At 45.1% G+C, this 122,166-nt stretch overlaps 3 protein-coding genes across 7 annotated transcripts; 1 reads left to right on the top strand and 2 right to left on the bottom strand.

The window, feature by feature from the left end:
• Window positions 1-2,708: 2,708 nt before the first annotated feature.
• LOC139412238 (probable ATP-dependent RNA helicase DDX28) lies at window positions 2,709-5,778 on the bottom strand. The gene is given in 5 exon segments (XM_071159070.1): window positions 2,709-3,166; window positions 3,410-3,622; window positions 4,250-4,333; window positions 4,525-4,551; window positions 4,553-5,778. Coding segments are annotated over 5 exon segments (1,728 nt in total). The 5' UTR covers window positions 5,642-5,778; the 3' UTR covers window positions 2,709-2,851.
• Window positions 5,779-10,142: 4,364 nt separating this feature from the next.
• Window positions 10,143-96,582, top strand: LOC139411622 (nuclear factor of activated T-cells, cytoplasmic 3-like). 4 transcript variants are annotated; one of them, XM_071158210.1, is made up of 10 exons: window positions 10,143-10,622; window positions 31,237-32,404; window positions 42,625-42,787; window positions 65,073-65,272; window positions 65,858-66,030; window positions 69,824-69,964; window positions 76,834-76,889; window positions 77,091-77,217; window positions 79,162-80,340; window positions 91,053-95,238. In XM_071158210.1, exons 1-10 carry the CDS (start codon window positions 10,532-10,534, stop codon window positions 91,109-91,111), a joined length of 3,357 nt encoding a protein of 1,118 aa, XP_071014311.1. In that variant the 5' UTR covers window positions 10,143-10,531; the 3' UTR covers window positions 91,112-95,238. The 4 variants fall into 4 exon arrangements, with proteins under 4 accessions (XP_071014311.1, XP_071014310.1, XP_071014312.1 ...); XM_071158209.1 differs by having other exon boundaries at window positions 65,834-66,030; window positions 91,053-93,076; XM_071158211.1 differs by lacking the exon at window positions 10,143-10,622 and adding an exon at window positions 18,590-18,711 and having other exon boundaries at window positions 65,834-66,030; window positions 91,053-96,582.
• A 1,926-nt stretch (window positions 96,583-98,508) lies between these two features.
• On the bottom strand, window positions 98,509-119,611 carry LOC139411621 (epithelial splicing regulatory protein 2-like). 2 transcript variants are annotated; one of them, XM_071158208.1, is made up of 17 exons: window positions 119,465-119,611; window positions 119,140-119,292; window positions 118,546-118,674; window positions 112,280-112,393; window positions 110,952-111,066; window positions 110,753-110,854; window positions 110,328-110,382; window positions 109,666-109,776; window positions 109,373-109,505; window positions 109,069-109,111; window positions 108,195-108,496; window positions 106,992-107,222; window positions 106,604-106,802; window positions 105,223-105,427; window positions 104,379-104,574; window positions 100,187-100,286; window positions 98,509-99,702 (listed from the first exon to the last, which is right to left on the bottom strand). In XM_071158208.1, the coding sequence occupies exons 2-16, from the start codon at window positions 119,269-119,271 to the stop codon at window positions 100,197-100,199; spliced, it is 2,157 nt and encodes a 718-aa protein (XP_071014309.1). In that variant the 5' UTR covers window positions 119,272-119,292; window positions 119,465-119,611; the 3' UTR covers window positions 98,509-99,702; window positions 100,187-100,196. The 2 variants fall into 2 exon arrangements, with proteins under 2 accessions (XP_071014309.1, XP_071014308.1); XM_071158207.1 differs by lacking the exon at window positions 100,187-100,286 and having other exon boundaries at window positions 119,465-119,597.
• Between the last annotated feature and the right edge of the window lie 2,555 nt (window positions 119,612-122,166).

Here is a 122,166-nt window from a genome sequence, read left to right as displayed (position 1 = left end):
GAATTTAGGCTTACGACTGTTTTAACCATGCATCTTTCCTAAAATGGCCCGAATATGTAACATGCGTTTCCCAACACCACATAGACTTACCACATTATTGCGCACATGTTAGGCTACACGTCATTAAATATATTGAGACAAATTAAAGACAGTAGGCTACAAGTAGCAAAATATAACTCAATTGATTGAGCTTGAAATGTACAGCACTAGTCAAAAGTTTGGATACACTTACTCATTCAAGGGTTTTTCTTTTACATTGTAGAATAACAGTGAAGACATCAAAACTATGAAACAACACATATGGAATCATGTAGTAACCAAAAAAGTTCTAAACAAATATATTTTAGATTCTTCAAAGACGCCACCCTTTGCATTGATGACAACTTTGCACAGTCTTTGCATTCTCTCAACCAGCTTTATGAGATAGTCACCTGGAATGCATTTCAACTAACAGGTGTGCCTTGTTAAAAGTTAATGTGTGGTATTTATTTTTATTTGAAGCATAATTTTATACGTTGCTTGTTTGTATCAATTGCAAAGACATTGGCAAGTTTGTATTTGTACTCAACTTTGTTCTGAAGTTATCAGCAGAGATATAGGGATGAACCATGTGATTCTATGTTTAGTGGATATTTTCTGTGTATAAAGTGACGCGGTAGGCCAAAAAAGCATCTAACGACGCACTTAGCCCCCCCAGTCTACTATAGAGGAGGAACGCTGTGTAGCCAAACTTGGCCCTTGTTTTCAGGGCAGAGTGTAGTAGAGGAAAGAACTTGGCACTCGTTGTCAGGGCAGAGGAATGTGAAAATAAGACAAACCCGTAAGGTGGTGCTAACCCACAGAGTGAGCTGCAGACAGAAGTATAAGGACAACATTATTCCAGGGATTCTGGTGTGAACACCCTGGAACACCTACACTCAGTTCAGACCGCCTGTTGCTAATCTTTACCCTTAGTTCTCATGTTAGGCTTTGCTTTGTCCAAATGTTTTATTTTATTTACTATACTAAATGATCTTTCAGTATAACGAAGTGCATTGATAAGCACATTGTAATTACTAATCGAGTACGAGTACTAATCGTAATTACTAATCGAGTAAGACTGCTCCTAATATAGTAATAAAATAATATGTGTTGAACAAAAATATACACGCAGCATGCAACAATTTCAATTATTTTACTGAGTTACAGTTTAAATAGTCAATTTAAATAAATAAATTATCCCATAATCTATGTATTTCACATGACTGGGCAGGGGCGCACAGGCCCAACCACCCACTGGGGAGCCAGGACCAGCCAATCAGAATGAGTTTTTCCCCACAAAAGGGCTTTATTACAGACAGAAATACTCCTGTTTCACCAGCTGTCCGGGTGGCTGGTCTCAGACGATCCCGCAGATGAAGCTGGATGTGGAGGTCCTGGGCTGGTGTGATTACACGGTTGTGAGGCCGGTTGGACGTACAGCCAAATTCTCTAAAATTACGTTGAAGGTGGCTTATGGTAAAGAAATTAACATTAAACTTTCTGGCAACAGCTCTGGTGGACATTCCTGCAGTCAGCATGCCAATTGCATGCTCCCTCAACACTTCTGGCATTGTGTTGTGTGAAAAAACAGCACATTTTAGAGTGATCTTTTACTATCCCCAGCAAACAGATTTGTGAACACAATTTGAGAGAAATACGCTTTTTGTGTATATGGAACATTTAATTTCAGAACATGAAACATGGGACAAACACTTTACATGTTGCATATATATTTTTGTTCAGTGTAGTACTCCTGTAAGAACTCGTAAAAAGCTCAAGTCTCACTCAGTCTGGATGTGTACAGCACAAGGATGTCTACAGGTACATGTTTATGGTACAGCAACCTAGTGACGTTATATTTGGTGCAATTAAAGCAAACTCAATAAGTGAGAAAATATAGAGGCATATTTAGAAACCAGATTTCACAGAGATTTATTTTCACTCCGACACATTATCATGTTCAAACATCTTGCTTCCTCTAAAACAAGTAACCGCAGGCATCAATGGGATAGACTTCAAGGCTAGGGCCTGAATCCAACTTGACTGTAGATGAATGGACATTTCTACATATGGAGGTTTTAATGTCGTGCTTCGGTATTACACACAAAAGCAGAAACTGAGTGAAGACCACTTTCCAAAATGTAATATGCTAATGTGGGTCTACCTGTGGTTAGTGAGAAGAGACTAGCACCGTTGTCTCAGTGGCACCCTACCAGATACATGAAGGGTTATATGAGTTACTCTTTCTTTTAAGGAAATTATTTGAGTTTCTGGAAGGAAAAGTAAAATCGGTATTCCATACTTGTTCTAAATGTGTTTTTAGATTCTTTAACCTATGTTTTACCAAAACAAGTTAGTATGGCTGAGTTAAATTCCATAAAAGAAGGGCTTGCCCCATGTGGATGAGCATTAAAATAAGGCTATATTCGGCCATAGCCCTTCTCTGGTTATTGTATGACTGCTGTATGACAGGTCAAATAAAGTAAATACTGCCACCCCGTGATTACCCGTGAGAAGTGCTAACATGTGCCGCACACCTGCTGCTTGTAAAGAGGGCATGATTTTTGTACAGTACCAAAGACACTTCCTCTTTGGAATGACATGCGGTAACCATCTGGTTTAAAAAGAGAAGTCAGATCATAGTTCCAGTCTCAAACATGATATGGCATCTAAAAAGGTCAAATTAAAAGATGATCATGCCTGTGTTGGAGACAAAGGATTCAGTCTCACACAGCTGGTTTGGGCTATCCTGGATACAATCATTTTACTGAACAAATTAATCAAACAAGTTAGTTCTGCTTTGGTAATATCCTTATTTGTGGCAGACCCACTAGTAGAGCAACCCCTCTTCTTCCTCCTCCTCTTCGGCTGCTTTGGGCTCAGGCTTCCTGATGGAGGACTCCATCCCAGGCAGACTTGTCCTCCTCCGGGCAGCCGTCTCAATCTTCTGCACCAGCTCCACGTCCCAGGGGTGGGTGACGAAGCTGAGCACCTCCCCATCCTCCATACTCCCTACCCGGCCCACCCGCCCCGCCCGGTGGATGTAGTCCGTGTGGGATTCTGGGAAGTCGTAATTGACCACCAGACAGACCCTCTGGGTGTCCAGTCCTCGGGAAGTGATGTCGGTACAGATCAGCACGTCTACCTATAGGGATAGAATTTGAAACATAGCCTATAACGTGTCTCTGTTATTAATAACATGTTAGCTATGTGTTTTGTTATGATCTGTGGTCAATGTGTTATTGTTACTGGGTATATTTTTTAAGTGTTTCTTTATTGTGTGACATGGAGCTTGTCACACAATATGGACATGGATATTGTCACATGGAGTTTGATAAGGAATTTGAAACTGCATAAGCAGACAAAGTATTTTCTCGTCTCATATCACCTGTCCCTTCTGGAAGGAGTGGAAGATTCCAGCCCGGTGGGAGGCAGGCATCTCCCCCTGCAGTCGGACGTGTCTCAGCCCCATGTCCTCCAGGGAGTAGCCCAGCCAGTTGACTGTAGAAGCCCGGTTACAGAACACCAACACCCCAGCCGTGTCCTGCTCTGCTGCCTTCAGCGCCTGATGGAGCTCCAGAAGCTTGTCAGCTCCCCTCACCTGACCATGGAATAATATAGATTTGTTATATATAGTATACTATAAATTATATTCTATCATTTATACTTTACTAATTTAATACTATAAATTATATAGTAATTTATATTATTAAATTAGTAAAGTATAAATTACTAATGTAATTCATAGTATTCTGTCAAACTATTTTATTTTTAAAGTTAAATCGCAGGATTTGCTATGATGAATCGCGATTAATCGCAAATTCAGAATTTGCTCAATTTGAGCTGTAATAGATTTTTAGACAAAAAGCATTATGGAATATTGATGTTTTGATTTTGTCCAATGTAACGGTAAGCAAAATCTGATAAATTGATTAACTCTTTCTTTAACCTTGATTTGACATCGCAATGCTGTTTTTAGCTGTATAGATGTATTTTTAATGCCTTCAGACAATGTGAATAATCACAATTTAAAAAAAAGTGTGCACTAAAATGACAAAAAGTTAACTCCAGTTAACTGATCAACTTTGACAGCTCTACTATAAATACCTAAGTACTAGTACATGGTTTTCATATAGGCCCCATAGACACTTTACAATATTGAAGAACACCAAAGAAACAAAGCACTAATACCAAACCAATGAAAACAAGAAAAAAAAGTGGGGAATACCTTCAGGAAGGTCTGTTTTACATGTGGCATGAGGAAGTGAAGATTCTTGCTCTTGATGGTCACCATGCTGCCCAGGTCCGTCACCTATAAGAACAAGTCAGTCTCATTTTAATATGCATTTTTCCATGGGTCTCAACACATTTTACATAATGAGGCAGGAATATGCACTGCTTTTGACCAGAGTCCTATGTGGTAGTGCACTATAGTATAGGGAGTAGGGTGAATAGGGAGTTTGGGACGCAGCCAATGTAGGAAAAAGTAATGATAATGATGACCTGACTGAGAACCTCTCCAACCCCACCTTGGGAACGTGGCCCCCACCACCACCAGCTGGGCCTTGCGGGTGGGGCCGGGGCCCCGGGTCTCTGAGGGGTCACAGGCCACACGGGTCTGGGCCAGGATGCTCTCCAGCATGCCAGAGAAGCTGGGATCAAACATGGTGTCTGCCTCATCCACCACCATGAAGCTCAGCTCCCCCAGGTCTAGATAGCGTCTCCGCAGGGCCTTGACGAGGGCACCAGGTGTGGCCACCAACACATCTGGGGGACCCTTGGTGAAGGCCAACTTGATGTTGCCCACACCTCTCCCACCTCCCACTGTCTTCACCATCAGCCTGAATGGGCCACACAGGCTCCTGGCCACAGCTGAGACCTGGTCAGCAAGTTCTTTAGAGGGGACAATGATAACAGAGCGAGTCCTGGGTGTGGTCTCTATAGACTCGGAATCTGCTGCTTTCTCAGCCTGTAGTTTGTGAATGACAGGCAACAGGTAGCTCAGGGTTTTGCCGCTGCCCGTCTCAGCTGCGCACAGGATGTTGTAGCCTTTCAGGAGCTTGGGGATGGTTTGTAGTTGAACGGTTGTAGGGCGAGTTATGTTGTCCTTGCCCAAAGCCTCCACTAAGTCCAGGCAGAGGTGAAGGTTGTGAAATGTAATAGGTTTACTCTTCTCTTTGAGTTTGTCACCCTCCTCATCCTGGATTTCAGTGACAACGGGTGGAGTACGCTGAGTGTTGTTAAACGTGAAGTAGTCACCAAATGATCTGTTGTGTTTCCATCCTTTGGAGGAGAGATGGGAATGCTCAAATTTCCCAAGTGTGTAGCCTGCGGACTGATTCAGTTCTGGGTTCTTGCTTTTGATTAGGAGCTTGCCAGCCTTGATGGTGATGACTTTGTTCTTGCCTCTCACTTGCTTCACATTTTCTACCTGCTCCTGCATGTGTTTGGGAATGCGAATGACCACAGGCTGTGCTGTGGTTGACATGGGATGGACAGTACAGGCTGAACTGATTGTACCATGAATACATGCTAGTGCTCTGAAATGACCCGAGGACGAGTAGTTGTGTTTTGATATCAACGTAAACAACACTGAGTAGCCGACCTTCACAGACTGCATTCTGATGGTAAGATGGCTAGGAGGAATCAGCTGGTGCACGTCTTCACCAAAAAATAGACAATATCGTTTCTGTTGTATTTCATTATAGTGTATAATTTATCAAATGCTTCCGTGAAATACGTTTTTACCGGACTGTATTTTTTTTCAAACATTTAATTGCACATGCGTCGGTGGCGAATAATGATGACGTCGATCTGTCGCAAGAGATGACGCCTTCCTTATAGAATAGAACGGGATGCCCAGATATAAATCGAATATATGGTAATGAAACAGCAGGGAGCAGGTCTCGAACCCTCGACCTTCTAGCCCAAGGTCAGGCGCACTATCGACTGTGCCGCAAAAACATGCTCGTGCGGCAGAGTCGATTTCCGCTGTTATAAACCCAGGGTCGTTACAGTATCTAATGGACATTTCAACAACAACAAAAAATGCTCTCCAGTTGTTGTTTTTATGACATTTTGCTTTTTAGAAAGATAGATGTAATGTACATTATGGAACGTTTTTAATAGTACGTGTCGGCTACCGGTGTGGTACTCGAATGGAACAGGGTAAAATTTGTGTTTCAATACTGGGTCAATTGTTCAATTCAATTATGCATGTATCTGTCTTAAAACCATTTTGATATTGATCCTTACTAGTATGGTTAAACTTTGCTGTGTACGTATGTGTGGTAGACTAGTTTGATGAGCTTCTATCCGTGCTCTGCCATGATGATACATGTACTAAATCGTTATTGTAGACTATTGTACTGAAGAGCCACTGACAACCTGTGGACCTTTTTTGGCATTCTAAATCCCCAGCCCATACCTGTTTGAACTATTTTATAATCATTTATATTAAAATCGATATTTTGCGATAACCTTATGGTGACTTCCAGGACCAGTGCCCATTCAGGTCTTCTTTGACACTGCTGACCTAAAAGAACATACTTCATAAAATAGAATAGACTTGTACATTTATCCACTAAAAAACAAACAAGAAAGTCATACATGTATTGAACTTCTCTCCACCCTAGATCAAAGCCAATGTGATGGTACAACCCACATGATGAGCTCATAGCTCTATTCACCCTGGACCTGATGATGAGGATTGCCTCTGATGATCTCTGTGGTTCAGTAATTACTGATCTGTCACCAGTATTGATCCCTCACCAGGCACAGTTCCCATGCTCTGAATGAACCGGTTGTCTGATTGATTTTCTGAAGCGTCAGAACATCACACATACGCTGCCAGTAATAGGGTGTCTGACTGTGTCACGTGTTGACTGTTGGTTCAAGCATTGGGCAACACCCTGACATTGCTATCCAGAACAGTACTGGTGTCAAAAAGAGGAAAAATAGAAGAGCTTTGACAGTATTAGAGAGAACTACGGGAAAGAAGTGAGCAGTGAGGAGAGGCGAATAATGTTGGGTCTTGATTGATTTTGCTGTTGTTCTTTCAGTAAACAGTGGAGGGCAGCCTACATCAAGGATGAAAACCAGTAAGTCAAACACGTAAGCCACAAAACCTGTCATATGCTCCACTCTTCTTCATAATTTTTGTGCCAATTTCTCAGCCAATTTTTCCAATATTATTTTGCATTATTTCATAGTTAAATAAAGGTTCAATTTAAATGTAAAAAAAATATGAATACGCTACAATACGCTACAATACTATTTTCACTTAGGTGTTCAGTCAAAATGCTTTTTACTGTAATACTCAGTTCAGTTATGTACTAATATGAAATAGATACATTCCTGCCATTTGCTTTCTTGTGGTTCTGTATTTTAATACAACCAAGCAGGCCTAAAAAAAATCCTTTAGAATTCAGATAAAATACATCTGAAATAATCCTATCTTCTCCATATTTAGAAAGTTAGAAATAGGCCTCATTCCTCATCAAGTGAGGAATTCAGACAAATTCTTGTGCAATATAATAATAACAGTCCATATTTAACCCATATTATGGCTCATGTCAGTCAAGGTGATGCATTGAAGTTGTGCAGTCTGTGTACTATGCTGTGCAGAAGCACAAGCCTCAATCCTTGAAAGAGACCGTCACATACCTCTCTCACACACAGGACAAGTGAGGGGGTAGAGGGTTTATTTTTTCCCTCACTACTTTCTTTACGAGAACTTAATATCGTTAACCACATCCACACCCTCCCACACAATTTGTGTACACTGTGTTCTTTATCTTCTCCCTTTAAAGGTCATCTGAAAAGATAAGAAGCACACGGGTAACCTGAATTAAGCAGCAACCAGTAGTGGGTCTGGAGACATGCTCTTACAGCAGTAGTGTTATAATGCCTTGGTGTCATGACGATCATATACATTACATACCATACATACCCATGCATTCTGCATTGTACTCATACAGATGTCAATAAAACAAATAATAACCTACCATACAAAAGAGAATGCATACAAATCCTGCTGAGTCAGTGTTTACAGTGTTGGACAGGTTGTGAGGTAGACAAGAGCTAAATCTGTTATTCACTTTTTAAATCTTATTAGAATATTTTTTGAATATGGTTTATTAAAACTGAACTTTCAAAATAACTTTTGTGAAATAACATCAGGGAACTTCAAGGTTAGTAAATTATGTTATTTCTCTATTTTGGCTGCAAAACATCTTTGTACATAACAACCTTGTCCTATATAAATCCAATAATTTTCCCATAATATCAATATTGCAGTGATAAAATGCAGTGATTAGTTTGTTGCCTAATGTACCAAAAGAGAGGGTTATGCTTCAACACTGAATTGTCTTGTGAATTAAGCTGTCATTTCTAATTTAACTCAACCGTGCACTGTCAAGGTAACATACCTATAGCAGTTTATCAGTATGATCTCAAACGAGTATATTTTGTAATCGATTTCAATTTCGCCAGCTGATGGCATACAGTGAATGTCAGTGAGGTTTATATGTAGTGAGCGCTTTTGCTTGGAAATTTAGACCACAGGAAATGTGATATTTTTTTCCGCATTGCTTTAGTGAACTTCAGCGTCTGTACGCCCACATGTGTTAAACAAAAACATTCTCTTGTTTTTTCTTATCTTTGCTGTATCTGTTATCTTTCACGAATATTCAATAAGAGGATTCTGTGTATGCAAGTGTTCTGTCTCAATGCACCTCAGACAGCTGCAGAAAAATTCAGGTAGGCATAGTAACAAGGTCAGAGGTCATTAGAACGGCACTGTAACTTGTTGGTGACTGAGGGATCTAGAGGTCAAGTGTGCATCATGTTATTACGGCCCAATCAGTGATGGACTGTCGCCACTAAAATAGCTACAATATAGTTAAGAGAGAAGGTTTGAAGGTCAGCTATAATTTGGTTTAATAATGATGCACAGAATGGTTGGCAGTGATACAATTAAAGTGATTGTGAAATCTGCTCAACACGAAAGGGTCAAAAGGTTTACTTGATCTGCCCAGGCCAGAAAAACTATCCGTATAGTCTATCGGGAAGGGTTCCGCGACTGGCGGCCCATTTTTATAAATGTTGGACATAAAAGACTGTAAAAACACCAGCAAATCAACTCCACATGATTTTAATTTTGGAAATCTGTTTCAAAGTATTCCCACCCATAATAGAGACATACTGTATATGTGATCATATAAACATGTAAGCAAGGTTTGAAATGTTTTAGTCAAATGGTATATCTTTTTGGGCTTCTTGCGGTCAATTTGCAGTCTGAAAATGATTTGTAATTATGTTCCGGCTCCCTGACCCTCTGCTCAAGAAAAAACCGTCCCGCGGCTGAATCTAGTTGATGATCCCTGCTTTAGGGTATAGGATATATTGAACTAATCACATAAGCAATGCATTCCAGGAAAGTGTGATGGCCTACTTAGTATAAAGACAGATTTAAATACTAATGCATATGTCACAGACTTTATCATCGGCATGCAGAACTATTGCATAGACCTTGGGGCAGGCAGTCTGTTGAATTCCTATAGCCCAAAAGGCAACGTGAACACAGAACATTTAGTTAATTGGAGCCAGCATGGTCCGTTTAAACTGTAATTGTGTCTGGCAGAGATGTAGGCCAATAGTATATGAGAGCCTGCATACATTCAAAATAGTGATTGAGACATTATAAATGAAAAGTCAAAAGGAAAATTACATAAAATGTGTGATGATTTCGGATAAAGTGTCATTTCATTCTGATTAAATCCGAGTAGGACAACAGTGCTGTACATCTGGATAACTTTATTATACGCTATAATAAGGTCCATGTTGAGGCAATGAGCTTCAACATGAGATTTAACTACATATCTGGCTCTTGCCAGCCTTATCCGTGTTTGTGCGTGTGTGAGATAAATGTTTACTGTTAATTTCTGATTGTTTATTTAACTTTTATTTATTATATATTTCACTTGCTTTGGCAATGTAAACATACTGTATGTTTCCCATGCCAATAAAGCCCTCTGAATGGAATTGAGACAGAGCGTGCCTGCGCTCTGTTGTGTACCAGGGTTTGCTGACGTCACTACTGGAACTGCCCTGTCACGCGCAGTTAGTAAAAGTTGGGATAGAAGGCGCTCCAGTGAGAGTCAGTTTCACCGACAACCTTGCCTGTCTTGTTGACACCAAACAGCGATAAATCAATTTAACGTTCGCAAGGACAAAATATTAGACTCGCTGTAGGACAATCAAAAGTTTAACAAGCATTTTATTACCAAACCTCGCCGGGGAGAAAGAATCATTTTTGGATATCTGATCAAGGAAGAAAAACTAGTTCACGCCGCACGCGGGTCTATTGCTCGCTACAATTTTGATTTGCTAAATTAAACAAGTTTTGTTGTTTCAGTTAACGTTAGTTCTGTAAATGTTGTGACATTTAAAATAGTATTTTGCATTAGCCGTCGTTCGTGTGACGGGTGAACCCGAGCTGTCAACCCCGATGACTACTGCAAATTGCACTGGTAATGAGGAGCTGGACTTCAGGCTGATCTTCGGAGAGGACGGCCAACAGCAGTCGCTAGGCCCCGCAGGTTAGAATTTTATCTTTGCCGCGAATACCCAGTAAATTTCTCTAGACATAGAAGTGCACAGATGCGATTACATTGCAAACAACAAGAACGTTGCAGAAGGGGCATTGGTTGCAACAGATTAGCTAATGTGAACAAGCTAGGGAATGTTCTGGCAGCAGAAAGTAGAATAAGTAGGCTAATCATCGAGATTAGTATTTTCTATTTTTGTATGTGCAGTTACACACTGACTTTTCCACAGTTAAAATATGGAGTTTTAGGAACATGAGCCTAAACAGCAAACAAGCGCGCGACAGCAGCTGTCAAATAACGGTGTCCTCATGCTAACTAGCTCATTCACACTAAAAGTTGCAAAACTGTACAAAATAATGTATAAATAATATATTTAAATACTGCAGCACATGCTGAAATCTGTATGTGGCTCCTAGCATAAATAATAATGTAGCTAGCTAGAAATGTATTTCAAAAGACTAGCTCGGCAGCTGAGTAGGTAAGATAGCTAGCTCACGAGAGGACACAGCTGTCAGTTATTCAGACACCTAGTTTAACAAGAATGCATTATACCTGCCTATCAGCTCTACTTGTTTCAAACATTCGCTCCAATCAATCCATTTTATTATCGATTAGGCTTCAGAAAACGAATTGAATAGGTTTGAAACAGCAAATGCCATGAACTTGGCAGCATTGGGAACGTCATATTGTAAGAAACTTTACCATGCATGCATTCACAACTCTTCCATTTGTAATCTAACTAGTTAGTAACGTTAGTGGCCATGCAATCGATGTTGTTGATCATAATACTGAATAGAACTTAAAAAGTACAACAATTAAACATAAATAGCAATATAGTGAATGTAATAACATAGTTATTAGTAATAAATATTCTTCATTTTTCTGCTTAGATATTCTAAATTACCTTCTCAGATATTAAGAGGTTATTACATCAAGTAATATTACACCCTTTAACTATTAATTTGTAATGCAGATAAATGTGTAAGGTGTATGTTTAAATTAGAGTATTTGGTACCTTAACTTTGCAGCTTAACAAAACACTATTACAACAATAAACAACACAATAAATTAAACTGAAACTACATTTTCCCCAGTATACAAGACACCTCACAACCTAGTTTATACAGTTTTTTTTGTGCATAATTTCTTTGGCCAATAAGTCCAAAACACATCCAATAACCCTATGTCAGTCACCCTGCTGCCATTTCAATCATCTCTGCAGTTTGCGCCCAGTTTGCCGGCCACAGTGGCCCAATACAGCATTTGACTCTCACAGATAGAGGTGTGTGTGTGAGAGAAGGTGGGGGTTCATATCAGAATCTCAGTGTGACCAGGTGTGCAGAGAAAGAACCAGATCTGTGGAAGTCTGGTGATGCATCATGCCACAATATTCTATTTGTGTTTTGTTTGTGTATTTTGGACGGTTGTTTTGGAAACAAGACTAGACAAGGGGTTTAACCATTCTGAGACAAGAGAAGACAAGCAAGCTGCCATTCATTCATTCATAACCACAGATCTGGGAGTTCCATCCTATTTCAAAAGCATCTGTCTTTCACATAGCTAGAATGCATGCTTGGATTCTGTGAAATTAAAAGAAGTACAGCTGCAAACTGTTTTAATTCAAACCCTAAATTCAGTGTAGGGCGACTGCAACTTACATTTTATCTTGAAAGCTTGATTACCAGTTTTGATTAAATAGGACCAATATCTTCAGAGTTAAGCCTAGCTCTGCCCTTTTCATGAAGCTCTGGCGAAACTATGAATCCAAGGCTTGGCTAGTCCTCTCTCCTCCGCAATCAATTTTTCCCTAGATTATAAAGAAGTCTAATTTGGAGACGAGTAGGGAAAAGTGAAAAAAGTGCTTTTGGAATAAGTCAAGGAATAAAAATGCCACTGTGCAAGTGGTTTTAATCTGGTTGGACTGTGTGCCTTGGCCCGTATGGCTAGTGCCTGTTCACATTAATAACTGGAGTGTAACGCAGAGACACAGAACCAGAGTAACGGTGAGTTGAACAGTATGGCTCCAAGTTGATTTGCTCTTTCTCCTTCCTCCTCAACCCTAGCCTCACTCACACAAGTCAGGGCTCGCTAGAACAACCTGGAACACTGCTAGTATTTTTCAGTCTGACCTACTCTACCGCAGTAGGACTTACCTCTGTGTACAAACATGTGATTAAGAAGACTGTACTGTGCCAAGCTTGGCCTCTTTCTCACTCACTCACTCACTCACTCACTCACTCACTCACTCACTCACTCACTCACTCACTCACTCACTCACTCACTCCTTCCTTCCTTCCTTCCTTCCTTCCTTCCTTCCTTCCTTCCTTCCTTCCTTCCTCTTCAGCCCTAGCCTCTCTCTCTCTCCTTCCTCCTCAGCCCTAGCCCCTCTCTCTCTCCTTCCTCCTCAGCCCTAGCCTCTCTCTCTCTCCTTCCTCCTCAGCCCTAGCCCCTCTCTCTCACCTTCCTCCTCAGCTCTAGCCCCTCTCTCTCTCCTTCCTCCTCAGCCCTAGCCCCTCTCTCTCTCCTTCCTCCTCAGCCCTTGCCCCCCCCCTCTCTCTCTCCTTCCTCCTCAGCCCTAGCCCCCTCTCTCTCTCTCCTTCCTCCTCAGCCCTAGTCTCTCTCTCTCTCTCTCTCTCTCTATCTCTCTCTCTCTCTCTCTCTCTCCTTCCTCATCAGCCCTAGCCTCTTTCTCTCCCTCACTTTCTCTCTTTCTCTCTCTCCTTCCTCCTCAGCCCTTTCTCTCTCGCTCTCTCTCTCTCCTTACTCCTCAGCCCTAGCCTCTCTCTCTCTCTCTCTCTCTCTCTCTCTCTATCCTTCCTCCTCAGCCCTAGCCTCTCTGTCTCTCTCTCTCTCTCTCTCTCTCTCTTTCCTCCTCAGCACTAGCCTCTCTCTCCTTCCTCCTCAGCCTTAGCCTCCCTCTCTCTCTCCTTCCTCCTCAGCTCTAGCCTCCCTCTCTCTCTCCTTCCTCCTCAGCCCTAGACTCTCTCTCTCTCTCCTTCCTCCTCAGCCCTAGCCTCTCTGTCTCTCTCTCTCGTTCTCTCTCTCTTTCCTCCTCAGCACTAGCCTCTCTCTCTCCTTCCTCCTCAGCCCTAGCCTCTCTCTCTCTCTCCTTCCTCCTCAGCCCTAGCCTCCCTCTCTTTCTCCTTCCTCCTCAGCCCTAGACTCTCTCTCTCTCTCTCTCTCTCCTTCCTCCTCAGCCCTAGCCTCCCTCTCTCTCTCCTTCCTCCTCAGCCCTAGCCTCTCTCTCTCTCCTTCCTCCTCAGCCCTAGCCTCCCTCTCTATCTCCTTCCTCCTCAGCCCTAGCCTCTCTCTCTCTCCTTCCTCCTCAGCCTAGCCTCCCTCTCTATCTCCTTCCTCCTCAGCCCTAGACTCTCTCTCCTTCCTCCTCAGCCCTAGCCTCCCTCTCTCTCTCCTTCCTCCTCAGCCCTAGCCTCTCTATCTCACTCCTTCCTCCTCAGCCCTCCCTCTCTCTCCTTCCTCCTCAGCCCTAGCCTCACTCACACAAGTCAGGGCTCTCTAGAACAACCTGGAGCACCTCTATTTCCTTAATTTGTATTTATTTCGTTTCTTGAACTGTGCTGTTATGACTGTTCATCACAGAGGATCGTAATGTTAACAGCAATTATGTGATTGTTTTTATTTAGTTCCTTTAACTGTGCTATTATGACTGTTCATCACAGAGGATCGTACTGTTAACAGCAATTATATGGTTATTAATAAAGTAACTATGAACCCAGAGAAATAGCCCAGCAGATTTCCATCCTCTCAAATAGAACAGTAGGCTATACCTTAGTTATAGGTAGTGACAGACATGTTATTCTCAGTCACTCTCTGAATCCTGTCAGTAAGGTATGTAGTACCCAGCTGTTTGTTTACATATACTAATTGAATAGTAAACGTTAGTGTAAGAACCATTGAGAAAAAACACATGAGCCTATGTAGTCTAGACCCACCCCATTTCTTAACTTTTCAGTCTGTCCTACTCTACCGCAGTAGGTCTTACCACTGTGAATAAACATGTGATTAAGAAGACTGCACTGTGCCAAGCTTGGACTTTCTCTTCAAAGGCTTTATTCACATCGGAAACGTGTTTACATTGCCAAAGCACGTGAAATAAACAAACCTGAGAAGACACAAAACAACATCAACAAAATACTATTTGAATTTAACAGTAAATATTGCATTCAAAAAGGTTTAAAAATATATTTGTTTTATTATCAGCTATGTACAGTGTTTTAGCAATGTGCCAATAGTTGTAGTACGAATAGTAGGGAAAGATAAATAAAAAGATCAATATTAGTGGTATATCCACTGGCTGCCCTTTGATCAATGGCAATGGGCTACACATCTTGCTGATGAGATTGCAAACTGAGGTATTTTGTCTAACAGATATGGGAGTTTATCAATGTTTGATTTGTTTTGAAATTCTTTGTCAGTGTGATCTGTGGGAAATATTTATCTCTAATGTGGTCATACATTTGACAGGAGGTTAGGAAGTGCAGCTCAGTTTCCACCTCATTTTGTGGGCAGTGTGCACATAGCCTGTCTTCTCTTGAGAGCCAGGTCTGCTTATGGCAGCCTCTCTCAATAGCTCACTGAGTCTGTACATAGTCAAGGATGTTCTTAATTTGGGGTCAGTCAAAGTGGTCAGGTATTCTGACTCTGTGTACTCTCTGTATAGGGCCAGATAGCATTCCAATTTGCTCAATTTGTTTTTTGGTTAAGTCTTTCCAGTGTGTAAAAAGGTTATCTTTTTGCTTTCTCATCATTTTGTTGGGTCTAATTATGTTGCTGTCCTAGAGAAGAGTCCCCTCAGCCAGCTGGTACTGGGGCTCTGTTCACAAACAGACTCCACAGAGCCCCAGAACCAGCTGGCTGAGGGGACTCTTCTCTAGGTTAATCTCTCTGTAGGTGAGGGCTTTGTCTCTCACTCTCTCGTGATTTGTTGTTCAGGAAATGCAGTTCCCTTTGAAGTGAGGCATTCCAGTGAGTGCTGTAGTAAAAGGCAGTAGCCTAACTCAGTCAATGCTGAAGGGTTTTCCCCCACTACTGTAGGCCTACAACGGTGTTGAATGGAAGAGGGAAAAATATGGACTAATAAGTCCTTCAAATCAAATAACAATTTGACAGAATGTTCAACTCTACTGCCAGGATTAGGCCTAAATTAGTCTAAAGTAGCAACCTGTCACTTTGACAAGGTTATTCATTTAAAGGGTAAGGGCATATTCACTTCTCACTGAAACTCAAGAGTAGTGGGGATAAACTATAGATATACTGTAATATGGTCCTTTTTTTCCCTTATGATATTTAAGAAACAAACTGTTACTCTTTTTCTATCCCTACATGGTAGCTAGTGTGCTCATGTGGTATTGAGCGAGGCTGTGTACAGTGAAAAGTGAACATGTAACACAACCTTTTAGGAGCCTTTTGACCCTGTCTGCCTTCTCATCCTTCCAAACTGTCATGGCCGTATGACACAAAAGGTGTCATAGAGAAAATGAATGGAGGTAAGTAAGTAAGGGCCCCGTTGAGTGGCAGTCTAGTGGTGGTGTCAGTGAGGGCCACATTGGGTGGTAGTTTAGTGGTGGTGTCAGTGAGGGCCCATTGGGTGGCAGTCTAGAGGTGGTGTCAGTGAGGGCCACATTGGGTGGCAGTTTAGTGGTGGTGTCAGTGAGGGCCACATTGGGTGGCAGTCTAGTGGTGGTGTCAGTGAGGGCCCATTGGGTGGCAGTCTAGAGGTGGTGTCAGAGAGGCCACATTGGGTGGCAGTCTAGTGGTGGTGTCAGTGAGGGCCACATTGGGTGGCAGTCTAGAGGTGGTGTCAGTGAGGGCCCATTGGGTGGCAGTCTAGAGGTGGTGTCAGAGAGGCCACATTGGGTGGCAGTCTAGAGGTGGTGTCAGAGAGGCCACATTGGGTGGCAGTCTAGAGGTGGTGTCAGAGAGGCCACATTGGGTGGCAGTCTAGTGGTGGTGTCAGAGAGGCCACATTGGGTGGCAGTCTAGAGGTGGTGTCAGAGAGGCCACATTGGGTGGCAGTCTAGTGGTGGTGTCAGTGAGGGCCCATTGGGTGGCAGTCTAGAGGTGGTGTCAGAGAGGCCACATTGGGTGGCAGTTTAGTGGTGGTGTCAGTGAGGGCCCATTGGGTGGCAGTCTAGTGGTGGTGTCAGTGAGGGCCCACTGGGTGGCAGTCTAGAGGTGGTGTCAGAGAGGCCACATTGGGTGGCAGTCTAGTGGTGGTGTCAGTGAGGGCCCATTGGGTGGCAGTCTAGTGGTGGTGTCAGTGAGGGCCACATTGGGTGGCAGTTTAGAGGTGATGTCAGAGAGGCCACATTGGGTGGCAGTCTAGTGGTGGTGTCAGTGAGGGCCATATTGGGTGGCAGTCTAGAGGTGGTGTCAGTGAGGGCCACATTGGGTGGCAGTCTAGTGGTGGTGTCAGTGAGGGCCACATTGGGTGGCAGTCTAGTGGTGGTGTCAGTGAGGGCCACATTGGGCGACAGTCTGGTGGTGGTGTCAGTGAGGGCCACATTGGGTGGCAGTCTAGAGGTGGTGGCAGTCTAGAGGTGGTGTCAGTGAGGGCCACATTGGGTGGCAGTCTAGAGGTGGTGTCAGTCTAGAGGTGGTGTCAGTGAGGGCCACATTGAGTGGCAGTCAGAGGTGGTAGCAGTCTAGAGGTGGTGGCAGTCTAGAGGGGGTGTCAGTGAGGGCCACATTGGGTGGCAGTCTAGAGGTGGTGTCAGTGAGGGCCCTATTGAGTGGCAGTCTAAAGGTGGTGTCAGTGAGGGCCCATTGGGTGGCAGTCTAGTGGTGGTGTCAGTGAGGGCCCATTGGGTGGCAGTCTAGTGGTGGTGTCAGTGAGGGCCCATTGGGTGGCAGTCTAGTGGTGGTGTCAGTGAGGGCCCATTGGGTGGCAGTCTAGTGGTGGTGTCAGTGAGGGCCCATTGGGTGGCAGTCTAGTGGTGGTGTCAGTGAGGGCCCATTGGGTGGCAGTCTAGTGGTGGTGTCAGTGAGGGCCTATTGGGTGGCAGTCTAGTGGTGGTGTCAGTGAGGGCCCATTGGGTGGCAGTCTAGAGGTGGTAATAGTGGGTTGAACAGTAAGAGAGTGGTAGAGGTGTCAATGAGGGGGAAAGTGTCTCTCTGAGTTGTAGAGGAGCAGAGCCTAGCATATACAGTACAGGTGTCTGGCACAGTGCCCAGACATGCCATGTGGGCTTTAGATGGCAGTGCAATGACAGAGGGGGAGTGGGCAGCTCCTCCCCCTGTTGTTAAGGGGAACAGAGAAAGGTTCTGTCTCGCTCTCTTTCCTCTTTCCTCCTCTTATCCTTTTTTGTCTTCTTTCTTTCTCTCTCTTCTGGTCCTTTTTCTCTCACATCCGGTGGCCTGTCTGGCAGCTCTGGTCTGTCATCATCGTACCACCTCAGAGCTGTGCAAGCCTCAACAAGGACCATGCATGCTTCCTCTCTTTTTTCTTTCCTCTTCTTCTCCTCCCTCCCTCCCCCCTCACCCACGAAGGATATGGGAGACCACCAGTTGTTTCTATCTAAGGGAGAGCCTGAACCAGACTAATGAAATCTCCAGATGCTGGCAATCTTGGTGTAAACTAACTGTAATCAGGTTTGATTTGGCGTAAGCTAGTACATCGGTTGACATGTTGGTATGTTGTAGAGTGGAATTTGTACAGAGTTTGATGTTGTAATGTAGTAGCATTGCGTCATAGCTGAAACTCAGTGAGGAAATCAACTAAGTGACAGTCTGTCATTTTTTTGGAGGAGATCTGTTGCTCTTGACTTTTAGTTTGTTCTTGTGCTTGCCCCAGCTTCATCTGTCTGGACTTGACTCCTGGCTCTGTCTGTCTCAGTCGTGGGAAAGACTGAAATTACATCGCTCTCATGGTGGACTATATTGGGCTCTCAGAGAGAGTGGTAGAGGGCAGCAGGCGGCAGGTTGCAGACAGCTCTGTTAGATCAGGAGTCCCCCAGCAGCAGGCAGGTCTGAAGCTGTCCAGTCCACAGAGCAACACTGCTTCACCGTTACCGTTTAACGGGAGCTAGGAGCGGAAGAATGTTGTGCGCCACGTCAACAGGTGAGTGACTGTATGTCCGACTCCCAGACTCTGGCCAGCTGTGTGTGTTGTGGGGGTGTAACCGGCTCAGATGAGGGACTGGGTCTGTGTTGCAGGACCCTTATCAAGTGTGTCTGGAAGACTAACGATGTATCAAGTTATAAATTACAAAGCATTATTTCTCTAATTTGTGGAGTTTTCCTTTGTGAAAAATTAGTCACATTCAGGCCTATAACCAAGGTTAAACTGAGTGGTGAAGACTTAAAGCTGCAATCTGTAACTTTTTGGGCGACTTGACCCAATTCGCATAGAAATATGTGTTTTTGAGCTGTAATTCTCATTGACAGCAAGTCTAAGAAGCAGTAGATCTGTTCTATGTGCGCTATTTTTATGCTTCTCGTTTCTTTTTTTGCGTATTTCACTTTCAGTTTTGTACACCAACTTCAAACAGCTGAAAATACAATATTTTTGGTTATGGAAAATATATTTCACAGAGATTTAGATGGTACAATGACTCTCTACACTATACTTGCTTGTTTTGTCTCATAAACTGAAATTATGCGAACTATTAGAACTTTAGCCACCAGGAAATGGCAGAGCAATTTCTGCATAGTGCACCTTTAAACATACTATGACCACTAACACTACAGTCTCAACTGCTGTGTATTGTACAAGACTCCACATGTTTTAAGTACATTAGGTATTTGGGGCATACTGTAGCCTATCTCTGTTCAGTGGAGCACACAGCTTAGAGTGAGAGGGCTTAACAGTTTGGTAGCCAGCAGTGAACCCTGGTTGGATTCCCTGGAGGATATGTGGGCTAGTTGGCCAGGTGGGTGCCCCAACCCCCTAACCCTCCAGAGTGGACAGTGTGGAGCTGAGCTGAGGGGGTCTGGCCTGGAGGAGCCCTAGTCTGGAGTGATGAGAGAGACGTTTGTTTCCCAGGGCGAGGCACGAGCAGCTATGTGTGGCATCTGTCTACTTTAAATTTAGTGTAACTGAAGCTACCACTGGCCATGCTACACTATATCAACATGCGGGAGAAGAAGAGAAAGTTGTTGAACTCTTACATTTAGTTTTCCCCCTCCCTGTTCCTCTTTGAAGAGGCGGGGCATAGCTATATAGCACTGGTCTCAGTAAGAGCTGCTGCTGCTGAATCCCAGTTTATTCTAGGCTGTGCCTGTAAGCCCTGTTTTAGTCAGTGGCGACTCTGCCCCATCTGTTTTGAGTCCCAACCTTCTCACAAAAAAAAACTACTTTTTGGGGAGGATGCCTGTTTTGTATGTTATTGTGACATTAATACGTGTCACATATGTGACATTAATACGTGTCACATATACGACATTAATACGTGTCACATATGTGACATTAATACGTGTCACATATACAACATTAATACATGTCACAGTTGCGCCGTGATTGGCTCAGTGTTCTGTCACTCATGGGGACACTACGTCACCGCCAAATCTAAGGGTAGAGCTTGAAAATTCAAGCCCCTTGGATGCTGCCATAGAGTTACATTAGAAGTGCCCATCCAAGAAGGCTCAAGGTCATTGGCCACAGATAAAATGACATCAAGTCACCTTATATCTACAGCAGCTTTGATTGGACTGTCAACATCATACTTTGAAAATCTTAGCTAGCAAGCTAGCAGTCATCGTCATGAATCAAGTCAACAATCTACTGGCAAATCCTTTTTAATCCTTGTCATATGAAGAGAAATAATGAAGATAAATTATAGTTCAAATGTATCTGTGCTCATCGGCCATTGGACATAAACATTACACAGCAAGTTGGAAATCGCAAATTCAACAATGAGTGTTTTGGAAGGAATAAGTGCTTAACTACAAGCATTGCAAAGCAACCACTAGCCTGCTCTTCAGTGGAGTGGGTGTGTGGTCTGGGTTTAAGGTCTCTTTTTCCAAGATTAAAAGGATAAATATTCAACCATTGGCTATGGTGTAAAACTAGCATGACTTCTGTCGCGCTCAAAACAACTGGAAACTCAGAACTGGGAAATCTGTTTTCAGTGAGTTCAAGACAACTAGGAACTCTTAGAGAAAAAAAACGAGGTCCAACTGGGAAAATAGGTTTTGAACCGTCATCCAACTCGGAATTGAATGTCCTGAACTCGGGCCTCTTTCTAGAGCTCTGACCTGAAGATCACTGACGTCATCATGATTTGACCTTGTTTTTTCAGAGTTCCCAGTTGTCTTGAAAGCACCATAAATCCAGAGAATGCCAGGCTTTGGTGACAAAGTTTGACAATTTTCCCACAAAGGACCGCCGAAGTTAACTAAAAAAACATTATGAAAGTTTTGTTTTTCACAAAATGTGGGAAAGTTTGGGCTTGTGAACAATTTATGACCTTTCAACTTATTTTGATATGGTTTGATGTCGATAGCCTGTTGGTGAGTAACACTATGATTGGTTGGGGAAAACCATGCTATTTAGGCCTATATTTCATTGGAGTTAAATTGCGTAACATGATGATGCAAACCTTCTACAACTATCTGTGTAGTGTCTAGTGGAGATGGGGCCTTTGGTAATTAAATAGAAATAGCCTTGACGAAGCTAATGTGAAATATAAATGTCAGTTTGTCTATCTACCCTCTGGCATTTAACATGGCCTTGTGGGTGTGCAGAGAAAGATCTCGGTGAGTGTGCAAGGGTTCCCTTCAACTTACAAGCCCCCAGACAGCGCGGTCATATCTCCACCCAGGGACACTGCACTTCCTTCTTATGGTCCCGAAGGTCCCCCTCCACCTCTTCCTTCTCCACTCCATGGTTGCACAATTTACTCTCAGGGCCAGCAGCTTATTGCTGCTGTTACAGTTGTGTAATTAACCTGAGAGGAGGGACATCATCACTAGGGACTGTGACTGGGCAGGAGAGGGGAGTGGAGGAGAAGGATATTACATACATTATTATGATGATATTAAATATTATATTCCTATTATACTGTATGATAAATAATACATATGATATGAGTCTGTTAAATCTTGTCTCAGCCCAGAGACCCTAAAGGATGCTGAGTTAGTGAAGGACTCCTAATGCAGTAGGCCTTCGTCTTCATCTACTCAGCTCCACCTTCAAGTTGTTTTCCAACTGACTGCGTTGAGTTTTATTTATAGGAGACAAACAAATATTGTAGTTGAAATTCAATGTGATTACTTAGCACTAAGAGGTGTGTGCACACATTCTGGGGCCACCCCATCCTTTCACACTCTATTTTGGCAGTTAGATCATATACCTATTTAGTTCAGTCTGCTCTTTTCCAGACTCACAGTTTGTAAATGTCATCCCAGATTTCTGTCATGTGCACAGTCACAGTTTTACTCTCACTCCCACATAGTATTTCTCTGCTCTGTCTCCATTGCTTTCACTCCTCCCTCTCCCTAGCTCTCCCCCTGTCTTTCCCCCCTCCCCCCTCTCTTTCTCTGGATCAGGCGTATGCACAGTCAGCGCGGACAGGCATATTGTTTAAATGTCACCCTGGCTAGGTTGTGCTGTGAGCAGAGCCACTGATGTTATCTATCTGCCCTGGGTTATTGCAGGCTGTTGGGCTGTGTTATCGTCACTACTGCATTCGCGGCTCAAAGGACAATCATCTAATGTACTGTAGCTGGGGGTCACCGCTCATACTGCCTGACCACTGTTAACCAATGGATGCAGCCTGGGTAGTTTGACAGTCAGTGACCAACCACGGTTGACTGTATGAAGCCTATTGGTACATAGGCAACTGGATAAATATATGTGATGTGAAAAAAATAAGTACCTAGGACTATATGAAAAATGTAACATAACATTTCTGCAAAAGGGAATTCTTGTCTTATGGGACTAATATTAACTGATTAAGTAAGTAAACTAAAATGAGTTTAAATGCTATAGTAGGCTATATGAATAGCCTTTTTCTGTGAACCTATTGCACTGGGGGCTTTTTAATTCAGGTGGCCACTGGGCCACTCTCAATGTTTATCTTATAATTTTAGGGAGCTTTATTTATCTAACAAACGTGTTAGCGTTGGCTAAGCCAGCAGTCAGGTTCATTGGGCCTCTACGGGGCCGGATGTACTACTTCAGACCGTCAATGCGGTCAGTGCGTATGGATTATATTCCTCATGCTCCGCGTAGGTCTAGTAATAATAACATCAAAGTCTCGACAGTGCTAAGATACAATCCTGTCAAATCATCTATCAAATAAATGGTAGATTAGGCCTACCTAGAGCTGTACTGCACAAGTTATGTACAGCCCATCACTAAATGGAGCGACAGGTAGCCTAGCGGTTAGAGCGTTAAATGTTTAGCTATTTTCTATTTCTATATAACTCCTAGGCTCTTTTTGTCTCTGTCTCTCTCCCCCTTCTCTCTTTCCCTCCCCCTCTCTCACACACGTAGCTGACCTACAGAGTTCAACGGGAGGTTTGAGGCATCCCCACTCCTCCCCCTCTAGTCAGCATTGAGGGCCATAGGTGTAGGCCAGGCCAGCCCTACTAACAGTAATATACAATACAGTATGCGTGCCTTGTGCGTCACAGCCTCTGTGTTTAGAAATGGGGGCAGGTAGCCAGCCAGTCAGTCAGCCAGCCAGGCAGGCAGCTCAGTTGTTGGATAGGCAGAACAGAAAGGAAGTAATTAAATGTGTTCTTCAGGTGGTCACTATTGTCTGATAATGATGATGTATCAAATCCAAGGCATTATTTGACCAAAATCCAAACCATTGAATAATGGTTATAATTGTGTAACGATGTGTAATTGCGCTATTACAGATGGCAATAGTTATACAATTGTATTATTAAAAAGCTGATGCAAAATGTTAAGGGTAGATAGATGGCAGAAATGATGAGCTAGAAATTGACTTTTTTAATGTTATTTCAGAGGTGGTTGGATGGCTAATTAGTACTCAGTGCAAGTCCTGCTTCAGTCAATGAGTCCCCCACTGTTCCAGCCCCTGGCTCTGTGTTGGTCAGCAGCTCTTGAGGAGAGTAGAAAGGAGAGCCAGGCCCTGAACAAAGCCCAGTGTGCAGAGACGTGTGTCTAATCAACCTGCCTGGATACACAAAGGGAACCCAGCGTTAGGTTACTACTGTTACCTCCAGGCCTCACACACACTGACTGAGCCCTGTGTGGCTCTGGAGGACAGGTAGAGTGCACGTACACCACCGTTCAAAAGTTTAGGGTCACTTAGAAATGTCCTTGTTTTTGAAAGAAAAGCTTCTTTTTTTTGTCCGTTTAAAATAACATAAAATTGATCAGAAATACAGTTTAGATATTGTTAATGTTGTAAATGACTATTGTAGCTGGAAACTGATTTTATGGAATATCTACATAGGTGTACAGAGGCCCATTATCAGCAATCATCATTCCTGTGTTCCAATGGCACGTTGTTAGCTAATCAAAGTTTATCATAAAAAAATCAGCCGTTTCCAGCTACAATAGTCATGACGTGTGTTAGTAATAATGACCAGATGACCCTGACCCACTCCAGGGCAGGGTAGACCATGAGGAGAGCCTGTGCCGGGGAAGGAGAGGAGAAGAGGCGTGAGCGGCCAGACCAGTGAGAATCCCCAGGGCTCCAGAGAGAAGGTGATGTCTGAGTCAGGTCGAGACCACCTCGGAGGCCTCTTAGCTGGGGCTGCACGTCAGGTTGCCTGGGGATGGTGGAGAATGCAACATGGATGACCCTGGGGTGTGTCACGGAGAAGCCTATCCTACATCACCTATAGCAAAACTTCTCTTTAACTCCACTGCCAGGCGATTTCCAGCTATTATTAGCTTAGGAACAGCAAAGCCTCTTAGGGCTCTTTATTTAACCAGATCGGCAGTCTGATGTGGGGGCACTTTAGTTGTGTATGACGCAATCCACTTGCAGCCTGTCAGAAGTGGAGGAGAAGAGAGGAGAGGAGCAGGGGCCTCAGGCCAGGCTAGACCAGGAGTAGAGTAAAGCAGCTGTGCTTTCTATTCATTGTCTGGTTAGATTATGAGATGTTCAGATGAGATAAAGGAGAGTTTTCAACTCATCTGACCTCATGTCTTACCAGGAACAGAGGACTGACTCATATCTCGTATGTGGGTCCGTCAGTGTGGGTCCGTGGGTCCGTCAGTGTCATAAATCAAAGATCCATTAATTTAACCTTTGAGCATGTGGGTTGGTGTGTGTGTGCGTGCACGTGTGTGGGCCAGAGTGTGTGTGTGAGGGAATTTTAATTATAGTTTGTGGATATAATGGTTCTAAAACAGGGACAGAAGGGTTGTGGTCATGTTGACCAGTTTTCTTAGACCTGTCTGATCCACATGCATCCCCGACTACCCTCTCCCCCCTCTCCTCCTCCTTTCTCCTCTTCTCCTCCTCCTCCTTTCTCCTCTTCTCCTCCTCCTTCCCCCTCCTCCTCCTTTCTCTACTTCTCCTCTTCTCCTCCCCCCTCTCCTCCTCCTTTCTCCTCCTCCCTCTCCTCCTCCTTTCTCCTCTTCTCCTCCTTCCCCTCTCCTCCCCCTTTCTCCTCTTCTCCTCCCCCCTCTCCTCCTCCTTTCTCCTCTTCTCCGCCTTCCCCTCTCCTCCTTTCTCCTCTTCTCCTCCTTCCCCCTCTCCTCCTCCTTTCTCCTCTTCTCCTCCTTCCCCCTCTCCTCCTGCTTTCTCCTCTTCTCCTCCCCCCTCTCCTCCTCCTTTCTACTCTTCTTCTCCTCCCCCCTCTCCTCTTCCTTTCTACTCTTCTCCTCCTCCCCCCTCTCCTCCTCCTTTCTCCTCCTCCCCCCTCTCCTCCTCCATCCCCCTTTTCTCCTCCTGAGAGCAGGTGGTTGGGGTCTGACACCCCCAGGGGAGCTCCCTCGCCAGGTATTCAGTGGCGGTCCAGTGGGCTAATCTGGTCTCAGAGAGGGGTTTGAGCCAGGGCACCCGGTCCACTCCACTCCTCCCTCCCCCATGTCTACCCCCTGCCTCCCCCCAGAAGTCCCCCCCCCCCCTTTCTTCTCTCCCTCCCCCTTCTGTCCTTTTCTCTCAACCCTCCCCCTCTCTGTCTGTAAACCTCTCTCCCCTTCCCTCCTCCCCCCAGAAGACCATCCAGTGTGATGAAACCGTGGCAATAACAGGAGGGTTTCAGATCAGTCATCTGAGGAGGCTGGCGGAGCTTGTGGAGCAAGAGGGTTTCAGATCAGTCATCTGGGGAGGCTGGCGGAGCTTGTTGAGCAAGAGGGTTTCAGATCAGTCATCTGAGGAGGCTGGCGGAGCTTGTTGAGCAAGAGGGTTTCAGATCAGTCATCTGAGGAGGCTGGCGGAGCTTGTTGAGCAAGAGGGTTTCAGATCAGTCATCTGAGGAAGCTGGCGGAGCTTGTTGAGCAAGAGGGTTTCAGATCAGTCATCTGAGGAGGCTGGTGGAGCTTGTTGAGCAAGAGGGTTTCAGATCAGTCATCTGAGGAGGCTGGCGGAGCTTGTTGAGCAAGAGGGTTTCAGATCAGTCATCTGAGGAGGCTGGCGGAGCTTGTTGAGCAAGAGGGTTTCAGATCAGTCATCTGAGGAGGCTGGCGGAGCTTGTTGAGCAAGAGGGTTTCAGATCAGTCATCTGAGGAGGCTGGTGGAGCTTGTTGAGCAAGAGGGTTTCAGATCAGTCATCTGAGGAGGCTGGTGGAGCTTGTTGAGCAAGAGGGTTTCAGATCAGTCATCTGAGGAGGCTGGCGGAGCTTGTTGAGCAAGAGGGTTTCAGATCAGTCATCTGAGGAGGCTGGTGGAGCTTGTCGAGCACATCATAAAACATACACCTAATGAGCTCTTAGACTGGTCATGCAGAGCATTTTAACACACTTACTCACTTACTCACTCACATACAGATTGTAGCCTATATGCTGTATAAAGTATAGTCAGACTTCACAGGCCTTTCCAATGCCATGTGGAAGTAGGACAATGATGAGACTTTTGACAATAGCTATGTTTCCATCAGGTTGGCGACCGATTTTCATGCGAATATTCTAAGATCCACATTTTCCCGCCAGAGATGTTTCCATCAAATTGACTTGTTGTGGGTAAAAGGCTGTGAGTGATGATGTAGTGCAAATAAAAATGAGATTAAATTCTCATGTACCGAATGGGTTTCCATCACATTTTCAACTCTACTGATGGTTTTGTCACAATTTTTTTTTATTTTTGTAGCGAACGTGCCCCAGGGTTTCCATTAGGAGAATGTGGTGCCGGACATTTGACCGGCGACATTTTAATTCACCAGACATTTTGAGAAATTTACCAGACTGCAGATGCAAATGGGTGCGTCACCTGATTAGGGCGTCCACACACTGTGCTCAGAATGACAGAAATAACATTTAGAATATGGTAATTAATATTAACAAAACATGCAAGTCGATGATGCAATGATGTGGTCCTTCTTAACGAATTCTGATGTGCACTTTGAACATTGTCCACATTTACTTTTAAATGTCCACATTTACTTTTCCACAGCCAACAAGATGAGTAACAAACAGCAAAATCACTAGCCTATGTCAATCTACTATAGTAGAAAAGTGTAGGTTACCTATTCTATTGGTCAGCTTGTCGAGAAAGAAATAGCCTATTCCAAACAGACTCTGGGACAGTTGTGGGACGATAGATCCCAAATTCATACAACCAGTATGCCTAGACTACATTAAAAAATCAATATTCAAATGCAATGAGTCTGATGCAACAGATCAGAAAGTTTAGCTTAAAATGTTAATAAACTATTATTTCTTCACATTTTAAGTGCAGCCATGCGCACAAAGCAGTTGGCTACAGGTGAATGTTCATTTCATAATGCAATCAGCAGGAAAACACCACTGTCAAAACTGCACTTCACATGGGAACAGTTTCATGTGACAGAGATGAACATACAGTGGGGCAAAACAAGTATTTAGTCAGCCACCAATTGTGCAAGTTTTCCCACTTAAAAAGATGAGAGAGGCTGATGAGAGAGGCACAATTGGTGGCTGACTAAATACTTTTTTGCTCCACTGTATCTGTTAGAAATGTAGATAGGGCCCTTCCCACTCTATCTGTTCGTTACTGTGATACATTTTTTTGTAGACAGTTCTTGATAGAATAAAACAAAGAGCTCTTCATAAGAACCAGAAGATCTTTAATGTCCCACTGCTGGGAAAATTAGATTGAGATCAGATGGCTTCACTGCTTCCTTTGTTAATTGGCTCATGTGTTGTGTCTGACTCTGTTCTAGCTGTATCTCTGTCAGTGGTCACAAACAAGACAGGGAGATGACCATTTCTCTCTGTCTCTCTGTCTTGTCTCTCATCATTGAGTGAGTGATGTTAATGAACTGAGCTGGAAGTCTGCAGTGTGGTAGGGTTGAGTATTAATTGATTGCTGGCCATGCCACCTCAATCATTTAGAACAGCATTTAAATGAGGGGGAGATGTACATTTACAACACAACAGGTGCCTTACACATACACACACACACACACACACACACACACACACACGTACAACACAGTCTGCAGATAGTTTTCTCTCTTTCCAGCAGGCTCTTGGAAACAGAGAATATTCAATAGATCTTTAATAACTGAGGTGTATTTGTGGACCTGCTCTTGTTAATTAATATGCAATTGAAAATGACTGCCTTGAAAGTAACCCCTTCTTAATATGTCTGCATTTGGCAGTGAATATTGGCTTCTTTGCACTTTATATATCCAGGCAAATGTATTTTGAGTGCTTACTTCTGGCTAATGTAAACTGAATTGTTTTCCACTTTCAATTCATACCTCCCAATGGATTTCTTTAATGCAATGTGATTCACAAAGTATTGGCCTACAGGTTTGTCTAACTCGATTTCTACCGTTGACCATTTATTGAATTGGCTACATTTATTGAATTGCGTGGGAAACTACCAGGGCTGTCCAATCCTGTGCCTTTTGAAGGGTGTTGTCACGATACCAGTATTTAGATTTTGATACCAATACCAGTTTACTATCACAATACTTGATACCATCACAATACCAAGGGAAAAAAGAAGGCATATTAGCCAAAGTCACAGAATGGCAGCTGATGTCATTACATTTTTGAATGAATGCATTAATGAGTCAGTCATACAATCGATTTGGCTTTGGTAAAACAAATAACCAACTACATGACAACATAATGGTAATAATTTATTTGAATGGAAAATCTCTAGTCTATTGATTAACTGGGTCATCAAGATTTAGCCTAGGCCTATTCACAATACAGATGAAATCATATTCAGTAGGATGTGTGCATGCCTTTTAGTTATTGAGCTTGTTTTCACTGATTTTATGGGACTGCAGATATCAAAACAATCTGTTTCCCTTCCATTTGGGACTTATTATATTGTACTGATCAACTAAATGTGCATAGAAGAAGTAATCTCTTCTTTGATCAAAGTCTGTGCTGTTTCTTTAAGACCCATGAAGTCATTCTCTCTCTCTCTCTCTCTCTCTCTCTCACACACACACACACACACACACACACACTTTCTGCATTGTAAAGTGTTGAATTATGTAGCTCTTGGACATTGTTTAGCCAACAGTAATCAACATTTCTACATGACGTTTAAGCGTGTTAACTTCTGTGCAGCGCAAGTGGTGATGCAGCCCAGACTCCCAGAGTTCCTCAGGACAGGCTAGTCTAGAGCTAGTCTAGAGATAGTCTAGAGATAGTCTAGAGGCAGCGTATTGTTGTGCTACAAGGGGACTGCAATGATAGACTTGATCCTCTCTCAATCAGTAGACGCCATGAGAAACATTTGACAGAAGTACCAAAAGTAATACTAATTCTAGTACCGAATCGTTTTCCAGCTTCTAGAATCGGAAAAGTACAAGCTTTTCAGTATACCGTGCCACACTACTTTTGAATGATTAATTTTTTTAAACTTGACTAGAAAGTAATGGAACAACACAAAGTAAATGTGTGTGTTTTTCCAGATGCTATGGAAAGATAGGCCTACAGTGTATGACTATCCAGCCCGATAGCAGTGCTTTAGTTAGTGTATCCTTCCACATACTGTACTGTGCCTTTGTTAGTGTGTTGTCTTGTCCTTCCTCTGAGGGCTCGGGGGGGGCGGGTCGAGGCAGCACAGTGCAGCAGGCTGTTGACCCGCTCTGTTGTCCTCCTCCATACACACACCATACATTCTATCTATTCCTCTGTCAGTCAGATGCTGTCTTCCTCTGTCGTCACAGGATACAGCAGTCTTGTGACACTGACAGGCAGACAGGGCCACTGTGGAGCAGCTATGAATAGACTGCTGCAAGTGAGAGGGAGTGAGAGAGGGAGAATTGAGTAGGCTGCTCCTCTTTTAAAATGTTCCCTTTTTACACTGATTCTGATATTTCCACTTATCTTTAGCTTTAGAAGACTGTGGTTTCCTAAATGTGTTGACACACAGGATTTGTTTCTCTTCTTATGATCCTTTCAAAGTGTTTTTTTCCCGAGGAACCAGCTTTTTTGCAGAAACTGTTTTGAAATCGAACTGCAATTTCACAACCCCCATTGCATATGACTTGAACTGGGTGTGTGTAAATATCATGATTATGTGCACCTTTGGTTAGGTTATTTGTACTTTACAGGAGAGCACAGCACAACTATGTTAAGTGATTTACACTACTGCTGCAACAGTAGTTAAAAGTGAACTGTATTTTCACAAAGTTACATAGGTTCAATATGGCAAATTCTCTTCATCTTTTATAAGTCCTAATATAGAACAGAACTATGGAATAGAACGTGACATGGTGTATTTCTCGTGATGAGTCCAGGGGCGTGTAGTGACGCTGTCCTGTGTTCGTGTCCCAGTTAGGTCCAGCCAGTTTATCAATAACTACAAATAGAGTGGTGTTGGTGGACAATAGGTTGTTGTCTGTGAGCCACCTATCCTTTGTGTGTGTGCGTGCGTGCTTGTCTTTGTGCCTGTGTGTGGCCAGACCATCACTGAGGCAGGGCTGATGTGTATTATTAGAGTGCTGGTGCTGCCGTGATGACAGGAGAGAGCATGCACCGTTGTGTGAATTTGTTTCCTGAGGAGCGATGCTCATCGGTTATCCCTCTTGGAACCATGCCCGTTTTCTTTCTGCCCGTCTAAACACACACCCACACACACCTCTCTCATCCCCCCGCCCCTCTGGAATGTAGGACTATGTCTGGAATGGAGGTAGCCTATCAGTAGACCATAATGTACCTACTGTTGTAGATGAGGACTATCCTTGTTTGTAGTGAAGCAAAGTAACTCCTCCTGTGTGTATGTGTGTGTCAAGCCAACTCCTGTTCAAGACTAGCAGAATGAAAACCACAGCAATAAAGCACCAATAAAGGTGTTTGTCAGGGAGATAGTGGAGCTGTTTGCCTGGGTCTATCCTTATCACTCCCCTGGCGGTGCAGTGGCTCAGATCTCACAGGAATAGGGGTAAAAGTAATGTTCTGTTGAAATAAATTCAGTTCAAAGGCATTGCCAGATCACAAGTTTAGCATCCTCCTCATATAATACAAATGGGTATTGTATGGCCCATAGAGCGGTTATTGTGATGGTGACTTATGGTCCTTTTTCTCTCCATCATTCCTCTTCAGATCTGGAGCCTGACGACAATACGTCGTTCTACATCCTCAATGTGGGCCAGCAGTCCGTGGTCAACAACCAGTCTATGGGTCAGTCATGCAATGGCAGCATGCAGCCTCCCTCCCACTCCCAAGTCATCAGCTCCTCCCCCCATCAGCACCTGCAGTCCCACAAGGTGTACGACCCCATTTATGAGGTCCAGGACAATGTCAACAAAAACAAATCCAGCCCTGCAGGTGGGGGTGGGGGGCCTCCCAAAGCCTTTGAGTGTCCTAGCATCCAGATCACCTCTATCTCCCCCAGCTGTCAGCAGGAGATGGACGCTAACGAGGACAATCTTAGAGGTAATGATGGGGACTACCACCATGGGGACCGGCCCCTGTCCAGGGACCACCTGTACCTGCCCTTAGACCACTCATACCGGGACTCAACTCTCAGCCCGTCCCCCTGCAGCTCCCTGTCCTCCAGGAGCTGGTTCTCAGATGCCTCGTCCTGCGAGTCCTTCTCCCACGTGTACGATGACGTGGACTCTGAGCTGAACGAAGCGGCCGCAAGGTTTACCCTGGGGTCTCCCCGCACCTCCCCTGGATGCTCCCCTCACCCTGGGGTCCTGGATGAGGGTCTGTGGGCTGGGCATCAGCACCACCACCCTGCCTTTCACCACTCCCACTCCCTGTCCCCCCGAGGCTCCCCGTGCCACTCCCCACGCACCTCCGTCACCGACGAGAACTGGCTGAGCCCCCGGCCGCCGTCCCGCCCCTCCTCACGCCCCACCTCACCCTGCGGGAAGAGACGCCACTCCAGCGCAGACATCTGCTACCCAATGGGCTCCGTGTCCCCACACCACTCCCCGATCCCCACCCCCGAGCCGTCCCCAAGGGGCAGCGTGACAGAGGACACCTGGATAGGAAGCCCCTCCATGGGCATGTTCCAGTGCTGCCCTTCCGAGGCAGACATCCCCTCCAAGACTAGGAAGACGTCCCAGGACCGGACATGCTCCATGGGGGGGAAGGGGGAGCTGGGCCTGGACGACACTGGGAACGGGTCCCCCCTCATGGACTCTCCCTCGGAAGACACCTTGCACTCCCTGAAGAAGGACGGGCCAGGGGAACAGTTTCTCTCAGTGCCCTCACATTTCACATGGAACAAACCCAAACCAGGACACACACCCATCTTCAGGTATGTCACTTCCTGTACCTGCGGATAGAGTTGGACATAAGTGTTGGTTGGAGGATTCCCAGAATCAGGAGGGAATAAGCAGGGAGGGAATCCTCCAACCAGGATATCTGAATAACCAAGGAAGATATTTTGCAACACTAATCACAAGTCATCTTTAGCTTTAGTCAGCATTTAGAATGAATACACACTCATCAGAGTCATTAGTATTACTAGGTCAAGGTAGAGTACATGAAAGGTACAGATAGGAACCTTTATGGGACCTTTATAGGATTAGTGATAAAGAACAAAATGTTCAGTAGCCTGTTTGATCCCGAAAAAGAGCATTAAGACACTGTTCATACTAGTATTTTATGATGGAAGTGGTTATGCAATGGTTATGCAAAGACTTGGACAGTTGGGCAAGCATTCCTCAAATTTGAGCTTGCAGTCGGAAATCCAGAGCTCCAGAGTCACAATTATGTAGCCTAATTGAATTGGAACAGGGGAACTACACTGCACTTAGTCTGCACCTATCAGAGGTGCACTAGTATAATATTCTGTAGGTTGCACCGGTATAACTGTCTGTAGGTTTGACTAAAATGCTCTCAAATTGTAGGTTCTGGGAAAGTCACTTCTTTAGACCCACATGGGCTGAAACATTTAATGAGCCACAGAGACATGATGGTGCTGTCTGAAGTAGCACAACAGTGTAACATAAGGTTATTGGTGCCTGGGGGAAGCACATGCGCACGTCTCTCTCACACTCACTCACTCACACACACACACACACACACACACACACACACACACACATACACACATACTTTTTATCTGGAAATCGGCGTAACCAGAAGCTCTTGATCGTCGTGACGCACTGACTTCTATCAGAAAGAGCGGGTTAAAGTTTCCCTTCTCTGCTCTCCCAATGTGTGCAGCAGATGAAGTCTCAGCCTTGTTTGTGTGCTCTGGCCTCTAGCGCTATAAATCAGCACAGGTCACATATGGCTGAGGGGCCACACCACCACCATCTAACCCAGCCTTTCTGAAACACCACAGTCTGGCTGCCAATTCACAGACACCTTCCAGAAAGGGGTCAACACTGTACCTTGTTATAGTGGTCTAATGCCCTGCTACAAGAGTATATTCATATCTAGGATAAACCACTATTTACAAAATGATTAGGTCTTTAGGACTAGAGTAGACTTCCACTGTTGGATGTAGTGAGTGCTGTGACTGTGGGGGGGATCTCTCTTGTCTGCTGTAGAAGGTTCTGGAAGTGTCTCCACTAGGGTTGTCACCATGATACCAGTATTGCGATACTCAGAAGTATCGTGGCAAGGAAACAAAAAATGAAGCAGACATAATTTCTTATGACATAACAGTCCTATAGTTGAAAACAACCATAGAGTTTTTGAAAACAACCATAGAGTTTAGTCTGCTTCCTGTTTTTTTTTACCAAGGAAAATGTGGTATGGTAGTTTCGCCACACTGGTATCGTGACAACCCTAGTCTCCAGTCAGAGAAGCTGTGTCTGGGAGGTGTTCTGCTGAACAGATGGTCCTGGCGTCTGTCTGCTGGGTGGCTGTCAGTGTTCAGTGGCATGGGGCGGGGGGCTCCGAGTCTGAGCCTCAGACAGACCGGTGGTGGAGGAAACAGAGGCATGGGGCGGGGGTGCTCCGAGTCTGAGCCTCAGACAGACCGGTGGAGGAGGAAACAGAGGCATGGGGCGGGGGGGCTCCAAGTCTGAGCCTCAGACAGACTGGGGGTGGAGGAAACAGAGGCATGGGGCGGGGGGCTCCGAGTCTGAGCCTCAGACAGACTGGTGGTGGAGGAAACAGAGGCATGGGGCGGGGGTGCTCCGAGTCTGAGCCTCAGACAGACTGGTGGTGGAGGAAACAGAGGCATGGGGCGGGGGGCTCCGAGTCTGAGCCTCAGACAGACCAGGGGTGGAGGAAACAGAGGCATGGGGCGGGGGGCTCCGAGTCTGAGCCTCAGACAGACCGGTGGTGGAGGAAACAGAGGCATGGGGCGGGGGGCTCCGAGTCTGAGCCTCAGACAGACCGGTGGTGGAGGAAACAGAGGCATGGGGCGGGGGGCTCCGAGTCTGAGCCTCAGACAGACTGGTGGTGGAGGAAACAGGATGGGGCGGGGGGCTCCGAGTCTGAGCCTCAGACAGACCGGTGGTGGAGGAAACAGAGGCATGGGGCGGGGGGTTCCGAGTCTGAGCCTCAGACAGACTGGTGGTGGAGGAAACAGAGGCATGGGGCGGGGGGCTCTGAGTCTGAGCCTCAGACAGACTGGTGGTGGAGGAAACAGAGGATGGGGCGGTGGGCTCCGAGTCTGAGCCTCAGACAGACCGGTGGTGGAGGAAACAGAGGCATGGGGCGGGGGGCTCCGAGTCTGAGCCTCAGACAGACTGGTGGTGGAGGAAACAGAGGCATGGGGCGGGGGGCTCCGAGTCTGAGCCTCAGACAGACTGGTGGTGGAGGAAACAGAGGCATGGGGCGGGGGGCTCCGAGTCTGAGCCTCAGACAGACTGGTGGTGGAGGAAACAGAGGCATGGGGCGGGGGGCTCTGAGTCTGAGCCTCAGACAGACCGGGGGTGGATTCAGGGAGCCCTCCTTCCCAATCCCTCCCAGTCCCTCCCTATATCTTGATCCCAGATTTGTTTGCTGTATAGACAATGGGCATGAAAATGACCATTGTAGTTGGCTATACTGCACAAAAAGATCTGTAACCAGGCTAGTCCATCCCACCTCAGGGCTAACCATAGACATACATATTCACATACCGGTATTCAGGTTGATATGACATTTAGTGGGTCTAAGAACGGCTCTATGGCTCAGCACACGCATACTCAGGCTGACTGGATCTCGTTCAGGCAAATTAGAAATAAGTGCACTCAGACTATCCGGAAGGCCAATGTTAGTTACTTTTTAAAGAGCAGTTCTCTCGGTTAAAGACTTGGAGAATAAACCCTCCTCACAGCTGCCCATGTCCCTTAATGTTGATGATGTGGTTGTTACTGACAAGGCGCACATGGCTGAGCTCTTTAATCACCACTTAAATCATGATTCCTATTTTGACTCAGTCATGCCTCCTTGCTTGTCCAACATTTCCTCATCTCACACCCCTTCTAATGCGACTAGCCCCGATGCTCCTCCCTCTTTCCCCTGCCCCGCTACAAAGTTTCTCCCTGCAGGCGGACACGGAGTCTGAAGTGCTATAGTAGCTCCTTAAACTTGACCCCAAAAAAACATCTGGGTGAGATGGTTTAGACCCTTTCTTCTTTAAGGTTGCTGCCCCTATCATCACCAAGCCTATCTCCGACCTTTTTAACATGTCTCTCCTTTCTGGGGAGGTTCTCATTGCTTGGAAGGCATCCACAGTGTGTCCTTTATTTAAAGGGGAGATCAAGCCCTGTTTATCAAAAGTGTTGGAAAAACCTGTCAATAATCAACTGACTGGCTTTCTTGATGTCTATAGTAGTCTCTCAGGTATGCAATCTGGTTTCCGCTCAGGTTATGGATGTGTCACTGCAACCTTAAAGGTCCTCAATGATGTCACCATTGCCTTTGATTCTAAGCAATGTTGTGCTGATATTTTTATTGACTTGGCCAAAGCTTTTTATACGGTAGACCATTCCATTCTTGTGGGCCGGATAAGTGTCCCTGAGGGGTCTTTGGCCTGGTTTGCTAACTAGCGCTCTCTTAAAGAGTGCATTTTATAAAGTCAGAAAATCTACTGTCTCAGCCACTGTCTGTCACTAAGAGAGTACCCCAAGGCTCGATCCTAGGCCCCACACTCTTCTCAATTTACATCAACAACATAGCTCAGGCAGTAGGAGGCTCTCTCATCTATTTACAGTGCCTTGCGAAAGTATTCGGCCCCCTTAAACTTTGCGACCTTTTGCCACATTTCAGGCTTCAAACATAAAGATATAAAACTGTATTTTTTTGTGAAGAATCAACAACAAGTGGGACACAATCATGAAGTGGAACGACATTTATTGGATATTTCAAACTTTTTTAACAAATCAAAAACTGAAAAATTGGGCGTGCAAAATTATTCAGCCCCTTTACTTTCAGTGCAGCAAACTATCTCCAGAAGTTCAGTGAGGATCTCTGAATGATCCAATGTTGACCTAAATGACTAATGATGATAAATACAATCCACCTGTGTGTAATCAAGTCTCCGTATAAATGCACCTGCACTGTGATAGTCTCAGAGGTCCGTTAAAAGCGCAGAGAGCATCATGAAGAACAAGGAACACACCAGGCAGGTCCGAGATACTGTTGTGAAGAAGTTTAAAGCCGGATTTGGATACAAAAAGATTTCCCAAGCTTTAAACATCCCAAGGAGCACTGTGCAAGCGATAATATTGAAATGGAAGGAGTATCAGACCACTGCAAATCTACCAAGACCTGGCCGTCCCTCTAAACTTTCAGCTCATACAAGGAGAAGACTGATCAGAAATGCAGCCAAGAGGCCCATGATCACTCTGGATGAACTGCAGAGATCTACAGCTGAGGTGGGAGACTCTGTCCATAGGACAACAATCAGTCGTATATTGCACAAATCTGGCCTTTATGGAAGAGTGGCAAGAAGAAAGCCATTTCTTAAAGATATCCATAAAAAGTGTCGTTTAAAGTTTGCCACAAGCCACCTGGGAGACACACCAAACATGTGGAAGAAGGTGCTCTGGTCAGATGAAACCAAAATTGAACTTTTTGGCAACAATACAAAACGTTATGTTTGGCGTAAAAGCAACACAGCTGAACACACCATCCCCACTGTCAAACATGGTGGTGGCAGCATCATGGTTTGGGCCTGCTTTTCTTCAGCAGGGACAGGGAAGATGGTTAAAATTGATGGGAAGATGGATGGAGCCAAATACAGGACCATTCTGGAAGAAAACCTGATGTAGTCTGCAAAAGACCTGAGACTGGGACGGAGATTTGTCTTCCAACAAGACAATGATCCAAAACATAAAGCAAAATCTACAATGGAATGGTTCAAAAATAAACATATCCAGGTGTTAGAATGGCCAAGTCAAAGTCCAGAACTGAATCCAATCGAGAATCTGTGGAAAGAACTGAAAACTGCTGTTCACAAATGCTCTCCATCCAACCTCACTGAGCTCGAGCTGGTTGCAAGGAGGAATGGGAAAAAAATTCAGTCTCTCGATGTGCAAAACTGATAGAGACATACCCCAAGCGACTTAACAGCTGTAATCGCAGCAAAAGGTGGCGCTACAAAGTATTAACTTAAGGGGGCTGAATAATTTTGCACGCCCAATTTTTCCGTTTTTGATTTGTTAAAAAAGTTTGAAATATCCAATAAATGTCGTTCCACTTCATGATTGTGTCCCACTTGTTGTTGATTCTTCACAAAAAAATACAGTTTTATATCTTTATGTTTGAAGCCTGAAATGTGGCAAAAGGTCGCAAAGTTCAAGGGGGCCGAATACTTTCGCAAGGCACTGTATATGCCTGTCTTATACTCAGCTGGCCCCTCCTTGGATGTTGTGTTAAACTCTACTACAACAAAGCTTTCTTAGTGTCCAACAAACTTTCTTTGCCCTTAACCTTGTTCTGAATGTCTCCAAAACAAAGGTCATGTGGTTTGGTAAGAAGAATGCCTCTCTCCCCACCGGTGTGATTACTACTTCTGAGGGTTTAGTGCTTTAGGTAGTCACCTCATACAAGTACTTAGGAGTATGACTAGACGGTACACTGTCCTTCTCAAAGCACATATCAAAGCTGCAGGTTAAGGTTAAATCTAGACTTGGTTTCCTCTATCGTAATCGCTCCTCTTTCTCCCCAGCAGCCAAACTAACCCGGATTCAGATGACCATCCTACCCATGCTAGATTACGGAGATGCATTTTATAGATAGGCGGGTAAGGGTGCTCTCGAGCCAGCTAGATGTTCTTTACTATTCTGCCATCTAATTTGCCACCAATGCTCCTTATAGGACACATCACTGCACTCTATACATCTCTGTAAACTGTTCATCTCTGTATACCCGTCGCAAGACCCACTGGTTGATGCTTATTTATAAAACCCTCTTTGGCCTCACTACCCCCTATCTGAGAGATCTACTGCAGCTCTCATCCTCCACAAAAAACACCCGTTCTGCCAGTCGCATTCTGTTAAAGGTCCCCAAAGCACACACATCCCTGGGTCGCTCCTCTTTTCAGTTCGCTGCAGCTAGCGACTGGAACGATCTGCAAAAAACACTCAAACTGGACAATTTTATCTCCATCTCTTACTGACAGTTGTGGCTGCTCCGCGTGATGCATTGTTGTTTCTACCTTCTTGCCCTTAGTGCTGTTGTCTGTGCCCAATAATGTTTTGTGCTGCTGCCATGTTGTGTTGCTACCATGTTGTTGTCATGTTGTGTTGCTACCATGCTATGTTGTTGTCTTAGGTCTCTCTTTATGTAGTGTTGTCTCTCTTGTCGTGATGTGTGTATTGTTGTTGTTTCTTTTTCTTTTTTTGTTATTTCTTTTTTATCTTAATACCAGCCCCTGTCCCGCAGGAGGACTTTTGCCTTTTGGTAGGCCGTCATTGTAAATAAGAGTTTGTTCTTAACTGACTTTCCTAGTTAAATAAAAGTTAAATAAAGAATGAGAGATGTACAGGGGAGCGGCTGTAGGCCGCAGGTGGTGACTGGTAGCACCAGACTGGGAGCCCCAGAGCCCCGCGGTACAGAGCAGCATACCCTAGAAAGGTTACGCTAATTCAGGCTAATCCAGGCTCCGACCTCTGCTCCAACCCGCTCCCTCCGCTTGCCACAACGCTCAGGTTTCCTAGCTACCAAACCCCTCTTGTGTTACTGTGGCCGCTGGCCAGGGAAAACATACACTTCCGGTGTTATGTTGGTGGCATTGGAGGGTACGAGACAAGCCACTGTTACACCCACCTTTGTTTTTAGGCCTTAAACCTTTAGAGACGGTTTCCCAGACCTAGATTAAGATTACTTCTGGACTACAAAGCATGCTCATTGGAGAATTCTTATTCAAATGGCTTCGAAGTCCAGGAATAGACTTGATTTGGGTCTGAGAAGCCTACATTTTTATTTAGAATAGTTGTGACTCGTGCAGTACATCTTTATAGCATGCAATGTGATCATATTCATGGGGGCTTTCCTCTGCCATGTGCTGTGGGGGAATCTAGGCTACCAGGACAGGCTGTCCTATAGCCTACTTTGATTCAAAATCGCATGGGAACAGATGCCAGTGGTAGAATACCCCTCATTGACCACAATGTTAGAGACACGTGCTTCTATCTTTCTTCAAATGTCATTCTTTCCTCTGGACAACAGTTTATTCAGTGAACCGGCTACAAAGAAAGCCAGCCACCACATTTCTCCCGTTTAACCTGACTGATGGTGTTCAGAGTCAGCAAGCTGCCCAACTTCCGATAGAGCCATGGAGTATAAGGAACAACTGACTGACTCATGTTTTGCTACTCTGTTGAGTTCTTTTTGAGTTCCCTGGCCTTTAGTAAGTTAACATTCATTTTATTTGGTGTCTGTGGTCTGCATGCTGAGTGGAGGGCATTTCTGTGTGGCATGTTTGTCTGACATAGCATGGCCTGTTGAAAGCACAACTTTAGTTTTGCCATGACCTGCCGGGGCACATAAAGAAACAATAGACCATGGTTAGTGACTTTCTTTGACTAGCGGAGAAGGTTAGGCTAGCCTTCGTGGTTAGGATAGTTACTGTAGAGAGAGGCATAATGTGGTGTAAATGTCTGCCTGTTAGGACAGCTTACAGTGGTGTGTATCATTCCTCTTACTCATAGACCATGGACGCACACACACCTACACACGTTTAATTTCTCCCCATTTGTACTGCAAAGTGCTGTGTTAGAGCAAATTGTGTCTCCCTGTAACTGTAACAGACCAGGAACACCTTTATCATGCTCAGTGTAGCCAAGTCCTTATAACTGGCTCAATGTAGCCAAGTCTTTATAACTGGCTCAATGTAGCCAAGTCTTTATAACTGGCTCAATGTAGCCAAGTCCTTATAACTGGCTCAATGTAGCCAAGTCTTTATAACTGGCTCAGTGTAGCCAAGTCTTTATAACTGGCTCAATGTAGCCAAGTCTTTATAACTGGCTCAGTGTAGCCAAGTCTTTATAACTGGCTCAGTGTAGCCAAGTCTTTATAACTGGCTCAGTGTAGCCAAGTCTTTATAACTGGCTCAATGTAGCCAAGTCTTTATAACTGGCTCAGTGTAGCCAAGTCTTTATAACTGGCTCAGTGTAGCCAAGTCTTTATAACTGGCTCAATGTAGCCACGTCTTTATAACTGGCTCAATGTAGCCAAGTCTTTATAACTGGCTCAGTGTAGCCAAGTCTTTATAACTGGCTCAATGTAGCCAAGTCTTTATAACTGGCTCAGTGTAGCCAAGTCTTTATAACTGGCTCAATGTAGCCAAGTCTTTATAACTGGCTCAGTGTAGCCAAGTCTTTATAACTGGCTCAGTGTAGCCAAGTCTTTATAACTGGCTCAATGTAGCCAAGTCTTTATAACTGGCTCAGTGTAGGCAAGTCTTTATAACTGGCTCAATGTAGCCAAGTCTTTATAACTGGCTCAGTGTAGCCAAGTCTTTATAACTGGCTCAATGTAGCCAAGTCTTTATAACTGGCTCAGTGTAGCCAAGTCTTTATAATTGGCTCAGTGTAGCCAAGTCTTTATAACTGGCTCAGTGTAGCCAAGTCTTTATAACTGGCTCAGTGTAGCCAAGTCTTTATAACTGGCTCAGTGTAGCCAAGTCTTTATAACTGGCTCAGTGTAGCCAAGTCTTTATAACTGGCTCAATGTAGCCAAGTCTTTATAACTGGCTCAATGTAGCCAAGTCTTTATAACTGGCTCAGTGTAGCCAAGTCTTTATAACTGGCTCAGTGTAGCCAAGTCTTTATAACTGGCTCAGTGTAGCCAAGTCTTTATAACTGGCTCAATGTAGCCAAGTCCTTATAACTGGCTCAATGTAGCCAAGTCTTTATAACTGGCTCAGTGTAGCCAAGTCTTTATAACTAGCTCAGTCTTTTTTATGAAAATTCAGTGTGTAGGCTAGTAGATGATGAATTACTAACATCCTAAATAGTTTTGACAATAATTTACCTAAATAGGTTTTTAGAACATTATTTCTCTGTAGGTTCTAGATCAATAGAGCCATAGACCAGCCAAGCTACCCAGAGACCCACTGAGAGAGACAGTTTGTCTGTGTGGATGGGCACAGATGGAGTGTTTATTTTTGAGTGCAGCTGTTCAAATATGATTGTGCCCTACATAGATAAAAACATACAGAGGGGGAAAATAACATCAGCCTGCAGCCTCTCCTGTGACACAACTTCATCCATACTACAGTGCTGAACAACACAACCATACATCTATATACCGTTTATAGTGTAAAACCCCTTCATGATTCACTGCTAGTTACAGTCCCTGCATGACCTATTACAAGTGTGATTATTCCAGTATGGTTAGCCTAATGTTGGTGGTAATTCCTATGATTCACTGTCTGACTGATGGGGTTAAACACACAGCCTACAGCCCCATTTAGACACTGTATTCTGTGTGTCACTCAGACCTAGTCTAGGCCTAGTGTGATCCTCCACAATGTTTCCAGAGGTCATGATTCAGCACAACCTGTTGTGCTCTCACTTCTTTATATTACCATATATAATGTGTCATTGCATTGGTTCTTCTATGTACTTATTCTCTTTGATTAAGGGCAGTCAAACCTACATTCCAGTAGCATATTTATGTTAAAAGCACAACCTCTTTTCCTTGACCAAATACAATTGCGATAGTAGAGTGGTTCTCTATACTAAAATTGACTCATCTTACAAGTAAATGCTCTTAGTTCTCAGAGTAGGACATGTGGGTGTGCTGGCCTGGCAGTAGTTTGTAAACAGAGCTACTGTACTGTGCTGCCAAGGCAGGTTTGAATGAATCCAGCCGGCTTAACTAGCTCTAACCGGCCCCTGCTAGCTAATATGTTAGACCTAAATCTCTGATTATAGAGCCTTTTTGTTATCCATAGGATGATTATGTAGTCACAGCGGCTCACAGGTAATGTCTTCCCAAAAGACAAGAAATGCTAGGTGATATAGCCTATATCTATTTGTTATCCATAGATCACCTAGGTAATGCCTAGGTGATCTGTATCTTGTTGTTATCCAAACCATCAGTACCCTTATTGTCTATTTTTCGGTCTGTCGCCAGGACCTCTTCCCTACCCCCCCTGGACTGGCCCCTGCCCCACCTGTTTGGCCAGTATGAGCTGAAGGTTGAGGTGCACCCCAAGGCCCACCACCGAGCACACTACGAGACGGAGGGAAGCAGAGGGGCGATCAAAGCTGCATCAGGTGGTCATCCTGTTGTCAAGGTAAGACCATATAGCTTATTGTTGTCTGAAAGGCCCCTGGCATCAACATTGTTAAAGCGGGTGGACCTTCCTCACTAATTCACTGGCCTAGTACATAGTCAGTGAATAACCCATAGAAATCACAATAACCAAAACATTCAGTTATTACCAGCTGGTGTAACCAACCTTACGTAATAACTGGCAAAACACAGGACAAATGGCTCTTTAGGTCATAGTATACAGTAGGTCATGGCCATTTTGTTGTTCCCGTCTGTTAGCATGATGCCTGACTGCCCTGCAGTGTGTTACATAAGGTAAGCCTAGAGGCGAAAGAAACGCACACCTATTTAGGCGAGGTGCTGGCTAGTGGAGTAGAACACATGAAAAATGAAAGGAGAGCCGCACAGTCCAGGAGCTCAGATGCAATAATGTAATAACCTAATATCCAACGTTTAGACAGACAAGCTGTCTTCATCAGGGTATAATGACAAACACTGCGGAGTGACTAGTTTATATAGTGTCAAAGGACACACAGGTGTCTGTAATCATGGCTGGGTGTGGCCTGATATCATTGGTTAACACTGATATATTAAAATAGCATAAAAAAAACATAAAATGGATAGTCTGATCATAGATACAATTTGGTTACATAAGCCTACAAACATTAACAATAGCAAAATCACAAGAATCACAAGAATGGCTTCAGATCAAAGTCTACGTTGAGACCGAAGGAAGCAAGGGTCTTTAAATTAAAGATCCATGCAGCCTCTCATTTTAACAATAAATTGTCGAGGTCACCCCCTCTCCTAGGGAGGGTGACATTTTCGATGCCAATATAACGTAAGAACGAAATCGAGTGGTTTGTTTCCAAAAAGTGGGCCGCAACTGGGTAAGTAGAGTTTTTGCACCAAATGGTGCTACGATACTCCGAGATTCGTACTTTTAATTTGCGCTTTGTTTTACCCACATCATTTTAGGATACGCGATAACACTTTTGATTGCATAAGGTAAACCTTTCTGAATCTAACCTATACCACCAGGGAAACTATCACCTTAGTCATGTAACCATGATGTCAGTGTAGCAACCTGGACGCTGGAAGTAGAACTTAAGAAACTCTCTGATGTAAACTACAAGAGGCAGTGCAGCTCAGTTCAGTTCTGGAGGTGACCTGCATCTATACTGACAGTGACATTCTGGAAAAGGGCTCCCGAGTGGTGCAGTGGTCTAAGACACTGCATCTCAATGCAAGAGGCGTCACTGCAGTACCTGGTTCGAATCCAGGCTGCATCACATACGGCCGTGATTGGGAGTCCCATAGGGCGGCGCACAATTTGCCCAGCGCTGCCTGGGTTTGGCTGGGGTAGGCCGTCATTGTACATCAGAATTTGTTCTTAACTGACTAGTTAAATAAAGGTTACATTTACCCCCCCCAAAAAATCATTTTGATTGATAGACCGTGCCTTGTAGAATCAGGACTGTCACAACATGCAGTACCTCAACTGTCAATTTATATAGCCGTCTAGGTTTCGGCAGCCAGTGCTAGTGAATTAAAGTATTATGTGTAAGTATTACCAAACAATAACCGCCCCACCCCTCCCTCTGTACAGGTAGAAAGGGTGAGCTGCTGCAGCAGGCACGCCAAGCAGGGCAGGGTACATCATCGCAGTCACCGTACCCGAAGCCCAATTAGTTTGTCTGTCATGTGATACCCCAGAGACTGCGGCAGAGTGAGCCTCAGCCTTACTACTGTACCAGACCTGGGTTCAAATAGTATTTGAAATATTTATGTTACTTAATTTGTGCTTGATTGAGCTTGACTAGAGCAGTGAATCCAATAATAATATATGCTATTTAGCAGACGGTTTTATCCAAAGTGACTTAGTCATGCATGCATACATGGTCCCGTGATTTGAACCCACTACCCTGACATTACAAGTGCCAGGCTCTACCAACTGAGCTACAAAGGACAAGTTCCAAACCCTGTCCAACTACAACTCCACTCCAGGCAGACTGAAGAAAAGGCTCCCAAGTATTTTGAAGGTTTTGAATACTATTTGATCTGAGGTCTGTTACAGTACCTATGTAGCGCCACATTCCTGACCCAGGGCTCCCGTTCTGTTATCCAGCTGACAACCAGAGCAGAGCCAGGCAGCGGGTGAATATTTTATGCTCAGGGGACAGGGATCCTTTGTGTGGTGACTGAAGCGGGGCGGACGGCATCATGGGCCATGACCAGGGGTGTGTAACCCAACAATGCCCCGGCTTGGACTGTGTGTTTGCATAACCCAACAATAACCCTGTTTATAAGAGCCAGGAGGTGGCTTGTCTTTCCAGTCCACTCCCTCATGATCATCTTTTAGTTGGGGTTTTAATGGAACTATACACTGATACCCACAACAACCCCAATGTAATACTCTTCTAATTGAAGTGACCTTTAAGAATGTGGACCAGAGGAAGACCACAGTTTGGTGTCCAGAACCACTCATTTCTTTAATTTTTCACTGGGGTTGTCATCATTGGTTATTTTGATGCAAATGTTGTTGACCATTTGTTCCATACAGCATAGTTTCTTAAAAACTATGCCAACTCTCATCTCAGGGCGAGTTATACAGACTGGGTCCTGTTCCTCCATCAGTCAGAGCTAATGCTGAACCATTTCAACTGCAACCTCTCATTCTACCCCACCATGTGTGACGATGCATAATTTAGCTATCAGAATGTTGAACCCGTACGAGCATTGGCTGTTTGCCCTCATTCCTAGTCCAGAAGGGAGCTATTTGGCTATAAGATTATTAAATTCCTTTTTTTTGTAGTGTTGTACTGCTCCTCGCTTTGTCTTTGTGTGTGTGTGTGTGTGTGTGTGTGTGTGTGTGTGTGTGTGTGTGTGTGTGTGTGTGTGTGTGTGTGTGTGTGTGTGTGTGTGTGTGTGTGTGTGTGTGTGTGGTGTGTGTGTGTGTGTGTGTGTGTGTGTGTGTGGTGTGTGTGTGTGTGTGTGTGTGTGTGTGTGTGTGTGTGTGTGTGTGCTTGTGCTTGTGCTTGTGCTTGTTATGGGTCACCAGACCAGTGTAATACTAGGAACATGTGATGATGGATGATATCATCTCTGGTCAGGCAGGTCTAATGGTGTTGTCCTTGTTTACTAAACAGAACTTCCTCATTGTTTCTCTGTTTCCCCCTTTAACACTGTGGGACCAAGAGGCTGTCCTGTCATATTTGTTTTCATTACAACCTAAACACCTGCCTTACTGATTGATACAGGCCCAAGACACAATGTGATGCTAGAGTATTTACAAAAAGTCTCAGGTAAGAAGTGCTTATCTTGGACCAGGTCCCCACTGGTCCAGAAAATCATCCTGAATTCTTTATGTAAAAGACAAAACTGATCCTAGTCATACTCTGAGTGAATATGCAGTAGCCCTGGTGAATAAGAGTCAGTCACTAGGCTAACAACAGACTGACTAACAGCCTTTTCCCTCCAGGTGTAGGTCTGTAACTAAGCCTATAGTCCCTAGCCGTAGGAGGACATTGGTCCCTCAGTGTCTCCAGTGTGTCACTGCATCCTTCTGCTCTGATGGCACCAGTCTTCCTGTGGGGTCCACTGACTCAGGTGTTGGGACTCGTGATGTCATCAACTGACGCCATGACTGCCATCTGGCCGTGGTGTGGGCAGCTTCCTTTTGTGACTGTTGTGTTTATTGTCTATATCAAGACACACACACACACATTATCTCACACGTACACACACACATACCCCCCAGATCAAGGAACTGCTATGTCAACAGAAAAACAAGAGCATGCCACTGTGAAGGGGTCCATGGTAGAGCCCTGCACAGGCAGGAAAATGAAGCCCGAGCCCTACCCATGCCCACGATGTTCAGGCTCTACCCTACCCATGCCCACGATGTTCAGGCTCTACCCTACCCATGCCCACGACATTCAGGCTCTACCCTACCCATGCCCACGATGTTCAGGCTCTACCCTACCCATGCCCACGATGTTCAGGCTCTACCCTACCCATGCCCACGATGTTCAGGCTCTACCCTACCCATGCCCACGATGTTCAGGCTCTACCCTACCCATGCCCACGATGTTCAGGCTCTACCCTACCCATGCCCACGATGTTCAGGCTCTACCCTACCCATGCCCACGATGTTCAGGCTCTACCCTACCCATGCCCACGATGTTCAGGCTCTACCCTATCCATGCCCACGATGTTCAGGCTCTACCCTACCCATGCCCACGACATTCAGGCTCTACCCTACCCATGCCCACGATGTTCAGGCTCTACCCTACCCATGCCCACGATGTTCAGGCTCTACCCTATCCATGCCCACGATGTTCAGGCTCTACCCTACCCATGCCCACGACATTCAGGCTCTACCCTACCCATGCCCACGATGTTCAGGCTCTACCCTACCCATGCCCACGACATTCAGGCTCTACCCTACCCATGCCCACGATGTTCAGGCTCTACCCTACCCATGCCCACGATGTTCAGGCTCTACCCTATCCATGCCCACAACGTTCATGTTCTACCCTACCCATGCCCACGATGTTCAGGCTCTACCCTATCCATGCCCACAACGTTCAGGCTCTACCCTACCCATGCCCACGACATTCAGGCTCTACCCTACCCATGCCCACGACATTCAGGCTCTAACCTACCCATGCCCACGACATTCAGGCTCTACCCTACCCATTCCCACGATATCCAGGCTCGACCCTACCCATGCCCACGACATTCATGCTCTACCCTACCCATGCCCACGATGTTCATGCTCTACCCTACCCATGTCCACAACGTTCAGGCCCTACCCTACCCATGCCCACGACATTCAGGCTCTACCCTACCCATGCCCACAACATTCAGGCTCTACCCTACCCATGTCCACGACGTTCAGGCCCTACCCTACCCATGCCCATGACATTCAGGCTCTACCCTACCCATGTCCACGACGTTCAGGCCCAGCTTGGGCTGCTCATGAGACGTGGTAGAGCTGTTAGCTAGCAACTTTTGGTCACTCTAAACTCCTACCAAAACCTACGGAATATTATTATTTTCAGTGAAATAATCTATCCTGTTGACTTGGACAATGTTCTAGTTTTATATTTTATAAGACGTTCTGACACCATGTTATGATGGTAAGATATGACTGTACAGAGACACTGCACAGCAGAGCAGGAGGGAGCCCGTCCCGTACCCTGGTTGATGAAAAAGCAGGCCTTAACCTGAAGTATAATGTTGGGGCCCTTCAGACTCGGGTCGGGTATCAGAGCTACTGTAAGTAGAAGTAGCGCAGGGGAGGGGCAGTGGTGTAGTGGACGGTAAAAACAGTTTTACTCACCTTTTGCAGAAAAATGCATTGAAAGTACAGGAAGCGTGACTTTTCTCACTGCGACCGGTGATCAGAGTTAACCCAACCAATTTTTTTTTACCACTACAGGAGCAGGACAGACGGTGGGCGTGCAGACATGGGCATGTAGGTGTGTGCGTACGTGTCTCCCCCTCAGCCAATCAGCCTACATTATTCATGCTACAGTATCTGCTTTATGCTAATTGTACCGGTCCTGTTCCTGAAGCACTTCCTGGCTTGTCTCCCTATCATCTATCTATTTGTCTAGACTCTCTGTGACCGAGCCCTGTTTATATGGCAGAAGTCAGCCAGTCTTTGTCTGTTGTTTTCTCTTATCACAGTGGGCCACAGATACAGTTATAATGGTAGAGGTTGTGTGCCTGAGGCAGGAAGCTGTTAAAATATCCTTGTCCTCCCACCACCTGAAAGGGAAGGGTGGACTTGTCTCTGTTTTCTGCTACTGTTAAGATTCATGCTTTTACTGCTGTATGTTGACTTGTTGCAAACCAAAGGAAAAGAAAGGCAGCTTTAAAGCATGCCTCTCTATAGGACGTGTACTTCAATGATAATGCTGCTCACCTAGTTTGAGCAACAGGCATTTGTTTGCTTGGGGGGCCTCATCTTAAATTAGTGGTTTTTATTCCATCCCCCGTATTGTTTAGTAGATTTGAAAGGTCGCTAGCTACAGGGTCTCCTTCCCATAACCCCAAGGGTTATCAGGCAGGGCAGCGTCATTTACATGAGAGGAACATGCAAGACTAACTGATCTTATCCACACTGTGATCAAACGGCCACCGAACTGTTCCCTTGGGCGTACATGCACATACATATCCTACTATAGGTTAATGAGTAGTATAAGGGAAAGTCATAAATGTAGTCTCCTCAGTCTGTGTCTCCCCCCCAAAATAAACCATAGAGTGCAACAGAAAGAAAGCCACAGGTCTGCATGTCATAACAGTCATATTCTAACTAAAACCTACAGTAGCCAGACAAACAAAAGCAAAACAATGTGACACTGTTTACATGGCACTGTTTGGACAGAGGTGATTCATACCACTGTGTTCTGTGTGGAATGCTGCTTATTCCAGTGGATACCACGCTAGGCTATGCTACGCTAAGCTGTTCTAATGTAAACATAGCCTGGGTTACGCTAGGCTAAGCTAGGGCTTCTTCTCCGAGGCTAGCCAAACTGCTGGGCAGGCAGACCATAATTGTCAGGCACACCTGTTGCTAGGGGATGGGTAAGTCCAAAGCCTCTGGCTTAGCAATCCATGTGCGTATTTAACCAGCCTAATTGTGCGCTTGCTGCTTCGACACAAAGAAAAGGAGATCCACAGTGTTACACAGTTGGGCCATGGATACAGACACACACACACACAGGTGTAGAACTGAGCGTGAAATGCTTAGTTACAAGCCCTTAACTAACAATGCAGTTCATGAAGAATTAAGAAAATATTTACCAAATACACTAAAGTAAAAAATATGAAGTAACTCAATCAAATAACAATAACAAGGCTATATACAGGGAGTACTGGTACTGGGTCAGTGTGCGGGGGTACAGGTTAGAGGTAACTTGTACATGTAGGTAGGGGTAAAGTGATAAACAGCAAATAGCAGCAGTGTAAAAACAATGGGGGGTGTCACGTTCTGACCTTTATTTCCTTGGTTTTGTATTTATTTAGTATGGTCAGGGCGTGAGTTGGGTGGGCAGTCTGTGTTTGTTTTTCTATGATTTGGGTATTTCTATGTTTCGGCCTAGTATGGTTCTCAATCAGAGGCAGGTGTCATTAGTTGTCTCTGATTGAGAATCATACTTAGGTAGCCTGGGTTTCACTGTGTGTTTGTGGGTGATTGTTCCTGTCTCTGTGTTTGCACCAGATAGGACTGTTTTGCGTTTTCACATTTCTTGTTTTTGTTAGTTTGATCATGTGAAGTGATTTATTAAAACATGAATAACCACCACGCTGCGCTTTGGTCCGCCTCTCCTTCAGATGAAGAAAACCATTACAGGGGGGAGTCAATGCAAATAATCTGGGTGGCCAGGCCACTTGATTAATTGTTCAGCAGTCTTGGCTTGGGGGTAGAAGCTGTTACGGAGCCTTTTGGTCCGAGACTTGGTGCTCCGGTACTGCTCGCCGTGCGGTAGCAGAGAGAACGGTCTATAACTTGTGTGACTGGTGTCTTTGACCATTTTTGGGGTCTTCCTCTAACACGCCTAGTATACAGGAATGCTTGGCCCCTGTGATGTACTGGACCATACGCACTACCCTCTGTAACGCCTTATGGTCGGATGCCGAGCAGTTGCCATGCCGGGCGGTGATCTCGATGGTGCAGCTGTAGAACTTTTTGAGGATCTGGGGACCCATGCCAATTTTTTTCAGTCTCCTGAGGGGCAAAAGGTGTTGTCGTGCCCTCTGCGACTGTCTTGGTGTGTTGGGACCATGATAGTTAGTTGGTGATGTGGACACCAAGGAACTTGAAACTCTCGACCCGCTCCACTACAGTTTACACTGACAGTATTGTTTATTATGTAAAAGGCTTCTGTAAACTAAAAGACTAAATATACAAAAATATATATTGCAGCCCTTGCATTTAGTCTTTAATGTTCAGTCTTTTTAATGACTCTAAATGAGTCTGTGGTGTCTGAAAATGGGATTTGAAAGACGAGATGGGCTGAGGCTGTCCAAGAGCGCATTACGTTTCCCTCTCTGGCCACACAGAGAGGGATATATCACCAACCACCTCTCTGACTACCGGCGACTGTGGTTCTATTTCTATACAGCATAACCAGCAGCTTTTGTCACATATAAAGCATGTGGCTTGTTGCGTTGTCACTTTTCTACACCAGTCCCCCTCTGCTCCACTGTGTGTAGTCTTTATTCCTCTGTGTTGTCACTTTTCTACACCAGTCCCCCTCTGCTCCACTGTGTGTAGTCTTTATTCCTCTGTGTTGTCACTTTTCTACACCAGTCCCCCTCTGCTCCACTGTGTGTAGTCTTTATTCCTCTGTGTTGTCACTTTTCTACACCAGTCCTCCTCTGCTCTGCTGTGTGTAGTCTTTATTCCTCTGTGTTGTCACTTTTCTACACCAGTCCCCCTCTGCTCCACTGTGTGTAGTCTTTATTCCTCTGTGTTGTCACTTTTCTACACCAGTCCCCCTCTGCTCCACTGTGTGTAGTCTTTATTCCTCTGTGTTGTCACTTTTCTACACCAGTCCCCCTCTGCTCCACTGTGTGTAATCTTTATTCCTCTGTGTTGTCACTTTTCTACACCAGTCCTCCTCTGCTCTGCTGTGTGTAGTCTTTATTCCTCTGTGTTGTCACTTTTCTACACCAGTCCCCCTCTGCTCCACTGTGTGTAGTCTTTATTCCTCTGTGTTGTCACTTTTCCACACCAGTCCCCCTCTGCTCCACTGTGTGTAGTCTTTATTCCTCTGTGTTGTCACTTTTCTACACCAGTCCCCCTCTGCTCCACTGTGTGTAGTCTTTATTCCTCTGTGTTGTCACTTTTCTACACCAGTCCCCCTCTGCTCCACTGTGTGTAGTCTTTATTCCTCTGTGTTGTCACTTTTCCACACCAGTCCCCCTCTGCTCCACTGTGTGTAGTCTTTATTTTTCTGTGTTGTCACTTTTCTACACCAGTCCCCTCTGCTCCACTGTGTGTAGTCTTTATTCCTCTGTGTTGTCACTTTTCTACACCAGTCCCCCTCTGCTCCGCTGTGTGTAGTCTCTATTCCTCTGTGTTGTCACTTTTCTACACCAGTCCCCCTCTGCTCCGCTGTGTGTAGTCTTTATTCCTCTGTGTTGTTGTGGCATGGCTTTGTTGACTCTTTCAATAGGCATGTATGGGTAATAAAGAGGGAGATGAGCAACTCTCTGCTCTGCAGTTTGCACTGATTGAACCGACCGGAGCTGTTGTCCAGCCCCAGGCTCTATTTGATGTAAACATGATGTAGGCTGTGAGGCTCCACTCTCATTTGATGTAATCAGGGTTAGTGTGCAGTGAGACGGCAGGGAGAGGGTACTTGGTGGTGGGAGAGAGAGGGGGAGATGTTTACTGTTCATTTTATATTGTTTATTTCACTTTTATTTATTATCTATTTCACTTGCTTTGGCAATGTAACATATGTTTCCCATGCCAATAAAGCGCTTTGAATTGAATTGAGAGAGGGGGGGAGAGAGAGAGCGAGAGAGAGGAAGGAAGGAGAAAAAGGGAGAGAGGTGGGGTGGTAACGAGAAGGGGGAAATAGCCTTCAGCTTCAAGCAGAGGGAAGAGGTGAGACATGGGGGGAGGAAGAGAGGGATAGAAAAGGGGAAAGAGTCACTGAGCTTTGAGCAGACCTGCAGAACCATATACTGGCTGAGCATACAGTATACGTTGCTCTGCTCTGTGTGTGTGTGTGTATTGACCTTGTTTAAACAAGCGGCCCCCTGGCTCTCTGGGCCCTGGTGTGCTGGGTACACAGCAGGCCTGTATGTGAACAGGGAGGTGTGTGTGGGCCCTAAGCCGTGTCAGAGCAGAGACACCACTGAACGTCATGGGCCAGAAGCCGCCCATGACCTTGACCACCGCTGTTCCCGCTCCAACATCTCTCTCTTTCTCTCTCTCTCTCTCTCTCTCTCACACACACACACACACACACACACACACCCTCTAAGAGCTGTAGTTTACACCAGTGTGGGAATGCACTCATATACACACACACTCATATACACATGCACAGAGCCTTGCCATGGCAACACCAGAGAAACACAGGGAAACAACTTGGCAGAGGCATGCGCCTAAAAAACGTGTTGTGTTACAGTAGAGAGGGGGGGAGAGGGTCGGAGCTAAAGGGAGTGAGGAGCGAGGGCGGGAGGGAGGGAGGGTCGGAGCTGAAGGGGGTGAGGAGCTAGGGCGGGAGGGAGGGTCGGAGCTGAAGGGGGTGAGGAGCGAGGGGAAAGGGGAGGGAGGGAGAGGGTCGGAGCTGAAGGGGGTGAGGAGCGAGGGGAAAGGGGAGGGAGGGAGAGGGTCGGAGCTGAAGGGGGTGAGGAGCGAGGGAGGGAGGGAGGGAGGGAGGGAGAGGGTCGGAGCTGAAGGGGGTGAGGAGCGAGGGGAGGAGGGAGGGAGGGAGAGGGTCGGAGCTGAAGGGGGGTGAGGAGCGAGGGAAAGGGGAGGAAGGGAGAGGGTCGGAGCTGAAGGAGGTGTGGAGGAGAGGTGAGGAGCGAGGGGAAAGGGGAGGGAGAGAGAGGTTCGGAGCTGAAGGGGGTGAGGAGCGAGGGGAAAGGGGAGGGAGAGAGAGGGTCGGAGCTGAAGGGTGTGAGGGGAAAGGAGAGGGAGGGAGAGGGTCGGAGCTGAAGGAGGTGTGGAGGAGAGGTGAGGAGCGAGGGGAAAGGGGAGGGAGAGAGAGGGTCGGAGCTGAAAGGGGTGAGGAGCGAGGGGAAAGGGGAGAGAGAGAGAGGGTCGGAGCTGAAGGGGGTGAGGAGCGAGGGAAAGGTGACGAAGGGAGAGAGTCGGAGCTGAAGGGGGGTGAGGAGCGAGGAAAAGGGGAGGAAGGGAGAGGGTCGGAGCTGAAGGAGGTGTGGAGGAGAGGGTCGGAGCGAGGGGAAAGGGGAGGGAGAGAGAGGGTCGGAGCTGAAGGGGGTGAGGAGCGAGGGGAAAGGGGAGGGAGAGAGAGGGTCGGAGCTGAAGGGTGTGAGGGGAAAGGAGAGGGAGGGAGAGGGTCGGAGCTGAAGGGGGTGTGGAGGAGAGGTGAGGAGCGAGGGGAAAGGGGAGGGAGAGAGAGGGTCGGAGCTGAAGGGGGTGAGGGGAAAAGAGAGGGAGGGAGAGGGTCGGAGATGAAGGGGGTGAGGGGAAAGGAGAGGGATGGAGAAGGTCGGAGCTGAAGGGGGGTGAGGAGCGAGGAAAAGGGGAGGAAGGGAGAGGGTCGGAGCTGAAGGAGGTGAGGAGCGAGGGGAAAGGGGAGGGAGAGAGAGGGTCGGAGCTGAAGGGGGTGAGGAGCGAGGGGAAAGGGGAGGGAGAGAGAGGGTCGGAGCTGAAGGGGGTGAGGGGAAAGGAGAGGGAGGGAGAAGGTCGGAGCTGAAGGGGGTGAGGAGCGAGGGAAAGGTGACGAAGGGAGAGAGTCGGAGCTGAAGGGGGGTGAGGAGCGAGGAAAAGGGGAGGAAGGGAGAGGGTCGGAGCTGAAGGAGGTGTGGAGGAGAGGGTCGGAGCGAGGGGAAAGGGGAGGGAGAGAGAGGGTCGGAGCTGAAGGGGGTGAGGAGCGAGGGGAAAGGGGAGGGAGAGAGAGGGTCGGAGCTGAAGGGGGTGAGGGGAAAGGAGAGGGAGGGAGAGGGTCGGAGCTGAAGGGGGTGTGGAGGAGAGGTGAGGAGCGAGGGGAAAGGGGAGGGAGAGAGAGGGTCGGAGCTGAAGGGGGTGAGGGGAAAAGAGAGGGAGGGAGAGAGTCGGAGATGAAGGGGGTGAGGGGAAAGGAGAGGGATGGAGAAGGTCGGAGCTGAAGGGGGGTGAGGAGCGAGGAAAAGGGGAGGAAGGGAGAGGGTCGGAGCTGAAGGAGGTGAGGAGCGAGGGGAAAGGGGAGGGAGAGGGAGGCTCGGAGCTGAAGGGGGTGAGGAGCGAGGGGAAAGGGGAGGGAGAGAGAGGGTCGGAGCTGAAGGGGGTGAGGGGAAAGGAGAGGGAGGGAGAAGGTCGGAGCTAAAGGGGGTGTGGAGGAGAGGTGAGGAGCGAGGGGAAAGGGGAGGGAGAGAGAGGCTCGGAGCTGAAGGGGGTGAGGAGCGAGGGGAAAGGGGAGGGAGAGAGAGGGTCGGAGCTGAAGGGGGTGAGGGGAAAGGAGAGGGAGGGAGAAGGTCGGAGCTGAAGGGGGTGAGGAGCGAGGGAAAGGGGAGGAAGGGAGAGGGTCGGAGCTGAAGGAGGTGTGGAGGAGAGGGTCGGAGCGAGGGGAAAGGGGAGGGAGAGAGAGGGTCGGAGCTGAAGGGGGTGAGGAGCGAGGGGAAAGGGGAGGGAGAGAGAGGGTCGGAGCTGAAGGGGGTGAGGGGAAAGGAGAGGGAGGGAGAGGGTCGGAGCTGAAGGGGGTGTGGAGGAGAGGTGAGGAGCGAGGGGAAAGGGGAGGGAGAGAGAGGGTCGGAGCTGAAGGGGGTGAGGGGAAAAGAGAGGGAGGGAGAGGGTCGGAGATGAAGGGGGTGAGGGGAAAGGAGAGGGATGGAGAAGGTCGGAGCTGAAGGGGGGTGAGGAGCGAGGAAAAGGGGAGGAAGGGAGAGGGTCGGAGCTGAAGGAGGTGAGGAGCGAGGGGAAAGGTGAGGGAGAGAGAGGGTCGGAGCTGAAGGGGGTGAGGAGAAAGGAGAGGGAGGGAGAGGGTCGGAGCTGAAGGGGGTGTGGAGGAGAGGTGAGGAGCGAGGGGAAAGGGGAGGGAGAGAGAGGGTCGGAGCTGAAAGGGGTGAGGAGCGAGGGGAAAGGGGAGGGAGAGAGAGGGTCGGAGCTGAAGGGGGTGAGGGGAAAGGAGAGGGAGGGAGAGGGTCGGAGCTGAAGGGGGTGAGGAGCGAGGGAAAGGTGACGAAGGGAGAGGGTCGGAGCTGAAGGGGGGTGAGGAGCTAGGAAAAGGGGAGGAAGGGAGAGGGTCGGAGCTGAAGGAGGTGTGGAGGAGAGGTGAGGGGGAGGGAGAGGGTCGGAGCTGAAGGGGGTGTGGAGGAGAGGTGAGGAATGAGGGGAAGGAAGGTAGAGGTGAGGACCTGAAGGGGGTGTGGAGGAGAGGTGAGAACCTGAAGGGGGTGTGGAGGAGAGGTGAGGAGCGAGGGGAGGGAGGTAGAGGTGAGGAGCTAAAGGGGGTGTGGAGGAGAGGTGAGGAGCGAGGGGAGGGAGGTAGAGGTAAGGAGCTGAAGGGGTGTGGAGGAGAGGTGAGAACCTGAAGGGGGTGTGGAGGAGAGGTGAGGAGCGAGGGAAAGGGGAGGGAGGTAGAGGTGAGGAGCTGAAGGGGTGTGGAGGAGAGGTGAGGAGCGAGGGAAAGGGGAGGGAGGTAGAGGTGAGGAGCTGAAGGGGGTGTGGAGGAGAGGTGAGGAGCGAGGGAAAGGGGAGGGAGGTAGAGGTGAGGACCTGAAGGGGGTGTGGAGGAGAGGTGAGGAGCGAGGGGAGGGAGGTAGAGGTGAGGAGCTGAAGGGGGTGTGGAGGAGAGGTGAGCAGCGAGGGAAAGGGGTGGGAGGGAGGATTTAGGCATGATGAAACATGCAGCTCTCACTGTGAAGTTTGGCGGCCTACGCTTCTGTTGGTGATACGGCGCATAGCCCAGCCCAACCCAACCTAGCCCCAGCCCTAGCCCCAGCCCTAGCCCCAGCCCAACCCAACCCATCCCTCAACACTTGTGTTTTGCCTTTTCAAAGGCAGTTTTAAATTTCTCCTTGTTGTATGTCACCCTCTTCTCCCCGGGCCCTGCCGGCCTGGCTGTTTTCTCTTCTAATACTGGATCAGAGGAACAGATGCCACAGAACCAAAATAAGCCTCTCTTTATTTAGACCTGAATCTGTAATGGTATCCAGCAGTTTTATATTTAGGTAACCTAGCAGGCAGCCTATGTATGTGTTCCAAATGGCATTCTAGTCCCTACATAGCGACCTGCTTTCAACAAGAGTCCTGGTCGAAAGTAGTGCACTTACTGCACTATGTAGGGAATAGGGTGGCTTTTGGGACGCAGACCTATATCCAGCAGCAGCAGTGCGGTGTGTGTCAGACATGTGACTGGTATTAATGTCAGCAGGTTTAATTTGACTACTGACTGACGTGATCCATCAGATCTTATTGACCAGCTGGTCCCAGAGGATTTGAGGAGGTTACGAAAGTGCAGAGACCACCCTCCTGTGGTATTTCACACCAACCATGGATTTGGTGGGGGATGTGAGGTGAGGAATGTGAAACAAGCAGGCAGAGGGTGCGTGTTTGTGTGTCTGTGTATGTGTGTGTGTCTGCGTGTGTCTACTCTGCCTATGTCTACGTGTGTGTGTGTGTGTGTGTGTGTGTGTATGTGTGTGTGTGTGTGTGTGTGTGTGTGTGTGTGTGCATGTGTCTACTCTGCTTGTCTCTACATGTGTCTGCGTGTGTCTACTCTGCCTGTGTCTATGTGTGTGTGTGTGTGTGTGTCTGCATGTGTCTACTCTGCCTGTGTTTACGTGTGTGTGTGTCTGTATTTTTTGCTTATTTGCCCTCGCATGTGTTATGTTTACATAACACTATACCTATTACAGTATTTGAAAAGGTGTAGCCTTGCTATGATGTTGGGACTGAAAAACGGAAATTGCAAAGAAAATAGTTATTTTGGAAGTAGTTTTAAATGTCAGAGGTTGTTAAATTAGCCATCTCTGTCTTCTGTTTCTGTTCTGTTTAACCGTGTGGTGTTGACTCACTGGGAGTGCTGAAGCAGGGCTTTTTCTACTCTACAGTCAGGCCCTAATCAGTTTTACCTGACGTATTATTTCATTTGGAGCAGCCCACATCTGCTGAGTGTGTTTCATAACATGATGGCTCGCTACCAGACCTGGGCCTCGTGTTATAGACTAGAGACTGAGAGAGGCCTTGGTGTAGTGGGTCTTTACAGAAACCTCTACTCCAGACCTTGGCCTCGTGTTATAGACTAGAGACTGAGAGAGGCCTTGGTGTAGTAGGTCTTTACAGAAACCTCTACTCCAGACCTGGGCCTCGTGTTATAGACTAGAGACTGAGAGAGGACTTGGTGTAGTAGGTCTTTACATAAACCTCTACTCCAGACCTGGGCCTCGTGTTATAGACTCTAGAGACTGAGAGAGGCCTTGGTGTAGTGGGTCTTTACAGAAACCTCTACTCCAGACCTGGGCCTCGTGTTATAGACTAGAGACTGAGAGAGGCCTTGGTGTAGTAGGTCTTTACAGAAACATCTACTCCAGACCTGGGCCCCGTGTTACAGACTCTTGTGACTGAGAGAGGCCTTGGTGTAGTAGGTCTTTACAGAAACATCTACTCCAGACCTGGGCCTCGTGTTATAGACTAGAGACTGAGAGAGGCCTTGGTGTAGTGGGTCTTTACAGAAACCTCTACTCCAGACCTGGGCCTCGTGTTACAGACTCTAGAGACTGAGAGAGGCCTTGGTGTAGTAGGTCTTTACAGAAACATCTACTCCAGACCTGGGCCTCGTGTTATAGACTAGAGACTGAGAGAGGCCTTGGTGTAGTGGGTCTTTACAGAAACCTCTACTCCAGACCTGGGCCTCGTGTTATAGACTAGAGACAGAGAAAGGCCTTGGTGTAGTAGGTCTTTACAGAAACTTATACTACAGACCTGGGCCTCGTGTTATAGACTAGAGACAGAGAAAGGCCTTGGTGTAGTGGGTCTTTACAGAAACCTCTACTCCAGACCTGGGCCTCGTGTTATAGACTAGAGACAGAGAAAGGCCTTGGTGTAGTAGGTCTTTACAGAAACCTCTACTCCAGACCTGGGCCTCGTGTTATAGACTAGAGACTGAGAGAGGCCTTGGTGTAGTGGGTCTTTACAGAAACCTCTACTCCAGACCTGGGCCTCGTGTTATAGACTAGAGACAGAGAAAGGCCTTGGTGTAGTAGGTCTTTACAGAAACCTCTACTCCAGACCTGGGCCTCGTGTTATAGACTAGAGACAGAGAAAGGCCTTGGTGTAGTAGGTCTTTACAAAAACTTCTACTCCAGACCTGGGCCTCGTGTTATAGACTAGAGACAGAGAAAGGCCTTGGTGTAGTAGGTCTTTACAAAAACTTCTACTCCAGACCTGGGCCTCGTGTTATAGACTAGAGACAGAGAGAGGCCTTGGTGTAGTAGGTCTTTACATAAACCTCTACTCCAGACCTGGGCCTCATGTTATAGACTCTAGAGACTGAGAGAGGCCTTGGTGTAGTGGGTCTTTACAGAAACCTCTACTCCAGACATGGGCCTCGTGTTATAGACTAGAGACTGAGAGAGGCCTTGGTGTAGTAGGTCTTTACAGAAACATCTACTCCAGACCTGGGCCTCGTGTTACAGACTCTAGAGACTGAGAGAGGCCTTGGTGTAGTAGGTCTTTACAGAAACATCTACTCCAGACCTGGGCCTCGTGTTATAGACTAGAGACTGAGAGAGGCCTTGGTGTAGTGGGTCTTTACAGAAACCTCTACTCCAGACCTGGGCCTCGTGTTATAGACTAGAGACAGAGAAAGGCCTTGGTGTAGTAGGTCTTTACAGAAACTTCTACTACAGACCTGGGCCTCGTGTTATAGACTAGAGACAGAGAAAGGCCTTGGTGTAGTGGGTCTTTACAGAAACCTCTACTCCAGACCTGGGCCTCGTGTTATAGACTAGAGACAGAGAAAGGCCTTGGTGTAGTAGGTCTTTACAGAAACCTCTACTCCAGACCTGGGCCTCGTGTTATAGACTAGAGACTGAGAGAGGCCTTGGTGTAGTGGGTCTTTACAGAAACCTCTACTCCAGACCTGGGCCTCGTGTTATAGACTAGAGACAGAGAAAGGCCTTGGTGTAGTAGGTCTTTACAGAAACCTCTACTCCAGACCTGGGCCTCGTGTTATAGACTAGAGACAGAGAAAGGCCTTGGTGTAGTAGGTCTTTACAAAAACTTCTACTCCAGACCTGGGCCTCGTGTTATAGACTAGAGACAGAGAGAGGCCTTGGTGTAGTAGGTCTTTACAAAAACTTCTACTCCAGACCTGGGCCTCGTGTTACAGACTCTAGAGACTGAGAGAGGCCTTGGTGTAGTAGGTCTTTACAGAAACTTCTACTCCAGACCTGGGCCTCGTGTTATAGACTAGAGACTGAGAGAGGCCTTGGTGTAGTAGGTCTTTACAGAAACATCTACTCCAGACCTGGGCCTCGTGTTATAGACTAGAGACTGAGAGAGGCCTTGGTGTAGTAGGTCTTTACATAAACCTCTACTCCAGACCTGAGCCTCGTGTTATAGACTCTAGAGACTGAGAGAGGCCTTGGTGTAGTAGGTCTTTACAGAAACTTCTACTCCAGACCTGGGCCTCGTGTTATAGACTAGAGACTGAGAGAGGCCTTGGTGTAGTAGGTCTTTACAAAAACTTCTACTCCAGACCTGGACCTCGTGTTATAGACTAGAGACTGAGAGAGGCCTTGGTGTAGTAGGTCTTTACAGAAACCTCTACTCCAAACCTGGGCCTCGTGTTATAGACTAGAGACTGAGAGAGGCCTTGGTGTAGTAGGTCTTTACAGAAACATCTACTCCAGACCTGGGCCTCGTGTTATAGACTAGAGACTGAGAGAGGCCTTGGTGTAGTAGGTCTTTACATAAACCTCTACTCCAGACCTGGGCCTTGTGTTAGAGACTGAGAGAGGCCTTGGTGTAGTAGGTCTTTACAGAAACTTCTACTCCAAACCTGGGCCTCGTGTTATAGACTAGAGACTGAGAGAGGCCTTGGTGTAGTAGGTCTTTACAGAAACCTCTACTCCAAACCTGGGCCTCGTGTTATAGACTAGAGACTGAGAGAGGCCTTGGTGTAGTAGGTCTTTACAGAAACATCTACTCCAGACCTGGGCCTCGTGTTATAGACTAGAGACTGAGAGAGGACTTGGTGTAGTAGGTCTTTACAGAAACTTCTACTCCAGACCTGGGCCTCGTGTTATAGACTAGAGACTGAGAGAGGCCTTGGTGTAGTAGGTCTTTACAGAAACCTCTACTCCAGACCTGGGCCTCGTGTTAGAGACTGAGAGAGGCCTTGGTGTAGTAGGTCTTTACAGAAACTTCTACTCCAGACCTGGGCCTCGTGTTAGAGACTGAGAGAGGCCTTGGTGTAGTAGGTCTTTACAGAAACTTCTACTCCAGACCTGGGCCTCGTGTTAGAGACTAGAGACTGAGAGAGGCCTTGGTGTAGTAGGTCTTTACAGAAACTTCTACTCCAGACCTGGGCCTCGTGTTAGAGACTGAGAGAGGCCTTGGTGTAGTAGGTCTTTACAGAAACTTCTACTCCAGACCTGGGCCTCGTGTTAGAGACTGAGAGAGGCCTTGGTGTAGTAGGTCTTTACAGAAACTTCTACTCCAGACCTGGGCCTCGTGTTAGAGACTGAGAGAGGCCTTGGTGTAGTAGGTCTTTACAGAAACTTCTACTCCAGACCTGGGCCTCGTGTTAGAGACTGAGAGAGGCCTTGGTGTAGTAGGTCTTTACAGAAACCTCTACTCCAGACCTGGGCCTCGTGTTAGAGACTGAGAGAGGCCTTGGTGTAGTAGGTCTTTACAGAAACTTCTACTCCAGACCTGGGCCTCGTGTTAGAGACTGAGAGAGGCCTTGGTGTAGTAGGTCTTTACAGAAACTTCTACTCCAGACCTGGGCCTCGTGTTAGAGACTGAGAGAGGCCTTGGTGTAGTAGGTCTTTACAGAAACCTCTACTCCAGACCTGGGCCTCGTGTTAGAGACTGAGAGAGGCCTTGGTGTAGTAGGTCTTTACAGAAACTTCTACTCCAGACCTGGGCCTCGTGTTAGAGACTGAGAGAGGCCTTGGTGTAGTAGGTCTTTACAGAAACTTCTACTCCAGGATGAACTGCAGGTGTTCAAAGTATTTTATGTGAACAGAGTATTTTGAGTATTTTGTTTAGAGACGCGAGAAGTACCTCAGCACGAAACATGGTTTCACAAAACAATAACAATACTTGATTTCTGACCACGTTTTGTGCTCTAGTGCTCGTCACGTTCCTTCCTCTCTCTCTCTCTCTTTCACCCCCCCGCGCTCTCACAGTTTCATACCCACACAGAAACATAAAGTCGCTATATGTCCCCATAATAGGGGGATATTATACAGGAAGTAATGTTGACCGTATAAACAACTTTCAGCACATCTAAATATATTAAATTGCCAAAATGAAGACAAGCTTTTTTGACATTTGGAGTTGCAGCCAGAGTCTGCACATCCATTGTCTCAGAGATTCGTTGCACTCTATTTCTTATGAGACTTTACCTTTCTGCTCGACTCACCTGGTACCCTACAAAGACTAACCTTGTAGGGACAATATTAATAGCACTATAACAGCTGTGTTCCTGTATTCAGGTAGGGTTAAATCATTGCTAGTTCTCCTATTTGCAGATCTAAGAGACCATTATAGTGCACCTCTCTTCCTCTGTTTAAAAGCTCTGATGGACTAATCCATTACTCGGCTGAACTGTTCACCAACCCTGTCCGCTCAGCTGGGTGCCAATGTGTTGTGGATGCAACAGGCCCTATCCCTGACTCTGGCCTTGTTTCGACGGGCGAAATGGCACCGCCTCTGAGGCTGATCGCCCCAAGTGTGTGTGTGTGTGTGTGTGTGTGTGTGTGTGTGTCACAGTGTGAGACAAGGATGTGACCTCGCACGCTTCGCCCCGGCCGTCCAAAAGCTTCTTAGCATAGTCAGGGAGGAGTCAGATTGTCTCCTAGGTATCAGCCTGTAGCCCGTAGGTCCAAAAGGAGCAGGCTTAGAGGGCACACACACTTCCAAGACATCCAGCTAGGAATGATTTCAGGGGACTTTCCCTGTCACTAAGTTCTATCCTAAGCCTGTGTGTGCCCCTCTGCCAGGTGCTCTTTACTCCATTGTTCTAATGCATGCAATATCAAAATGCTTTGGTTTTTGTTCATTAAAGCAGTGGCTGCATTTGATTAGTACGCACCTAGTACTTCAGCATGAACAATGCATTGCGGAACTGGAAATTCTAACTGAGACAAATTGTCCAGTACAATTGGAAGTAGGCCTACTGCTCAGCTGTAATGTGTCTGCCGTGTGTTGAAAGGTTAAGAATCAAGAATCAAGTCCAAATGGAACAGAACAGGTCTAATCACCCATACTCTAAATGTCTCCATGTGTTGCTGGTGCTTTCCTAGATGTGCCTGCCTGTATAAATAGGCGGAGCTGCAAAGCAGAGAGGAGAGTGACCTAACCTGGTTGAGTTGAGCCTGGCAGGGCTGCAGTGGGCAGCTGCTGGGCCTGCTTTTACATTTTTTTTGCCAGCTACCCTGAAGATGAATTAACCAGCCAGACCAGACCAGCCGGGCCTTGTAACCTGTAACTAGGCCTATGAGGAGCCAGGTCATCATAAACCCTGCCCCCTTTCTCTCTCACTCACACACAAACACACACACACAAACACAAACACACAGAGGTTAGAGGTCAGGGAGAGGGGGTGGGTTAGGGTTCACTGAGTAAACAAAGCCCCTGACCAGCATCGTCTTGCAGACTGTGTGTCCCGGCTACCTCACCTCCCTACCCCTATTCAGAACACTGAGGCTTTATGCTCCTAGAACCCTGCTCCTGTCTTCAGCGTTATTGTAGTAGAGGTGTAGAGGTCTTTACCACCCTGTATGATACCCAGGGGACTCGTCTTCTCTCAAAGACCACTTAACATAACACATTGTTTCCACTGACTCTGTCTGACCCCAACAGGCCCCCATACCTCTATTTTGACCCCGCTGGGTCCCATCTATGGGTTTTAGTCAGAGAGAAAATAGTCTGAAAATTCAATAATGGAGTGGCTCATAGGATCTCTCCCCCCTAAGTGAGCACACACCACCACAGTCAAGCTTTCAGTTGGAGCTGGAAAGGAAAAGGATGTCCAATAATTGGTTTCAGAGAAAGTAAATATTTTGAAACCTAGCGGCATGTGATTTTTGGTGGTTGGTGTTTTTCTCAGGTACACTTGTTTCCATCCAGACCATAATTTCACTGTTTTGGCTGCTGTTGGTCTGTGGACTGCATAATGACAACTCCCACCCTCAAACCCCCCTCCTTTCTTTTCTCTTTTTTTCTCCTTCCACACCTAACCTTTTTCTCTCTTTCCCCAAACGGTAACGCCGGTGTGTGACGCAGGGTGGGGAGCAGGGGTAACCCTCCAGCTGCAGTGGAGCCAGGGGTTGGATGTGGCTTGGCTGGGTCGGGGAGGTGGGTACGGGGGGGTGGTGGGTGGAAGTTGTGGTGGAGGGGGTGCCATCCTGCCGTCACGGCCCCGTCACGGCCCCTGCCAAGCACAACATTCCTAACAGTAGTGTGATTGTGTTGTCTGTGTTTTCTCTGTCCCTCTGAGGAGTGGATGGAGGGGAGGGCCTTTCACCTGCATGGCAGGCTGATGGCCATTTTGGCTCCTGAAAGAGCCAAGAAGGAGAGAGAAGCTGCACAGGCTGCCCAGGACTCAGGCCAAGCTGGCACTGGCACCACAGCTGGATCAGGGTCATGGGCGTTGGTTGGCAATTTCACTGACAGGTTTAGTCTAGAAGCCAAAACCGCAGCTTCACCAATAAAAGGTTATTTAAAAGGTGCACGATAGACCACACAGAATGAGTTGAAGATCATATCCGTGGTGACTTGTTTTTCCAAGTTTGCACTCCATTCAGTAAAGTTGTAGCCATTTGTTTCCAGTACTGTGGTGCACTAAAGATTGTCTTTCAAGATAAAATTTAAAATGGAGTGAAAAAATCTATTTCTCCTTTCTCTCTCGTGTTTTGAAAATGTGTCTCCTCGTTTTTTGGCTTGGTCTTTTTGGGTAGCTCCGACTTGTTGGGGGTTTGTCTGGGCTAAGGTCTGAGATGGTGGTTCCTCTGTAGAAGGGATAGAAGGGATTGTGTGTGTGCCTGTGTGTGTGCGCGTGTGCCTGTGTGTGTGCCTATGTGTGTGCCTGTGTGTGTGTGCACGCCTGTGTGCGCCTGTGTGTGTGTGTGTGTGTGTGTGTGTGTGTGTGTGTGTGTGTGTGTGTGTGTGTGTGTTGACCTGGTTGGAGGCCAAGTAGAGGGATCCAGATGAATCTCCAGAGATCCTGCCAGAAATTCCTGACTGACTGGGGTTTTCACTTGAACGTTTGAAGCTGACATTTAGGCTAGACTCCCTCCAGAAAAGAGAGAAGTGGGCATTGGGAAATAAAGGAAATGTGCAGATTGTCCATGAAGTGCGATGCTCATATGGACTCTATCTACATACTCATGTTTTTTTTCTCCCCCCTTCCCTCCATGTCCCTGCCTTGTCTCAGCTGATGGGCTACAACGAGAAGCCTGTCAACCTACAGATGTTCATCGGCACGGCAGACGACCGCTACCTCAGACCTCACGCCTTCTACCAGGTGCATCGGATCACTGGGAAAACGGTGGCCACTGCCAGCCAGGAGATCATCATCTCCAGCACCAAAGTTCTCGAGATTCCTCTGCTTCCCGAAAACAATATGTCTGCCAGGTGGGTGTCATGGTTGCTCAAGGATTACATTACTCAGTTGAATTATGAGTGCTACCTCCTAGCACAGAGGAAGACCTTGAAAGTGTAAAAATAACAGTTTATGATCAAACAGGATCGTAATATACAGACAGACAGACAGACAGACAGACAGACAGACAGACAGACAGACAGATACATACATACATACATACATACACACGGTAAGGATTTTATTTGTCTTAATTCAAACCAACAGGAGGGTTAAGTTCAGCAGGAAAATATGAGAATTTCCCACCAAGCAGAATATGCTTTCAATACACTTTATTCCCTTATTTAGGGATCTACATTGACCAAAGTATATATTTAGGCTTTTATTTCAAAGGATCTGGTTTTCCAAGATGTTTTGTCTTAGATCTGGTGTTTCCCTCATAGCTGTAGCATTAATAAATCATATTTACAGCATTTACACATTGTAATTTGACTCAGATGGATATTTTTTCACAATATGATGGCAAAGGTTTATTATGGAATTCATTCAGCCTTTTTTGCTTAATTGATACCCAATCGGGGGGTGTTGCTTAGCTCCCCTCCCTATCTCTCTTGCAGTATTGACTGTGCTGGCATCCTGAAGCTGCGGAACTCAGACATTGAGCTGCGGAAGGGGGAGACTGATATCGGGCGGAAGAACACGCGTGTGCGAGTGGTGTTTCGTGTTCACATTCCCCAGCCCAATGGGAAGGTTCTCTCTCTACAGGCTGCATCCATCCCCGTGGAGTGTTGTGAGTATCCAGATCCTGTTCAGATACACACACACACACACACTCACACACAGAACTGAAATTCATTGTAAAATAAAACACTTATCTACAGTTTATTGGGTACAAACGCACACACACACACACACACACACACACACACACACACACACACACACACACACACACACACACACGCACACACATACATACATTCACATACGCACATACATACATACATTCACATACGCACATACATACATACACACACATACATACATACATACATACATACATACACACACACACACACACACACACACACACACACACACACACACACACACACTCACATCTCGACCCCGCCCTGTGCAACTGGGTACTGGACTTCCTGACGGGCCGCCCTCAGGTGGTGAGGGTAGGCAACAACATCTCCTCCCCGCTGATCCTCAACACTGGGGCCCCACAAGGGTGCGTTCTGAGCCCTCTCCTGTACTCCCTGTTCACCCACGACTGCGTGGCCACGCACGCCTCCAACTCAATCATCAAGTTTGCGGACGACACAACAGTGGTAGGATTGATTACCAACAACGACGAGACGGCCTACAGGGAGGAGGTGAGGGCCCTCGGAGTGTGGTGTCAGGAAAATAACCTCACACTCAACGTCAACAAAACTAAGGAGATGATTGTGGACTTTGGGAAACAGCAGAGGGAACACCCCCCTATCCACATCGATGGAACAGTAGTGGAGAGGGTAGCAAGTTTTAAGTTCCTCGGCATACACATCACAGACAAACTGAATTGGTCCACTCACACAGACAGCATCGTGAAGAAGGCGCAGCAGCGCCTCTTCAACCTCAGGAGGCTGAAGAAATTCGGCTTGTCACCAAAAGCACTCACAAACTTCTACAGATGCACAATCGAGAGCATCCTAGCGGGCTGTATCACCGCCTGGTATGGCAACTGCACCGCCCTCAACCGTAAGGCTCTCCAGAGGGTAGTGAGGTCTGCACAACGCATCACCGGGGGCAAACTACCTGCCCTCCAGGACACCTACACCACCCGATGTCACAGGAAGGCCATAAAGATCATCAAGGACATCAACCACCCAAGCCACTGCCTGTTCACCCCGCTATCATCCAGAAGGCGAGGTCAGTACAGGTGCATCAAAGCTGGGACCGAGAGACTGAAAAACAGCTTCTATCTCAAGGCCATCAGACTGTTAAACAGCCACCACTAACACTGAGTGGCTGCTGCCAACACACTGACACTGACTCAACTCCAGCCACTTTAATAATGGGAATTGATGGGAAATGATGTAAATATATCACTAGCCACTTTAAACAATGCTACCTTATATAATGTTACTTACCCTACATTATTCATCTCATATGCATACGTATATACTGTACTCTATATCATCGACTGTATCCTTATGTAATACATGTATCACTAGCCACTTTAAACTATGCCACTTTGTTTACATACTCATCTCATTTGTACATACTGTACTCGATACCATCTACTGTATCTTGCCTATGCTGCTCTGTACCATCACTCATTCATATATCCTTATGTACATATTCTTTATCCCCTTACACTGTGTACAAGACAGTAGTTTTGGAATTGTTAGTTAGATTACTTGTTATTACTGCATTGTCGGAACTAGAAGCACAAGCATTTCGCTACACTCGCATTAACATCTGCTAACCATGTGTATGTGACAAATAAAATTTGATTTGATTTGATTTGACATACGCACATACATACATACTACATACATACACACACACACACACACACACACACACACACACACACACACACACACACACACACACACACACACACATATACACACACACACACACACACACATACATACATACATACATACATACATACATACATTTATCTGCAAATTATGTTGGAAGATAAGTATTTGGTCACCTACAAACAAGCAAGATTTCTGGCTCTCACAGACCTGTAACTTCTTCTTTAAGAGGCTCCTCTGTCCTCCACTCGTTACCTGTATTAATGGCACCTGTTTGAACTTGTTATCAGTATAAAAGACACCTGTCCACAACCTCAAACAGTCACACTCCAAACTATGGCCAAGACCAAAGAGCTGTCAAAGGACACCAAATACTTATTTTCCACCATCATTTGCAAATAAATTCATAAAAAATCCTACAATGTGATTTTCTGGATTTTTTTTCTCATTTTGTCTGTCATAGTTGAAGTGTACCTATGATGAAAATTACAGGCCTCTCTCATCTTTTTAAGTGGGAGAACTTGCACAATTGGTGGCTGACTAAATACTTTTTTGCCCCACTGTACATGCAGTTGAAGTTGGAAGTGTATGATGTCATGGCTTTAGAAGCTCCTGATAGGCTAATTGACATCATTTTAGTCAATTGGAGGTGGACCTGTGGATGTATTTCAAGGCCTACCTTCAAACTCGGTGCCTCTTTGCTTGACATCATGGGAAAATCAAAAGAAATCAGCCAAGACCTCAGAAAAAAATGGTTGACCTCCACAAGTCTGGTTCATCCTTGGGAGCAATTTCCAAACGCCTGAAGGTACCACGTTCATCTGTACAAACAATAGTACACAAGTATAAACACTGTGGGACCACGCAGCCGTCATACCGCTCAGGAAGGAGACGCATTCTGTCTCCTAGAGATGAACGTACTTTGGTGCGAAAAGTGCAAATCAATTCGAGAACAACCGCAAAGGACGTGAAAATGCTGGAAGAAATAGGTACAAAAGTATCTATATCCACAGTAAAACGAGTCCTATATCAACATAACCTAAAATACTGCTCAGCAAGGAAGAAGCCACTGCGGTTTGCAACTGCACATGGGGACAAAGATTGTACTTTTTGGAGAAATGTCCTCTGGTCTGATGAAACAAAAATAGAACTGTTTGGCCATAATGACCATTGTTATGTTTGGAGGAAAACAGGGGAGACTTGCAAGCCGAAGAACACCATCCCAACCGTGAAGCACAGGGTGGCAGCGTCATTTTGTGGGGGTGCTTTGCTGCAGGAGGGACTGGTGCACTTCACAAAATAGATGGCATCATGAGAAGAACAATTATGTGGATATATTGAAGCAAAATCTCAAGACATCAGTCAGGAAGTTAAAGCTTGGTCGCAAATGCGTCTTCCAAATGGACAATGACCCCAAGCATACTTCCAAAGTCGTGGCAAAATGGCTTAAGGACAACGAAGTCAAGGTATTGGAGAGGCCATCACAGAGCCCTGACCTCAACACTATAGAAAATTTGTGGGCAGAACTGAAAAAGCGTGTGCGAGCAAGGATCCTACAAACCTGACTCAGTTACACCAGCTCTGTCAGGAGGAACGGGCCAAAATTCACCCAACTTATTGTGGGAAGCTTGTGGAAGGCTACCCGAAACGTTTGACCCAAGTTAAACAATTTAAAGTCAATGCTGCCAAATACTAATTGAGTGTATGTTAACTTCTGACCCACTGGGAATGTGATGAAAGAAATAGAAGCTGAAATAAATAATTATCTCTTACTATTATTCTGACATTTCACATTCTTAAATGAAGTGGTGATCCTAACTGACCTAAGACAGGGAATTTTTACTATGATTAAATGTCAGGAATTGTGGAAAAACTGAGTTTAATTGTATTTGGCTAAGGTGTATGTAAACTTCCAACTTCAACTGTACATACTGCCCTTTTCTCTCGCTTTACCCCCCTCATCTCTCTTTTTCTCTCTCTGTCTCTCTCTCATATGTACATTGCTGCCTATGTAAACCCCTCTCCTCTCCTCTATCCTCCCAGCCCAGCGTTCGGCCCAGGAGCTTCCCCAGGTAGAGAAGGCCAGTCTGACCGGCTGTCTGGTCAGCGGGGGAGAGGAGATGGTCATCACAGGATCCAACTTCTTCCCCGAATCAAAGGTCATATTCCTGGAGAAGGGCCCTGGTAAGAGACTTGTACACACAGCGTCTCACACACAGGGGGGAGATCCTTAGGGACATCCTTGCTGAGGAATGTGATTGTTTTTCTTGATTATTTGTATTATATTGTATTTGACTTTATTTTGTAAATTGTGTATACAGTATTTAGGGCTCCCTTGTAAACGAGATGGTGTTTCCCTGTTAAAATAAAAGTTAAATAAAATATTGTTGACCCACAAGCTGACTCATAATTCACATGGTCGAACAGTCCAACGGATCAGGAGAGATTATTTTTTAGATTGTCCTCTTGCTACAATGGTTTTATATTAAATATATACTTTTTGGTTCATCCAAATGAAACAGCTCAGAATATCCACAGTAGCAAATACTCTGTAGTTTGGATCCAGTGAGTTGACCCAAGATCTGGGTTACTTTAGGTACTGTAGCTCCAGCTTAGCGTAACCAGTGTTGTGTAGAAAACAGCGGGAGTGTAAGGGCCCTTCTCAACATCCTCTAGATAGAACGTCACCATCACCAATAGCTGATTTACTGACTGCGGAGGAAGAGTCAGACCCAACTAGATAGAAACACCTGGAAAAAGAACAGTCCCATGCCTCCTACAACCCTGGGGTGCGTTCCACACCATGCTGCTATCCCGCCCACTAGCACTGCTCTACTATTTAAAGCACATGTCTTTTTCTGTCATCCATGGAATGTTACTACTGAGTTATGAGTTATAATACACACAAGCTCAAAAGCAAGAGCCACTAAAATGGATCTCAGTCTCTTTTTCTGATCTTATCTGTCCGTTCCAAGAGATCGATGGGTAGCATATCTGACTACTGCTACTGACTGACACACAGGTTATCACACACTCACACAGTACAATCTACTGCTTACACCTGACTCCTCAATCTCTCTCTAGTCCTTATCAGTGTTAATATTTAGCCATGCCCTGTGTATTAACTTGTGTATTAACTTAATAAGAGAGAGTCTCTGAGTGTGGTAGGTCCTTCTGCTCATACTGTACCTCTTCATTGGGTTGAACTTAACGTACTACAACCCACTATTTAGACTCTGCCTCCTCTAACTCTTTCAATAATAAAACACAAGTATGGGCGGGCTCCAGGATGGAAACTGTGAAAGGGTGACAGCGTTCTGTGAACCAGTCCCTGCCTGCCCACCATAGCTTTGTGAAAGAGGCCAAACTGAATCAAGTTCAAACACGGAGGAGAGTCAAGGGGGCTGTTACTTATTGACTAAGATACATTATTTTGAGAAATTGAGTGGAAACCTTTACCCTAGGAGTGGAGTGGAGGAAACTTGGGCCCTGCAGACATGATGTGTCTCATCATAGGGGAAAGAGGGAGATAATGATGATCTGGTTTGTGTAAATTGTCCCTCATCAAGGCTAATCCAGACGCTTATTGCAGAACATGCCTGATTGGAGGGAGCGGATGGAGGGATGGAATAAAGAGAGGAGAGGAAGAGAGTAGTAATGACAGAGTTTTCCACCTTCTCCTTCCATAAACAGTGGAATCACGTTGAGCGTGAAAGACAAGTTTATTGTGGTTAGTTAATGTATAGTCAGTGTTTCCCCTAGAATGTTTTTCAGCAATGTTGGGGGGGTCTTCCAGGGGTCTTCCTGCAGGGGGTAGGGTGAGGACTTCATCTGGGGTGTGGTGGATGGGGTCTTCCTGTGGGGGATGGGGTGAGGACTTCATGTGGGGGGTAGGGTGAGGACTTCATGCGGGGGAGTCTTCCTGCGCGGGGACTTCATGGGTGGAGTCTTCCTGGGGGGGTAGGATGGGGACTTCATGCGGGGTGTGGTGGATGGGGTCTTCCTGGGGGGGTTGGATGGGGACTTCCTGGGGGGGTTGGATGGGGACTTCCTGGGGGGGTTGGATGGGGACTTCCTGGGGGGGTTGGATGAGGACTTCCTGGGGGGGTTGGATGGGGACTTCCTGGGGGGGTTGGATGGGGACTTCCTAGGGGGGTTGGATGGGGACTTCCTGGGGGGGTTGGATGGGGACTTCCTGGGGGGGTTGGATGGGGACTTCCTGGGGGGGTTGGATGGGGACTTCCTGGGGCATACAAATAAATGCAGTGGCAGTGCGCTGCTCCTAAATACGATTTATGGAATCTCTACTGGACTCTCTTCTTGAGTTGTTAATTCCCATTTTTAAGATGATAAAAGTCACTTTGAAAATAAATGTTTGCTAAATGACCATATGTTTTTATTACAAGCAGTAATGGAGGACTTTTAGTGAGTTGGTTGTGTGTGTTCATCCAGTTTATCAGTTCTTTGTGGGCTTCAGTTAGTTATGTCAATGGACTGGACTGCACTGCAGATAGGGGAGGAGTGAGAGAGGTAGTTGAGGAAGGGGAGCCATAATGATGCAGGCAGGCGACTCTGGTCCATCTGGCTACAGCAGGTCTGTCAGTGTGAGGTCTGGTCTTTGGCTCGTTCGCTCATCACCTCCTAATGCTAGGAAAAGCAGAAAGGTCCTTTCCCTCTGTCCAGATGAAACAGGATCACATGCATTGGCTTCATGCTGACTTCTATCACTGTATTACCTGCTCTGGGGGAGGGAGGGAGCAGTTTGGCTCAGAGGAAGGGGAATATGAAAAATGCAACAAAAATATATTATTTGACCAGAGTGAACCTCATCAAACAGAGGAAAAGGACCCCTAGATGGAATGACTGACTATACTGACTGACTATACTGACTGTACTGCACTGACTATATTGGCTTACTGACTGACTGTACTGTACTGACTATACTGGCTTACTGACTGACTGTACTGACTTTACTGACTGACTATTTTGGCCTACTGGCTTACTGACTGACTGTACTGACTACTGGCTTACTGGCTGACTGTACTATTTTGGCCTACTGAATTCTACTGGCTTACTGACTCTACTGGCTTACTGACTGACTGTACTGTACTGACTATATTGGCTTACTGACTGACTGTACTGTACTGACTATACTGACTGACTATTTTTGCCAACTGACTCTACTGGCTTACTGACTGACTGTACTGTACTGACTATACTGGCTTACTGACTGACTGTACTGACTTTACTGACGGACTATTTTGGCCTACTGGCTTACTGACTGACTGTACTGTACTGACTACACTGGCTTACTGACTCTACTGGCTTACTGACTGTACTGTACTGTACTGTACTGTACTGTACTGTACTGTACTAACTATACTGGCTTACTGACTATACTGGCTTACTGACTGACTGTACTGACTATACTGACTGACTATTTTGGCTTATTGGCTTACTGACTGACTGTACTGTTCTGGCTTACTGACTGACTGTACTGTACTGACTATACTGGCTCTACTGACTTACTGACTGACTGTACTGTACTGACTACACTGGCTTACTGACTCTACTGGCTTACTGACTGACTGTACTAACTATACTGGCTTACTGACTGACTGACTGTACTGTGCTGACTATACTGGCTTACTGGCTTACTGACTATACTGGCTTACTGACTGACTGTACTGACTATACTGACTACACTGGCTTACTGACTCTACTGGCTTACTGACTGACTGACTGCACTGTACTGTACTGTACTGTACTGTACTGTACTAACTATACTGGCTTACTGACTGACTGACTGTACTGTACTGTACTGACTATACTGGCTTACTGGCTTACTGACTAACTGTACTGACTAAACTGACAGACTATTTTGGCCTACTGACTCTACTGGCTTACTGACTGACTGTACTGTACTGACTATACTGGCTTACTGACTCTACTGGCTTACTGACTGACTGACTGTACTGACTATACTGGCTTACTGACTGACTGTACTGTAACTGTACTAACTACACTGGCTTACTGACTCTACTGGCTTACTGACTGACTGACTGCACTGTACTGTACTGTACTGTACTAACTATACTGGCTTACTGACTGACTGACTGTACTGTACTGTACTGACTATACTGGCTTACTGGCTTACTGACTGACTGTACTGACTATACTGACAGACTATTTTGGCCTACTGACTCTACTGGCTTACTGACTGACTGTACTGTACTGACTATACTGGCTTACTGACTCTACTGGCTTACTGACTGACTGTACTCTACTGACTGTACTGTACTGACTATATTGGATTACTGACTCTACTGTACTGACTGACTACTGACTGACTCTACTGACTGACTATACTGTACGACTGACTACTGTAGGGCCTTGATGAGGGCAGAAGGTGAGTGGAGAATGATGTGAAAAAAACTGTGGTTGAATTGAAATTGCATTTAACACACCAGGCATCAGTGTTTTTCCTTTCTTCCATACAAAAGGTCTACAAGCTACAGTTATTCTAGCTGTCTGAATAGCCCTCACTGGCTTACTGATTGACTGACTGCACTGTACTGTACTGTACTGTACTAACTATACTGGCTTACTGACTGACTGACTGTACTGTACTGTACTGACTATACTGGCTTACTGACTGACTGTACTGACTATACTGACAGACTATTTTGGCCTACTGACTCTACTGGCTTACTGACTGACTGTACTGTACTGACTATACTGGCTTACTGACTCTACTGGCTTACTGACTGACTGTACTCTACTGACTGTACTGTACTGACTATATTGGATTACTGACTCTACTGTACTGACTGACTACTGACTGACTCTACTGACTGACTATACTGTACGACTGACTACTGTAGGGCCTTGATGAGGGCAGAAGGTGAGTGGAGAATGATGTGAAAAAAACTGTGGTTGAATTGAAATTGCATTTAACACACCAGGCATCAGTGTTTTTCCTTTCTTCCATACAAAAGGTCTACAAGCTACAGTTATTCTAGCTGTCTGAATAGCCCTCATTGTTTTGGTAGATATCATAACACATGGATGTGTTTTTAACTCTCTGAGAGAGGGGTGTATATAGAACATGTTTTTTCTCTGAGAGGGAGGGGTGGATGGATGTGTTTTCTCTCCGTCATCAGGTAGGTTCCTGTTGGAGCTTGTTTAGTGGTGGGCGGAGGATGGTGGCAGAACATGTGGGGCCCTCTCCCTCCTCTCTCCTGCCTATTGAATGTCAACATGTGCTGCAGAAATACACTCAGTATGCTGAAGTCAGACAGAGCTAAGGCACTCAAGGTCATTATTCAGGCATTACCAGAAAGCAGACTCAGATACCTAGAGGAGTAGCTAGAGCCCCCCTTTCACAAAAAGAGAAGGAACCTTCCAGTAGAGATACAATAGCCTAAAGTGGCTTATGTCATAAACCTGTTCTGTTTCATTCTGTGGGACGGTGGAATCTCCACTGAGCTCTATAGAAGAGTCTAATGCACCACAGGATTACTGGGGCAAAGACTGTCATCTGCCTCTGTTAGGATGAGATCAAGGGTCTTCCTAACTAAAGTAGTATGTTATCTCTCTGAACAGTTATCAGTTAAGAGGAGATCAGAGAAGGGCCATCTACTATAGATGGCTATTAGAAGGGGAAGCGTTTGGAAAGAAAAGCAGAATACTGTAGATGTACAGGACTTAGCCTATAACTACAGTACAGCTATAAGATCCCATTGTAACGATGGGGAGTCTTTCAGCAGGCATTAGGGCAGATTGTTTTGGGGAAGCCCTTTGGTTAAGTGGAGAAGTAACACAGGTGCAGTCAGATGTAATCAGATCCATATGTTATGAACAGCATGAAACAGACCCATTTTTAATTGCAAGTTAGTGTGGCATCATGCCATTTAAAAAAAGTTGTAGCTACTTACGTGACTGCAGTAGTTGTGCAGTAGTAGCTGAATACATATCTGATTTAGTAGTTGTGATGATCGTAACCTCCTTAAACGCAGCAGCCCGTTATAATTCTCTCAACTGTTTTTCTGAATGGCTGGATGCCTAAGATGTCTGGCCAGATCATTAGATCTGTAGGAGGAAAACTGGAAAATAAGGGGATGTTTCCTTTCCTAAGCCAGCCAGAACTCTGGCAGCGCAACGTAGCCTAGCGCGTGGTGGACCGACCGGCGGAGGGAGGCAGGGATTTTAAATAAATAGAGTTATTCCACTCGTCTCTCCATAATGTTAACCAGGCAAGACAAACAGCAGGATATTTAGACTTTGATTACTTTTTAATAGCTGTAAAAAATACTCTCCACAGAGTTTTTGTGTCCATGAAGATGACATCATTGAGATGTTTCTGGTCCCCCAGCCAGAACCAATCGAAATCCCTCTGCTTTCCGAAGTTTTTCTGTGGTTCATATTGAGCCATGTCTGCTGGGGCAGGGAGTCTTACACTGACATGATGATAATTAGGAAAATAGAAAGTAACCCAGAAGATATATTACACAAGACTTAAAGATGGGTCTGAAATATAGTGCAATGATCATAGATTGTCTTCATAATTAGGTTCTTTGGCCGGAGTGTATTGCATGTCAGGTGCATTGAGCTACTTGACTTATTCAACTCAGCATTACTGTATGATCTTTAGATTTAATGGTGTTGGTTTTCTATTTGAAAACTATTTGACAGATACTATAATTCACTTCCTCCCAGATTCACATTGACATAGGAATTAGTCCAAGAGCTGGCAATTCAATTAGGGGAGGATTTGATGGAGTCCTTCGTGTCAAATTTGTCTGTTGACTCCATCTGTTTGTGGAGGAGGAGGAGGTGGGTTGACTCTATGCTGAATCCCTATGGGTGCCATTCTGCCATTTATTCATTAATTCACACATAATTTGAAAAGCAGACTAAGAGCCGAATGCACTGTCTCTCGCCAGGCCCAGCCTGGAGTGGGAATGCTGTGATCTTGCCGTCTGTCAAAATGGAGTCCTACAATGTGTTTTACTCATCTGTCATGTCTTCTCTCTTTCTTTTTGTCTTTTTAGATGGACGACCCCAGTGGGAAGTGGAGGCGAAAATCATCCGTGAGAAAAGTCAAGGAGTAAGTAGAACACAAGCTTTCTACACCTCTCTGTAGCTTAGCTGTCACAAACATGATGTATATTATTCTGTATCATTAGGCTATATTTTTACAGCTGTTATATTGATGTAGCATTATTCATTCATTATTGCTAAAGTATTCTGACTAATGTGAATGTCTGTGAAAAGTGGAAACATTGACTGTGTTGGATCCTTCTCCCAGTCGAGCGTCGTAGTGGAGGTCCCTCCCTACCACAGTAAGACCGTGACCTCGGCTGTTCAGGTGCAGTTCTACGTGTGTAACGGCAAACGGAAAAGGAGCCAATCACAACGCTTCACTTACCTGTCAGGTAGGAGGATCTACATTCTACACCAATCATAGTGCTTGAATTGCAAGTCTTTAGAATCACTGGCGGTTGTGTTCCACTGCAGATGATTAGATCTGGCAACACGTGGTGTTTAGCTAACATCTCATCAACCACATTTATATGATGTAGCAGTTGTGTGGTATGTGTGGCAGTTGGAGTGTTGTAAAGACATACTGGAACAGGTGGAGTCACGTTGAAACCTGCTTGTCACTCTTCTGTTGACCTCTCAGGGGGATTGACAGAAAGCAGATACAGCCATGGAAAGCAGCAGCACACGCATACAAACATACACACACTGCCGAGGATCCTGCTTTTGGGCTTAGCTAACTAACCCGGTTTTGGAGAGCTTTGAACTTTCCCTCCCAGTTTGCATAGCTGTGGTTAAAGAAGGGGCACCTCCACTAACAGTTACATGTGCACCCGCTAACTGTTATGTAAAGCACCATGAAACCCTATTGCTGTCTATTTCTGATGTGTATTTGCGTTTAAGTTTTAGTATGCAAATCTCTGCTCTCCAGGAACATTTGATTGCACACAGGAATTATGGGAATTTCAAACGGTGTTGTTTGTCTAAAATGAAATCTCTCCAAGGCTGAAAATGTGTTTTTTGTTTTTTACATGGATTCTACAGTTTCCTAATGTTTCTCATTAAGTCAAATCCCTGCATAGTTACTTGATATTGTTATTGTTTTCCAACAATAACGTTGAATCAACGTTAGTCAAAACGAAAACTGTGTTGGTGGAATATAATGACAAGTGAGCAATTTCTGATATCTACCACAGCAGTGTGTGTGAGTGTGTTTAGATGTGTATGTGCCCCTCCACCCACTCTCCGTTTGCAGCACGTCGCCCACTCTTCTAGTGCTTCCTGTTTTCCACGCTACCCTACCAGGACAGCCAATTAGAGCACAGCACAGGAAGCCTGCTCTGTCAGTGTAGACGCCGCTATTGTTACCACGGACACCGCACGCTTAATTGTGGCATCACCGGCCCACCAATCACACTGTGCTACCTAGTGTGCGTGGGTAGTAGGGCCCTGGCTGGCCTGGTTTAGGGATGAACTGTGAGAAAAGAGCATCAGTTAACTTCTGAGATCCCTTAAGGAGGATGTCATGATTAGAATGTGTAGGGTTCTCAGGTGGTCAAGACAAGAAAAACTTTGTCATTAGGGTTGGCCAAGTATGGATAGGTGCTGAGGAAGACCCCTTCTGTCTCTACAATATCGCAGTGCCTTTCCCCTTCAAAACCAAAACATGTATAAAAGCACCATTTAACCCAATCTATCACAGTATCTCTGTCCCTTCCCCCTCAGACACAAGTCTTCCTGGCTGTATTCTCTCAGTAACATGCCTGTAAGAGGGAGGGCCCTGGGAGGTAGTAGGGGTACTAGGGGCTGTGAACTGGTTTGTCCTCCTCCTGGTTTCAGCATGGCTGGAAGGCATTTTGCTTCTCCCCATACTGCAGTCAACATGATGGCACCCAAACCCAACAACATATGCTCCCTCTCTCTGATTCAGAGCTGAGTCAAAATAAAACCCTGCCCGGTCACAAGCACCAGATTGGGAAATAGGTTACTGATTGGTACACAGCAGAGTTGTGCTATGCGCTGTTGTAAAGGTGCTCCGTTTAAGTAAAGATTTCTAATCTAGTTAACACTTACATTCTGAACTTGGGTGAACCACAATGCTTTGACTTGGTGGATGTTGATCGGGAAGTTAATTCTGAGATTTGGCTATTTGTGGTGTTCCACAATTTGGTAAAACAAATGAGTACTGCCTTGTGTTTTTCATTTTCTGTTGTCATAATCATCACATACGTCACCAAAATATTTATGGCTGCAATGAAAGATTTGAATATATTAATGCTGGTATCATGTGAATGGCAATGTGTTGGTTTCCTGTACTGAGTCTCACTCACTGTCTCCAGTCCTGGTGAAGCAAGAGCACAACAGAGAAGAGATGGAAAGGCCCCCTGCTGTGCCTCCCATGCCTAGTATGTCCATGCCCCTGGCCCATGCTGCCAGCCTGGTCCGCAGTACCCACACCCAGCTGCCTTCCCCTGAGCAGGGCCGCCCACCGGACGGCCTTCTGTCCAGCTCTCCCCGGGGCCTGGCTGCGGGCCCCGGCTCCAGCCTCCATACTCTGCAGCCTGCCTGCCCCCTCATGGGCTCCCCCACCTTCCAGCACCTGCCTCACCTCCAGGGCCGAGGCCTCCACACGCCTGCTGACTGCCACATGACGTTCCATCCGGGCCCAGCCCCTCCCAACAGGCCCTCCTACCAACACCATCCTATGCAGCAGAGTCACACCCACCCCGGCCTCCTAAGCAACCTACATCCCAACCTGCCCTACAATGGCCAGCCCAGCCTTTCCATGAACATGAACACTGGGGCTCCGCAGAGCTATGAGAGGATGCCTTACCACCAGCAGCAGTCTGACCCCGGGGCCTCCCACCCCATTGGGCTGGGTATGGTGTACCACTCCTCCCCATCCACCTCCTCCCAGCAGGCCTCCAGCCCCCACAGCCCCATCTCCACGGCCCCCCACAGCCAGCCCATGACCCACTCCTCTCACTCTGCCCCTCACCTGCTCTCCATGGGCTACCACTGCCCCCCCAACCCCAGCCAGGTGCCCTCACCCACCCGCCCCAACCACCCCATTGGCCAGCCCTCACCCACCCTCACCAACCATCCGATGCAGCCCTCCCCCCAGCTGCAGAGAGCTATGGGGGGCTACCACCCCACCAGCCAGAGGTCTGCCTCCTGTCCCACTACCTCCAGTGCCCCTCCAGCCCACATGGTTCCCTCGCCCCATTCCGGGCCACCCTCCCCCCAGCTCCACTCCCTGCCCTACCAGTCACCCACCTCCCCCTCCCCCACCGGCAGCCCTCTGGGCCCCCCAGCACACAGTCCCCAGGCCAGCAGCCCTGTCATGTCCAGCCTGTCCCCAGGCTCGTGCAGCGGCAACCCCGTGCAGCAGCACCCCCTTGCCTCCCAGCAGAGCCCCTTCCCTACGGAGGGGGAGAGTGTGAACATCAAGCAGGAGCCGGAGGAGAGAGAGCCCACCTTCAGAACCATCGGCCTGCAGGACATCACACTGGACGACGGTAAGACACAGCTCTGTCTGTCAGCCTCTCCATCTCTCTGTGTCTGTACTCACCACACTCTCTCTGTGTCTGTACTCACCACACTCTCTCTGTGTCTGTACTCACCACACTCTCTCTGTGTCTGTACTCACTGCACTCTCTCTGTGTCTGTACTCACTACACTCTCTCTGTGTCTGTACTCACCACACTCTCTCTGTGTCTGTACTCACCACACTCTCTCTGTGTCTGTACTCACCACACTCTCTCTGTGTCTGTACTCACCACACTCTCTCTGTGTCTGTACTCACCACACTCTCTCTGTGTCTGTACTCACTACACTCTCTCTGTGTCTGTACTCACTACACTCTCTCTGTGTCTGTACTCACTGCACTCTCTCTGTGTCTGTACTCACTACACTCTCTCTGTGTCTCATTCTCTCTTGATTAGAGAGAATTTAAAAGCCCTTACATTTTCATTATTTTATTATCCTTTTAGAATTAAAAAAAGTTGCATTACATTACATTGTTGCATAGCATCCAGCTACACGTGTTTTACAAAAATGCTTCTGTTTTACAACACTGTGTAAAAAGATACCTTCCACCAGTTACTGAATTCTCCTGGGTAAAATTATGTCTCGTTGTAGTGATTTGTATTTCATAAATACAGCACTTAAACCGTCAGTTGGGTTTTGTACACAGTAGGGTTGTTATTGAGTGGTCCTGACAGGAGGATTGGACATCATAGCAGCACAATAGACTAATGACTCTCGCACTATTGACCTCGTCACAAATAGCTCATCCCCATCTGACACACACACACACACACACACACACACACACACACACACCAGTAAGGAGATTCATTCTTTGAGTTCAGCTCGTTTGTAATGACTGGATGTTACAGAAGTGGGAATACTAGGAAAATGTTTTATACCACAGAGACCACAGCCGCTGTAATTACTGTGTGTGGAAGGCCCTTTTCATTCTGAAGAGGACTAATGTACCTCTATTTACGATGGTATAACAAACTGACTGGAGAATGATGAGACTAACTCATTAACAGTGCCTCTTCACTTCAAGAACACTACAAATCCTAACTCGGCACAAGCCGTTTGAGAAATCACCATTCCCCATTTAGTTTCTAATCTGCCATGCACAGCCACTTCTGCTCTCTCTGCATACTGGTCCCGCTCAGTCACATATTCAAATAAACAGCAGTCAAATGGCCCATAGTTAATAAACAGCCTGGAGTGGCTGCGATAGAAAGTGTGTGTGCATCAGGAAGTGCTGTATTGTGTGCTAGCAAGGGCCAGGCTAATTACACGGCCCATTATCAATAAGTCATGTATGAAAGGCCATCAGACACAAGTTCACCAGCTGCATAATACACTACATGTGTATGCCTACACACACTCATACACTCAGACTTAGTTGCACAGTTGTGTGTACGCACGCATAATCATAATCAGTATATCCTTAATTACTCACTCTCTATTTCTCTCTCTCTCACACATTCACACACACATTGTGCAAGTAAAAGTCTGGCTGCCTCAGTCAATTTCCCTCAGACGGTGTAGCTACAGGTAACTGCCAAAATAAAGGAAACACCACGAGACAGAACAGCTTCAATGCACCTTGGCATAGATTCTACAAGTGTCTGGAACTCTATTGGAGGGATGCGACACCATTTTTCCATGAGACATTTGTTGATGGTGGGGGAAAATGTTCCAGAATCTCTCATGAGTGTTCAATTGGGTTGAGATCTGGTGACTGACACGGCCATGGCATATTGTGAAACATCAGCAAGTTGAGCAGGCCAAATGGGCCTGCCCAGCATTTTTATATATGACCCTATGCATGATAATGGGATGTGAATTCCACACCAGGGTGGAAGCACTTGCTTTCAATATGCTTTGTATCCCTCATTTACTCAAGTGTTTCCTTTATTTTGTCAGTTACCTGTACATACCAAGAAGAAAAGTGTGATAAAAGTTGTTGACTGAAAAGACTGACAGGTTCACCCTGGGATTAGTAAGTCCCTGTCTGAGCGAGGCCTAGAAATAGCTTCTGTGCCATGCAGGCTCTGTAGGACGCACAAACAAACATTCACACAAAACACACACACACACACACACACACTGGCTCTGTAGGACATCATGAAGCAGTGAATGACTGAGCAGCGCAGTGCAGCAATGGAAGGACTGAGTTTTTAGGAGGTCAGAGCAGCACATGAAATATACCACAGAGCAGACCAGGGTTCATGTGTATTTAAGTATTTGTTATTTAAATACATTGTTTTCTGTATTTGACTATTTAAAAATAATGTGGACCGAATTAACTACTTCTATTGGAAGTATTTCAAAGTATTTTCGGTAGCACTTTATTTGGATAGTCCATATGTAGATGCTCTACAGACTATCAGTAACATTTCAACTAACTATCTATTAACCCTAGCTCTAACTTTAACCCTAAACTTAATCCTTACCCTAACCTTATTCTTAACCTAACCCTAACCTTATTCTTAACCTAACCCTAACCTTATTCTTAACCTAACCCTAACCTTATTCTTAACCTAACCCTAACCTTATTCTTAACCTAACCGTAACCTTAGCAAGCAATTGTTTATCAACAGATAATTTGTTGATAGTATGACCATCTGTAGAGCATCTACAGAGCAAAAATCCGGACTATCCGTATTTTCAAATACTTATTTCAAATACTATATTAAAATAACTGGGTTAAATGCATCGGAGTATATTTGAGTCAGTGTATTTGAGTGTTTTCAAATACTTTTCAAGTGTATTTCTAAATACATTCCAATATTCAACTACTTTTCTTTTCAAATAAAAAAATATCTAAATACTTCCATCTAAATGTCTTTGAAAGTGTTTGAACTCTGGTCTACTAGACTATCTGTGTGTCTTTCTGTTAATGTCTGTCTATCTGTCTGAGTTCTAGTAGTCTAACTAAGAACAGGGTCAGTTAGTTACATGTCAGTCAGTGCTGATATGTACATTTTGATATGATAGTCATTCCCTGGTAGGATTTCAGTATACAGTAGTATCACCAGGGGTGCAACTTTCACTTGGGGAATTGCATTTTTGTCCCCCCCAGTTTTATCATTGGAATGTGATACAAAATGAGGCAACTGTGTGCTTTAGGACCATGCGGACGCCTCCGAGAGGTCGGGTAGGCTGTTTGGAGTGTTTATCCTACTATTTAAAAATATATATAATATTAGTTCACCCCCCCCCTCCCCACTTCTAAAACCAAAGTTGCGCCCCTGAGTATCACTGTAGTATTGCCTGCATAGACTTGTGTCAGCACAAGTCTGTGTGTGTGTACCACCATGTCACAGTGTAAAACTGCTGTGATGAGCTAACAGATGGCCTTGGTGACTGGTGACGTACGCCACGCAGGGGCCATGTAGTAGGGTGTGTGCGTGCGTACGTGTGTGTGTGTGTGCGTGCGTGCGTATGTACGTGTGTGTGTTTGCAGTAGGTCTACTGTGGGTGTGGGGGCGTCAGGAGTGGCACAGACTTACTGACAGATGGACAGACGAGTTGAGGATCCCACGCAACTGGCAGTATGCACCCAAAAATGCATCCCCACTTCTCATACTCCTAGATGAATTCTCATCTCCAATAAACAGGTTTATAACAAAGAGTATGTATTTATCAGTAAGAGGCAGGAGGAGGCAGTTCTTCTGCTAGAGCTAGCAGCTGAAAGGAAACTGCTGTGTACAGGACCTCTGCTTCTTTATTGGTAGGTACAGTAGTCTATATTTGGTTTAGTGTCCATATTTAGTGTCAATATATTTCCAATCTTCCTGAACAGTGTTAATGTGAGTGCACTATTAACAGGGACAGTAATTGTACAGTAGTGTGTATAGCGTGCTGTAGGTGTGTGCAACCTTGCTCTCCCCCTTCCTCTCGTGTGAATGTGAGTGAACCCTCCTGTGAGGGTGATTACGGCCGTCATGGTGACAGACTGAACCACTTGTGGTGCCGACCCGTGTGTTCATCTAATTAATCAGCTGGCCCTGTGTTTGCACAGACAACACACATACACAGTGCAGACGGGCGGGGGGGTAGCCGAGGCTGTGTGTGTGTGACATGGCGTGCCTGCATCTTTTGTTTGCTCTCCTGCTCGGTCCACAGCTGCTTCTCGCCGTGAGCACGGCATTCTGGGTTAATAATAGGCCGGGCCTGCTGCTCCCGCTCTTCTTGTGAGAGACAACGACATAGAGCAGGCACACACACTTATTTCTAGCGCTGTCATAGTGTACACACACACACACACAGAGAGACACAGGCACATAGTACACACAGTAAATGAACCCACCAAAAACAGCCATATTCACGTCAGTACTATGAGTATGGCGCCACACATTGTAAACACTGTGCACACAGTAGTTAATCACATACTTTAGGCAGTTTTCTCAGGAACAACTCTATATACAAATACACGAGCAATGCCGCTCCCAGAGCATGTGCACGGTCCCTGTTGACACAGCATAGCCAACAACACACAGACATAAACACACACACGTCTGCATTTAAAACATGGGCTAATCTGGGTCTGTTACTAAGGCTCCTGAAACATAGCTTTCACCAGACTCCAATCCCCTCCGTGAGGTAGGCCCTGTCCGTCTCTACTATTACAGACCCAGGGAACCAACCTCTAGTCTACAGGTTGCACTACCACTAGACGGAAGTCACAGAACCCTGGCACCATGCTGCTGGTCAGTTTGGGTCAAGCAGGCCTCAGTCTCCAGAGTCCTGAGTTGTCCCCAACAGTGGAAACTCTACTCTGGTGCTCTGTGGTTTGGTGGCTTTGTGGCTTGGTCCAAGTCTCAGCCCAGCCAGTGGCTGCTTCTAACTTCTAACCGAGCATGGCAGATAAATAACACAACTCTCTATTCATGTGAAGAAAAAACATCAGTGGTAGGAAAATGCATCAGGCCTGGACCTAACCAAACTCAGCTAGTTAAACACAATCACAAACACACACCACCGGCCCTGGAACAAGTGGAAACCGACTTTGTTTGTCGTCTTTCCATACAATTAAAGACTTAGGAATGTAATGAAGGCAGAGGTATTGGCAGTGTAGCACCAGCACCAGGTTCTGGGCTCTGGGGTTCAGGTCCTGCCAGTGTGCCTTTCTCTCTCTCTCTGTGTGCGTGTCTGTGTGTGCGTGTCTGTGTGTGCGTGTCTGTGTGTGCGTGTCTGTGTGTGCGTGTCTGTGTGTGCATACTTTTCAGTGTGTTTCTCCGTCAAGATGTTGGCCAGCGGCAGGCAGACGGGAGTGCCCGGGCAGGCCGGAGATCCTTGGTAATGTTGGAACTTAACATTGACCTTCAGCCAGGAAAACAGAAAGAGAAACCTTTTATTTGTGTTTACAGAGTCCCATATCAATGTTTTGAATATAATATTGTCTTGTTTGTATGCAAATGGCCTCTTGTACCAGCTCGTGGGTTGTGTTATCAGTTAGCTTGTCAATTTTAGATGTCATTGTTGATTTGTGTTTCCTAACAGAGAGCCACTGTTATAGTTGATATCCCTATTAAACCCTGTAGTGTGCTTTGTGTGACTGTAAGGGGAGTGTACATGTCAAGTGTCTCAGAGAACTGTTGAGTCACTGCCCTGCTCTAGTAAACAGTAAAGTGATGTGCATTGCCCCTCCACACACACACACACACACACACACACACCATGTCACATCTCCACATGGCAGTCAGGTTACTGCAGTTATCCGCCATTCTAGTTATGTGGATGCAGGAATTCTTTTAACTCACTAAACTAGCCTCCAGTCCGGAAAAATCTCTTAAAATGCCATTAAGTGCCATTAGGTGTTTAGTCACTGTGAAATGCAGCAGACACATAGAATGTGTCATTATCTGATCCCTACTGCACATCCTAAGGTGATGGTCTATTGTGGTAGAAGTTTAGATGAATCTTCTGGTTGGCCATTCCGGATCCTATTGGCTTCCATTCCAACATTTTAGGATGGCCATTCTGGCTTCAATCCTGTTGGCTTTCACCTTGTAACTCACTCTTGTGGTCATCTGATGGCTTCCTGTGAGCAGACATTATAGGGGCCGGATCAAAAGACATGTGTGTTGTGAATCACTTACAAATGGGAAATCCACAGATGATTCACAGAGATGAGTGACTTTGTTAAAACTGCAGCAGTGTTCTAATGAGGCTATAGTGTTCTGACTGGAGCTCTACTGTTACTGTGATCTGTCTCTCTGGCAGCGTGTCAGACTAGAGTAATAGACTACAGAGCTACAGTTAAACAATAAAAAGAGATGTTAGCCTAGCAACCCTGGAATGTTTTTAGTCGTCTAGTTTCTGTTACTGAAACTGACCATATATTTCCAATGAAATATGATCATTAAGTGGACCTGTCCAGTTGACTTGAACGCCTGATGTTTTCTCTTCTACCCGAGGCTCTCAGAAGATGTGTGCATGTCATTGCAAGTCTTCCTTTTGACCAACTGAATCTTGGCTTGCCTGTCCCGTGCCTTGCACAAGTGTTATCCATCGTCACATGTTTTCTTCATTTGGTAGAGTGGAGAGAACAATCACTCAGTCTTCTTGTTATTTTCTGAATCTGGTTCTCTGTTGGAGCGCCCTACATGCCCTTTTCTGCTTCACACTTCAGTGTTTGTCTGTCAGGGAACGTTTTTTTCAATCTGTCAGACGGGAACCAGGGTGATTACCTGTTTTCCATCCTAACTGATGACTTGTTTATCATAGAAAATCCACATCTGTTTGACTGTTTCACTTCTGTTTCTCATTGCAGAGATTATTTTAGCAGATCCCTTTTAGACATGAAATGTATACATCTAGACATGACGTTAAAGATCACTGTGTGATTCGAAACAAAGAAAAGAATTGGGGTCAGAAAGGACACACTATGTAGATTTAATAAGGGCAGTCTGTTTCTCCCCTATGTCTGGGTTAGGTAAAGTGATTCATGTGAGTTTCCCCTTTGAGATAATGACATGACACACACTGAAAACCTAGCTTTACCACCAATCAGTACACTGATGGACTTTGATCGAGGAGGGACTCTCTGTCTTTGACTGTAATTAGCCTAAGTCACAGTGATTGAAGGGTTCGTTCCCCACTACAGTACTGTCTGAGAGGTGACACTGGTCTGATGGGGAGGGAAGTCATGTTCATGGGCTGGTTTAGTCACACATCCAGTAAAATAGATTAGCCCTAGGACCAGAGAGCTATGCCTTAGAAGCGAAATGACAGTTCACTGTATGAAGAGCAGTTCCCTGGCTTAATAGGGACCCCCCCCTCCTAGTCATATAAAGAGGATCTCCCTTCCAGAGGGTTAAAGAGACCCAGGGTTCTCTGTAGTAAGCTGGGCTAAATCATCACGTTTCTGATGCAGTCATAAAAACAAGTCAATCTGAGACATTGGTTCAGGTATGAAACTACTGAAGTCAAGCACAATTTTTTAAGATTTTTCCCTACATTACATCAGATTATAGGCCTAATTTATAATATTTTATATAACTGTCAGTCTTGTTAGAGCCCATTTTGAAACCTTACCAGTAGTCGATTAACAGGATATCTAATGCCCGTGTGAAAGTTTGCATCGTTTTGTGTGTTTTGTTTGTGTTCTGTGGAAAGTTTTCTAAACAGACACACAACTGCAGATAGACATTGTGCTTGAGACTTACATTAAACACATACAATAATGGTTCATTTTTAGTTGAACATTTCAGCTCGTGTGCTGTGATTAGAACGTGGATACATTGTTGTAGACTGATGTTTTATGTAAAGCTGTCTGTCGCAGTTAACCGACAAATACAGTCTATGTGTGAAGATAGATAGCCGTGTGTGATGGGAGAGGAAGAACCATCCGCCCACGCCAACAGGATAGAGACAGTGGCTAGCCAGCCAAGCACAAAGGCCTGCCCCTCCCTCTGTCACATCAGCAGTAGTAGCAGCTCATAGATCACACAAACAAATACAAATAAACACCTCTATTTCTATCATGGAACCACCAATAAGTTTTCACTGCTTTTTTTAATGGTAGTCAACTAGCAAGTACAGTTGACGCTACAGTATTCATTGTCGATACTGTAAAATTGTTTGAAATAGTTGTAATTACTTTTTCTGAGAAATGTATTTTGTACCAGTTTTACAGGAGTGCAATGACTTTGAGACATTGTAATTGTATTCAGATATATAGCTGATGATTCTTATCGATGGGGGTAACAGTTGATATATAGCTGATGATTCTTATCGATGGGGGTAACAGTTGATATATAGCTGATGATTCTTATCGATGGGGATAACAGTTGATATATAGCTGATGATTCTTAGGGATGGGGGTAACAGTTGATATATAGCTGATGATTCTTAGGGATGGGGGTAACAGTTGATATATAGCTGATGATTCTTAGGGATGGGGGTAACAGTTGATATATAGCTGATGATTCTTAGGGATGGGGGTAACAGTTGATATATAGCTGATGATTCTTAGGGATGGGGGTAACAGTTGATATATACCTGATGATTCTTAGGGATGGGGTAACAGTTGATATATAGCTGATGAATCTTAGGGATGGGGGTAACAGTTGATATATAGCTGATGATTCTTAGGGATGGGGGTAACAGTTGATATATAGCTGATGATTCTTAGGGATGGGGGTAACAGTTGATATATACCTGATGATTCTTAGGGATGGGGTAACAGTTGATATATAGCTGATGAATCTTAGGGATGGGGGTAACAGTTGATATATAGCTGATGATTCTTAGGGATGGGGGTAACAGTTGATATATAGCTGATGATTCTTAGGGATGGGGGTAACAGTTGATATATAGCTGATGAATCTTAGGGATGGGGGTAACAGTTGATATATAGCTGATGAATCTTAGGGATGGGGGTAACAACTGGAATACAGAATATCACAGCTTTTAATTAAATTGATGAAAAAGTATCATTCTTGATTTGTGTTAATGAATAAATTATTATTTAACCCCATACACAGCAAAATGTGGTTAAGAAAAATAAAGGGAAGATCTTAAGATGAATTAATTTGAACGGACTCCCTAATATCTCGATAATACTCTGAATTTAATCTACACGTGATTTGACTGTCAATGTTCCTCTCACTCCATCTACCAATAATATACCACATATATAAATACCCATATATCATATGACCCATATAAAGCAGATGCTGACTTGTCCATCAGACACGGTGGGCCATTAAATGAATGATTTCACAACAGACAGTTGCACAACAAGTGGCCAGTTGTAGGTAAGAGAAGAGGAATCCCCAAGCAGCAGGGCTGGTACTGTTGCTGTGGTGTATGTGCAGGTCTGGCTGAATACCTGCGTGTCTATCTGTCTTAATGTGTGTCAAACTGTCAGAGCTCAGAGGACTCACTCACCATCTCCTCGCTCTAAACCAGATAGTCAAACCCTCTCCTCTCTTTGCCCTCTGTCTCTTTGACCTGCCATGACTTTTGACACCTATGTGCCACATCAGGAAATGAACGGTGTATGAATGCCGCCACTGCTGCAAGAATGCAAAGCTACCAGTCGCTGCTGTGTGGAAAATATCTTCACTTATCCACAAATACCAAACCAGGCTACGTATCCTCTCCTTTCACTCTCTCTCTCCTCTTTCTCTCTTTTCTCTCTCCCCTCTCTTTTCTAGTTCTTCTCTTTCTCCCTCTCTCTCTTTCTCACCCTCCTTTTTGTTCCACAGGTACTGTAGTTAACCAGATGCAGCTTCAGTTAGCGTGATATGGGGGTTAGAAGTTGATTTACTTTACGGCTGTGATTTTTACAGGCTCCCCGCTGGTCCTCCCGCTGAGCCACGCTGGACCCGGTGTGAGCTGAAAACAGCTTTGGCACCACTGTAACAGTCAGGCCTCTGTTGGAGGCATCTCCAACATGCCCCACCGCCAGAGAGCGAGAGAGAAAATAACTTATTTATTTAATATCAGGCCTAGCTAGCTCTGCCTGGCAGAGTAATTACCTACAGCACTGTGCTTGAGTGCCTCTCTGGGGTCGACAACATGTGTTGTAACAATGGATTAGTTTTATACAGGCCCATTTACTACGCTCGCAAACCCACAATAATAGGCCAGAGGAAATGTACTCAAGCTCCATTAAGAGGTGGAAGAAATGAAGAAACGCAATAGAGAAATGGTGCTCGCTAAGCCATTCAATAAATGGAGGATGATATTTATAGGAGTCGACATGTTGTGGTGGTAAAGACTAAATATCTTGGATGCTGTCAAAGGTCATGTTTGTCGGTAATGACACACGGCAGTGAATGGAATAGTTTCTCCTCGCTTTCTGGTTGTTGACGGTGGTTTTGTCATTCCAAAGCTGTGAGTTGAACCTCTGGGTCTTGCCAGTGTATGTATGAGTTTTTCCCTCTATCTCTCCACTGTGATATGCTGAAGCTGAACTTTTCTGTGTTCAGAGTAGTCAGTAAGTGAGCTGGGCAACATCGCCCTCTGCTGGTAAACATTTGTATTTTCTCACAGTCCGAATGCATTCAGGAACACAATTTAGATTTGCTTTCTTGATAATATATGACAATTAATGTGTCCTCAAAAACTTTGGGTCAATTGAAGTTGAAGAAAGCCTTGCTAAGGTTTAGTAGCCTATAATAATAAACCCTCTGGACTGTGTTGTTCAGCTGTAGTGAACCTGTATCCTCTCTCTTTGTGTTTCCAGTGAATGAGATCATCGGCAGAGACATGTCCCAGTCCCCTGGTGGCGGTGCCCAGTCGTAGCGCTTTCCGTGGCCAGGCCTCCACACACCCAGCTGGGCATAGCAGTGTCCTCACCAGCCCCAACACCACCACCTCCACCACAGGACTTGACCTGCCTCTAGGCAGGACAGACTGGGCTGAGATTCCCCTTTACACTTCATGGCCCTACCAGTCCACAAAAAGACCCTCCAGACACACATGAACAAACCTTTCATATACCCATATGGCAGCAAAAGAGCTCAGATTCACCCACCTACACATGTATACATCAGATTATAAACAGGAGAACAGGGTGGTGACAAACTAGGATTATTGGGGTCAGTGAGTGGCAGAAAGACGAGGAACATGTTCTCTGTTCAGTTGACTTCGGGTTCATTTTTAGCATTAGTTCTCAGTCCTGGGCTCAGATCCCCAGAGGTGATCACTGGTTTAGATAGTGATCACCTCCTAAACGGTTTCTATGCAGCTAAACTCTCTGTTCAGGGTGTTTGGTTGGAGTATGTAATATACCCTCTCAAGTCACAATGTTGTCCCTAACAGTGTAGTGCTCAGTGAGGAAAAATAGGACCCCTCAGTAGGAATAAAGAAGGGTTGAATACTGTACTCATGATTTTCTCACCAGCATAGACCTCGACGGTACAAACACCCCGGTTGGTTGAGCACCCCCTGGGAGTGTAGAGGTAGTACTGCAGCCCCACTGCGACACCCCCATCACCCTTGTCCTTCTTTGTCTCTGGTCTCTGGGTGCCTGGGAGCCCCTTCTCTTCTTCTCTGGTGCTGGACTGGGATCTGTAATATGCAACATTCCACACTTCTAGTGACCTTCCAGCCATGTAGATATAGTGCCTTCAGAAAGTGTTCACACCCCTTGACTTTTTCCACATTTTGTTGTGGTACAGCCTGAATTTCAAATATATTAAATGTAGTAATTTTTGTCGCTGGCCTACACGCAATACCCAATAATGTCAAAGTGGACTTATGTTTTCAGAATTGTTTATAAATTCATAAAAAATAAAAAGCTGAAATGTCTTGAGTGAATAAGTATTCAACCCCTTTGTTAGTACAAGCCTAAATAAGTTCAGGAGTAAAAATGAGCTTAACAAGTCACATAAGTTACATGGACTCTCTGTGTGCAATAACAGTGTTCAACATGATTTTTGAATGACTATCTCATCTCTGTACCCCACCCATAAAATTATCTGTCAAGCAGTGAATTTCAAACACAGATTCAACCACAAAGACCATGGAGTTTTTCCAATGCCTCGCAAAGAAGGGCACCTATTGGTAGATAGGTAAAAAATATATTGAGCATATCCCTTTGAGCATGGAGAAGTTATTAATTATATTTTAGATGGTGTATCAATACACCCAGTCACTACAAAGATACAGGCATCCTTCCTAACTCAGTTGCCAGAGAGGAAGGAAACGGCTTAGAGATTTCACCATGAGGCCAATGGTCACTTTAAAACAGTTACAGAATTGAATGGCTGTGAAAGGAGAAAACAGGATGAATCAACAACATTGTAGTTATTCCACAATACTAACCTAAATGACAGAGTGAAAAGAGGGAAGCCTGTACAGAATATAAATATTCCAAAACATGCATCCTGTTTGCAACAAGGCACTAAAGTAATACACAAAAACATTTGGCAAAGCGATTAACTTTTTGTTCTGAGTACAAAGTGTTATGTACTCTCCATATGTTCAAGCATAGTGATGGCTGCATCATGTTATGTGTATGCTTGTAAGACCTGAAAATGGTTGTCTACCTATGATCAACATCCAATTTGACAGAGCTTGAAGAATTTAATGGGCAAATGTTTCACAATCCAGGTGTGCAAAGCTCTTAGAGATTTACCCATTAGACTCACAGCTCTAATCACTGCTTAAGGTGCTTCTATAAAGTATTGACTCAGGGGTGGGAATACTTATGTAAATGAGATTTCTGTATTTCATTTTCAATAAATTAGCAAACATTTATAAAAACATGTTTTTACTGTCATTATGGGTTATTGTGTGTAGATGGTTGAGATGTAAAAAAATATATATTTAATCAACTTTCTATTCAGGCTGTACCACAACAAAAGGTGGAATAAGTCAAAGGGTATGAATACCTTCTGAAGCCACTGTATCTGTGCATTAATACTACTCTCCTCCTGACTCCCCACACCTCCTCTTCAGGTTGAACAAATGCCTTATAAACCTTGTTAAATAGCAGCTTTGAATGATAGGATGGTAAACGCTTTTGTTGTTTGTTTGCACAGCTGACTCTTCGTGCAGAGTATGACTTTGATTTTTATAGAAATTAGATGGATTTCTGAGTTTGTGACATGGAGAGCTTGATATTCGATGAATATAATGTTTTATGCGATGGATAGATGAACACTGGTTTCCTCCAGACCGAGGTAGCCTGTTAAGACAAGTAAATATATATATATTTGTAACTGTAAGTAGACTCGTTGGAGTTTAATTAAAGGTGGTGTTTGAATTATCCACAGAGCAAGACGGACCTGTGTTCCTCTGAGCTCTGTCATGCAATAACTAAAGTGCGTCTGAAATGGCACCTTATTCCCCGTATAGTGCACTACTTTTGGCCAGCATACTGTAAGTGTGGATGCACACTAACTGTCTTGATGCCCTGGGCCCAGTTTTTCAAAACTTTGAATCTGGATAAGAATGATCCGGATTCTGTAATCCTATTTTGCAATCAGGATCAGATTGATCTGGCTGTTTTTGGGCCGGTTTTTCAGAAAATAATCGGACAGGATCATTCTGATCCACAACATGAAGATCACAGAATCCAGATTGTCAGTGCTTTCAACAGGCCTACACCTTTCCATCTAGTGGACAGGTTATGGTACTACTACACTGTCATAGGGAAACAGAGATGAGTAAACTACATGAATAAAGGTAACTATATGACAAATAATAGAGCCAGCATATCACCTATAAGTAAGTACATGCATTTATTTGACACTTCTCAATATAACAACTGACCACACACTTAATACTGCTGTCAATTTAACGTAATGAACCTTTCCTTTTCAGATGTAAGAATGTTTTTAGTTACATTGAAATGTATTGGTTGTGGTGCTTTTCACCTTTCTAAATCCACCCTGAATACACCCTTCCAGTGGGGTCAAGATCATCCAGATTTTAGGCATCAAAACTATCATCATCACTACCTTTTAGGAGTACAAAAAAATGCAACAACTACATTTAATCCTGATTTAATGGTCAGATTGAATTACCAAATCTGGAGGATCAGAATCATTTTCTTTTCTTTTGAAAAACCCAATTCTATCATGTCATTTTATCCGATTGCAGAAATCCGATCAGATAACTTTTTGAAAAACTGGGCCCAGAGACTCTTGTGTGCCTTCCACTTTGTAACAACCATACCTTCTGAGGGTAAAGCAGCTTCACTCCACATACTATTGGAAATAATATAACACATTGAAAACTGCAGATTTAAACTGTTGATAAAAGTATTTTATACATAGTCATTTATATATATTGTATTTATGTATAGCCCCCCCCCCTCCATCAGCCCTGATGAACAAGGTTAAGTTTGTTTTAAAAAACGATTTCCATTTTTGTATGTTGTTGGTTCTTCCAGGCTCCCTGTGTGTTGCACATCACAACAAATTATAATTTTCTCTTCAGGATGGTACCTTAACAAAAATATGTATTTGTCAATCTTCCTCCTTGGGGAGACATACATACAGACTGCGAATGTATGGAATATTGATAGCAATAATAAAAAGATTTTCAATTTGCCTGAGAATTACAACAACAAAAAGTCCAAAGCAAATGACAAAGTTGAGTGTTGAAAAGCAACATATTCCAGTCCAACATCATCATAAGGATGTTTCCAGAATGTGATTCTGAATGCTGGATAGATGTATGTATGTATGTATGCCATACATTACGTAGTCATGCTGTAATATAACATGTTGATTGGTCTGGGTAGGAACAACTCCTATTGCCTTAACATGTTCTCTGTGATTGGACAATGATATATGTATATTCTTGCATGTACATATTTTTTCTCTGAGAGGATGTTGCTAATGACAACTGTCCAAGTCCAGTGAGAAATAGAAAATAATTCTGCTATACACAAAAAACCTGCCTGATGCCTTTAAAAACATTTTTTTTAAATTAAAAAAGAACCTTGATGCCTATAGTTGTAGATGCAGCAGGGATGCTTGGTTCTGTTACTTCAAGGCTCCGTTTACACAGGTAGTCCAATTCTGATCTTTTTCTCACTAATCAGATCAGCTCTGATAAAGTTCTGTGATTGGTCTAAGAACCAATTAGTGGACAAATATCAGAATTGGGCTGCCTGTATAAACGCAGCCTTCTAGAGTATCAGCACAATACTTATTGTGAATCTGCCTTGTAAAGGACACAGTACAAGCGTCTTAGTAGAGTGTGTGTGTGTGTGTGTGTGTGTGTGTGTGTGTGTGTGTGTGTGTGTGTGTGTGTGTGTGTGTGTGTGTGTGTGTGTGTGTGTGTGTGTGTGTGTGTGTGTGTGTGTGTGTGTGTGTGTGTGCGTTTGTACCCAATAAACTGTAGATAAGTGTTTTTTTTTTACAATGAATTTCAGTTCTGTACAATACAAGCACACATAATTATTAGGCTACTATGCAAACCATGACGGAAGCATCATGACAACGTGATATTTGGCATCAACTACAAAATAACTGGTTTGTTTATAATAATCTCTCGTGGCTTTTGTTTTATGTGTAAAACATTTTCAAATAGTGAGGAGAGAATGTCACTATTTGTTTATTTAAACTATAGGAAGGCCTTAACTCATGTTGAATATGAATTACTGTTGTCTATATGCTCTTCTGGGTTAATAATTTACTTGAGAATATACATTTTGGACAGCAGGATGTTAGTTACAAGAGGAAGGGCTGGCTCTGGTGCTGCTTGTTACTGTTACCTGATTCACAGTATAGAGCTGATCAGAACCGTACTGTGCTGGCTTGGATGTTTCATTTTCACATGGTCCTTTCCAGCACAGTTCCCGCACTATGTAGATGTGTAAACAGGGCAGCCCAGTACAGCTCGGCTTGGCGCAGCTTGGCTCTATAGTGTGAATGAGGCATATGAGTCCAGAAACAAAAGCAGCATTAAATTCAGTAACCATTCGCTCTCTGCCATCCTCTTCTGTAAAACCAAAGATAAACAATATGTTCCCATTTTACATACTGGTAAAAAGCAACACAGACTGACATTAGAACTCTATTTTTGATACTTTGAAATGGATGTCATTCCTAACGGTTGGGTGCATATATCTCTAAATATATGTTTTGTAAAAGAAAAGGGAAATACAGGTTTTAGCTGATGTTTACAGGAACCTTGTATTGTCATGTCATGTACATTTTGTATTTTAAAACTGCAGTGCTTTTTGAATGTATTCAAAGGGAATACCTTGCATTTAGGCTCTTACAGTAGTGTATCAATAAAAATACAAATGTCAATCTGTGGCTTTGTGCTTTTCTCTTTCTATACTGAACAAATATATAAACGCAACATGGAACAATTTCTAAGATTTTACTGAGTTACAGTTCATATAAGCAAATCAGTAAATTGAAATACATTAGGCCTTAATCTATGTATTTCCCATGACTAGGAATACAGATATGTCATCCAGAACTGGGACATTTTCAGCTTCCAGGAATTGTGTACAGATCCTTGCGACATGGGTCCGTGCATTATCATGCTGAAACATGAGGTAATGGGGTGGATGAATGGCACGACAATGAGCCTCAGGATCTCGTCACGTTATCTCTGCATTCAAATTGCCATCAATAAAGTGAAATGGTGTTCGTTGTCCGTAGCTTATGCCTGCCCATACCATAACCCTTCTGCCACCCATGGGACACTCTGTTCACAACGTTGACATCAGCATACAACATACCATCTGCCCGGTACAGTTGGAACTGGGATTAATCTGTGAAGAGCACACTTCTCCAGCATGCCAGTGGCCATCGATGGTGAGCATTTGCACACTAAAGTTGGTTATGACGCCGAACTGCAGTCAGGTCAAGACCCTGGTGAGGACGAGAAGCACGCAGATGAGTTTCACTGAGACGGTTTCTGATAGTTTATGCAGAAATTCTTCATTTGTGCAAATCCAGTTTATCAGCGGTCTGGGTGGCTGGTCTAAGATGATCCCGTAGGTGAAGAAGATGGAGGTCCTGGGCTGGCTTGTTACACATGATCTGCGGTTGTGAGGCCTGTTGGACGTACTACCAAATTCTCTAAAATGACCTTGGTGGCTTATGGTAGAGAAATTAACATTCCTGCAGTCAGCATGTCAATTGCACGCTCCCTCAAAACTTGAGACATCAACGCCATTGTGTCGTGGACATTTTAGTTGCCTTTTGTCCCCAGTACAAGGTACACCTGTGTAAGGATCATGCTTCTTGATATGCCACACACCGGTCAGGTGGATGGATTATCTTGGCAAAGGAGAAATGCTCACTAACGAGGATGTAAACATGTGCACATGGAAAATGTCTGATCTTTTATTTCAGCTCATGAAACATGGGACCAACACCTTACATGTTTATATTTTTGTTCAGTGTAAATAAATTGGTTGTGTTGGAGGAATGATGGTGATGATCCTGAAGAAATCACTTTATGCAGGGCCTCATTTCATTGGAGTCATCCAGACCTACACTGGAATATACATGTGGAATGGACTGGATCAGCCTACTAATAGGGATGATTATTTATGAACGTGTATGTGTCATTAACGATTCAAGTCATCTTTTGCACCACTAGTTGTCCAACTCAATCCAGTGTAAAAATACGTTTCATTGGTGCATTATGCCATACACTCGAAAAAGGTTCACACAGCAAAACAAGGTTACTAGTTGTCAATAAGCACACCATCCACAATTTCACAGACTACTGTTTATTGGCCTCATATAAAATGTCGGACTTCTGCAATAGAATTTAATTGATACAGTTCAGAACAAATTAAGGCAATTTAAACACTGGGGCAATAAAGTTCCATGTATTTATTCAAACAGTTATATACACACAGTAGTTAAATTCATACAAGTCAAGTCTCAAACTTGCTTAAAAGAAACAAAAAATATTTTCCATCTGCCACCAGAGGTCAGCCAAGCCACAGAGGGGCCTGCTATTGCACTCTGGGTAATATAGGCACAGCGAAGATGAGAAACCAGACACTAGTGTTCTCAGCAGCCCAGTCACAGGAACAACTCATTCGCCATTTTTTTTGTAATATATATATATATATATGTTTTTTATATATATATATATATATATATATATATATATATATATATATATATATATATATATATATATATATATATATATATATATATATATATATATATATATATATATATATATATATATATATATATATCTACCGTTCGTCGGTCCAAAAACAAGGGTTTTCTATAAAATATAGTCTGGAAGAAAACAGATGGCAGACCAACCGCCAACTCTTTTCACATTTAAATAAATCTAAATTTTAGGAAGAGTTTTTTTGGATTAAACAAAGAATCAATATTGGTCATGCTCGTACACTACAGAACTAAATTAGACTTCAGCTACTTGAGCCTTAGCCTACTCGTAACAAAGACAAATAGTGCTTGGACATATTATTCTAAATAGAATTGCATGCCATACAAATGCTTTCACAGCAGAAACAAACACTGTTACACAAGTAGCTGTCATTAAGCTCAGCATCCAGCATGTTACTGTGGCTCTCACTACTGTACATAGTGGCCTGGTCTTCTCTAGTTTTAGAAAAGGGAGTAGTGGAACGAGCGTCTGATTTCCCTTCTATCCAGTACAATAGTAGTTTCAGTCCGTCTATATGGCTCTTATCTATTATTACACTGTAAAGCCCAGCATTGGAAGGCACATCATTTACAACTAACATGCATACAGTACATACATCGTTTTTGCAGACATGCACACATACAGTAGTGTTTTCAGACTGACAAACCAGACAGGGGAATAGGGATTTTGTTTGAAGGTATGAACATCTTATATAGTGGGGCTGTAGTGGTCATTTAGCTAAAACAAGGGGCGAAGTGGTTTCATGCTTTAGGTGAGTGGTACATTTCATTGGCATCGTCGGTGGATGTTATGGAAGTATTCACACAAGGCACTTTGTGCCAGACACACTGGAAAGAGGATGTGCATCGTATATAAATATGTGACCAACCTAGTGCTGTGGGGAGAGGTGTCTGTCGGTCTGTGTATGAATGTTGAGAGGGAGCTTGAGAAGGAGGCTAAGAGGGAGAGTCGGCAGATTGTTTGTGGGGAGGTGTGTGCCTGTGTGTTTGTATCAGTAGTGGAGGGAGAGGAAGTGACAAGGGAGAAGGAATCAGCGGTTGCGGTCCTCGACTCCTCCCTCCATGGTAGCGGTCAGCTGGTCGAGGTCAGTCACAGCACACCAGCAGACGGACGGGGAGACCAGACAGGGGGTGGTTGGCGCGCTCGGCCACGGCCCGCCTGGCTGACTCCTCGCTGGGGAAGGTGATCAGGGCCTCGCCGCTACGCTGGCCACTGAAGTTGTACAACAGGAGGACGGCGTCCGGCTGGAGCTGGAGGCAACAAACCACAGGAGATGGAGAGATGAAGAGAGTCGTGGAGAGAGCGAGAGAGATAGAGAGAGAGAGACAGAGGGGATAGAAGCCACACCGCTCAGTCATTAGCACCATCCCAACACCAGGGGGCCACAACCCAGAAGAGTTGGAGAGTAGATCCTGCACTGATCAACCCAGTAGAGTTGGATGAGTCAGACGAGAAACCACCGGTCAATGCAATTCCTTCTAATGCATGCTTCCCTTTAGAAAAAAAGCAATCCCCTGATCAGTCTGTGGGATCAGGATAGCAATGTGTTAATCAACTCAGAAAGAACACCACTAGGTTAGCACACTCAGGTCAAAGGCTAGATGAGAGCGAGAGGAAAAGAGGAGAAACAGAAAGAGTCACTCTGGAGCACACTGTTGATTTGACATTAGGCAGGTGGACTGGCAGGCAGGCAGACGGGGGCCATGTGAGGTACAGGGTAGGCTGGTAACTTACCTTAGTCTCCCTACAGACAGAGCCACTCTTTGGGCTGAATCAGACTCCTGGTCTGTCCCTGACTCATCTGAACCATGCTGCTGTAGTCTTCAGGAGAGTACTACAGTGTAATGAGGTTCACAGTCAGACAGGGGGACTCAGTAGAACATTATACACGCACACCACATAAATACAGTCACACTAAATGCAGATACACCACAAGTCCAACAACCCACCTAAAAACTATTATTGGAACACACATACAGTTAAAGTCGGAAGTTTACATACACCTTAGCCAAATACATTTAAACTCAGTTTCACAACTCCTGACATTTAATCCTAGTAAAAAATTCCCTGTTTTAGGTCAGTTGGGATCACCACTTTATTTTAGAATTTGAAATGTCAGAATAATAGGAGAGAATCATTTATTTCAGCTTTTATTTCTTTCATCACATTCCCAGTGGGTCAGAGGTTTATATACACTCAATTAGTATTTGGTAGCATTGCCTTTAAATAGTTTAACTTGGGTGAAAAGCTTCAGGTAGCCTTCCACAAGCTTCCCACAATAAGTTGGGTGAATTTTGGCCCATTCCTCCTGACAGAGCTGGTGTAACTGAGTCAGGTTTGTATAGGCCTCCTTGCTCACACACGCTTTTTCAGTTCTGCCCACAAATGTTCTTGAGGTCAGGGCTTTGTGATTGCCACTCCAATACCTTGACTTTGTTGTCCTTAAGCCATTTTGCCACAACTTTGGAAGTATGCTTGGGGTCATTGTCCATTTGGAAGACCCATTTGCGACCAAGCTTTAACTTCCTGACTGATGTCTTGAGATGTTGCTTCAATATATCCACCTAATTTTCCTCCCTCATGATGCCATCTATTTTGTGAAGTACACCAGTCCCTCCTGCAGCAAAGCACACCCACAACATGATACTGCCACCCCTGTGCTTCACGGTTGGGATGGTGTTCTTCAGCTTGCAAGCCTCCCACTTTTTCCTGGCCAAACAGTTCTGTTTTTGTTTCATCAGACCAGAGGACATGTCTCCAAAAAGTATATTCTTTGTCCCCATGTGCAGTTGCAAACCGTAGTCTGGCTTTTTTATGGCGGTTTTGGAGCAGTGGCTTCTTCCTTGCCGAGTGGCCTCTCAGGTTATGTCGATATAGGACTCGTTTTATTGTGGATATAGATACTTTTGTACCCGTTTCCTCCAGCATCTTCACAAGGTCCTTTGCTGTTGTTCTGGGATTGATTTGCACTTTCCGCACCAAAGTATGTTCATCTCTAGGAGACAGAACGTGTCTCCTTCCTGAGCGGTATGACGGCTGAGTGGTCCCATGGTGTTTATACTTGCGTACTATTGTTTGTACAGATGAACGTGGTACCTTCAGGTGTTTGGAAATTGCTCCCAAGGATGAACCAGACTTGTGGAGGTCTACAATTTGTTTTGAGGTCTTGGCTGATTTCTTTTGATTTTCTCATGATGTCAAGCAAAGAGGCACTGAGTTTGAAGGTAGGCCTTGAAATACATCCACAGGTACACCTCCAATTAGCCTATCAGAAGCTTCTAAAGAAATGACATTTTCTGGAATTTTCCAAGCTGTTTAAAGGCACAGTCAACTTGGTATATGTGAACTTCTGACCCACTGGAATTGTGATAGTGAATTATAAGTTAAATAAGCTGTCTGTAAACAATTGTTGGAAAAATGACTTGTGTCATGCAAAGTAGATGTCCTAACCGACTTGCCAAAACTACAATTTGTTAACAAGAAACTTGTGGAGTGGTTGAAAACAAGATTTAAATGACTCCAACCTAAGTGTATGCAAACTTCCGACTTAAACTGTACATGCATACACTACAAGTGTAATGTAAGACACCAATCCACCACTCAGAACAGTTCCTCACCCAAACTGAGTGCTCAGTCAGACAGCACAACAAGTTTCTAATTGATCCAGATAGCAGAAACCAGGGGACAACCGGTCAGGATGAGTTTACAGTGGTTTAGTCAAGAGTCAGGACTGAACTCAGCAACACCCTCTTTAGCATATACACACACAGTGTGTAGGACTGTAAAGCCCTACAGTAACTGGTCAGGTGTTCTCACATGCTGGGAGCTTAGAGTTAGCCCCGAGGAAAACACACACACACACACACACACACGACATTAAAAACCAGCAGAAACTTTTCTAAACAAACCTTCAAGAGCACAAAGAGACCCAAAACACCTCAGTCCCATCCCTGCATCCTCAGGCTAGAACACCTAATACACCTGCCCAACCAGTCACAGTACTGTGAGAGTTCAGTTCATACCTCCTCTGTAGACTCATTCCGCCTACTCAGCCAGTCAGCCAATGAGGGAGAAGCAAGAGAAGGGGAGAGCACAAGTGCACACGTCCCTTATTGAATATGCTGCAGTGCTGAACCATGGTTTGTGTTGCAGTAAAGCATTCTGGTTGCTAATATATGAGCACACAGACTGTTCAATTCTGAATGATGGGTTTGCCTACAGGCTTGTAGTTAAACAAAGCTGGTTTTGTCATGAGGTGGGGGAATTATACAAATATGCTATTAATGAATAAGGGTTTGGACAGTTTGTCCAGGTATTTCTTAATTTGTGTGTATTGTTTTATATTACTGCACTGTTGGAGTTAGACACATAAGCGTTTCACTGCACCCGTGATAACATCTGCAAATTGTGTACGCGACCAATAACATTTTATGTAACACAAGCCATACAATGTACCGACAGTAGAGTCCTACACGGGTCAGTTCTGGAGCAGCACCCGCCCAAAACCAATTCAGAGCCCCATCTGACGAAAGATTTTTCTCCTCAACCTGATCCACCTGCATAGAATTGCCTATAGCTGACAAAACCTTTACATTCAATATTTTTTAGATAATCAAATAGTTGAATTGAATCTTAAACATTTCCAAGAATCGAATATAGGCTGCAATAATACATTTATAGGCTATAGCCTACTCAAACTTTAACCAGCGCACCGGTTTAAACTTCATATGGCCTGCGTATGGTCCAAATGAACGAAAGCCTGAATTAACTGATATTAAACTGAATTGGCCCACCTTAATTAAACAAATACCTGCTTTCAAGTTCTGCTGTCTGCATAGCCACTCCATCTACCGGGTTGTTGTCCTGGTTCCACTATGACTCATGCAGCACCTGGTTCCACTATGGTGTATTTCAGAACCTTTTTCACGTGAGCTAGGCTAGCCAGGGAAAGTACACTTGGCAACGTATTCACGTGGGGGGATAAAACAAGTTTCAGCACCACACAATGGACAGTTCCCTGATCCACTGCGTGTATGGCTGGTAGCCTACATGTCTGCCTCACCGCTCACAGAATGGAATTCGCAACACAATAACCTCCAGGGTTTGTAAAAAAATATATTATCTTGATTTAAAATGCTTCCGACCCGCAATATAATTGTTCTGAACCGCGAGCCGACTCGTGGGTTGAAATAACTTTTTCATTGCACCCGCTAGCTGATTTTTTTTGCAGGTCAACCGCAGGGAGCTGACCAGATGCAGGACTCTAACCAACAGCTCCTAAACTCTGTAAAACTAGCAGAACATCCTGCTTTGCTACAGTCTGTCACACAGGCACAAACATATACCCACATCAGACAGAAGATGTGGTATGTTACCTGTAAAAATACAAGGCAATGTTTATATGAGCCCCATTCAAACAGCCCCTTATTTCCAACTCATTTGCAGGTATACTCCTTTTATACATGTCAGTGAGTAACTGGCAGGGATGTTGTTAAACCATGGGGGCTGTTTGCATTTCAAATTAGGGAGGTGTTAAAACAATGAAAGTGTTCATGAATTTACCTGAAAAAAGCAGAGAACCAATCACACAGACCCAATACCTGTATTTTGGTTACAGCATCTGAACATGCAGGAATCATGACTAGGTCTTAGGTGGCTTTTAATTTGCCATGTTTTTTTTACCCCCACAAAAAAGCTGGCATGGTAAAATTGTGGGATCTTTGTATATGAAAGGGACAATACACAAAAAAAGAGTGGCGAAGAAATCAACCAAGACACATTAAACTGCAATGGAGTTTGAGGAGCGGGACTGGGGAGACTGGAACTAAGGAGACTGGGGTAGAGGGAGGGAGGGAGGGGATTGTTTTAGGGGACTATGGAGGGAGAAGGAGAGGTTAGTATTGGGGGTCATATTGGAGGTTCTGACCTGGTATCCCTGGAAGAAGCTGAGGATGTCTTTGACCCCGGCGTTGTAGGGCAGACCCTGCATCCTAACTAGAGCGCCGTGCTGGGGCATCATGGGAGAGGCAACGTGGCCTTGGGGATGGGGCTGCTGGGCCGCTAAAGCGACTGACCCTGGAGGAGACGCAAAGTAGCTCATCGTGGAGGGAGAGACTGGGGGGCTAGAGCGAGAGAGAAACATTTATTTTTCTTTCTTTGGAAGCAAGTGTACATTATTCAGAAGATGTTCCAGTGTCAAAATCAATACCAAACATGGCACTTTGAACTGCATACATACATGAAACACACATGACAAAAGAGGATGTACAGTTCATATTGACAAAACCCGAGAGGGAAATGGTTGTGTGGTTTGTACACTAACCTGGGGTAGTACGCAGTGTAGTTCACACAAACCTGGGGTAGTACGCAGTGTAGTTCACACTAACCTGGGGTAGAACGCAGTGTAGTTCACACTAACCTGGGGTAGTACGCAGTGTAGTTCACACTAACCTGGGGTAGTACGCAGTGTAGTTCACACTAACCTGGGGTAGTACGCAGTGTAGTTCACACTAACCTGGGGTAGTACGCAGTGTGGTTCACACTAACCTGGGGTAGTACGCAGTGTGGTTCACACTAACCTGGGGTAGTACGCAGTGTAGTTCACACTAACCTGGGGTAGTACGCAGTGTAGTTCACACTAACCTGGGGTAGTACGCAGTGTAGTTCACACTAACCTGGGGTAGTACGCAGTGTAGTTCACACTAACCTGGGGTAGTACGCAGTGTAGTTCACACTAACCTGGGGTAGTACGCAGTGTAGTTCACACTAACCTGGGGTAGTACGCAGTGTAGTTCATGTTCATGTTCATGTAGAGCTGTGCAGGGTGGTGCTGTGGTGGGTAGTAGGCCAGGGTGGGGTGGGGGCTGTGTGGGGGCTGGGGTGTTCTGGGGGTGGCCAGTAGGGGGGGCTGGTACAGAGCAGCCTCAGAGAGCATGGCAGGAGAAGGGAACGCAGCATAGGCCGGAGGAGCCAGACCTGGGGAGAGGACAGAGAGCCAAGTTCAGAATCTCAGATACAACCACACAGGAACATTGGATCCTTATCATAACCTCAATATTACTACACCATCATGCCTAAGCCTGCACATCAAACATCACGCTGAACCATCACACAGCTCCCAGCGGCATACAACATCAATCAAATGTATTTATAAAGCCCTTTTTACATAAGCAGTTGTCACCAAGTGCTTATACAGGAACCCAGCCTAAAACCCCAAAGCCCAAGCAATGCAGAAGCATGGTCCCTAGGAAAAACTCTAGTTTTACATATGATTGATAAGACTATGTTAGTCACATAAAAGCCTCAAGGTAGTATTCTACTCAGTTGCTCCAGTTCTGTCCTTGATGTTACCCTAACCCTACAACATAAACACAGTGAGGGATGGAGGGAGGTTGTGTATTTACACACAAACAGGCTGTATGGGTCTGTTGCCACATTGACACAAAACACAGTCAGATGACCTTGTGGGTTGAGGGCGGGTTTGCAGGTACACTCCCCAAACCAATCTGGCAACTCAAGTGACCTTGTTGGGCTGAAGGCACCGAGTGACCTTGTGGGGATGAGCGTTCCCAGGTACACTCTGCCACCAACCTGGCAACCCGAGTGAGTGACTGTCATAACTCCAGGTCAAGCCAGTGAGATTACAGTTGTCAAACATGAGGTTGAATAAATGGAAAAAAAAGTTAACAGCAAACAAACAGCCATTTGAGCAACTGCTCTCAAAGTGTGGCCATCAGAATTCACAACAGCCAATAGCCACACCAAGAGTGTGCACTGCCTTCTAGTGATATGATAAGCAGGAATCTAATCTCTATAGCAACAGGGCACTAATAGAACAAAGTACACTGGGATAGATACACGCACTTTAACCATGTGTATGCAAACAAACACTTCAGAGTTTTAATGTGTGTGTTACAACTAATATGGAGGGCATAATTACTACAGCTAACCCTGCCTGTGTAATATCTTCCCTGAACAAACCATTAAAAAAAGGCATAACCCCGACTGAAACATGTCCGTTTTAATAATAAACAAGCATTTCTGAAAGCTACTTGTCCTGTTGTCCTTGCTACATATTCTCCTGTTTACGTGATATGTTCTGAAACATCAATGGGACATGCAGTGATTCAGCTAGGTGTATTATGGACTTACAGGGTAGTTTGCAGGGTGGAGGGGACAGGCCGCTGCGGTTCAGTGTTCCTCCCATCAGGACGAAGCTCATCTCCTCAGTAGAACACTGGAACACCTCCACATAGCGGTCCTTCATCATCTTCTTGTGGCACTTCTGGGCCACCATGAACGCCCTGTCAGCTGACCTCATCTGAATGAAGGCGTCACCTGAGGGACGACCCTGGAGAGGAGAGGGAGGTTAGAGATGAGAATGATGCTCTGATGGAAGGGTTAGGGTGGGAACTTGTCACATCTCAATAGTGTAGAGCTGCTTCCGAATCCTCGGCTTGTACCCATCACTTCATCTACACTAAGTATTTCATATAAGACGAGTGAAAGTACCATGGTGTGTGTGTGTACCAACCAGTACCTGTTGGTTGAGCACCATATGAACTCCATGTGGTTTAATATCAATAGTGTGTTCTCCCATGAACTCCAGTATATCCTCTATAGCAGCGGTGTAGGGTAGACCTCGCAAACGGACACAGTCCCGCGTGCTGCCAGTCGCCAGGTAGGGGGGCGTGGCCAAGACCGGCATGGGGACCATGGAAGTGGAGGGCAGCGTGGAGATCAGAGGGGTGGACATGTAACGGTTCAGGACCTAAGAGGTCAGAGATCAAAAGGTCGGCACTGACTTCATTATATTGCTGTGTTTCTCTGTGGTGTTGAGTCATGTTGACTGTCATTTACAAGAGGCTTTGATCTAATAGTCAAACAAACAACTCTGGTGTCACGACACAAGCACCATCCTCCATCCAACTGACTCATGGGGACCGCATTCTATGCTGTGTCACGTATAGTCCTTCAACTTTAGTCATGTGTTACGCTATAAAGACAAAAGCCATTGCACAACAAATTAAAATAAGAGAACTGGTTAAATGTGGAGAAAGAGGTTCATCGCCAGTAGTTAAGGTCCATCGCCTGTTGGACCTTAACTGTCTTTAAAACGCTCTATGCATCTCTACCTCACAGTGACTGTCTACTATAATGTAACAGTTGCAACTTGGCTGCAGTACAAGGGAATAGCTTGATGCATCTCTGATAGTAGGTTAAGTAGTAAAGAAACCCCATTGAGTCCCTAGATGCCATACCTGTTGGACCTCTGCTGCAGTACTTCTGAACAGCTCTACATTCTACTACACTGAACCTGTGTGAACAGCTCTACCTCATAGTGACGGTCTACTACACCTATAAACAGTGACTGTGATGTGTTTTACCTGTTGGACCTCTGCTGCAGTGCTCCTGAACAGCTCTACCTCATAGTGACGGTCTACTACACCTATAAACAGTGACTGATGTGTTTTACCTGTTGGACCTCTGCTGCAGTGCTCCTGAACAGCTCTACCTCATAGTGACGGTCTACTACACCTATAAACAGTGACTGATGTGTTTTACCTGTTGGACCTCTGCTGCAGTGCTCCTGAACAGCTCTACCTCATAGTGACTGTCTACTACACCTATAAACAGTGACTGATGTGTTTTACCTGTTGGACCTCTGCTGCAGTGCTTCTGAACAGCTCTACCTCATAGTGACGGTCTACTGCACCTATAAACAGTGACTGATGTGTTTTACCTGTTGGACCTCTGCTGCAGTGCTTCTGAACAGCTCAATGTATCTCTTGCCCAGGATCTGCTTGTGTTTCTTCAGGGCGTTCAGAGCGTACTCTTCACAGGAGAACAGGACGAAGGCGTCGCCTGTGGGCCGCCCGTCAGGGTACTTTACGAAGAGTAGGCCGTCGCTGGCGTCCGTCACGGGGCTGTCGGCCCCCAGGAAGGTCAACACGTCCTGGGGAGAGGCGGTGAAGGGAAGGCCCCTCATCCTGATGATCACCTGGTTCTCCTTGGACAGGAACTGGGCCACCTCGTTGGATGTGCCTACAGTCACACAGAGGGAGAGGAAACAGAGTTAGCTATAAGTGAGAAGTAAGACCTTTAGCTAATTACTTGGTCCCTTTAACATGCAAATTATTGTTGCTTATTGTCACTAATAAATAATAAAACGCATTACATCACTTTAAAATACAAGAGTAGACGTTAAAACAAGAGCAGTGAGTCAGAGTCTAGGGCAAACAGTATCTGCTGAAAGTCCAATGTCTTGACAGATATTATATTATTGATCTCCAGTCGACTGGCTAGAGTCCACAGACAGACACTAGTCTCTCCCCCTGTTCTCTCTCCTGTATCAGCTCTGCTCTTTGTCTATTCACGCCCCCTTTGTATGGCCCTGAGCTGGGCCTTTCACTGGCAGCCGGGAGGATGAGGTGAGACACTGTCGGCCAGGGGTAAAGTTACCTTCCTCCAACTAGCCTCTGAGGGGTGAGGGTGAGGCTCACAAAGCACCTTTCATTCCCCCAGGATAAGCCAGAGAACCGGAGCGGTACAGGGCGGAGGAACAGGGAGAGTCCCTCTAGTAAATGGAAGGGGGGGGGAAAAGTCTGAAATCTGACCTCCAGCGATCTTGAGGAATTCCTCTCCTGTGGCTTTGTATACCTGTGAGGATGAGAGGAGACTTTTAGCAACTCCAAATGGCCTCTCATCTGACCAATGCAACATGCATTGTGCTACAGTTGGGAAGCATGACACTTTTTTCCTCTGTAACAGTATTGGCTGCATAGCTGATGCTGTAACGGTATTGGATCCATTAGTGAAGCAACAGCATTAGTATGGCTGTGTTAGATGTAGGGGCTGCTGTGTTAGATGTAGGGGCTGCTGTGTTAGATGTAGGGGCTGCTGTGTTATACGGATGCTGACCTCAATGTATCTGCTGCCCATGTGGTGTTTGTGTCTCTCCAGGGCCAGGTCTCTGTGCTCCTGGTTGATGAACCGAACCAGGGCTTCACCATTCCTCCTGCCCTGGGCGTTCAGACAGAGGGCCACACCACCCCTGAAATACACAGGGAGAGGTTGGAGGAAAGGTCAGAACAATTTGACCCTCTATCGAGACGAAGCTGCATGTACAACTTCCTGTGGTTATTAGTCGCCAATTCTCAGTGGAACCATGGCTTAAATCACATGACGCACACAGTCATGTTTTGGTAACATACTTGGCGATGTTGAGGCCCTTGAAGAAGCGGGAGATGTCCTGGTCAGAGGATTGCCATGGCAACCCCCTGGCTCTGATCACTGTCTCACTGTCCACTGGCTCGGTTTTACTGCTGCAGGAGACAAACCAGGGGGGCACAGTCAACATGGGGAACGGTGTTTAACAGTTACACACTAAACTCAATGCTGCATGAGACAGAGAAAGTAATGTTCAGAAACTCTTGAAGACAATGTAAATGGACTTGAATAGTACTTCTATATTGTTAAAAACCAAAGTGTTTCAGTAAGTTGTCTTCGTCAGAGAGAGACATGGTAAAAATTGGGACTTATGCAGTTTAACAGTCTACTTCACAGTACTCTAACACGGAAACACACATGCCAGGGGTTGTCATGGCAATGGGTATTAGACACCGTAGTGGGATTTGTGTGGTGCTATTGGATAGCCAGTTAAATACTTAATGGCAAAGTTGGAGTGGTTTAATGACACGCTTGTGGTTTCCCTTGTTGCTGTAATCAATGCTACGAGCCTGGCTCTGAACATGGGAGGGACGGTTGGTTAGGCTTCAACTACAGTAAACACTAAACAACAGGTTTAGTATAGACGTGGCCACACAACCTGGTTGAGTGAGGTTACATTAAGTCGATGCACTGAGAATATACATACCATGCTCCCGATTCAAGCTTGTACTTCACAGCTTCAAAGCATGAGAATTTGTGGTCTGCAAGAGATTCAAACAGTAATTTACAATATGGATCAAACCTTCTATCCACATTTACAATCAAAAGGACCGTACTGATAAAAAGACAACTTCACATTAGGCTTGACATTGGATCCGCCAACAGAAGGCAATCGACTTCACTTATATTCAGACTGAACAATACAACAAATGTTGTTTTTAAGTGTTGCTCCATGCTGCCAGGTTGTTTCATGCTCAACAGGTCTGGCCTGCCAGCCTGCAACTTCAGCAGCATTCCTGTTAGCCACCTAACGTAGAGAGATTGACAGGGCTGTGGGGTGGCCAGGTGGGACTGGCACAGACAGTGGGGGGAAATGCAATAGCAAAAGAGGAGAGAGATGTATAGACTTACTGTATGGCTCAGCCAGGATGTGCAGGGAGAGCTGGACCATACACCTCACCTCCTTCAGCCCCATCACCTGCTCTGACAGGGGAAGTTCTGGGATGCACACATCTACACACATGTAAGGATGTTTTATCAGTCATTTATATAAGTACTAGGAACATCAAAAGTGTTGACTGAAATTATATTTCATCTGACTCTGACTTACATTCTAGCATAGAGTGCAGTGTTAGGTCTTGGACCTGTCCAGCATTGGGACAACATTTGTGAAACTCTTTCCTCACATCCACAAAGGAGTAGAAACATTCCGGCAGGACCAGGTTCTGAAACAGACACACAACAGGTAGGTCAGTCATTAGTCCATTCAACATTCACTGAATAGTAGTGTACTCTGTAGACAGACCTCATGAAAAGAAGGGATAATAGGAGTGATGCAATGAAGGAGGGAGACAGGAATAGGTGGCATAAAGAGGGGATGAGATAAAGCATGACATGACGCCATCTATGGATGATTGTGTGGATAGCTAGCATTCCTGTGCAGATGATGACGTTACTGCTCAACACAAGCACAGGAGACATACTGCTAACTGTGACCCAGGAATTACAACTTACGTGGCTAAAAGGTCAAATGTAAAGAATATATACAAAAAAATACCAAAGACTCATCATCTTGACTGAATTATTGCATTGTGCCTTCCTCACCTGAACAAAGTCCAAGAGACATATATCTATCAATATCATAATACCATATATATATATATTAAAACAAGGGCATTTCTAAGTGACCCCAAACTTTTGAACGGTAGTGTGTGTGTGTATATATATATATATATATATATACACACACACACTACCGTTCAAAAGTTTGGGGTCACTTAGAAATGCCCTTGTTTTTGAAAGCACGTTTTTTTTGTCCATTAAAATAACAAATTGATCAGAAATACAGTGTAGACATTGAAGAAAGTTCTTTGTTTCTGTCCATTTGAGCCTTTCATTGAACCCACAAATGCTGATGCTCCAGATACTCTACTAGTCTAAAGGCCCATTTTATTGCTTCTTTAAAATCAGAACAGTTTTCAGCTGTGCTTATATAATTGCATAAGGGTTTTCTAATGATCAATTAGCATTTTAAAATGATAAACTTGGATTAGCAAACACAACATGCCATTGGAACACAGGAGTGATGGTTACTGATAATGGGCCTCTGTACACCTAAGAAGATATTCCATGTATTTTTTTAAATCAGCCATTTCCAGCTACAAGTCAAATGACTTACAAATCTGTATTACTGATCAATTTGATGTTATTTTAATTAGACCAAAAAAGGTGCTTTACTTTCAAAAACAATTAAATTTAAGTGACCCCAAACTTTTGAACGGTAGTGTGCATGCAGATATATATATATCATTTGTTTTTGTTTTTGTATTAGTGGAAATTCCCCTAACTAGGTCAGTAAATAAGGGCAATTATATTTTCTATCAAAATGGCTACATTTCCCCTAAATGGTAGGTTAGAAAATCAAGGGCCACTCAATACCTTCTTTGAGGCCTCAGGGTGAAGGGCCTGTCGTATGATGAGGGGCCCGTCGACACACAGTGCGTAGGAGCTTCTGCCCAGAGCCTTCAACTCCGCTGAGACGGATTGCTGGAACTGTACGGAGAGAATGAAGAAAGATACAAGAGGAGAGTTATTGTGAGAACATACAATGAATCACACACACAAAACCAACAAAGTAAAGTCATACTTTAGTTATCAGCCAAGTAGCTCCCTATGGTCTTTTAGAGATTCAGTGTAAACCACTTGTGCCCAGCAGACAAACATGGGAGTGCCAATGTCACCTCTGAGCAACCACAGAGTAACACAGTACTGATTAATTATGCTCCGCTGCAGCAAACTGCTAACTACAAAGGTTTTTATGCTTGGTTTGTTTTAGAATAATAGTGCTCTGGGAGTTCTCTCCCATAAGAATTAGCACAGCGTTTCTAACCGTTAACACTTTAAATAGGACAAGTCTTTAGGCTAACTGGTACGAACAAGTTCCCTGAACAGGTAGGTTTGTGTTTTCTGGGGGAAGAACAGGTAGGGATGCATCCTGAGATTGACAGATGTGAATAGGTTTTTTCAGGTGTTTGCATAGCAAGGAAGCAGACAACAGGGATTGTGGTGCTAATCAGCACCTGGAACAAGGAGGATTTCACTTAGCAGTTAGACCAACAGTCACAACCAGACATTAAAGGTGAAAACAACCAACCCCAGCCTGAGAAACCAGCCGCTGCTTCGCTTCCTATAAAACAATGTTCACCAATCCCTAGCCCCTATAAACACTTACCAAGCCCCACAGCAGGGACTCTCAAATAGGTCTGTGTTTAGTAATAATCATCACATTTAATGTGGCCCATTACCAGTGTTGTGTAAACTTTACTGGTGTCTTTTAAACAGTCAGACATAACATCTCACCATCACCTCAACCAACAAACTGACCTTTCCAATTTGCCAGTTAGTGCTGCCAATTGTATTTCTACCTAGGCTGGCTTCCTTTGAGGATTTAGTTTTCATATCCTGTCTATTAGGGGAGAGTGGGGTAAGTTGAGCCACCCTTGTTTCTAGGAAACCACACGTGTCATTAAACCACTCCATTTTATGGAGTCTGAAGGAAGAAACCACATGGAAAAAGTGGTAAGCAAGTTATGTCCCAAAAAATATATTTTCTAATTAATGTATTGTGTTAAGAGGTTTCATTATGCATGTGTCTAAACCACAGTAGGTCATTTTACGATTGTTCTATACATCAACCTAGCACGGAAGCCTCTAACAAATTTGTTGAGTGTGGTGTACCGCAAGGCAGCTGGCTTAGGCCATTATTGTTTTCACAAATGATATTCCAGTGACCTTTAATAAAGCATGTGTGTCTATGTACACTGACGACGCAACAGTATATACACACGTCAGCTGCGACAGTAAAATAAATAACTGACACCCTTAACAGAGAGCTCCGGTCTATAGGCTCAAGTGTTTGTTAGGTGTTAAGCCTGTGTTAAAAGACAAAAAAGCTATTTTGATTGTGTTGAATTGTGTTTTGGAAAGAAAGATGGGCATGGTTTTTGAAAGGTAGCGGTAATAATTAATTCAGTACAAAAATGTGTAGGTGGCTTAATTAACATACCCTGTTCCATGGCTCAATTTAAGTTGGGCCAAGGAACCACTTTTTAGACGAGTTGTGTTCTCAAAACGAATGTTTTTATGAATTCTGATAAACATTCTGAAATATAAGTAGATATCTTTGTTCGAAAGAAAACTAGAGTTCCCTCGATGGACTGATACTGAAAGTAAGAAATGGCTCAATTTAACCCACATCAAATAGGCAACAACTCTCTCGAATACTCTTTCCATTTCTAATAAACTATTCACCAATTTGTGGTTTGTTTAGCTACTACTTATGTTATCTGTCCAGAAGATCTAATGGTCGTTAGTGACTAATTGTCAGTCAGTGAGGCTAATTTCACATGGCCACATACGGCATCCAGCCTCCAGACAGTAAGAGTGTGTTGCTGCTGGTGCGTGTTAGAGCATTCTTCACACAGAGAGCCAGGAGATATATACACATGATCTCTCAACAGCTGGCGACTCAACTGCCCGAGAGAGGAGCCATGGGTGCTGTTCAGTAGGGCACACCGTAGGAAAATGATTTGCAACGGAAAGCTTAAATCTGTGTCCCTATTGGTCAAGTTCAAGTGGTACCTCCCAGTTTCAAAATGTCTTCGGCCTACTAAACATGACCCCCCCGCCTGGCTTTCACTAATCTACACGAGGAGATTTATTTAACTAGGCAAGTCAGTTAAGAACTTTTTATAACTAGGCAAGTCAGTTAAGAACTTTTTATTTTATTTTTTACAATGGCGGCCTACCCCGGCCAAACCCGGACAACGCTGGGACAATTATGCGCCGCCCTATGGGACTGCCAATCATATCATGGCCGAATGTGATACAGCCTGGATTCGAACCAGGGACTGTAGTGACACCTCTTGCACTGAGATGGAGTGACTTAGACCGCTGTGCCACTCGGGAGTTCAACTTGAGGGAAATAATTATGTTAATGAGGGGCTCTTATTTCAACACACTTGCCGTTACCCACAAGCACCATCACACTGCACAAAACAACACTAGGCCCCCTATACCATCATATGCAGTGTATTGAGACTACAAAAAAATATAATTTTGTTGAACCCTTCATTGCATCTATTGTCTACAGCTATCCTGAACCTATCACACCCTAAAAGGGATGAGATGTTTGAGTCCTCGTGGTGACCGAGACCAAGATGCTGGGTTGTTGGGCAGGTCTGTCTTGCCACGTGGAGCTGTGGGATCCCATGCCACTTCAGGGCCTGGTACGCTACATTTCACCATAGTGTGATAACATCTGGGTTAGGGAAGGACTGATACACACAGGAAGCTCATTAGCTAAGGTGGGCCGGTCAGATAGGGGCCTAAGACAACTGACTGGCTTTCTCTGAAAAGACTGGCTACCAAGGATCCAGAGGTCAATGAGTCATCATCTGGGAGCCATGACAGATGACACACTGTATGTCATAGAGGTATCAACAGATACTGTAATGTATCTGGTAACATCTATGGTATAGAACCCAGTCATTTAAGTAGTCCAATAGGACAGATATTAGTCAAGGAAAGTCTAGACTGACACAGTTGAGTATGTGACAAAGAGAGGAACAAAACAGCACAAACAGGTTGAGGCGCTGTGGAATTCAAAATTATTCCTCTGTTTCGGGGGGTAGAGCATCATTCTCAGAAACCATCGGATATTAAACATTCTTCTGTCACCTCAGACAGTGACATGCAAATATCTATCACATTTGTTTAGTTACCAAGAACCCTCTCCACACACACGTACAAGCAGGAACAGACCAGGATGTGAAGGTAGTTGTGTTCAACCTAATGCATGGTGGGTGAGGTGTGGTGTTTGTTAGCTCACGGCTGTTTTCACATCTATGCAGCCTCACCTTGCACAACCAGCAGCAGGATAAGGAATAGAAACAAATGGTTTCAAGGAACTAAGCGACACACCCTTTAATCTATCCTCTCTGCCAAACCAGCATACTATTAGAGCAAACATGTCCAACAGGACAGGCCTAACAAAGGAAACAGGTATTGATAAATATGCCAACACTAGCAGAAAGGCTGTCATAATAGGAAATGTTAACATGCAACAAATGAGAACGTGCATAGACGGTCACTGTAATATACCTGACCTGGCCAGCCAAACCATTCATTGATTACCATTGGTTTCATTTTCCCCCAATGGGAGGTTCTCTGCTGCACTGTGCCATGGGTGGGTATGAGGTAGGATTTTACCCTTGAACCTGGCCCCATCTGTGTTAGCTCTGTGGTATAAGCTATAGCCGGTTGTGTTTGCATGGTGTTGAGGCTGGACCCAAGGAGAGAAGTAGAGCAGGGGTGGTGATGAGGCTCACGATAAGGGAGTAGAGTACCAGGCAGTACTCATGGCTAGGTCTGTTACAGTCACACCACTGTCCCAAACTTGAGTCATTTTATGACTGGACTGTGGAGATTAGAGGTTTACAATCCTGGCTCTGTATAGGATCCTCTGGCTTGTTCTCTACAAGGTACAATGCTGTTGGAGAGCAGGAAGGGAGAAGACCGATGGAGTGTTTTATTGCTGCTGGCACTATCTTTCATTATCTGCTTCTGCTGTGCACCTGCCCCAGTGCCTTCACAACCTGGAACAGGGTGACGCTGCCCCACCTATGAGAGAGACTTAGCAGCACAGAGAGCTGAACACGCTTTGCTCCGGGGTCCCTGGCACAGAGCAAGTCAGAGCCTGTGTGCACTGCACTGATCTGAGGCTCTTCACACTCAATACTGGCCCTAATAAGCGAGGGCCTAAGACTGACTGGAGTTCAATGAGTCAAAATCCCAAATGTCTTCCAGACAAACCCATTGATCTGAGAACAGTTAGAGAAACTACAACAGGATTCTGACTTTTTATTTTTTATAAATTCAATCTTAGGGAGAAAAACTTGATATGTTGATTAGTTGATATGTTGAATGGAAGGCAGGCTACAAGCCCACAAGGAACAGTAGGTATTTTAAGTCCCCCCCCCCCCCAATGGAAAGGGTGCAGCCCAGTTCTAATCTCTATCGCCATTTTTCTCAGACTGAATAAATATTTCACCAAAGAAAACAAATCTGCGTCCTTGGCTTGGCTACTCTGGCCTTATGACATTGACAGGTCCACTGAGATATGGTCTCTGCTAGGTTAGTTAGCTATTCCTACCTACAACCCCAAAGGCAGTCTCTCCTATGACTCACATTAGCTGAATGTAGCTTTATCTCCATTCCGCCACTGACTGCCTGACTTAAATCAATAGACAAATAAATAAACTAAACCTGACCAATGGCAAGAGAAAGTGACCTAGCAGACAGAGGTAAGCCAGTAAAAATGGATTGTTCTGGTTAATCTTTAAAGGGTCCACAGACTCACAAAACGAATGAATTGGGACGGCTTGCTGGTATAGAAACTCAAACTACAGATGACTTCAGCAACCAGAAATCAGCAGTGAGAGAGCATCTTGCGGTATGGATCTACTCTAAATCTATATTGTGTCAACAGCAAGAGCACTGTCAAACTCATGAGCTATATTGCAAAACATTGTTGTTGAGGAAGGACTGGTCACTTCAACAAACCTGCTTGTTGCATGGGAGAGGACCACAGCATTGAGTCAGACAGCGTCTCTAATCGTAACCCTAAATCACAAGGAGAGCCTGGTAATATGGGGTTTTCAATTATTGAAATACTGCTGGGGGCGGGGATGGGATTCGGTGTAACTACCTACCTACAGGGTGCATACAAATACTCTCAACACTGCAGGCAGACAGAGCGGTTGAGAAACACGTTTGGCAACATAAGCCCTTCTTTTGTCAAAACATACCAGGGGAGGTGGAACCTGAAAACACTTTTACATCCTGGTCATCATAAACAGGAACAGACTGCCTTATCTCACAACTACCTGGCCTGAGAAAACAGGTGCTGGGCTATGGCAAGGGGTCTCTGTCATTCCCACACTTTCTCTCTCTCCGTCCTCTCTACCCAGCAGGGGTATTTCTTTGCATTCCCAGGTAAACATTCAGTCTTCCAGATGTCAGCAGCTCGCATCAGTCTGGGACAAGACTAGACCTGCTTGCCTCCCCGTCCCTACCTCAACCCCACGGCAGTCACTGCTTTAGCCAAGCAAGCCTACTCAAACCAGCAACTACACTGAGCCGGTCCCAAATGATACCCTATTCTCATAGGGCTCTGGTCAAAAGTAGTGCACTTTAGGGAATAGGGTACCATTTTGGATGCACCTTCTCACGACCTGTCAAAGAGTTTAATAGGCCAAACAGCAGCCAAACCAAGTGGAATAATTTGTAAAGGTCAGATACCTTTCAGGGGTTTCCATTTGTTGAGAAAAATCGACACACCTTGACATTTACCTAAAGCTTCATCATCAAGCTTGTCCTGTTACCTCCCTCCAGGTGGTTGGTGACACAGACCATTTGAATGCTGTCAGTCTTATCATGCATGGTTGTTTTTGCCAGTTAAAGTTCAGCCATTATCATATTAGAGATTAAATGCTTTGTTCAGCATCTTAAGCTTTTCTTTGAGTCCGTTTTAAAATATTTAAGTCTGAGAATGCAGGAAAGCAAAGGACAAGACTCCAGATTTGAGTCCTAAAATGTTTTAGGGCCTGAACAGGAATCTTCACCAGTAGCCTAATCAGTCTCACCTGTTGCAGAACTTTGTCCAGTGGTTCAGCCTTGTAGAGTTCCTCCACAGACAGCCCAGTCTCCTCTTTACTCTGGTCTGTCAACTCCAAAGAGTCGGGCTTCACAAGACGTCTCTGAAGTTTCCCAACCTGTGAACGGAATCAGTGTTTCACCACGGCATGTGCCTCCCATTTTAGTTATGAACTACAGAGTACAGTTTGGTGAAAACGCAAATAATTTCCCAAGTCAGCACTAAACATGACAGGCCAATTTTATGAACTCAGACCATCAAACAAGCAGTTAATTAACAAAGCACAGTTGCCAATGTCAAGGCGTTGACATATAACCAAAGGTATGCTATCTTTCATCCTATATTTAAAGCATTTCACTGAAGTTAAATCTGACAGGTGTAGGCTACACACCCATGAGCCTATCGGTTGGATTAGTTGAGGCCCATGCGCACTTTTAAAACTGTGACCCACAAATAATTACAGAACGCGTACCTTTGTTGATTAATATGTCAGCTGTCAAGTTAAAACATGAATCCACTACTTAGACACAAAAACACTAAAAAGTCAAGAAGAAACCTTTACAACGGGTGAGAAAGTCCGTACCTTTTTCTCATGTAGATCCACAATTTGCCACACCAAGAGAATTATTTCCCTCTCATCCGAACCCAGTTTACCCCCATTTGCACCAGCTGTTGCCCCAAAGAACACCACCAGAGTATCACTGTGCGAAGCCATCAGGGACCACAAGGGTAAAAACTACAATTAAAAGCAAAGATGAAATAAAAATAACACGAGGATCCACCTTTTTCCAGTGATAAGAGAAGCAAACAAAAGGTCTGGAAATTCAATTGAAGTCAAGTAAACGAATAGGGGAAAAGAAAGATTACTTTCAAGAGGACACGAAAGAGATTTCGACCAAAGACTCTACCTGATCAAGTACTTGAGCGTGTTCTATCCAGAGATACTGGTTTAACTGGTAAAGAAAATTGGAAAAAAATCCCTGTTTTCTTTTACGCAAACTCCATGACAAGCCCAGAAAAAAAATTCTGCCTCGCTATTTTTCTGAGTTACCTGTGTCTGATTCAGCCGCTAACTTTCAGTCAAGCTCCCAGGGGAGTTGGCCTATTGGCCGCTTGGCAAAGGTGAGGGCGGGACATAGCGCACCAATACCTATGTAACCTAACCTGATTGGTTTAGCATGTTTGGCGGAAGTAGTAGCAAATAAGAATCCGGCTGTTCACACATCTTTGAAGTAGCACAGCGCCTAAAGCCTCGATCACACCGACAGTGATCTTGCGATTTGGCACACCAGAAGAAAGGCTACATTCAAATCAAATTCAAATCAAACGTTATTTGTCACATGCTTGGCAAACAACAGCTGTAGACTAACAGTGAAATGCTTACTTACGCGCCCTTCCCATGTAGAGAAAACCAGAAAAATAATAACAGGAGGAATACATAAACAATGAGTAATGCTATATACATGGGGTACCAGTTCCAAGTCGATGTGCAGGAGCACGAGGTAATTGAGATAGATATGTGCTTATAGGTAGGGATAAAGTGAATAGAAAAATATAATAAACAATAGCAGCAGTGTGATGAGTCAAATGCAGTCTCTCAAAGGGGGTCAATGCAGATAGTCTGGGTAGTTATTTGGTTAACTATTTAGCAGTCTTATGGAATTGGGGTAGAAGCTGTTCAGGGTCCTGTTGGTTCCAGACTTGGTGCATCAGTACCGCTTGCAGTAGGGTAGATGAGAGAACACTGTGTTTGCCTTGCAGCATTGCTTTGCACAGGCAGTTGCAATGCATTCTGTGTTCTGTGTGGTGCATAGGTTGGATATATCTATGGTATGCATCAAATTGTATGTGTAGACTTAACAGAAATAGTAGCAAAATGGCAATGTTAAACTTTTGTTGAATGCATATCCAGTAAAAATGCTGGATTACATAATGATCAAGTTTGACTGCAGAATTTATTACCCAGCATTGATGCAATGCGATGCAATGCGTCTGTCCATGTTTTTCAAAGAATATAGGAATGTTAGCTTCTCTTGTGCCAAGTTTGAAAGTGAAACTCTGTTGCACCACCTAATACAGAAAATACATGTATGTCCCTGGCTGGTAATGACTAACCATCACCAGGTTTGTCAAGCTCCTATTTATTTGCTGGCAGCATACCACCCTGTGTACCACTGCTGGCTTTCTTTTGAAGCTAAGCAGGGTTGGTACTGGTCAGTCCCTGGATGGGAGACCAAATGCTGCTGGAAGTGGTGTTGGAGGGCCATTAGGAGGCACTCTTTCCTCTGGTCTAAAAAATATCCCAATTCCCCAGTCCAGTGATTGGGGACACTACCCTGTGTAGGGTGCTGCCTTTTGGATGGGACGTTAAACAGGTGTCCTGACTCTCTGAGGTCATTAAAGATCCCATGGCACTTATCGTAAGAGTAGGGGTGTTAACCCCGGTGTCCTGGCTAAATTCCGAATCTGACCCTCAAACCATCACGGTCACCTAATAATCCCCAGTTTACAATTGGCTCATTCATCTGTTTCCTCTCCCCTGTAACTATTCCCCAGGTCATTGCTGTAAATGAGAACATGTTCTCAGTCAACTTACCTGGTAAAATAATGAATAAATTAAAAAAATAGAATCAAATAACGTATTTGTCACATGCGCCAAATACAACGGGTGTAGACTTTACTGTGAAATCCTTACTTACGAGCCATTTCCCAACAATGCAGAGTTAAAAAAGAAAGAGGTTTTAAGGAAATAGTAACAAGATAAAATAGCAATAATGAGACTGAATACAAGGAGTACCGGTACTGAGTCAATGTGCAGGGGTACGAGGTAGTTGAGGTAGTATGTACAGTTGAAGTCGGAAGTTAACATACACCTTAGCCAAATACATTTAAACTCAGTTTTTCACAATTCCTGACATTTAATCCTAGTAAAAATGCCCTGTCTTAGGTCAGTTAGGATCACAACTTTATTTTAAGAATGTGAAATGTCAGAATAATAGTAGAGAGAATGATTTATTTAAGCTTTTATTTCTTTCATCACATTCCCAGTGGGTCAGAAGTTTACATACACTCAATTAGTATTTGGTAGCATTGCTTTTAAATTGTTTAACTTGGATCAAACATTTCGGGTAGCCTTCCACAAGCTTTCCACAATAAGTTGGGTGAATTTTGGCCCATTCCTCCTGACAAAGCTGGTGTAACGGAGTCAGGTTTATAGGCATCCTTGCTCGCACACACTTTCAGTTCTGCCCACAAATTTTCTATGGGATTGAGGTCAGGACTTTGTGATGGCCACTCCAATACCTTGACTTTGTTGTCCTTAAGCCATTTTGCCACAACTTTGGAAGTATGCTTGGGGTCATTGTCCATTTGGAAGACCCATTTGTGACCCAGCTTTAACTTCCTGACTGACGTCTTGAGATGTTGCTTCAATAATATATATATCCACCTAATTTTCCTTCCACATGATGCCATCTATTTTGTGAAATGCACCAGTCCTTCCGGCAGCAAAGCACCCCGACAACAGGATGCTGCCACCCCTGTGCTTCACGGTTGGGATGGTGTTCTTCAGCTTGCAAGCCTCCCCCTTTTTCCTCCAAACATAACCATG

The sequence above is a fragment of the Oncorhynchus clarkii genome, chromosome 6, assembly GCF_045791955.1.
Source record: "Oncorhynchus clarkii lewisi isolate Uvic-CL-2024 chromosome 6, UVic_Ocla_1.0, whole genome shotgun sequence".
NCBI lineage: Eukaryota > Metazoa > Chordata > Actinopteri > Salmoniformes > Salmonidae > Oncorhynchus > Oncorhynchus clarkii.
The sequence above is the reverse complement of the archived record's forward strand: the minus strand, read 5'-3'. Positions and strand labels throughout refer to the sequence as shown.

What these genes read in the sequence shown, in the direction of transcription:
- LOC139411622 (XM_071158209.1), top strand. Translation starts at nt 10,532, where the DNA reads ATGACTACTGCAAATTGCACTGGTAATGAGGAGCTGGACTTCAGGCTG. An exon ending in GTGGTCATCCTGTTGTCAAG is followed by an intron (nt 42,788 to 65,072) that starts GTAAGACCATAT and finishes GCCTTGTCTCAG; the next exon opens with CTGATGGGCTACAACGAGAA. An exon ending in TCCGTGAGAAAAGTCAAGGA is followed by an intron (nt 76,890 to 77,090) that starts GTAAGTAGAACA and finishes TCCTTCTCCCAG; the next exon opens with TCGAGCGTCGTAGTGGAGGT.
- LOC139411621 (XM_071158207.1), bottom strand. Translation starts at nt 119,271, where the DNA reads ATGGCTTCGCACAGTGATACTCTGGTGGTGTTCTTTGGGGCAACAGCT. An exon ending in AAGGGCCTCAACATCGCCAA is followed by an intron (nt 109,506 to 109,665) that starts GTATGTTACCAA and finishes TGTGTATTTCAG; the next exon opens with GGGTGGTGTGGCCCTCTGTC. An exon ending in TGGGCAGCAGATACATTGAG is followed by an intron (nt 109,112 to 109,372) that starts GTCAGCATCCGT and finishes TCATCCTCACAG; the next exon opens with GTATACAAAGCCACAGGAGA.